This window comes from Lepidochelys kempii, chromosome 5 (assembly GCF_965140285.1).
Source record: "Lepidochelys kempii isolate rLepKem1 chromosome 5, rLepKem1.hap1, whole genome shotgun sequence".
NCBI classification, from domain to species: domain Eukaryota; kingdom Metazoa; phylum Chordata; order Testudines; family Cheloniidae; genus Lepidochelys; species Lepidochelys kempii.
This window is the reverse complement of record NC_136384.1, coordinates 120,859,072-121,003,250: the sequence shown is the minus strand read 5'-3', so window position 1 is coordinate 121,003,250 and position 144,179 is coordinate 120,859,072. Positions and strand designations below refer to the sequence as shown.

The window sequence follows — 144,179 nt, the reverse complement described above, 5'->3', positions numbered from 1 at the left end:
CAATTGCAACTCTGGGCCCACTTAGTTAAAATTAGCTGTGATGCTCTGTACCTCAGTGGAACACCCAGCACCTCCATGTTCACCCGTGTAAGTGTGTCATGATAGGTGTCTTCGGAAGGCTCATGATGCACTGAGCATTGTTGTTGTTACAGTAATGTTATAATTTCATGTATGTAGTTATGAGGCTGAAAATGTATCCTCATGGCTTAAAATAAGCCCAGGCAAAAACTCTCCAAGAACAGAGAGGCAGTTCACACCTCATTAGGGCATGTACGGGACAAACCTAGCCCAGCCTCACAGGAACAAAGGATGCTGGCCTCAACAGCAACGAAAGAATCTGTTGGACTTTCCAGGGAGTCATCCCCCCTTCCTTTGGTCAGTTTGGAACTGCGATGAGGTAATGCTCACCAGACTCTGAATGCGGGGGGCAAAGCCAAGAGGGAAGAAAGAACATGATAAAAGGGAGAGACTTTTGCCCTGCTCTTCCTCTCTCTTCCACCTACATCTACAGACACCACACCAAGCAACTGAAGCGCTGATCAAAGGGGAGAGCCTGGCTGAAGAGCAACCAGCCAGCCTGTGGTGAGAAGCATCTACGTTTGTAAGGGCATTGAAAGTGTTAAGATCAGCTTTGAATGCATTTTGCTTTTATTTCATTTGAACAAATCTGACTTGTTATGCTTTGACTTATAATCACTTAAAATTTATCTTCGTAGTTAATAAATCTGTCCTACCTGAAGCAGTGCGTTTGGTTTTAAGTGTGTCTGAGTCTCCCCTTGGGATAACAAACCTGGTACATATAGATTTCTTAAACTGACAAACTCATATTAGCTTGCAGCATCCAGCGGGCATAACTGGACACTGCAAGACTGAGGTTCCTAGGGTTGTGTCTGGGACTGGAGATATTGGCTAGTGTTATTCAGTTGCACAATCCAAGGAGCAGCTTACATGCTAGAGGCTGTGCAAGAACAGCCCAGGAGTAGGGGTTCTCACAGCAGAGCAGGGTAAGGGTGGCTTCCAGAGTCAAGGATTGGAGTGACCTAGCAGATCACCGATCCAGATAACACCAGAGGGGAACATCACAGTAGCCCAATGAGTTTTGCCCAAGAAAAGACTGCAGGACCAGAACCACAAGGTTACTTATTTTTTGGAGGAAATATCGCTATTCCCTGGGCAGACTAGTTATCCATCCAGATGTATGTGGGCAGTACTGTAGTTGCACGTGGACCTTTTGCCATGTGCAGCGGCAGCCACATTATTCCTGTTTAGAACACTTCACATTAACTCCACATAAATCATATTCTTTATCCCCCGCCTCACACCATCCTTAACCAGCTGCTGTGCAAAATAAGGAAAGTGATGCAGTGCATCTCACCACTTCTTCTAACAGAGCTGAATTTATAGCCCTAGCAAAGTGTTCTGCTTATTCTATACAGCTCCTAATAGGCAGTTAAAGCAAACCATCTAGATAAATGTTCTTGCTTTGATTCTATTTTTCATCTTCAATCGTCATTGGCTATCCGTAGAGGTCAAGGATGATCTTTCACAGGTTTTATTTTTTATAGGTCCTTTGACTGAGGAGTCTGATCCTTGAGCCACAGGCTCATTGGCAGGTGGTGTTGGAATACAGGGTTGGGCTGTGATTACAGCGTGACAGTTGTCTTTCCTTTCTTTTCTGGTGTTTTTCTGTGACCAGGGCAAGGCAATTTTCCTCAAAAGTGGACATTCCCTCTCTGACAAGTCTTCTCCAGTTATCCCTATCCTGGGCTGCTGTCTCCCAGCGTGTGGCGTTGATGCCGCATCTCTTGATGTTTATCTTGAGGGTGTTTTTAAAGCGTTTCTTTTGGCCTCCCCATTTCCTTTCTCCTTTGGTGAGTTGGCAGGGGCGGCCTGTCCATATAGGCAAACTAGGCAGTCATCTAGGGTGCCAAGTTAAATGGGGCTCCAAATGCAAAGAAAAAAAACAAATAAAAAAAATAAAATGAAAGATTGAAAAAAAAAAACCCAAATAAAATAAAGATGTCATTATGTCAATTCCCATGCACATACGGAGGTAATATGAACTATAATTAATTTCTCTACATTTCTGTGAATTAATATGTCAAATCTTTTATTTACTGCAAAAATAAATATTGTAGCAATTTTTTTTTCAATTTGCAACATAGGGTCAAGATGACCCACTCCGCAATTTTGATAAGCAATAACTCAGCAACAATGAAACACCTCCGCCAGCAGCAAGAGCTGCAATGCTAGTGACACCTAACTCAAATATACATCAAGGTCACATAGCCGGAAATTCATGTAGAGCGGAGATATCGTGAGTTGATACATGTCAAATGGTCATTTTAACACACGTCACAGGTAGATGGTTAAGAATGGAGTGAATACTGTGGAAAATTGTGTTTCTTCGTGCCAAAGAATAACTTCTTTCAGCATTATAAATCCAAAATATGAGTATCTTTAAGTGTTATTAAACCTTAGTATTATTATCAGGCTGTATAACTATGAACTTTTCTTTGTTATAACTGGCTCACATGTAATAAATAAGGTCCATAAAAGAAAAGTAACAGTGTTAACCCTTAATAGACTATGAAAGTGATGACATCACACTCCAAGCGGGTAACCACGACGAAGGGGATTACTTTCCAAACAACCGGTGTCAGGTTATAACGTTGAAAAAGGTCATTTTGTTTCCGTGTAAAAACTGTAACTATTTTAATAGGTAAGTGAGTGTATGTTACTAATAATTGAACCTTTAAGCAGTGAAAAGACGTGTTGAGATGGCTGCAATGTGGTTTAAATTGCCATCCATGTGGTGTCTCAGCCATCGTTAACGCTATAATGCTTGCAGTCAGGAGCACAGTACATAATATTCAAATGCCCCATGGTAGAAAGAGGAAAAAGAAAACCCTCAGGAGCTGAGTATCATAAATGAAAGGCTGAGAAGGAAAAGGACCAAGCAAAACAGCAGGGATCCTTCCTGAAATATCTTCTCTTTAATCCAAATAAAGATGGAAGCAGTTCACAGCATCCAGATGAAGGAATTTTACTTGGAGAGAAGGTTAGCTCACATCCGCATGGAAGCAGTTTGGAACATCAAGATGAAGGTATATTACTTTGAGATGAGGGTAGCTCACAACCACAAAAAAAGCAGTTTGGAAACTCAAGATGATGGAAACTTCTAGATGAAGGCAGCTCACAGCATCAGACTGATATGGAAGTGGAGAAAATGTATTCACCTTCAGAGACATATGCAGAAATTGAAGTAAATGAAGTAGAAGGAAGAAAGGATGAGGAAGTTACAAACAAGTTACAGTATGGGGACCCAGCTTCATGACCCAGATGTGATGACAGTATGCGGCAAATTCTCATGGAACATGGACCTGAACAAGTTCATGAATTTCCCTTCCCTAAGGATGGAAATTAAAGAAAATTCTCTGCTCAGCATTAAAAGAGGAAACTCATTAATGGGGAAGAAATTCGTCAAAACTGGCTACAATATTTAGTGTCGAAGGACTCTGTGTTTTGCTTTTGCTGCAAGTTGTTTAGAAATCAAGCAATTTATACATCGCTTACTGAAAATGATTCGAAGGACTGGAAAAACATATCTTCAATTCTCTCTTCACAGGAAAGAAGTACAGAACATTTGGAATGTTTTCAAAATTTGAAAGAACTTGAATTGATTGAAAAAAGGAAAAACGATTGAAAATTTACATGTGATCAAGGAAAAAAGAATATTGGCAAGAAATATTAGAGCGTCTGATTGCTTTAGTGAGAGTTCTCAGTGGACAAAATTTAGCATTCCGCAGCCACAGTAGAAATGAAAAATTATACACTCCAGGTAATGGAAACTTTTTAAAATTTGTTGAATACCTAGCTTTGTTTGATCCAGTCATGAAGGAGCATCTACATAAAATTACTGATCATGAAACACAGGTTCATTACTTAGGAAAAAATATGCAGAAGGAACTGATTCAAATCCCAGCAAATGCCATGAAAAAGAAAGCCTGTAGAAGCTGCCCATTCTGAAAAATAGTTTTCAATAATACTGGACTGTACACCAGATGTGAGTCATTGAACAAATGACGATGAACATTCATTTTGTGGATATGGAAGTCCACAGATGAAGATAATGTTGAAGTGCTCATAAAAGGAACATTTTGGGGTTTTGTACCACTGAAGATGATGACTGGAGAATTTGACTGAAACTATTCTACAAGAGTTTGAAACAATGTCATTATCTGTTGAAAACAAGGCTATGATAATAGGAGTAGTATGAAAGGTAAAGACAATGGTGTGCAAAGGAGAATGATGGAAATCAATCCTAGAGCCTTTTTTGTTCCTTGAAGTGCGCATTCTCTGAATTTGGTTGTCAATGATGCTGTTGGAGGCAAGCAGTTTCTTTGACCTGGTGCAACTTGTTTATGTTGTTTTCTCAGGCTCAGCACGCCATTGGGAGATTGATTCACCATGTGAATTCTCTAACTGTGAAACCACTTAGTCAGACAAGATGGGAGAGTCGCACTGATGCTTTGAAGCCTCTTCACTATGAACTTGGAAACATTTATGATGCCCTAACTGAAATTTCTGATGATACGACCTTTACTGGATCATCTGGCAATATGGCACATTCAGATGCAGAAGCTCTTGCAAATGGCCTTTTCAAGTTCAAATTTTTGACTTCACTTATTTTGTGGTATAATATCCTTTTCGAGATTAACCTCACTAGAAAGCAGCTTCAGGAAAAGAACTTTAACATACATTCTGCTATTCAAAAACTGCAGCAAACTAAAAATATTCTGGAGGAATTCAGAAGTGATGAAGGGTTCGAAAGAACACTGGTAGATTCTCTCGAGCTTGCTGAAGAAATAGACTTTCCGACAGAATTTGAATCGGAACCAGTTCACATTTGGCAAAAGAAAGAGAGCAGTTTTCGTATGAAGGACGAGACACACCCATTCAGAACCCAAAACAAAGGTTCAAAGTGAATTTCTACTTCGCAGTCCTTGATACTGCTATTCACTTGGTTGACAAAAGATTTCAACAGATGCAGCAGCTAGAGTCAGTATTTGGCTTTCTATATTATATTCACAGCTTGCAAAAGAAAACAGCAAAACAGATAAGAGCATTTTGTATAAAACTGGAGTTGGCATTGACTCATGAAAATTCAAAAAAACATTGATGCTACAGATTTGTGTAGTGAGCTTCAGACTTTCTCAAGACGACTTAAGAAACATTCCACTCCTGAAGAAGTACTGAAGTTTGTTTGTGAAAATAAACTCAGACAGTTTTCCAAACATTTTTATAGCTCTATGCATTCTTTTAACTTTGCCAGTTTCTGTAGCGAGTGGGGAACGTAGCCTCTCAAAGTTAAAATTGATAAAAACATATCTGCATTCAACAATGGTCCAAGAGAGACTTGTTCGACTTGCCACAATGTCAATAGAGCATGAAATAGCTGGAAAACTGGATCTAGAAGAACTAGTGACTGAATTTTCAAAACTTAAAGCAAGAAAAGTCATATTTTAAGAGTACAGTGTTTTTTTATTTGGAGTGTTTTGTAAATACAGGTTAAAGTTCACTGAAGAGTTTTCTTCTTTCTTTCTATATTGGATGTGGTGGTAATGACACTTAAAGCAGGATAGCATAATGGATGATTTTGGATTTGTAATAATAAAAATTAACATTTTTAATGCATTTTTATTTTAAATCGGACTGAAATATCATCTAGCTGTCGTGTACAAATCTATTCTGAAAATGTTGTCTCTATTTTATCTGATCTCAGAAACATTGGTTGGACAGACTGAATTGTATGGACAATTGTATGGACAAACTGAATATTAAGCCTGTTTAAAAACAAAACAAAACCCCACTTAAAAAACATTAAAAGGAAAAAAGGGGCAAAATGTTTCCCAAAAACCTCAGCCTAGATTTGCCCTTGGGGCTTGGGGGCGCCGATTGCATGGTTCGGCTAGGGCACCAGTTGCCGGCAGCTAGTCTAGGGCTGCCCCTGTGAGTTGAGCATTCAGCAGCTGTTTTGGTAAACTTACATCAGGCATGCGCACACGATTCCCGCTCCACCTCAGCTGTTGCTGGATAATCAGGGCCTCAGCACCAAAAATGTTGGCCTCTGTGAGGACACTAACATCAGTGCGATGATCCTCCCCCTTTATGTTGAGGATCTTCTGAAGAAAGTGCTGGTGCTGGCATTTTAGGTGTTTTCTATAGGTCACCCAAGTCTCACAGCCATAGAGGAGAGTTGGGATTACCCCTGCTTTATAAACTAAAAGTCTAGTGTGTGTTCTGATGTTGTGATTGTTGAACACACACCTGGCAAGACAGTCTGCCAAAGGCAAGGCTGGAGCAGCAGATTCTGTGCTGAATCTCAACGTCCATGTCTGCCCTCTGTGAGAGATGGCTGCCAGGATAGGCAAAGTATTCTACACCTTCCAGTTCTTTGTTGTCTATTGTAGATCTTCCTTGCTGGGTCTGATGATTGACTGGGGACTGGCTGGTGGAGAGATTTTGTTTTGATGACGTTTAGAGTTAGCCCTAGGCTTTTGTAAGCTTCAGAGAAGCAGTTAAGGGCTGTTCATAGATTCTCCTTTGAGTGTGCCACTCCAGCACAATCATCCGCAATCTGGAGTTCAGTTATTGTTGTCGATACTACTTTAGTTATGGCACGGAGACGGGAAAGGTTGAAGATGTTGCTGTCAATTTGATATTAGATGCCAATGTCCTGTGGTAGATGGTCTTGGGTTAATATTTTCATAGCTGCTGAGATGGAGGAAAGGGTGGGTGCCAGTACACAGCCTTGTTTTACACCAGTTCGGATGACAAAGGGCTCACAGGTAGAGCCACTGCATAGGATGGAGGCAGTCCTCTGGTCGTGGAGGAGTCTTACATTGATGATAAATTTGCTTGAGCAGCCAAACTTTGGCATGATTTTCCACAGAGCCTCATGGTTGACAAAGTCAAAGGCTTTGGTCAGATCGATAAAGGCCATATACAGCTCCTGGTGTTGTTCCTGACATTTTTCCTGGATCTGGCTGGCTGTGAAAATCATGTCGGTAGTGCCTCGTGATGGTCTGAAGCCGCACTGCGGCCGTGGAATTACTTCCTCTGCAAGAAGCAGCAAGCAATTCAGTAAGATTCTAGCAAGAATCTTCCCAGTGATGGAGAGGAGGGCAATGCCTCAATAGTTGTCAGTCAGCCCTGTCTCCCTTTTTGAAAATGGTGATGTTACGTAATGCTAAGTCAGCAGGGATTTCTTCGGTGCACCAAATTTTGAGGAGCTACAAGTGAAGCTTGTTAGTCAGTGTTTCTCCCCCCAATTTCAGTACTTCAGCTGGTATACCATCAGGACCTGATGCTTTATTGTTCTTCATTTGTTTAATTGTTTTGCAGACCTCCTCAGGTTTTGATGGGTTGGCAAGAGTTTCCCAGATTTGGTGCTGAGCGATGGAGACACTGGTGTCGTCAGTGACAGTCAATTCTCGATTTAGAAGCTTTTGGTAGTGTTCCTTTCAGCGCTCTTTGATGGATTCATTATCTTTAAGATGGGTACTACCACCTTCAGATCTCAGAGGTGTGAGGCCACACGAGCTTGGTCCATACAGTGTCTTTTTCTCTCCAAATAAACAATTTTTTTTCTTATAGAAGTATGAGAAGAGCAACCCATACTTAAAAGGGGCAACAGAGTATATATGTAGTGTAACAATGTTCCTCCTCTACCTTGGTGGGTCTTGCGCTTATTGGCGGATTTGCTCACCTTGGAGCTTCACAACAGCCTTCAGTTTGGCCATTTTCATGAACCCACAGTCCAGGTCAACTCCTCCTGTGTCTGACCAGGAGTCGGGAGGTTTCGGGGGAACCCGGGCCTGCCCTCTACTCCAGGTTCCAGCCCAGCGCCCTGTGGAATGCAGCTGTGTAGAGTGCCTCCTGGAACAGCTGTGTGACAGATACAGCTCCCTGGGCTACTTCCCCCTGCCCTCCTCCCAATTCCTTCTTTATCCTCACCATAGGACCTTCCTCCTGGTGTCTGATAATGCTTATACTCCTCAGTCCTCCAACAGTATGTGTTCTCACTCTCAGCTCCTAGCGCCTCTTGCTCCCAGCTCCTTACATGCGCACCACAAACTGAAGTGAGCTCCTTTTTAAACCCAGGTGCCCTGATTAGCCTGCCTTAATTGATTCTAGCAGCTTCTTGATTGGCTGCAGGTGTTCTAACCAGCCTGTCTTAATTGTCTCCAGAAGGTTCCTGATTGTTCTGGAACATTCCCTGTTACCTTACCCAGGGAAAAGGGACCTACTTAACCTGGGGCTAATATCTGCCTTCTATTACTCTTCTGTAGCCATCTGGCCCGACCCTGTCACAGTAGATTATGCCCACAATATTTGGGGTGAGGAGGGGGTAGAAGGACAGGTTGCATGCATACACACCTTTCATGAACAGGAGTGTTTTCAGGATTTTATTAAAAGCATGATTTTCAAAATTAAGCTGAATATTTGTAAGTCCCTCCTGAAAACCCACCTGATCTGCTGCCTTCAGTGAATCTACATGACCTCTTCAAGGCATTGCCAAGTATTATGCTGACCATTCTACTTATATGTTCTTCTTCTGCTTAACCTGTGTCTGTCAGTCCTTCAATTTTGAGCTCCTTGGGGGAGCGACCATGCTTTCTTGTCAGCCTAGAAGGCACTCAACTACTGTGAACAAATAAATGTATGCATTTAAATGCTCCTCTGCGGAGTCCAAGGACATAACACTGTAAATGGACCCCATGCATAAGTTCTTAGAGTCCCTTCGGACAGCTTAGAAGAGCAGCTTTTCCCATGCTCTGTTCCCCTCACATAAGCCACTCCAACTCACTGCTTTCTCTGGCGGCTGCCATCTTTCCCTTTCTCACCATGGCTCTCTTTTTCCACGCTTCTTCCACTTGAGGCTGTCCCCCTCACTCCCATGTCCTGGCACATTAAGCTAAATATGAGCCTCCCTGCTTATCCAGCTCATTGATAGCTCTGTAGAGCACAAGACAATCCCAAACAGTCCCCTAGCACAGCACACGTGAGGCAGGAGACAGTTAGCAGCTCTCTCCCCAAATGTAGGTCATAGAGGTGGCTGCATCAGGGGCCACCATGGGAGCTAGCTGGGGAGTGGATCAGAGAGCCATGCAGGGGAGCAGCAAGCCTTTAAGGAACTGCCAGCTGCTTCCCCACATCCCTAAAAGTAACAGGAATGAAATAGCATTAGAGCCTGGGATGGGCAGGACATCCTGTCCCCTCATCAACATCCCATCTTTCTATCAGTCTAGGACAGGGGTTGGCAACCTTTCAGAAGTGGTGTGCCGAGCCTTCCTTTATTCACTCTAATTTAAGATTTCGCGTGCCCGTAATACGTTAAAGTTTTTAGAAGGTCTCTTTCTATAAGTCTATAATATATAACTAAACTATTGTTGTATGTAAAGTAAATAAGGTTTTTAAAAACCTGAAAAAGGCTAATGTAGTGCCCATCTTTAAAAAAAGGAAGGAGGATCCTGGAAACTACAGGCCAGTTGGCCTCACCTCAGTCCCCGGAAAAATCATGGAGCAGGTCCTCAAGGAATCAATTCTGAAGCACTTAGAGGAGAGGAAAGTGATCAGGAGCAGTCAGCATGGATTCACTAAGGGCAAGTCATGCCTGACTAATCTAATTGCCTTCTATGACGAGATAACTGGTTCTGTGCATGAAGGGAAAGCAGTGGACATGTTGTTCCTTGACTTTAGCAAAGCTTTTGACACTGTCTCCCACAGTATTCTTGCCAGCAAGTTAAAGAAGTATGGGCTGGATGAATGCACTATAAGGTGGATAGAAAGCTGGCTAGATTATCGGGCTCAACGGGTAGTGATCAATGGCTCCAGGTCTAGTTGGCAGCCAGTATCAAGCGGAGTGCCCCAAGGGTCGGTCCTGGGGCCAGTTTTGTTCAATATCTTCATAAATGATCTGGAGGATGGTGTGGATTGCACGCTCAGCAAGTTTGCAGACGACACTAAACTGGGAGGAGTGGTAGATACGCTGGAGGGTAGGGATAGAATACAGAGGGACCTAGACAAATTGGAGGATTGGGCCAAAAGAAATCTGATGAGGTTCAACAAGGACAAGTGCAGAGTCCTGCACTTAGGACGGAAGAATCCAATGCACCGCTACAGACTAGGGACCGAATGGCTAGGCAGCAGTTCTGCAGAAAAGGACCTACGGGTTACAGTAGACGAGAAGCTAGATATGAGTCAACAGTGTGCCCTTGTTGTCAAGAAGGCTAACAGCATTTTGGGATGTATAAGTAGGGGCATTTCCAGCAGACCGAAGGACGTCATCGTTCCCCTCTATTCGACATTGGTGAGGTCTCATCTGGAGTACTGTGTCCAGTTTTGAGCCCCACACTACAAGAAGGATGTGGAAAAATTGGAGAGAGTCCAGAGGAGGGCAACAAAAATGATTAGGGGACTGGAACACATGAGTTATGAGGAGAGGCTGAGGGAACTGGGATTGTTTAGTCTACAGAAGAGAAGAATGAGGGGGATTTGATAGCTGCTTTCAACTACCTGAAAGGTGGTTCCAAAGAGCATGGATCTAGACTATTCTCAGTGGTAGTGGATGACAGGACAAGGAGTAATGGTCTCAAGTTGCAGTGGGGGAGATTTAGGTTGGATATCAGGAAAAACTTTTTTACTAGGAGGGTGGTGAAACACTGGAATGCGTTACCTAGGGAGGTGGTGGAATCTCCTTCCTTAGAAGTTTTTAAGGGCAGGCTTGATGGAGCCCTGGCTGGGATGATTTAATTGAGGATCGGTCCTGCTTTGAGCAGGGGGTTGGACTAGATGATCTCCTGAGGTCCCTTCCAACCCTGATATTCTATGATTCTAAAATGTTTAAGAAGCTTCATTTAAAATTAAATTAAAATGCAGATCTTATCAGTTTAGTGTGATCCTTGCTTTTCCTTGCTGAGTTTTCCAATGTCTGGCACGTATTTGGATACTTTAAGCTGCACACAGGCTTCCGAGTGATCAGTTGTTAACCGGCTCCAAGAGGGACAGAGAACAGATTTCATGTGTGAAAATACCTGTTCACACAGGTATGTGGATCCAAATGCTGAAAGCATTGCAAATCCAATTTTCTTCAAACAGTTAAATTTCACTGGCAGGGACGTCCAGCAAGTCAGAATAGAGGCCCCAGGATCTCTCTCAGTAGCTTCAAGTGCACTCCGCAGATCTCCAAACTTTGATGCCCACAATTCTGAGCTTTTAACTGAATGAGCTGCATTTCGAAATCTTCCACACCCACCCACTGAAATACAGACAAATCCAAGTTGCTTTCATTGAACCTTTCAGGTTTAATTAGAAAAGAAAGCATTGGGCAAATAGGTAGAAATCTTGAAATCTGTCAGAAAACTCTGATTCCAGTTCTTGCATGTACATTCTAATCTCAACGTCAAATGCAGTGCGCTGTTCCATGTGGTGTGAGTGATGTAAGCAGCAAATCAGGACTTAAAAATATCCCAGTACCATGGCGCTGGAACAACTTTTATGGTGGGGGTGCTGAGCAGCACCCCCTCTTGCCCCTGTCTGCACCCCTCACTGCCCCAGGCTGGGGCCAGTGGGCCACAGCTGGGGGCGGCTGCAGAGCCCTGGGCTGGCGGCTGGGACCCCAGGCCAGCAGCAGAGCCCCCCGGACTGGTGGCCTGGACCCGGGACCGGCAGCGGGCTGAGCAGGGCTGGCAGACAGAACCCCGGCTGGCAGGCAGCTGGTACCCCAGGCCAGCAGCGAAGCTCCTGGGACCAGTGGCTGGGACCAGCAGCGGGCTGAGCGGGGCTGGAGGACAATACCCCAGGCCAGCAGTGGAGCCCCCGGGACTGGTGGCCAGGACCCAGGCAGTGTGAGTGCCACTAAAAATCAGCTCGCATGCCGCCTTTGGCATGAGTGCCACAGGTTGCCTACCCCGGTCTAGGATTTCATAGGTTGCCTATCACTCGAATAGTAGCTGGGTACTTCCTGCTTCTGTCCCAACAGATCAGATAGGAGGAGTGGCAGTCTAGGATCTCATTTTGGCTCCTGTCCCCAAGTGCTGATGGTAGATCCTCAGTCTCTGGGTCCCTCAGAACTGGGGCGGGGGGTGTTATATGGGGGCAATTACGCCCATGGATCAGTGCAACGTAAAATGCAAAAAGTAAACAGCATAGATTCTAGGAAAGTACACTAGATTCTTTCAGTTTTTGATCCTTTCAGTGATCTAGCAACAAGGAATAAAAAAAATACATGGACTAGATCCTCAGGTGTATCTGTGCTCTGTCTGCTTTCTCTCTCAGTAGTAGTTCCAACTTCTCCATTGTGACTACCTTCTATACTTCAATAATCTATTCCAGGATTGGTAAAGCAAAAAGGTGCATCCCCTTTTCCAGCATCCATTTCTTTTCTAAACTTAATTACAAGTTAAGCTGGAGAGTTTTATCTTCATCTGATGAAAAACAGCAGTTTGCTGATTAAAAGTCACCACAGGAAGCTGTACCCACGAATTGGTGGATATAATACAGTTTGTTATTTATAAAGCATATTGGGTAGCTATTATTTTTGTTCCACTTGTCTTGCTTTTCTGCATGGCTTGGTTCAGCCTCTGCAAAGCTGTCTTAAAATTCTAGTCTGCTATATATTCAGTTTGTTCATTTAGGCTTGTTTATACATATGCATAATGAACAACAAAATATTTACATTGCTTTATGCTTCTATGGATATTTTGAACAACTTGCATTAGAAAAGTACAGATTGAGTGAACAGATAACTCCATTATGTGTTGTCTAAGGAGGTAAATCCTATTCTGCTACAAAATTAATTGAAACCTCCAACAAACAAAACAACCCCTGGACTCCACAAAAGGAGAGTCTTCTTTCAACTCTAAAAGCCAATATTTGAAACAAAATATTTTGTCTTCTCACAGTGATGTGTCTGCATACATGAATGTTTGTTTGTTTTTAACTGTCCTCAAGGGTGTTTTTGAGTCAATATTTTTTGAGATACAAAACAAATGTGACATTATAATACAGAGGGCCAAATCCTCACCTGGTGTCAACTGGTATAGCTCTACTGACTTCAATAGTTATGTTGATTTACACTGGCTGAAAATCCAGTCTACAGTCAAGCCTGTTCTAGAGGATAGTCTTTGAAGACACATGACTCACTGACTGCATGCTCCCATGTGGCTAGATCTGGAAGGCTCTCCAGCTTTCAGTCTCCATGCCAACACATACTCCAGGTCAGTGGTGTTCTGCTTCCTCCCACATCAGCTGTCTGCAGACAATTCCCACAGCTCCTTCCTGGGCTCACTGTGCACCTGTGTTTTTTCCTCAGAACCCACAACCTCTCTATTGTCCCTTGCTCCACAACCTCTCAAGGTTCAAGGGTTTTTTTTCCAGGGTAGGGACTTGCAGCTGGGCCCTAGCATCCCCCAACAAATGCCACATGAAAATAGAAACTTAAATCACTTCTGCCCTACTCCTTGAACTTTCACCTCTCTTAAGTTTCCCCTTTGCTCTCTTCCTCAGCTGAACACCCCCCAGGAGAGCTAAATTATGCCCATTTATCAAGGCTCACCAGCAGACCGTGCTCCACCTCAGTGGCTTCTCTGCTGTCCTCTTGCTGGTATCCTCTGTTCAGGGCAGGGCAAGAAACCACCACAGCCCACCTCACCGCCTCCTTTAGGCCCTGAAGCTCTTCCTTTATAGTAGCTGGGTCTCATCCTTAATTGGGCTTGCCATGCCCTGTAGTTGCCATCAGGTGTCCTAATTGAGTCTCTAGCTCCCCTTAACGCTTTCAGGGCCAGTGCAGGATACACACTCCTTTACAATCTTGTATCATTGAATTAAATGGGAGTTTTTTGCTTCATTAAAAACTGAGTAAAGTCTACAGCAATGGGCCCCATAGCATAGATATTAAGTAAAGATTAATATTTTTCTTTTCAGAATATTTAAGGCCATCAAAAAATAGCATCTCATCTTATACTTTACTACTCCTTGGGAAAAAAAATGTGAATTTAGTTATTGTGAAAGATACCAGAGTGAGAGCTCTGAATAATGGTATAATCTGTTTATCCACAGAACAGACACTGTTGCAGTGGTAGGGGGAGTACAAACCCTACCCTATCCATGTATTTCAAGCCTCACCTAAAAGGACAAGCTCTTAGAAACAGAACAGTACAGTTCCATGCTGTTAAAAATATTTAGCCTCTTTGCTGAAAATGCCAACAAAGATGCTATAGGTGGTGGATATGGGGAATGTTGGCAGTTGTCCAATGAGGAATGAAGTCTACCAATTTAATTTCACAGTTCCCAAACAACCATAAGCGAGGAAGGATTTTCAATTGAATTTCCTCTGAAAATGCCACAGTGACTCTGGATGTCTGAGTCTTAGGAGGCTACATTAGTTTTCTCTTACAACTGGGATTAGTTTTTCAAGTATTTCAGTAATGGGGGAAGATCTGCTAATGGGGGAAATACTTCTTATGAGGGAAGATCTGCTAATGTTGCCAAATGTCTTCCAATCTATACAAGATTGAAAACACCAATATTTGTTAATGTACATAAACAAGAGATACTTAAACATAGGCTGAATCTTCCCTCATGTTTTCTAGCAAATGATGGGTGAGATTTCAAGGGAAGACCTGTTTTCTTTGAGGCGATCAGCTGTCAGTATTTATTAAAGGGGCTGGAAGGTCAAGCCAGGAGCAGCACAAGTCCTTGGTGACTTCTGCTGAAATCGAAATGGACCATTTATTGAAATGCAACAATATGGAAGACAGTCAAAGTCTTTCACAGACCACGGGAACCACAACACGGACTGAATCGGGCAATTCACCTAGTGTCAGTGAATAGTTTTCTTTGTTTAATGAGTTAATACTTTTACTCAAATTAGGCTGGTATAATTTTATTTTATTCTCGGGACCAATTGGCTTTATTGCTCTATGCTAGTGACAAGAAGAGGCATTTGTCTTAGGGCTCATCCATCTATTGTTCCACTCTGGAAGACACAGATAATTTTATTTTATTCATTAGGTCTGCTACTATCGTGATTTCCTTTGTGCTGATCAAAATGGTAGCATCTGCACATCCTTTTGGGGCATGACATGATAAAGCCAAGTGCTAACAAATACTCAGAAATCTGTAGATTATACAGATAAAGGCCTTAAATAGGAAGATGCAGCTGGCTGATAAAAAATGCCAAAGACACACCTTGTATTTGGCACATATACTTCATTTAAAAAAAAAAATTCTTTCAGTAACAGTTGCACACGAATGAGAAGTGGATGTTTAGCTTCATGGTGAAGTAAAAACTGTATTACGGACTACGGCTAGTCTTACTGGCCTTGGCTCCTTCTCTCATGGGTGTTTCCACTGTAAAAATATTATACTTCTGTATAAATTGTACATACTGTGATAGAGTGGGATATGTCTGCACCAAATTGTGAACTCCATTTAGTTTTCTGATCACCATTTTGTTTCAAGACCTCCAGCAAAACATTTTATAGAATCACTTGGTTGCATTTAAGAGATGCTGGAAGTGCATAAGTCTGATGGAAGCTAGTATGTGTCTGGCTGAGGGAAAAAAGCACTGAAGAGTGCTTACCCACTGGCTGGAGAGTAGATACCTCAAGCTGGCAAGTCAAAGAAAAGGAGACTTCAAATAAATCAAAGTGTGAATGTAAGCAATTACTGACGTGTTTTATCTTTATTTCTAGTTTAATAACTTCTGTTGAATGTGGCTCATGCCAAGTGGCAGAGTATTTGATCAGGCCCGTCCTGTGAAATGAGTTTGACACCCCTGGATTAGAGGTTTCTCTGCCTAGACACATGGCAACAAGGATCAGAGACTGTTTTTAAGGAAGGGTGCACTCTGTGGAAGGGGGGGTGAGTCTAGTACTATATGCCAGAAGAAAAGGCTGGAGGGAAAGACTCTGCCTAGCCTGAACCAGACCTTGGATTCACCAAAGGAGCGAGATCAGACTAAGTGATGGCAAAGGGGGTGCATCTTAGGCCTTTTGCTGTTTTCAAAAATTTGTAACTCTCTTGTGCTTTGAAGAGTAAAGTGTCTGATGGTTAAGAAATTCCTTTGCTAATCCTGTCTTGGATTGCTTTCATGGCATGTTGTCTTCAAAGGAGATAAACTAGGAAAGAGAGTACCCACATCCAGGTGGAACATTAGGAGAGTGTATATATGTAACTAGGGGCTCAGGAGGTCTGAGACACTGGTTTCAGAACCTAAGCAGCCAGGCGGCAGAACCACACAACCCAAGGAAGAACTTGGACAAGAGATCTGTGCCTGGGAATGTGCCCTTGAGAGTGGACTCAGTCAGACCCAGAGGATTTAGAAGCACATAGCACCCCAGATTGGGCACACTTACAACAGACTGCTGACTATCCAAAAGAGAGGACTTGGCCAGCTTGTAACACAGACATTTATTATTTGCAGGGTATTTTGACTTTTATGTTTATTGAATGTAAAAATTAAAAACTAATCATTGTAACACAGGCAAGTAAGTGCCATGGTTTGGAGAAATATTCTATGAAAATTATTTAAATAAAATATAGTGGCCCCTTTCATGCCATCAATTTTTTAAGTAGAATTTCCTATTCAGGCCAATAAAGAGTTCAACTTAAAAATCAGTGGCACAGTAGGGACCAGTATGCTGATCATGGATTTATTACAAAACAAAACAAAACCCACACACAAAAATTCCCGTGTGAATTTCTGAATGAAGACATGTTTGAGTCTATTAGTATTTTCAAAAGCAAGAAACATTTAATTTTGCTCTTCAAGGATTTGAGTTTTTCTTTTTATTTCTCTTTTTCTTAAACTGACTAAAAACCCTCCAGGGCTTTTACTTAGATAATTGAATAAAATTTACATAAAATTGCTGTAATTATATTGTTATAGGGAAAAGATCCACTATCACCAGCCTTTGGTCCTGGGTCAGGCTGTAACAGCATTTGAAAACTAGCTCCACTTCTAATAGTTTCTTTATCTGAACTAACAACAGCGTCCAAAGAACACACAATATCATGACCCTGCTCTGAACTGTAATATGATGGCCCTGGAGTTTCATAAATAAAAGGTGCCTCATTAATACTTGATGTGGAGGCACTGGCATATGCTTATTCTGAATCCGCTTCATTTGGAGTTACTGTAATACCTGAGTACAGATGGCTTCTGTTTTCACTTGAAGGAAAGGCATAATCATAAGCAGCAAATCGATCATGTGATTGCACATTACAGGGAGATTGGATGACAGTGATGAATTCAGATAAAAAAACTGTCAGTGTAATGGAGCAAGGAAGATTGTGACTCTTCAGCAAAGATGTGATGCTCCACATTATCTTCAGTCACAACACTGAAGTGTCTGTTTAGCTAAGAGCCAATGATTAGCCAATCAGCACCAGATGAGACTGTCAATTTATGCTTTCACGGTGTTTCACAATTCAGGGAAGAAGTGCAGTGCTTCTGCTGAAAAATTCAGCTAAAATATCTCCATAGCTGCCAACATTTTGAACATTTCTTGCATGTGCTGCAGGGTGATTCAGAGTTCTTAGGGAGGTCATGTTGATTTTGCTCCTCAGACATTTTCTGAGCGTTAGGCTTTCTCCTTATCATAAGCTCTCTCGCATCGTCTCACAAATTCTTCACAGTCTCAGCTGTGCTGGCTGACCTGAAAATCTGCTGTCATACAATATCTTATTGTCTGTTGGTGAAATGGCCTTTCCAAAGGATGTATGACTCACCCAAACTCCCGGTTCTTTAAGAGTGGCAAAAAAAAAAAAAAAAAAAAAAAGCCATTCTGTGAAAGTGTAAAGAAATACTCCTTTAAAACCACAATCAGCACTTATAGTGGGAAGGGAAGAGTGAAAAGGCTGCTTGCAGAGTGCGCACTTATTTTTGTTTTCTGATCACTTCTGTACATAGGCAACATAGAATTTATGCAAACAGGGAGTTAAGACAGACATACATACATTTACCATACATCTACCAACATACAAACATACATTTACCAACCTCTTCTCCTGTGAATTTCTAGTGCTAGCTCTCAGTGAAGAACGTCTACCCATTGAAGACTTTTCAGCCACTGATGCCATAACCTACAAATACAAAAGAGAGAGAGATTAGTGCTCCACAGGAATATGTGGACTTGTTTTAATAAGCTTTTCCTGATCAAAGAAATGGTGTTAATTAGTTTGGTGACAAAAAGAGGGGAAAAAAGGATAGATTTGGTTTAGAAACCTAATATAAATCTCAAAATTGAAAACAGCCAGTTGATCAAGAGTGGTTAGAAAAGGAAACATTTTGCAAATATCAGCGTGCCAATCCTTCTGGCCAGAAGGTAGAGAAATAATTAACTCTTTCAATAAAAGACTTTCTTCTGTAACATCAACACTTCTGTACTCAAATTTTATTTCCAGGTACACGCATTTGTAAAATGTATTGAGAAATTATCATCCTTACGTTGTAAAACCCTGATCCTGCAAAGATTAGTTATAGCGGTACAAAACCTGTGTAGAGGGAAGATGTAAGACTTATGGATTTAGAGTAGAAAAGAAACTTAAAAAAATCTAAACTGTTAGTGGAATGAAAAGATTAAAATGCTGCTGCTCCCTCGGTGAAGTGTTTTCAAAAATAAAAGCAACAAACCAAAAAATACAAATAAAAATGGAACGAGCAAAATGTGTCAAAACCATAAACATTTAAACATTTTAGTCATCCTTCCCTATATCATAGAATCATAGAATATCATGGTTGGAAGGGACCTCAGGAGGTCATCTAGTCCAGCCTCCTGCTCAAAGCAGGACCAATCCCCATATACATTACATACACTTTTTACATTAGACCATCCCAGCCAGGGCTTTCTCAAGCCTGACCTTAAAAACCTCTAAGGAAGGAGATTCCACCACCTCCCTAGGTAACCCATTCCAGTGCTTCAACACCCTCCTAGTGAAAAAGTTTTTCCTAATATCCAACTTAAACCTCCCACACTGCAACTTGAGACCATTACTCCTTGTTCTGTCATCTGGTACCACTGAGAACAGTCTAGATCAGTGGTTCTCAAAGCCAGTCCTCTGCTTGTTTAGGGAAAGCCCCTACCGGGCCAGAGCAGTTTGTTTACCTGCCGCGTCCACAGGTTCGGCCAATCGCGGCTTCCACTGGCCGCGGTTCACTGCTCCAGGCCAATGGGGGCTGCAGGAAGCGGCGCGGGCCAAGGAACGTGCTGGCCGCCCTTCCCGCAGCCCCCATTGGCCTGGAGCGGCGAACCACGACCAGTGGGAGCCATTATAGGCCAAACCTGTGGACGCGGCAGGTAAACAAACCGGTCCAGCCTGGCAGGGTCTTTCCCTGAACAAAAGGCAGACCAGCTTTGAAAACCACTGGTCTAGATCCATCCTCTTTGGAAGCCCCTTTCAGGTAGTTGAAAGCAGTTATCAAATCCTCCCTCATTCTTCTCTTCTGCAGACTAAATAAACCCAGATCCCTCAGCCTCTCCTAAAAAGTCACGTGCTCCAGCCCCCCTAATAATTTTGGTGCCCTCCTCTGGACTCTTTCCAATTTTTCCACACCCTTCTTGTAGTGTGGGGAAGTGGACACAGTACTCCAGATGAGGCCTCAGCTATGCCGAATAGAGAGGGATGATCATGTCCTTCAGTCTGCTGGCAATGCTCCTACTTATACATCCCAAAATGCTGTTAGCCTTCTTGACAACAAGGGCACACTGTTGACTTATATCCAGCTTCTCGTCCACTGTAACCCCTAGGTCCTTTTCTGCAGAACTGCTGCCTAGCCATTCGGTCCCTAGTCTGTAGCGGTGCATGAGATTCTTCCGTCCTAAGTGCAGGACTCTGCACTTGTCCTTGTTGAACCTCATCAGATTTCTTTTGGCCCAATCCTCCAATTTGTCTAGGTCCCTCTGTATCCTATCCCTACTCTCCAGCGTATCTACCACTCCTCCCAGTTTAGTGTCATCTGCAAATGTGCTGCGGGTGCAATCCACACTATCCTCCAGATCATTTATGAAGATACTGAAGAAAACCGGCCCCAGGACTGACTCTTGGGGCACTCCACTTGATACCGGCTGCCAACTAGACATTAAGCTGTTGATCACTACCCATTGAGCCTGATGATCTAGCCAGCTTTCTATCCACCTGATAGTCCATTAATCCAGACCATACTTCTTTAACTTCTTGGCAAGAATACTGTGGGAGACCGTATCAAAAGCTTTGCTAAAGTCAAGATATATCACCTCCCCATATCCACAGAGCCAGTCATCTCATCATAGAAGGCAAACAGGTTGGTCAGGCATGACTTGCCCTTGGTGAATCCATGTTGACTGTTCCTGATCATAGAATCATAGAATATCAGGGTTGGAAGGGACCTCAGGAGGTCATCTAGTCCAACCCTCTGCTCAAAGCAGGACCAATCCCCAATTAAATCATCCCAGCCAGGGCTTTGTCAAGCCTGACCTTAAAAACTTCTAAGAAAGGAGATTCTACCACCCTTCCACTTTGTTGCTGCCTAGGCCAGTGTCCTTTGTTCCTGTGAGGCTGGGCTGGGTTTGTCCCACACATGCCCTGATGAGGTGTGAACTGTCCCTCTGCTTCTGGGAGAGTTTTTGCCTGGGCTTGCTTTAAGCCAGGAGGACATATTTTCAGCCTTATAACTATATACAAGAAATTACAACCTATAACTATATCTTTTATTTAATATCCCCTCCCTCTCCCTGTAAAATCTGTTCTTGCAAGAGACTCACTTGTAGCTTTTATCCACTGGTTCCAATTGGAGCTGCACCACCCCAGAGTTTTGTGAGGAAGTGTGTCTCTTGGAGCTCCAGGGTACAGGGGAAACATACTTGCTGCTGCATCATCTCCTAGGCTGTTGCAGAGGGTGAATGCTTCCCTCTGCAGCTCTCCAAATCTGAAGGCCAATGAGGAAGTGGGGTTTGGTCATGCCCTTTGACTCCTTTCCCTCTTGTGGAGATTTAGGATTCACTACCTTTCTCTCCTTAGGAATCCACTCTTTACCATAAGACAGTTACGCATACACACAGTTAATAATTTCAAATTCCTTTTTATGACTAACACCCCAAAACAAAGTGTTACAGCACAGCAGTTACAATGCACCCTAATTAGACTAGCATCACTAATTAGAAATTTGTTGTTATCCTTTAAAATGAAGAACACAGAGTTTACCCCCCACACACCCAACATATAATCAGAGATCATCTACTATCCCGTACGCTCACCCTAGGTTTTACATTGATATTTAAATAAAAACATTTAAGTGTACTACTGCCACCTTGTCTGAGAACAAGTAGAAACAGCAGCTGCAGTTACAGCAATAAGGTTTTTTCAGCTGAACACCATGAAATAAGAAAAAAGAAATGGGGGTGAAATAGCACCAACAATAAAACCAAGAGGATATTTGCAGTCTTAGATATAGATGAGTTGTGGATAAAAAGTCTTTTTATTCATGACAGGTAGCAAATTCTTCACTTTCTTCTAGATAGTTTTAAAATACAAGAAGATAGGACAAAATGTCAGATGGATGTGTCTTGTGATGTGGGGGGGAGGGATAGCTCAGTGGTTTAAGCTTTGGCCTGCTAAACCCAGGGTTGTGAGCTCAATCCTTGAGGGGGCCATTCACGGATATGGGGCAAAAATCGGGGAATGGTCCTGCTTTGAGCAGGAGGTTGGACTAGATGATCTCCTGAGGTCCCTTCCAACCCTGATGTTCTATGATTCATTTAATTAAATGAAAATGTCTACATACAGACACATATTATCATTATTTGTGAATGTATTTTATCATATAAAATACTTCCAGCAAACTTCCAATAAAAGAGTAAATTAACAGTATTGCCTGCCATATTTTGCTCATCTTTCCCTCTTCTTTCCTTGTCTCTTGTCTCTTTTAAACTCCAAAGGTCAGATTCTGGTTGGATGTGTACTGGTGTAAATTAGACATAAATCCATTGATTTCATTCGAGTTATTCCAGATTTAAAGTAGATCTTAATCTGGCCCCAACTCTCTTGAATGTATTTTCTTTAGACTCATTTTCCTGTCATGTTTAATACTTCATAAAATGTTCCATTTATTTTTAACTTGTCTCACGTTGTGCGATCTTTGCTGCCCACTATCTTTAAGGGATTTCTTTTTTTAATTTGTCTCTTTTCTCTTCAGTTTTGAATTCTCATCCCTCTTCGCCTTCTACTCTTCCATTTATTATTGTCTTTTTCCTAATATTTAGTATTATTTTATACAATTTTTTCCATTTATTCTAGTTTTTTCTCTGCTGCCTTTGGTTAAACCTCCTTCTCCTGATCTGTTTCTCTTACCCCCTCTCAGCCTCTTTGTCCCTGCATACATATCTAACCCTCATTCACCTATTTCTCACTCTCTTTTAGTTCAATTTCTCCATCCTTCATTCTCCTGCTTCTTTTTCTCCCTTTTCAATCCCTGCATAGACAAGGGAGCTCACAGTGAAATAAAGATACTCTTCTTCCTTCAACCTAAGGTCACAGTGGCCTGAGAAGTCTTTCTGTTTGCCTGCATGTAATATCTAGATTTGTTATGCCTTTTCTTTGTTGTTCTTCATAGACTCATAGACATTAAGGTCAGAAGGGACCATTATGATCATCTAGTCCGACATCCTGCACATGACACTGTCTGATTGAGAACAACCTCTGGGCGTACAGGAGAAACTGGTGCTTTCCATCTATACCTTTGAATTCCTGGGGGAGGTTGGAGAATTAATCCCCTTTCCCCCTTGCTCATGAGATTCAGATTTTAGTACCTGAATTACAAAAGAAGCCTCAAGTAGCCCAGAACAAATAACAAATACCTTCTACTGGAAATCCAGCAAGGCAAACCCTACCAATCAAGTAGAGATCCAAAGTTGCTGTCAAGATTCATGATTGCTCTCCTATTCAAGTTCCATTGATGGAGGGTACCGGGATAATTCTGGCTTCTTCCTGCCTTATGCCTGGTGTGGGTGTGTGGATGAGTTTTGTGTGGTGATGAGCTCTGTGTGCATGTGATGGTGCATGTCTGTGGGAGGTATTTATTTGTTTGGTGATGAGTTGTTTGTGCGTGCGCATGTGGCTGTTGATGTGTGCATGTGTGATGATGTTTTTCGTGTGTGCACATATGTGATGATGAGCTGCATGTGCAATGAATTTTGTGCGCGTGGGTATGAGCAATTATGAGTTTTGTGCATGCAAGCTCACACGTGGGGGGGGGGGCTGCAGCGACACTGACACAGGGAAGAAGAGGGGGCTGCTGACAGGGAGTTTTGTGTAAGTGTATGGGTGATTATGCGGTCACTGTGAGTTGTGTGGTGATGAGCTGGGTAAATGTGCATGCACGCAAGTGTGTGTCGATAAGTTTCATGCTTCTTCCAGAAAAATCTGGGAAATGGGGCTGCTCTTGTCCAGTGGTGCAGTTTGCTCTTAAGGCCCAGGCCCCAGCAGCTGCTTGCATGGCTTGTGTGGAAAGCTAGCCACCAGGAACCGGACGGCTCCCCATTTTCTGTGTTACTCATCCAGCCGCCTCACCACCATTGTGTATTTGTTAAGAGCCGCCAGTTTCCCTGGGGCAACCTGGGAAGTAGGCGTACAGATGTACAAGCAGAGGCCTGGGAGCGTATGTCCCCGCCATTCACCCCCCCCAGTGCTGTGCTGGTGGAGGGGGAGCGCCTGCCCTGAGTACCCCCCGCCCGGAGAGGGCACACTGGGCACAGAGTGCTGGGGGGGAGGGTGTCCCCGGCTGGTCCTTCTTAGCAGCTACACTGCGTCAGGCTAACATGGCGGTGGGGGGGGGGGGTGGGCACCCAGCAGGTGGCCTGGTCTGAGCCGACAGGGGGCGCTGTGGCAAGGGATCAAACACCCCGCGATGGGGAGGGGTTTGTGGCAGCTCCGTAGGGGCGGGGGCCCCTCCCCATTCTAGCCCGTTGGGCGGGTCTCGCGCTCATCACTTCGCCCCGTCCCGCCACTCCCCTGATCAGTTCCCCTCAACGTCACGGGCTTCGCCTGCCTCCGCGTGATCGCGAGCAGGGGGTCCCACGTGACTCCGGGCAACGGCGGGCGCTGCTGCCGCGAGGCTCCAAGGGGCCAATCAGGGCCCAGCTCAGCTTCCCGCTCCGGGATCCAGGGGAGCGCGTGAGAGCAGCAGTGGCGGGAGGAAGAGGCTGAAGGGGGCGGTGCGTGGAGAGGCAGTGACGGGGCACGGGCGCTGCAGTAGTGAACTGACACAGGGAAGGGGGGGGCTGCAGTGAAGCTGAGAAGGGGAAGGTGAGTGGGAGCTGCAGTGTCACTGACAGGGACGGGGGCTGCCATGACACACAGGGAAGGAGAGGGGTGCTGCAGTGATGCTGACATGGAGGGGGGGCTAAAGGGACATTGACACAGGGAGGGGGCTGCAGTGAAGCTGAGAAGGGGAAGGTGAGTGGGAGCTGCAGTGTCACTGACAGGGAGGGGGGCTGCCATGACACACAGGGAAGGAGAGGGGTGCTGCAGTGATGCTGACATGGAGGGGGGGCTAAAGGGACATTGACACAGGGAGGGGGCTGCAGTGAAGCTGAGAAGGGGAAGGTGAGTGGGAGCTGCAGTGTCACTGACAGGGAGGGGGGCTGCCATGACACACAGGGAAGGAGAGGGGTGCTGCAGTGATGCTGACATGGAGGGGGGGCTAAAGGGACATTGACACAGGGAGGGGGCTGCAGTGAAGCTGAGAAGGGGAAGGTGAGTGGGAGCTGCAGTGACACCATCACGGGGAGAGGAGAGCTACAGTGGCACAAATAGGAGAGGAGAAAAAATGAACTGCATGACCCCTGCTGCAACATCTGTTCTGGCAGGAAGGGAAGTTGCAATGTGGGAGAGGTGGTGGTTTTGGGGTTCCTGTTTGTATGAAAGGACACAGTAAAATTAAGACCCACACAAAAACTCTTATGCTTGGCAGACTTCAGGTAGCATTTTTCTCAATGTACAGTTGTTTAAATTTACAATCAGATTTATTTAAAAGTGCAAATCTTTTAAGGTCAGGTTTTGATACACGCGTTCCTCTTATTCATAATTACAGCATTATTTGTTTGGGGTTGAGAAAGGATGATTTGGAAATGGCATTTTAGATAACTATATAAGATATTTAACCAAAAAGGTACACAAGTTTACAAAATGTGTATACTATTCTGCAAACACTTATTGCTTTGTGTAGTACCTAGTAGTGTCCAAAGTCACGGTGGCGTGCCCTCGTTTGGTATATTCCAAAAGGTACATTAATGCAGTATTATAGTTGTGCAGTCAGTCAAAATAAAAACTGGTGTTTAGCTTACATTTTCTTTACACCAATGGAACTTCATGAAGTCAGTCCTGGTTTCCTTACACTAATGCAAATGAGATCAGAATCAGGCTCACTGATTCCATACAGCATTTACCTGGCTGTGTTGCTAATGTATAGTATTTAATACTTATTTTTCTTGTTAAGCATGTAGTTTATTTCTGTTAAGTGTATGCCATAAAATATGCAGGATAAGGATTGTTGCCAAGTTAATCTTGATATAGACAAAACCTAAAAATCTACTTTTTTGCTTTTCCTGAAAAATTAGTTATGGCTGAAAACTAGGGCTGTCAATTAATCGCAGTTAATTCACGCCATTAACTAAAAAAAAATTGATCGCAATTAAAAAAATATATTGCGATTAATCACACTTAACAATAGAATACCAATTGAAATTTATTAAATATTTTTGGATGTTTTTCTACATTTTCAATATTGATTTCAATTACAACACAGAATACAAAGTGCGCAGTGCTCACTTTATATTATTATTTTTGATTACAAATATATGCACTGTAAAAATGATAAAAGAAATACTATTTTTCAATTCACCTCATACAAGTACTGAAGTGAAATCTCTTTATCGTGAAAGTGTAACTTACAAATGCAGATTTATTTATTTTTTTGGTTACATAACTGCATTCAAACACAAAACAATGTAAAACTTTAGAGCCTACAAGTCAACTCAGTGCCACTTCTTATTCTGCCAATCACTAAGACAAACAAAGTTTGTTTACATTGACAGGAGATTTTGCTGCTTGCTTCTTATTTACAATGTCATCTGAAAGTGAGAATAGGCGTTCGCATGGCACTTTTGTAGCCAGCATTGCAAGGTATTTCATACCAGATATGCTAAACATTCCTATACCCCTTCATGCTTCAGCCACCATTCCAGAAGACATGCTTCCATGCTGATGATGCTAGTTAAAAAAATAATACGTCAATTACATTTGTGACTGTACTCCTGGGGGGGGAGAATTGTATGTCTCCTACTCTGTTTTACCCACATTCTGCCATATATTTCATGTTATAGCAGTCTCGGATGATGACCCAGCATATGTTCGTTTTAAGAACACTTTCACAGCAGATTTGACAAAACACAAAGAAGGTACCAATGTGAGATTTCTAAAAATAGCTACAACACTGGACCCAAGCTTTAAGAATCTGAAGTGCCATTCAAAATCTGAGAGGGACGAGGTGTGGAGCATACTTTCAGAAGTCTTAAAAGAGCAACACTCTGATGCAGAAACTACAGAATCCAAGCCACCAAAAAAGAAAATCAACCTTCTACTGGTGGCATCTGACTCAGATGATGAAAATTAACATGTCAGCCCGCATTGCTTTGAGTCGTTATCAGACAGAACCCAGCAGCAGCAGCGAAGCATGTCCTCTGGAATGATGGTTGAAGCATCAAGGAAAATATGAATCTTTAGCACATCTGGCACATAAATATCTTGCAACGCCAGCTACAACTGTGCCACACAAATGCCTGTTCTCACTTTCAGGTGACGTAAACAAGAAGCAGGCAGCATTATCTCCTGCACATTGTAACCAACCTTGTTTGTCTGAGTGATTGACTGACCAAGAAGTAGGATTGAGTGGACTTGTAGACTCTTAAAGTTTTACATTTTTTTTATTTTTGAATGCAGGTTTTTTGGACATAATACTACATTTCTAAGTTCAACTTTCATGATAAAGAGATTGCACTATAGTACCTGTATGAGGTGAACTGAAAAATACAATTTTTTTATTTTTACACTGCAAATATTTGTAATAAAAAATATAAAGTGAGCACTGTATACTTTTGTATTCTGTGTTGTAACTGAAATTAATATATTTGAAAATGTGGTAAACCTCCAAAAATATTTAAAATAAATGGTATTCTATTGTTGTTTAACAGTTATTAATTGTGATTAATTTTTTAATTGTGCGATTAATCACAACTAATTTTTTTAATCACTTGACAGCCCTACTGCAAACATATTCTTGTGTTGTTGGACACAGTTGGTACTGTATGTATTGATGTTTCATTCACTTGAAAGGACATTCTAAAGCAGAGTTTCCCAAACTTTTGAAACCTGATTCCCCTGCAGGTAAAACTAAACCAATCATACTCCCCTGCAATCCCATCATGTATTGTTAAAGGCCTACACATCTTAATTTCTGCACCTTCTGCTTCCTCCTCCACTCCTCTTCCCTCCACCTTGAGAAATACTATAATTGCACTTGTATTCCCCCTCTGGGATCCACTCCAGCAGTGCCCAGTCAGGTCTTAGGTCTCCAGCTGTCATCTGTTTCTGGGCACTTCATTCTGATTGGGGAGTTTTAAGGCTGCATAGCCTCTTACCTTACACTGTGATAAGCCCAGCTTTCTCTCTGAGAGCTGTGAATAGTATATTGCCAGCAGTTACAAGTATCCACACAGCTCTTTCTAACAAAGCACATTTACTCTTAAGGTAAAAGCATTCTAGAGAAAACATAATAAAACAATAAATGGATTTAAACACACACTGAATATCCCAGGAGTCACCCATCTATCTTATGGGCCCTGTAGGCCAACGTTTTTCCAACTCTTCTGCAGTTTGTGGCTGCCTTTGGAGAGGAGTTATGTTAATTTGCTGGATCAGAAAGAAGGCCCTTTTTATATCAAAAGCCCATTCTTTGTCTGCTAGTCTTGGGAAAACCCAGCCTCAACCAGTATATGCAAGTGTCACCAAGGGGTGGTACTTAAATGATTCACCATAACTACCCCCTACTGTTTTTGGCTTCTGGAAGAGCTGGGGTAATCCTCCCTGTTTGGAGTTTCAAACAATCCCTGGCCCACAGTGATTCATAAACTCTTCATGTGGTCCTCAAAGATATTGCATGGGGTTGCAGTATCTATCACAGAGCTTCACAATATGATAACTAGTGTCCTTCCTTGTATGCTTTGATGATCAATGAAATATTTAACAATGTAGACATTTAAAGTATCATCACTGATAACAGAGTTAGCATCTTTTGAAATTAATGAGGCAGTTTAAACCTCAGACTTATTGTTCAGGCTCTCTATAAAGACAGGAAGACACCTCTACATTGATTACACTTGCTTCATGTTTGAAAGGTAATCTTTGAAACCATAACAGCTAGAGCTTTACTTAAAAACAAACAAACAAAAAAATGAGACTAAAAGAATTGAATGTCCATGCCCCACCAGACTCCTTGGAACCCCCCACGGTGACTTACCCCACACTTTGGGAAACACTAGTCTAATAAAAACTTCTCTACAGCATATACATGTTTATGTTGCAGTGGGGGAGGTTTAGATTGGATATTAGGAAAAACTTTTTCACTAAGAGGGTGGTGAAACACTGGAATGCGTTACTTAGGGAGGTGGTAGAATCTCCTTCCTTAGAGGTTTTTAAGGTCAGGCTTGACAAAGCCCTGGCTGGGATGATTTAACTGGGAATTGGTCCTGCTTCGAGCAGGGGGTTGGACTAGATGACCTTCTGGGGTCCCTTCCAACCCTGATATTCTATGATTCTATGCAGAAGTTAAGAGGCTAATCTACTGAATCAGAGTAACAGCATTTCTGTTTTAAGATTTTGTGTTCTGCAAAAGGTTTTTGAGTAATTTATATTTTATGTATCTTTCAGACAAGTGAAGTTTTGAATACATTGCCAAACGAGGAAGATAATGTTTGCAGCTCTTAAATATCATGCAGTAGACTATTTATACGAGGTACAGTTTACTGTTGCACTTCCCGTGCTCTATAGGAAATGTGATGGGAATAATTACACACAGCCTTTGATGCATTTTTGAAACCATATAAAGCAACTAATTACTTAAGGATTCAGTTTAAATGAGCTCTTTTTACTGCACTGCTGCTGCACACAAGACCTTAATTCTCTCTCTGGCATATTATGGTGAAGTGATTGCTGGTATTTTACAATAGAGTCCAAATATAATCCTGCCAAAACTGAAGAGCGTCCACCTTTTGATTGTCTGCTGCACATATGATATTGTTTTAGAGCTTGTTTCCTGCTCATAGATAATTTTGGAGAGCATCCTGAGTCTTTTAAAGCATAAAACTCTTAATTACTTTTTTCCTAGAAGGAATCCAGTTTTCTTTCAACTTTAATATGCAGTAGAGTAGCATTTCCACAATATATTATTCTCCCTTGATGCTTTAATAACAGGAAAGGTGTTTATTTCTGTATAATGTTTTCAGTAAAATTCAGGCTCATGGAATGTACACATTTGTTGACATAACTTTATCTACGAGGAGCATTTTAGTTTTGTAGTTGTTTATCAGTTACAACATAGAAACATTATGAAGTCTTGAAAAAAGAAAAGGAGGACGGCTGCTACTCTGAAACCTGTCATTATGAAGTCTTGTTTTCCTTCATCTCTTCAGTTGTGCATTGTTATTGAATGTGTCAGTTGCTCATTGCTGAAGCATGTTGTCCCACTGTAATTTAGTTTTCTCTCTTTTTTGACTTTTTAAAAACTGTGGGTCAAATCACAAACCTGTCCACCCATTGAGTGCTGTATCTAAAGAGGGAGCAGTTCTAGTGTGTGAGTGGTAGGGAGAGGCCCTCAGACATAATGTCTCTAAGGGTATGTCTTCACTACCCACTGGATTGGCGAGCAGCGATCGATCCAGTGGGCATCGATGTATCGTGTCTAGCCTAGATGCGATAAATCGACCCCCGAGCACTCTCCCGTCAACTCCTGTACTCCAGCGCCACGAGAGCCACAGGCAGAATCGACAGGAGAGCTGCAACAGTTGACTCACCATGGTGAAGACATCACGGTACGTCCATCTAAGTACGTCAACTTCAGCTACATTATTCACGTAGCTGAAGTTGCGTAGCTTAGATCGATTCCCCCACCCCTCGCCCGTGTAGTCTAGGGCTAAGAGTTCAGGGGGTGTACAGTATGCAGCAGCTCTTGCGACTCCTTTAAGAAGATGTAGCTTGCATTGTATCCAGTATAGTCCTGCTAGTGCTTGAAAGTACACAAAGGGCCACATTCCATGAATACTCCACCCATATTCCTTTCCCCATAGGCAGGAGTATTCCTTAGCATACCCATGCAGCAGGATACCTTCCTAGTAGTCTCTTGAGTACTAGCAGCTAACTTCTATTGCCACTCCAGAGCTCCAGCTGGCCTAGAATGTGGTTAGGTTGCTGGCCATGCAAAACACATGCTGAAATGAAACTTATCCTGTTTCTTCTTGGAGCAGCAGTCAGGTGTGTCCGCCATGTATTTCTCTCCCACCTGCCCTAAGCTGTCCTGTTGTGTGCTGTCATCACTGCAGTTTCCTCCCTATGTCAGGCAAGAAAGAACAGGATTTAGTTCTATATTTTCTTTTCCAAAATAGTCTCTTTTCTCTTTATGTTTTTCTCACAGATAGCACAATCTTTCACAGGCTCCAGAGTAGTAGCAACAGAAGGTCAAACTGTCTGGGACTATTGTAGGAATGTTTGCATGTTAATGCTGAATATCAGCTTGCGCCTCCCAGCACCAGTTCTGGTCTGACAATACGGTGATGTTCTGCTTCAAAACTGAAGTTCCATTCTTTGTTCCATTGCTGCTCCTCATTTCCATCATCCTGAAAAAGTCTGATGCACATAGACTTAAACTGATCTTTCAGGATCTCTTGATCTAATGCACTATTGAATCAAACACTGTTGCCAAAAGCATAAAGATCTCAAGAGAGGCCAAAGACAAGTTCTTGCTAAGCTTTCTCTGATTCCTATACCCTCCAGTTGTTCAATTTCAGTGAGGGTTATAGTCTTAATTTACTTGTTCCTTTCACTCCCTGCTATTATTTCTCAACCTATCTAGTTTGGCTGAATTATTGGAGAAGGCTGGGAGTTCAGAACACTAGAGCTTTATATATTAGCCAGATTCCCCACATGAGCGTTAGTGCAGGAGTGGGCAAACTTTTTAGCCCGAGGGCCACATCTGGATATAGAAATTGTAAGGCAGGCCATGAATGCTTCCAAAATTGGGGTTGGGGTGTGGGAGGTGCGGGTTCTGGGATGGGGCCAGAAATGAGGAGTTCACGGTGCAGGAGGGGGCTCAGGGCTGGTCAGGGCAGGGTGGGGGGGCTCCAGCTGGAGGTGCAGGCTCTGGGGTGGGGCTGGGGATGAGGGATTTGGGGGTGTAGGAGGGTGCTCCAGGCTGGGACCGAGGGGTTTGAAGGGTAGGAGGGGGAATCAGGGCTGGGGCAGTGGGGTGGGGCACGCAGGATGGCTCAGGGGTGTAGGCTCCGGGTGGCGTTTACCTCAGCGACTCCCGGAAGCAGCAGCATGTCCTCCCTTTGGCTCCTACGTGGAGGCACAGCCAGGCTTAAATATGAATTATTTAGGCTTAGTATAGGCTAGTGGTTAATAGTCTGTCTGCACTAGCATGCCGTAGACCCAGGTTCAATTTCCAGTTCTTGTCTTCTGCTCTCAGGGCAGACAGAAAATAGGAGAACTTTGACTGATCCATTCAAGAGGTTGTATAGCTTATCAGTATCATATTCACCAAATAAATTTGTTTGTATATATTGGAATATTTTTTTGCTTCCTGACAGGCTGCAGGGGAGAACTGATCCCTTTCTGAAGGACTGTTAGGGGGACAGCTACCACCTTTGTTTCTCTGCATCATCCCCTGTTAGCAGACTACCTCAGATTTGTCGGCAGAGGGTTCTGGCTATACGAACCACAGCTGGACCATCAGACTGGGTGTTATGGCAAAGAGGCTGAGGGCCTACCCTGAAGTTGAGGGACATTTCTAGAAGCTTTGCTGGACATTTCTAGTGGGGTAGGGGACGCAGATGTAGAAACATATGGATCTCTAGACTCCTCATTGTCGTTCTCTCATGTTTCTGTGCAGAGCTTCTTTCTCTTTTCCATACCACTCTCATACCCTTAGAACTCTGGATGTCTCCAGTGTCCCCCTGCCTCCCAAATTATCAGTGATTCACCTGCTCATCACTCCAAGCTCCTATTACAGAATCCCTTTCTTCCCATTCTCCCTATCCCCACATCTTCCTTTCCTGCCCCCCTTAAGTTTGTGCTCTCCTTTTTGGGCTTCTGTGGCATAGTGTTTGTGAGGATACTTTATTGAATTTGGTGCTAAATAAAGAGTTACTGAGGATGCCAGGATGACCATTAAGTATTAGAATATTTTCAGAGGATTTTAAGTAAAATTAGTAGCATGTCTACAAAAGATCTTAAATTGTGTCTATATAAATAAAATTTATATAAATGCTTACTCTGTTTTACTTCGTTATTTTGGATGAAAATAATAGGATTTGTTGGGAAATTTTTGTAACCTTGTGCAGGCATATGTGAACTGGCATTTGTGAATAACTGAGCATTTTCAACAGACACAATAGGGATTCATTTTCAATGGCCTCTACCCAGCTTCCAGATGTTCGTGTGTTAGATTGTTCAGTGGGTATCTAAAACCGTTTGTATACTCATGGGTAATTGCACATGCAAAAGTGCAGGTGCAACTAGGTATAAGTGCATTTTGCATGTGTGCAAGTGGAGATCAAGGACTAAAAATCTGGCTCAGTAAAATTAAGATCCTCTGTTAGGGCCAGATTGCTCCACCATTACTCATAGTAAGTATCACCTTAATCCTTGAATAGCTCATTAAAATCAGTAGGACTGTTTGAGAAAGAAGGTACTATTCAGCCAGGCTAAAGGTAGAACAATCTAGCTGATAATTATATATAACTATTTTTCTTGTGCAGAATGTGGCAAGACAGAAGTTTTCTATTGATCGGTTATCATTTCGTGTTCCTCCCTGTTTACATCAAGATGAGAATTACCATCATACTGGAGTCTTTGCTGATGATAAGTACAGGAGGCCATGGACAAGAGGTGTTCTATTTATTTTTAATTTTCAATTCAGATTCATTTTGAACCTAGTGAAAAACTGGTAGCTGGGATACAAGAACTGATGATCTTGGTTGCAACAATTACTTCCAGTGTACTAACTCACACCAGCTGTGAAGATAATATGCATACACTGCTGAAGTAACAAGTAAATGGATATGTCTTATTAAATGTGTGTGTATGTGAATATATATATATATGTGTATATATATATAGCACCAAAGGTGAGCACATTGTTTTACAAACTTCTAAGAAGCTCTGAGGAACTTAAAATTTAATTAGGCAGATACAGCATAACAGAAAAGGATCAGGTACAAGTGGGACACAGACATTTCTGTAAAGGAGAGTAGTGACAGAAGATAAAGTGAAGAAAAAGTTTTGTGGAGAGATTTGAAGGGTGGTACAGAGGTTTGGTGCACAGAAAGAAGGAGAATGTTCCAAGCACAGAGTAGCGTTACAATTAACGCTGTAAGTTGATCTAAGGGTATGTCTACACTACGAAATTAGGTTGATCTTATAGAAGTCGATTTTTAGAAATCGATTTTATACAGTCAATTGCATATGTCCACACTAAGCGCATTAAGTCGGCAGAGTGCATCCACAGTACCGTGGCTAGCGGCGACTTTTGGAGTGTTGCTCTGTGGGTAGCTATCCCACAGTTCTTCTTCACTGCCCATTGGAATTCTGGGTTGAGCTCCCAGTGCCTGATGGGGCAAAAATATTGTCGCGGGTGATTTTGGGTACATGTCGTCAGTCGCCCCTCCCTCTGTGAAAGCAACGGCAGACAATCGTTTTGCAGCTTTTTTCTGTGCAGATGTCATACTGCTGTCAGCAGACGGTGCAGTAGAACTGCTAACCATCGTCGTCATCCACCGCTTCCGCTGCAACTTTGCTCTGCTGCTCTTGTCTCAGTAGCAAATTTCTCCATGTTGTCTGTCATGTGTTCCCGATTACTTGTGTTCTTCCTCAGGATATGTGTACATTGTTAACAGTCGTCCTCCACCGCTTCCGCTGCAACTCTGCTCTCCTGGTGCCATGAATCCACCTCGCAGGTCCTCTCGTCATTCTGTATAAATATCTATTCTCTTGGTATCATCCACCGCTTCCGCTACAACTCTGCTTTCCTGCAGATGCCATACCACGGCGAGCATGGAGCCCGCTCAGCTCACCGCTGCTGTTGTGAGCATTGCAAACACCTCGCGCATTATCCTGCAGTATGTGCAGAACCTACAAAAGCAGGCAAGGAGGTGACGACAGGGCAATCACGATAGTGATGAGGACATGGACACAGACTTCTCTCAAAGCACGGGCCCTGGCAATTTGGACATCAGAGTGGTAATGGCGCAGGTTCATGCCATGGAACGCCAATTCTGGGCTTAGGAAACAAGCACAGACTGGTGGGACTGCACAGTGTTGCAGGTCTGGGACGATTCCCAGTGTCTGTGAAACTTTCTTATGTGTAATGGCACTTTCATAGAACTTTGTGACTTGCTTTCCCCTGCCCTGAAACGCAAGAATACTAAGATGAGAGCAGCCCTCTCTGTTGAGAAGCAAGTGGCGATAGCCCTCTGGAAGCTTGCAACGCCAAACAGCTACTGGTCAGTCGGGAAACAGTTTGGAGTGGGTAAATGTACTGTGGGGGATGCTGTGATCCAAGTAGCCAACGCAATCACTGAGCTGCTGCTATCAAGGGTAATGACTCTGGGAAATGTGCAGGTCATAGTGGATGGCTTTGCTGCAATGGGGTTCCCTAACTGTGGTGGGGTGATAGACAGAACGCATATCCCTATCTTGGGACCAGACCACTTTGGCAGCCAGTACGTAAACCGCAAGGGGTACTTTTCAATGGTGCTGCAAGCACTGGTGGATCACAAGGGACGTTTCACTGACATCAGTGTGGGATGGCCGGGAAAGGTGCATAATGCTCGCATCTTCAGGAACTCTGGTCTGTTTAAACAGCTGCAGGAAGGAACTTACTTCCCAGACCAGAAAATTACCATTGGGGATGTTGAAATGCCTATAGTTATCCCTGGGAACCCAGCCTACCCCTTAATGTCATGGCTCATGAAGCCATACACAGGCACCCTGGACAGTAGTCAGGAGCAGTTCAACTACAGGTTGAGCAAGTGCAGAATAGAATGTGTGTTTGGATGTTTAAAAGCTCGCGTTCTTGGGCGTCTGGGTGAGGAGGATATGGAACTTGGGGAGGAGGGCAGGCAGTTATACAGGGGCTGCAGCAGCAGTCTGTGCTCTTGCTGCCTTTCCTGCAGCTCCACCAGATGCCTGAGCATGTCAGTTTGCTCCCCCATTAGAATCGGCATTGCATCCTGCCTCCTCTCATCATGCTCCTGCCTCCTTTCATTGCGCTCCTCCCTCCTCGCATTCATTTAATGCTTTCCTGGTCTCTGCCATTGTTTGCCTCCACACATTCTGCTGAGCTCTTTCAGTGCGGGAGGACTAGATAAGCTCTGAGAACATTTCATCGCGAGTGTGTTTTTTTCGCCTTCTAATGCCTTCTTCTGCGTTAGCCTCTGGGACGGAGATGATAGAGGGAGTGTAGAAACATTTGCAGCTGCGGGACGAAAAAAGGGAGAGTTGTATTTAAAAAGATATATTTTAGAGAACAAAGGGAAGACTATTTCACACTGAATCAAGCGTTTCACAATACATAGCACTTGTGCTTTTGGTACAAGGTCACATTTTGCCTCTTATATTGAGTGCCTGCTGGTTTGGTGTGAGACATCACATACGCTTGGCTAGGCAACAGAAATTCGGCTTGCAGGCAGCCATGGTAAGGCAAAGGGTTTCGGCTTTTTCAACCTTCATAACATGTGGGAATGGTTTCAAACAGCAGTGCCCTCCTTTCCCGTACCAAGCAAAGCCCATTGAGTTGGCCATTTAAAAGGAGGGGCTGCTGTTTTAGGGTAAACATGCAGCACAACCCAAACCCCTCCCCCCATCCAATTCTCTGGGATGAGCGCTTCACCCCTCCCCTCCACCATGTGGCTAGTATCAGAGAAGATCCTGGTCAGCCAAATGTGAACAGCTCAGCATAAACGGGCCTCCCCCCACCGCGTGGCTAACAGCAGGGATGATTTAGTTTCAGCCAAAGGCAAACAGCCCAGCAGGAACAGAAACCTCTGAATGTCCCCTTAAACAAATTTCCCATATTTGAACCAGGTGACCATGAACGATATCACTCCTGAGGCTAACACAAAAAGATAAAGAACAGATGTTGCTTGAATGCCACCAAAGCCCAGGCCCATTCGCTGCAATGCTTTGTTCTGCAATGATTCCAGACTACTTGCTACTGGCTTGGTGTGGTAAAAGTGTCCTACCTTGGAGGACGGAATAAGGCTGACCTCCCCAGAAACCGTCTGCAAAGGCTTTTAGAGTACCTCCAGGAGAGCTTCATGGAGATGTCCCTGGAGAATTTCCGCTCCGTCCCCAGGCACGTTAACAGACTTTTCCAGTAGCTATACTGGCTGCGAATACATCCCAAGTCTTCAGGGCAAATTAATCAAACACACTTGCTTTTAAACCCTGTATTATATTTACAAAGATACACTCACCAGAGGTGCCTTCTCCGGCTTCATGGTCTGGGAGCCCGCCTTGGGATGGTTGGGAGAGTATTGGCTCCAGGGTGATGAACAGTTCATGGCTGCCGGGGAGAAGGGATTCTCCGCTTGCCTGCTATGCGCTATCCTCAACTTCCTCCTCCTCCTCATCATCATCCTCATCCAGAAAATCCTCATCACTGTTGCATGAAACTCCCCCCTTGCAGGTGTCCACGGACAGTGGTGAGGTAGTGGTAGGGACGCTCCCTAGAATTGCATGCAGCTCATCATAGAAGCGGCATGTATGGGGCTCTGATCCGGAGCGACCGTTTGCATCCTTTGTTTTTTGGTAGGCTTGCCTCAGCTCCTTAACTTTCACATGGCACTGCTGTGTGTCCCTGTTGTAGCTTCTGTCCATCATGCCCTTGGAGATTTTGGCAAATATATTGGCATTTTGTCTTTTGAAACAGAGTTCTGCCTGCACAGATTCTTCTCCCCATACAGCAATCAGATCCAGTACCTCCCGTTCGGTCCATGCTGGAGCTCTTTGCGATTCTGGGACTCCGTGGTCACCTGTGCTGATGAGCTTTACATGGTCACCTGTGCTGATCAGCTCGCCACGCTGGCCAAACTGGAAATTAAATTCAAAAGTTCCCTGGTCTTTTCCTGTCTACCTGGCCAGTGCAACTGAGTTGAGAGTGCTGTCCAGAGCGGTCACAATGGAGCACTCTGGGATAGCTCATGGAGGCCAATACTGTCAAATTGCATCCACACTACCCCAGATTTGACCCAGCAAGGTCGATTTTAGCGCTATTCCCCTTGCCAGGGAGTACAGAAATCGATTTTAAGAGCCCTTTAAGTCAACAAAACAGGCTTGGTCGTGTGGACGGGTGCAGGGTTAAATCGACCTAATGCTGCTAAATTCGACCTAAACTCGTAATGTAGACCAGGGCTAAGTTACGCTAGTTAGGTTACATAAGTAACATAACTTAAGTTGAGGTATCTTAGATCGACTTACAGGGGTGTCCATGCTATGCTATGTTGATGGGAGACGCTCTCCTGGCGACATAGCTTCTTCCTCTCATTGAGGTGGATTACAGATATTGACAGGAGAGTGCTCTCCCATTGACTTAGCGTGTCTTCACCAGGCCCAATAAATCGATGCCGTGCATCGATCACAGCAGTGCCAATTTAGCTGTGTAGTGTAGACATGGCCTGAGAGCATTGTTTCTTCATTGCCTACTAGCTACAATATTGCTGGGCTCTGAAGGGGCTTGGCTTACTTGTAAAAATTAAACTAATTTTAGCATGACTTTTCTCTGAACTTTTTGTATTTGTTTCTCTGTTCTAGTTTCAGTTGTTTCCACACAAAAAATGATGGATATTTCAGTCCTGGATCAATGGAAGCAAAGTTTATATGTAGAGGATTTCCTGGAGAAGTCTGTACCCTTTATTTACAATCAAAATTAATTTCTTGATGTTCATCTGAATAATGCCTGAATCATAAATTAATAGTTATAATAATCAAATAGAAAGGTTTTGTTGTTAATAGTACAGAGTATGTGTGGCTTAATTAACAAACATCTTGCAGTTTACTTTTATTTACCTGAGACTTTTGGTCAACGTTGCACTGCATTTACATGGAGCATTTTCTGCTTCCTACTTAACTTGAAAAAATAGTGGAATAACGAGCTCTAAAGTATACCTTCTGCCATTCAGCTAAGCCCTTGAAATCTGTTTATGACCATAAAAGGGAAGAGTCAAGGTTTGGGGTTGTTTTTTTTAAAGTCAGTTACAGCTCAGAAAACTGGAATGAGCCTATTCAGAAAAAGGCTTTTTGTAAATCTTTAAAAATATGTCAGGGGGTAGTGATGGAGTTCAACTTGCATTTTAGAGATATGTACAAAAATTATTCTACTAGTCAAGAAGTAGCAATAAAAATGTCTGGCATAGCAAATGAGATACGAAAAACATGTTCTTTGAAAAAAGGAGTTCCTTTTTTTAGTAACATGGCCTTTTTAGTTTGCATAGGATTTGAAAGGGAAAGTATGTTTTGTAATAAACAGATAAATGGTGTCTGGTTCTTCTCTCACAGCATTGTAAATTTGAAATAACTCCATTGAAGCCAGTGGAGTTACACCAATGTAAAATGGTTTAAGGAAGACCAGAATCAACCTGAATAGTTGAAGTGTGGCAAAGATATAAGCAACTGATAATAGGGGCATGTAATGGGAAGTGTCAAGCAACCTTAACTTTAGGTGCCACTACCCATATCACCTGTAATAAAGGGTTCTGGTAAACTTAAAATCGCAGTTCTTAGAATCATAGAATATTAGGGTTGGAAGAGACCTCAGGAGGTCATCTAGTCCAATCCCCTGCTCAAATCAGGACCAACACCAACTAAATCATTCCAGCCAAGGCTTTGTCAAGCTGGGCCTTAAAAACCTCTGAGGATGGAGATTCCACCACCTCCCTAGATAACCTATTTCAGTGCTTCACCACCCTCCTAGTCAAATAGTGTTTCCTAATATCCAGCCTAGACCTCCCCCACTGCAACTTGAGACCATTGCTCCTTGTTCTGTCATCTGCCATCACTGAGAAGAGCCAAGCTCCATCCTCTTTGGAACCCCCCATTCAGGTAGTTGAAGGTTGCTATCAAATCCCCCCTCACTCTTCTCTTCTGCAGACTAAATAACCCCATTTCCCTCAGCTGCTCCCCATAACTCATGTGCCCCAGCCCCCTAATAACTTCTGTTGACCTCTGCTGGACTCTCTCCAATTTGTCCACATCCCTTCTGCAGGTGGGGAACCAAAACTGGACACAATACTCCAGGTGTGGCCTCACTAGTGCTGAATAGAGGGGAATAATCACTTCCCTCGATCTGCTGGAAATACTCCTACTAATACAGCCTAATATGCCATTGGCTTTCTTGGAAATCAGGGCACACTGCTGACTCATATCCAGCTTCTTGTCCACTGTAATCCTCAGGTCATTTTCTGCAGAACAGCTGCTTAGCCAGTCGGTCCCCAGCCTGTAGTGGTGCATGGGATTTCTCCTTCCTAAGTGAAAGACACTGCACTTGTCTCCTCTGTATAGCTAGTTAATCAATTTACAGTACTTTGTGCATTGTGTGGGGTCTTTTGCACAGTAACAGGAGACAGAAAAACAATTTAAAAACATAGGAAAATGTGCTTGTAAAATTGGTAGAGGAACACAGGAGCAGATGTAATACTTGAATTTACTTTAAATTAAGTCACTGGGAATTTTCCTATATAATTAGTTAGCCAGACTGTTGTTTTCAATTGATACTTCGCATATATATGAAGGAACAAATATGGACACCGTGTAGAATCAAGCACGTGGGTTTATTACGTACAGCGCTGATGGTGTGTCACCTCACTTATTAGGCTCAGAGACACTGCCAAACAATTGATTACAATGGATTATATAGATTTTCCATGGGGCAGAGGGAAATGACGGAGTAGGCAGTCCCAAACCCTTGGATAGGTCTAGCAGCAAGACAGGATAAGCACAGTAGCCAGTGGTCAAAAGGTTACATAATGTCTCCGCCCATGGCTTCAGGTTAACACATGATACTTAATTAGTACTTTAATAAATGTATTAGTATAAATATATGTTGAATTCAATTTCGGGTCCATAGGAATGAAGTAGCTCCTTTGATTGTCCAACAGATACATATCTAGGGGTAAAATCAAAGAAACAGTGAAAGTATGTGGCAATAAAGATTGTCTTTCAAGTTGCTTATTTGTGTTTTAAGGCAGGCGTTGGGCCCTGGGAAAGAGGGGTGGGAGGAGGCCATATCTTATACTGACATGTTCCAACCTTTTCATAAACTCAAGGTTGGATGTGTGGGAAGAACATCTCCCTACAGAAGAAACTAACACAACAGAAACGGGGCTTCTTTGTTCTATTTGCAACTTTGAATAAGACACAATTATTGCCCCCAACATTTGGCGTTTTGCTGACCAGGCATATCTTTGGTTATTCTGCTTTCTCTTAGCTATCGCTAGGCCTCTGACCTCTTGACCAAACTCTGGACTTTGGGCCTGTACACAAATCCATATACCAGGTTACTACATCAGCAATGGATTTTAACCCTTCATATATATTTTAGTTAATGTGTTTATTATTTAATAAGGACTTGATATTGCTTTTTGCAACATTTAGTGCATTTGTAGCAGTGTCTGACAGTACTTTAAAAAGGCTTATTGAATCACCTACTGTATGAATGGAGGTGGAATAAGAGAATGTACGCTGCTCTGTAGGGTACATTCAATTAAAATGCCCTGGGGACAACAGGCATATTTAGAAGATCTGGTTGCATATGTTAATTCAGTTTCTAAATCATAATACAGGTACCTTGAACAACTGTAGGTTACTGTATTATGACAAACTGGAGAAACGGTCTGAAGAAAATAGGATGAAATTCAGTAAGAACAAATGCAAAGTACTCCACTTAAAAAGGAACAGTTGACACATACAAAATGGGAAATGACTGTATAGGAAGGAGTACTGCAGAAATGGATCCCCAGATCATAGTGGGTCATAAGTTAAATATGAGTGAACAGTGTAACATTGTTGTAAAAAAACCCAAACATCCTTCTGGGATATATTAGCAGGAGTGTTGTAAACAAGACACAAGAAGTAATTTTTCTGCTCTACTCCGCACTGATTAGGCCTCAACTGAAGTATTGTGTCCAGTTCCTGGCACAACATTTCAGGAAAGGTGGAAAAATTGGAGAAAGTCCAGAGAAGAGCAACAGAAATGATTAACTGTCTAGAAAACACGACCTATGAGGGAGGATTGAAAAAATTGGGTTTGTTTAGTTTGGAGAAGAAAAGATTGAGGGGGGATGTGATAACAGTTTCAAGTGCATAAAAGGTTGTTACAAAGAGGAGGGAGAAAAATTGGTCTCTTTAACCTCTGACGATAGGACAAGAAGCAATGGACTTAAATTGCAGCCACAGCAATTTAGGTTGGGCATTAGAAATATAATTCCTAACTGTCAGGGGTGGTTAAGCACTGGAATAACTTGCCGAGGGAGGTTGTGGAATCTGTCAGCGGAGATTAAGAGCAGGTAAGAAAAAACACTTGTCAGGGATGGTCTAGACCAGAGGTGGGCAAACTACGGTCCACATCTAGCCCATGGGACGGTCCTGCCCAGCCCTTGAGCTCCCGGCCGGGGACGCTAGCCCCCGGCCCCTACCCTGCTGTCCTCCCTCCTCTGCAGCCTCAGCTCTCCGCACTGCCAGCGCTCTGGCCTGCCGCTCCTGCTGGGCAGCGCAGTGGCGTGGCTGTCTCCAGCCAGGCAGCAGGGCTGCGAGCTCCTGCTGCTCTGAGCTGCATGGTAAGGGGGCAGGAAGAAGGGGGGGGTTGGATAAGGGGCAGTGGTTTCCTGGGGGGCATCTGGGACAGGGAGCAAGGGGCGGTTGGATGGGGCAGTGGTTTGGGGGTGGAGGGCAGTCAGGGGACGGGGAACAGGGGGGGTTGGATAGGGTTGGGGTCTAGGGGGGCAGTTAGGGGTGGGGGTCCCGGGAGGGGGCGGTCAGGGGACAAGGAGCAAGGAGGGTTGGATGGGTCAGGGGTTCACAGGGGGGCAGTCAGGGGGTGGGAAGTAGGAGGGGGCAGATAGGGGGCAGGGGCCAGGTTGTTCGGGGAGGCACGGTCTTTCCTACCCCAGCCCTCCATACAGTTTCGCAACCCCGATGTGGCCCTTGGGCCAAAAAGTTTGCCCACCCCTGGTCTAGATAATACTTAGTCCTGCCAAATGTGCAGGGGACTAGACTAGATGACCTCTCAAGGTCCCTTCCAGTCCTACTATTCTGTGTTTCTGTGATTCAGATACACCCCTTGAGAAGCCTTCTTAATCATAACCAAACAGTTAAAAATTGTTTGTAAGATCCTAGAACAATCTGTATATATTATCAGTTGTTTATTGCTATGGCATTCTCCATAGAATTGGGTGACAAGTTGATTGAGGATAACTTTATTCCTGCCTAAACTTCTGCAATTTGATAGGTGGTTCATGTCTGCTCAAAAGTGAGCTAGGTGCAAACATAAATTAGGGAATGAATTTATTTATTGATATCCCATTTATCAGAAAGAAAATATGCCTAATCGGTATTGTTAAGATAGCTTATTGTCACCTGGTTAAGAATTTTTATATAATTTTAACATCTGCATGAAGCAATGATAAAAGCTTCTCTGAGTCAACAGGTTTAAACTCTATCTTTTGACAGATATATATATAATGTTAGGCATCAGGATAGATACAATTGCTTTGTAGAGGTTGACCTTATTTCCTTTGCCTCCTAATTAATTTAAGAGAGTGTGCTGGCTTGCTGCTGACACCACTACTGATAAGCCAACAATTTATTTAGAGATGCAAGTAAATTTAAGTTGAGACATACAATATCAAAAATGGGAAAGGGCCAGCTGAGGGCAACAAAAATAAGAGGTAGGGTGTGGGAGGAAGCTCCCTTTTGAGGGGATACTAAAAAGACTAACACCCAGATTTTTAAAGATATTTGGGCATTGCTGTGCTCATCTTTACAATGCCTAACTGGTTTAGGAGCCTATGTTTCATTTTCAAGAGATTTAGGCACTCAGGAGTCTAAATCCCATTGACTGTCAATGGGATTTTGGCTTCTAAGTGCCTAAATCCCATTTCCAAATGATATTTAGGCTCCTAAATCAGCTACGCATTGCAACACTGAGCACAGCAATGCCCAATACCTTTAAAAATCTGGGCCTAGGTGACTAAGTTGGCTACATCCCTATTCCAAAAGTATCTGAAGCACTTAGGATTCTAAAGTTTTATTGAAAGACATTCCATTATACCAATGGAAAGACATACTAAGTGTCTAAGTCATCTTTGAAAGTGGGACTTAGCCATCTAAGTCACTTAGGTCTTGCGATGCTCAGCAGAGCAACATCTAAATATCTTCAGAAATCCAGATCTAAGGGCCTGGATCTCCCCTCACACTAGGGTAAATCAGCTGTAACTAGCCTGAAGTCAGTGGAGTTAGTCTAGTGCAGGGGTAGGCAACCTATGGCACGCGTGCCAAAGGCGGCACGCGAGCTAATTTTCAGTGGCACTCACACTGCCTGGGTCTGCATTTTAATTTAATTTTAAATGAAGCTTCTTAAACATTTTAAAAACCTTATTTACTGTACATACAACAATAGCTTAGTTATAAATTATGGACTTATAGAAAGAGACCTTCTAAAAACGTTAAAATGTATGACTGGCACGCAAAATCTTAAATTAGAGTGAATAAATGAAGACTCGGCACACCACTTCTGAAAGGTTGCCAACCCCTGGTCTAGTGTATAACAGCTGTAAATGACATGAAAATCAGGCCCTAGAACTGTTTTGTTTGAAAAAAAGGTAAAGCAAGAGGAGAGATGATAAATGTAAGTGCTATAGAGAAGCCCAGCTGTGCACTCCTATTTACCTTTCACTGTAATATTAGAACAAGTAATAAAGTCCAGCGTCCGGTCAGCAGCTGCTGGATCAGGCATTTGGTACACAAAGTGAAAAAGGTACGAGGAGATATAGCTGCTGTGCTCCCACTGCGTAAGAGTTTTGTAAGTATTGTGCCTTTCTGTAGGACCATGTGACTTTTAAGTCACAAACAACTCAGCCTGCAACTTCTGGTAGCAACTGACTGACGTATCAAGTTACCCCAGTCTTGATAGAGTTGTCGAAAATGGACCAGTCTCAGCAGAAGCTTGAGAACCATGTGATAGAGCAAACCTTTTTGGTGATTAAGCAAACCTCTAGTCTCATGAAAGCTGAAGAGATGAAAGCCATCTTTCATGGCTTCTGGTCTGCCATATACCTTCCACCTCCTTCCCCCAGAGAGGAAGCAAGTGAATAACACCTGCAAAGTATCCAGCTTCTACAGCTCAGACAATTCAGAGATCATGAGCACCACAGAGAGCAGACTATTAAAAAAATAAGGATGGTATAGCTTGGGGAAATTGGGGAGACCCAAACTCTTCCTGGGGTGATGTGACTGTACTGCTCTCTAATCAGGGCTGCAGCTGTGCAGTTACAAGGAAAGTATGGTGTTGAAGTGTCAGTGCTACTAAGGTGCTGAGAACTTGCAGTTCCCACTGAAGTCAATGGGAACTGCTACTGTCCAGCAGCTCTGAAAATTTGGTAGTTTAGTTAGGTTCCAAAATACAGATTTAGGTGCCTAATTTTAGACACTCCGATTTGAAAAGTTTAACCTGAAGTATTCAGTTATCCTTTTCAGTTTGGATTGTTATATGTATTTCTAAAGAAAGTTGTATAGCATTTGAGAATGTACAGAGAAGAAAGGTAATTCTAGAATGAATAGTGATTGAAAGGTTCTGCTTTAGAAGGAATACTTTCAGTTATAAGGCTAGTTTAACACAAAAAAGCAATGCAAACTGTATCCTGCCTCTTACCAAGACAAGAGAATCAGCTATAACCCATTGCTCATCTCTACTTGCTCAGTGAGTGATAATTCTTATGAGGTTTTAGTGACCCCCATGCCCCTCACTTGGTAACATGTGCTGTTACCAGCCAAACCATTGTACAGACCAATAAACACAAATTGAAAAAGAAATAATCAGAAAAGAAACCCTCAAAGCACTTTTTATACAGAGGCAGGGCAGTTGAGGTAACAGCAGTGAGTGATTTAAGAATCAATTAGATGCAGTCTCAGGGGAAATTAAATACTAAGTAGGGAGGTGCCTTATTAGACAAAATGGCCTTTACTTTTCACCAAAAATATTATGCATGCTTGCTGTTTATACTTTTGCATTAATTAATTATTTGTGCAGCCCTGATAAAGTTGAGGAAATCAGTCCCTGTATTGGTCTTCAATTTTGAAGTGTTTCTGACAGTTTCACTTCTTCAGATTTTTAATAAATCTTGAATTGGCCTGTATACCAATGGAAAGATTAATGGGCATCACAATGGTGAGTTATAATTAAGAACAGAGGATCAACTTGTGATATACGTGCTTTGCAATGTTTGTAATGTAAATAACAAACAACGGTAACCTAAATCATTTTGGTATTTTAAGAGAGCACCCTGTACAGAGCAAAAGATTTCATGCAGCAGTAACACCGAACATACCCCACAGGAGGCTATTTAGGAAATTAAGTAGTCATGGTATGAGAGTTAAAGTGCTGTCGTGGATTAGAAACTGGCTAAGAGACAGAAAACAACGACCAGGAATACATGGTGAATTTTCAACATGGCAAAGGTTAACGCTGAGTACCTAAAGGCTGTCCTAGAATTGGTGGTATTTAGTATGTTTGCTAATGATGTGGAGAAGTGAGTGAATAATGAGGTGAGTAAACTGGCAGATAACATCAAATTATTTCAGATTGTCAAACCTAAAGAATACTGTGAGGAAATTCCAGGGACCTCAGGAAAACTAGATGAATGGGCAGCACAATGTCAGATGCAATTTAATGTTGACAAATGCAAAATAATGCACATTATAAGAAATAACTGAAAATACCCATTCACATTACTGGGGTTCTTACCTGTAGCTACTCAGGAGAGAGACTTGGGCATCAGTGTGAACAGCTCAGTGAAAATCTGTGCTCAGTGTGCTGCAGGAAGCAAATATTAGGATTAGTAAGGATTGGGATGAAAGCTAATACTCAGAAGTTCTGATGCCTTTATGTAAAATAAGTGGTAGACCTGCTCCTTCAATACAGTGTTTGATTCTGGGCTAAGCTAACATTAAAGAAGTGTAGCTCAGGGATTTAAGCAACAATATGCTTGTTTTACTGGACAGTTGTACTTGGTTTTTTTATCATAGTTCAGAACAGTAAATTGTCAAAAGTATACCACAGTAGATACTGATATGTTCCCACCCACTCTAACCTAGAGAACAGTGACTAGATATTCACCATCTTTACTTATAGTTGGATCACGATTATTAAGGTTGCCCATAAGGTTTCCATTATAAGATCCTGCTATCAGTTGCTTATAACTTTGCCAAACTTTGGCCACTGGAGTTGAAATTTTCCTTGCTGGAAATCTGCCTCGGGAATCTTTTTATAAAGTTTCAGTTAAAACGGTTCAGCCATTTCTGAGGACAAGGTTGCAAAACAACTTCTTTTTCCAATGTTGAAAACATTCAGGTGCCCTTTTCTTTGAGAAGCTATAGTGCTTTGGCATGTGGTGGGGATATGCCTTTTACTGTTCCCAGGAATGTCTGCTTAAATTTGGAAAAGTTATAAGCATTTGAAAAAATCTGTTTGCACATGTTCAATAGTCTGAGATGACTTTTAATTTAGTAGCTAAAATCTCTGAAGGGTCCATCCTCACTGAGCATGTTCCAGTCCCTCACAGCTCCTATTTGTGACTAAGACCATGTCTACACTAGCGAGCTTACAGCAGCACAGTTGCACTGGTGCAGCTGTGCTGTTGTAAGATTGCATGTGTAGCTGCTCTATGCCAATGGGAGAAAGCTCTCCTGTTGACATACTAACACCACCTCCACAAGCGGTGGTAGCTATGTTGGCAGGAGAAGCTCTCTCCCCAGCATAGCGCCGTGCACACTATCACTTATGTGGCAAAAGTTATGTCACTCAGGGGTTTGGGTTTTTTTTTCACAGCCCTAAGCAACATAAATTTTGCCGGCATAAGTGGTAGTGTAGACATGGCCTGAATCACATGCACCATTCTCACAGAATGACTGAGCATGCTACAGCCCAACACTGCAGGGGTGAAGATGGACACTCTCTATAACTGCTGCCCTCACCTGCTCTGGGCCAAGGAGGGGTTGGGCACAAGAACAGAGAGCAGGGAGTCTCTCTCTCTCGTGCAAACAGTGGGCAAGAGGAAGATACCTGATGCAAATGCAGAGGGGACAAGAAATGGACTGGGAGGGGAGGGAAATGTATAGATTGTGTCAAGGGGGGGGAAGACTGGGATTGGCTGGACAAGGATACTGGGACTGGGAAATAGTGGTGGGCAGAAGAGACAGATCTTACGAGGAACCAGAATGTGGAAGAAGAAGAGGGACTGGCTGGGCAAAGAAACTGGGACAAGGAGCCAGGGAGGGGATGGGAAAGCGACGGATATTGGATAAGGGGCCTAGAGAGAGAGACTAGATTGAGAACTGGTGAGGGGAGGGAAGTAACAGATCAGACAAGAAGACAAGAGGGAAGAAATGGGGCTGGCTGAGCAGGGAACGGAGACTGAGAATTTGTGGGGATAGACTGGGTGGAAGGTCTGGAGGAGGAAACTAGGACTGACTGGGCTAGGGGATTGGGATGTGAAGCCTGAGAAGTAGATACTGGGACTGGATCAGCAAGGAAAATGGGACTGGGAGGAGGAACCAAGGCTGGGGAAGAGACTACTTTGACAGGGACAGGTTTCAGTGGGGCAGGAGTCAAGCTTGGGGAAAACAGGCAGAAGGTCTGTGTCCACAAGAGAACAGTCCCCTCAAGAGCCTGGAATGGAACTCAGGATTTCTTTTCCTCACCATTCCTTTGTTGCCAGTAAATATCTGCGAAACCCACTGTCAAACTCTGTATCTCTTCATCCTCTAGTGCTGGTCTACAGAAGGATGGCAACACACTACTGCTATGAGTTACTTTATTAGTTCAAGTGGCAGTGGTCTGTGCAGTGAATCTAAAAGTTCCAACCCTGCTGATGAACTGCAAAGGTGTCACTAAGGTGCCACATGATGGAATTTTTGTTTTTTCAGTTTGATTTTTAAAAAACCCTTGGAAATTACACACAAAACCTATATTTAAACATTAAGTTTGCAAAGTCAAGCACTCAAAAGTTAGGAAATACCAGGTTTAAGGTTGCCTACACAATCTTAATTTGGCCTCCTTGTGCAGATGTATTGTCTTTAATTACATAATCCCATACTATTTTTCCTCAGAACCCCTACCCCACTGAGTGCACAGGATGGATCTATTCTGGGAAGGAATCAGGATTATGTAGTGCAGGAGGATGTTGTCTATATAACCCTTGCCTAATTTGTTGCTGAAGTTGGAAGGTGTGAGTGAATGAGGGATGGGATTTCAGGAAGAGAAAGGACAGTGTCATGGTTAAGGTAGTTGAATGATATCCTGAGGAAATGGATTCTATTTCTGCCACCGAGTTCCTGTTTGATGCTAGGCAAGTCATTAAACTACACTTTTCATAGGTAGTTAACACTTCTGTTCCTTGTTTTCTGGGTGCCCAATTTGAGACCCTTAATCTGATTTGAATTCTTTTTAATTTAAAATAAAAGATCTTAAATTACTACATCTAGAGGTGAGGTTGCACTGGTGTAAATGAAATTGAATTACTGTTTGCAATTTCAAATAGATAGTAAAATATTAAATTGTTAAGATACTTCTCTATCTTAGGAATTTCAAAGGCACCATATTTAATTGCTGCATGAACTAAAATGTATTATGGATTCTGCTGATACTATTTGGGAAATTTGTAATTAATGATTAGTGAAGACATGCTGGAATGGGTTTAGAGGTATCAATAAATGAGAACAAAACACTTGAGTAAATATTTTTCATTTGTGACTAACTAAAAATTCTTTTTTGGGTAAAATTTTCAAAAATATCTGAGTTACTGTGGTGCCTAAGTCCCATTGACTTCCAATGAGACTTAGGCTCCTAATATAATTTAAGATTTCCAATTTGTTTCATATAGGAATTAATCTTGGCAAAAGCCCCTAATCATATTTGCATGTAAATTTAAGGTGAAATTGAGCACTTGATGCAACTGTGCTGAGGTCCACGGTATTGCACCTGTTTATATTGGGTCTGAACTTGGCCCTAGCATCATTGCATTGCCATTACTTGGGACACCAAATTGCCTGGTAGTGTGTTAGTAATATGTGTTATTTTCTGTAGTATAGAAAATTCAAAGATATAAAAGTATATAGTAAAGAGGTCTTCTTTCTAGCTTCTTTCTTATATTTCTAGCTAAATCTGAGGTACCATGCACTGAAATTCAGTGATATTGAGGTCTCGTGAACATTTCCATTCTTGAACCAAATTCAGACCTGTTGTAAGTACAGATAGATGTAACTCAGTTCAATGCACCGATTTATGGAATCATAGAAAATGTAGGACTGGAAGGGACCTCAAGAGGTCATCCCCTTCACTGAGGCAGGGCCAAGTAAACCTAGACTATCCCTAATGGGTATTCCTTTAACCTGTTCTTAAAATCCTCCAGTGATGGGAATTTCACAACCTTCCTATTCCAGTATTTAACTACCCTTATAGTTAGAAAGCTTTTTCTACTATCTAACCTAAATCTCCCTTGCTGTTGACTAAGCTGATTATTCCTTGTTCTACCTTCAGTGGACATGGAGAACAATTGATCACCGTCCTCTTTATAACAGCCCTTAAAGTATTGGAAGACTGTTATCAGGTCCCCCCTCAGTCTGCTTTTTTCAAGACTACACATGCTCCATTATTTTAATCTCACAGGTCAGGTTTTCTAATCTTATCATTTTTGTTGATGTCCTCTGGAATCCCTCCAGTTTGTCCACACCTTTCTTAAAACATGGCACTCAGAACTGGACACAGTCACCAAATCTGAATTTAGCCTTCCTGTATATTTTTGGTCACAGACCAGGCATAATTAGATTGTGTCTAATCATAATATAAGTGCACTGTATCATTGCCAGTCTTTGTCAGACAATCATTTTCAATGTTAAAAGGGGTAGGGTTATAAAAAGATAAGTTATTGATAAATGGGTTTAATAGATTGAGGAATCATGACAATATGCAATAACTTTATATTACATAGTGTTTTTGCAAAAAGCATCAGAATGCATTGAAAAAAACTCACTTTCTGGATTTTAGGAAACCAATTTCATGCACGGAATTCCATATTAATAATGAACTCATAGAAGTTGTTCCAAGTTCAAATCCCTACTCACAGACTGACACAGAAGAAGCCTATTTACTTACGAAGAATGACTACAAAGAAGAATTCACCCAAGTTATTTGTGTTAAGCCTGACTATGTCCCAGTACTTAAAGCACAAGATCAAGGTAACTATCAAGTTTACTAATTTCCCTTACTTATAGTGATTCATTCATAGTTTTTCATCTGTAGGTCACTGGTTTGAAAACAGATCAAGGTCCCAATTCTGCAAACACATATGCATTTACTTAACCTTACACAAGTAGTTCCTTTCACTCAAATTTAACTCCAATATGCTTGCAGGATTTGAACCATCGTCTGCCATGACTGAAAGATAATACCACTGTTTATTGACCTGGATGGAAGGAGTTGGTAGTCACATTCTCAGCTCAATTCTTAATGAACTGGTATCCACTTAACAGAAACCACTGTAAAGTTCACATGAATTGACAGCCTCAGCAACCCAAGAACTGAATGGCCAATTGATAACAAACTATATTACAATCTTAAGTGGTGGTCCCCAAATCAGGCAGAGGCTCATGTTGGAATCAGGAAGCATGCACTGACATTGTCTATGTTGTACTTGCTTGTTGCGGGTTTGATGGTGTGCTCTGGGATAGCAGTACTCCAAAGTGTAACACCTCATGGCAAGATTCCAAGGGGCGATTTCCCTGGCAGCTACAGTTTAGGACCACTGGCGAGAGTCCAAAGGTTGCTTTGCCTATTGGCTATAATTTGGGGTAGTGTCACCCTCTGGTGGGAGTGATGGGGAGGTAGGAAACCCAGGCCCACACTACCCCACCAGGTTCTGATCCAGGGCCCTTCAAAGCAGTAGTCCTTGTACATGGACTATGGCCTGATATGCATAAGTGTGCTCCCTGGGTCACTTCCTACCCCTTGTTCCAGTCCCTCCAATGTCCCTACTGTGTTCACCTCTGATCCATGTCTTGAATCTCCTCTGGTGGCAATGGTGAGTCCTCACCTTCAGCTACCATAGTCAACAGGCTTCCAGTGGCTTGGCTATGATGCTCAATCCCGGTAGTAGCTTGGAGGCCAGGTGACTTCCTGGTGGGAGGCTGCTGCACCCAACTGCTGTCCTCCACAGTCAGCTCAAACTGAGTTGCACTGCTCTCTTTTGAATGCTCCAGCCATTGGGAGCATGCCAGCAGAGGCAATGGGGGTGGCTTCCTGTATCCAGAGAAGCTCCTTAACCCTTGCCTTGCTGAAGCGGGGTTGCCAGCCCTCCAAGATTGTCCTGGAGCCTCCAGGAATTAAAGATCAATCTTTAATTAAAAATTATGTCTCATGATGAAACCTCCAGGAATACCGCCAACCAAAATTGGCAACCCTACGTTGACACGCCATGTTGCAGTGCTCTTTGAATAAAAAGAAGACTGCTATTATGGCCCTAATCCAGCAAAGCATTTAAACAGATGAGTAGCCCTTTTGAGTTCAGGGACTACTCATTTGGTTAAAATTACTCATGTAATTCAATGCTTTGCTGATTTGGGACTTCAGGCTGTCACCTTATTATTTGCATTAAAGTTACTTTTTAAAAAATAAACAATTTAGTCCAACCAGTCATTTAAAACGTATTTATAGAGCACTCAAATGCAGTATTAAAATATAACCTGCATAGTAATATAATACTGTGTACACACACCTCAAACTAAGGAGTATGATGTATTTCAAGAATATGATAGCTCACGAAAGCTTATGCTCTAATAAATTGGTTAGTCTCTAAGGTGCCACAAGTACTCCTTTTCTTTTTGCGAATACAGACTAACACGGCTGTTACTCTGAAATCTGTTAATACAGGAACTCATTGTGCTAGGCTAGGGGTGGGCAAACTTTTTGGCCTGAAGCCCACATCAGGTTTCCAAAATTGTTTGGAGGGCTGGGTAGGGGAGGCTGTGCCTCCCCAAACAGCCAGGTGTGGCCCGGCCCCCACCCCCATCCAACCCCTCCCCCGCTTCTTGCCCCCTGATGGCCCCACTGGGACTCCTGCCCCATCCACACACCTGCCCCCTGTTCCCTGTCCCCTAACAGCCCCCTGGGAACCCCTGCCCCATCGACCTGTCCCTGTCCCCTGACTGCCACCGGGCCCCCTGCCCCTGATTGTCCCCCGCCGCTCCATCCAACTCCTCCTCTCACTCCAGACTTCCCCCCCAGGACCCCTGTCCCATTCAACCCCCCTGTTCCCTGCCCCCTGACCACCACCCCAAACTCCCCTGCCCTCTATCCAACCCCCCCGGCCCCACTCCCTGCCCCCTTACCGCGCTGCCTGGAGCACCGGGGGCTGGCGGTGCTACAGCCACGCCGCCCAGAGCACTGAGACAGCCATGCCACTGGGCAGCCCAGAGCACTGAGACAGCCATGCCACTGGGCAGCCCAGAGCACTGGGCAGCTGCGCTGCCTGGCAAGAGCTCGCATCCCCGATGCCCAGAGCATTGTGCCGGTGGCACAATGAGCTGAGGCTGTGGGGGAAGGGAGAACAGCACGGGGGTGGGAGGGTGTTGGGGGCTAGCCTCCTGGGCCAGGAGCTCAGGGACCGGCCAGGGGGGTCCCGTGCACCAGATGTGGCCCATGGATCGTAGTTTGCTCACTTCTGTGCTAGGCATTTTACAAACTGGGCAGCTCATTTTAGAGCAAGAGAAGCTTCTCACACAGCTGCTCAGCTGTTCTAGTCTGCCACAAGTAACTTCTGCTTTGGCAGAAGACATTCTTCTGTCCCTTCAAGGTGGTCATTGACTGGGTCAGTAGTGACTAGCTGTAGAAATGGTGACCTCTTCCAACCGCCTAACAGGACCCAAAGGATTATCATCAGCTTTCATCTGCAAACTCTTCCATCAATGGGCAAAACAAGTAGGAGTTTCTCCCAATTATCTCATGCCTCTGTTTTCCTCTCTTCTCAGTAGTAATCTCCTCTTTTTACCCTGGGCCACCATCAGCCCCAAATTATCTTAACGTATGAAGCAGGAGCTCCCAATTTCTTTGGAAAAAATATTAAGATATATTTAACTACTATTGTATTCCTTCAATAAAAACAAAAAACAGCAAAAAAAATTCTTTATTCCATGGCCAAATTGGACTCAGACAACATAACTTTGACTGATACTATGCAGGCCATTACTACTTGTAGCCAAAGAGACCACCAAGAACAAAAATCTGAAATATAAGATCCTGAACTGTCACAATATCTTGATGATGGTAGTATCATGCCCTTTTTAGTCGGATTAAGTTATCTGGACAGGGCTTGATTCTCCACTCCATTTCCCCAGTTTTACACAAGTGTAACTCCACCAAAACGAATCGTGTTTCAGCAATGTAAAACTGCTGTAACTGAATGGAGAATGAGGCCCTCAATTTTTAATCCCTCTAATGTTCTGTTCAGGCAGCTGCCTCCCAGTGTCTGCAGTTCAATTCTCATTGGAATTGTGCACACAGATATCCAGACAGAAATGTGGCACAATTTTCAGGCTTGACAAAGCCCTGGGTGGGATGATTTAACTGGGAATTGGTCCTGCTTCAAGCAGGGGGTTGGACTAGATGACCTTCTGGGGTCCCTTCCAACCCTGATATTCTATGATTCTATGATCCCTAAATACTTCAATTTTTTTCCTGAAATAATTGGGACTAATTTACTTAATTCTCTCATAGTGCCTGCTCCATAGCAATCAGCAATGCCATCGCAGTCCTGATTCACAAAATTCCCAGGAACGTCTTCACATTTCACAGTAAAAAGAAAAGGAGGACTTGTGGCATCTTAGAGACTAACCAATTTATTAGAGCATAAGCTTTCGTGAGCTACAGCTCACTTCCTCAGATGCATATCGTGGAAACTGCAGCAGGCTTTATATATACACAGAGAATATGAAACAATACCTATTCCCACCCCACTGTTCTGCTGGTAATAGCTTATCTAAAGTGATTTCCAGCACAAATCCAGGTTTTCTCACCCTCCACCCCCCCACACAAATTCACTCTCCTGCTGGTGAGTGAATCCACTTCTGCAGGTGGGTATTGTAGTTGTAAGAAAGCTTGACAGAGATCTTGTAGGTGTTTGTCTCTGTCTGAGGGGTTGGAGCAAATGCGGTTGTATCGCAGAGCTTGGCTGTAGACGATGGATCGTGTGGTGTGGTCACACTACAGTGCTAATAAACGATGGTCACATAAACACCACCCTATACCGGAAACCTACTGACCGCTATTCCTACCTGCATGCCTCCAGCTTTCACCCTGACCACACCACACGATCCATCGTCTACAGCCAAGCTCTGCGATACAACCGCATTTGCTCCAACCCCTCAGACAGAGACAAACACCTACAAGATCTCTGTCAAGCTTTCTTACAACTACAATACCCACCTGCAGAAGTAAAGAAACAGATTGATAGAGCCAGAAGAGTTCCCAGAAGTTACCTACTACAGGACAGGCCTAACAAAGAAAATAACAGAACGCCACTAGCCGTCACCTTCAGCCCCCAACTAAAACCCCTCCAACGCATTATTAAGGATCTACAACCTATCCTAAAGGATGACCCAACACTCTCACAAATCTTGGGAGACAGGCCAGTCCTTGCCTACAGACAGCCCCGCAACCTGAAGCAAATACTCACCAACAACCACATACCACACAACAGAACCACTAACCCAGGAACTTATCCTTGCAACAAAGCCCGTTGCCAACTGTGCCCACATATCTATTCAGGGGACACCATCACAGGGCCTAATAACATCAGCCACACTATCAGAGGCTCGTTCACCTGCACATCCACCAATGTGATATATGCCATCATGTGCCAGCAATGCCCCTCTGCCATGTACATTGGTCAAACTGGACAGTCTCTACGTAAAAGAATAAATGGACACAAATCAGATGTCAAGAATTATAACATTCATAAACCAGTCGGAGAACACTTCAATCTCTCTGGTCACGCGATCACAGACATGAAGGTCGCTATCTTAAAACAAAAAAACTTCAAATCCAGACTCCAGCGAGAAACTGCTGAATTGGAATTCATTTGCAAATTGGATACTATTAATTTAGGCTTAAATAGAGACTTGGAGTGGCTAAGTCATTATGCAAGGTAGCCTGTTTCCTCTTGTTTTTTCCTACCCCCCCCCCCAGATGTTCTGGTTTAACTTGGATTTTAACTTGAAGAGTGGTCAGTTTGGATGAGCTATTACCAGCAGGAGAGTGAGTTTGTGTGTGTATGGGGGTGGGGGGGATGTGAGAACCTGGATTTGTGCAGGAAATAGCCCAGCTTGATTGTCATGCACATTGTGTAAAGAGTTGTCACTTTGGATGGGCTATCACCAGCAGGAGAGTGAATTTGTGTGTGAGGGGGTGGAGGGTGAGAAAACCTGGATTTGTGCTGGAAATCACTTTAGATAAGCTATTACCAGCAGGACAGTGGGGTGGGAATAGGTATTGTTTCATATTCTCTGTGTATATATAAAGCCTGCTGCAGTTTCCACGATATGCATCTGAGGAAGTGAGCTGTAGCTCACGAAAGCTTATGCTCTAATAAATTGGTTAGTCTCTAAGGTGCCACAAGTCCTCCTTTTCTTTTTGCGAATACAGACTAACACGGCTGTTACTCTGAAACATTTCACAGTGTGAGCAACAGCTGGGAAATCGTGGCATATATAAAACTGCCAAAGAGGAACAAAGAGCACAAATATGAACAATAAAGCCACGAGAATCCCTTATTTCTGGAGAAGCAGAGCCTGTCTACCAGATGCATATCGAGATAAACCTGAAGGCTGACTGGCCCAGTTGTACATTGTGGAAAAAGGAATGGCAATTGATAGGTCTTGTTAGGGCCCCTTCAAAGAGCTTAGGTTCTTTTGGAGTACAGGACGAAGGAGATGCCTACTGTACATTCTTCCTCCTCCTCCACCCCCCTTCCACATTTTCTCCCTAAAGGAAGAGAAGAACTAAGCTGTTTATTTTTCTGCTTCCCTACTGGAGAGAAAGGTGGTTCACACAGGGCAATTCCTTCCCTGATAATACTGTGTCTTCTCGTAAGCTTTCAGATTAGTGAGGCCTCAACATGTACAGTACAATGTGCCTAGAACACCCTAAATATTATGTATAAGGGCTTCATTAATTAATCTGAAATTATGATTCACATTATAATCATTGCTCCAGATTGCATCACACGTTTTTGCTTATGCACTCGATCCAAAGCAGTTGCTAGAAGTTTACCACTTTGGGAAAGTGAAACAATGCAATCACTTAAACAGAGTTATGTCCCAGAGCCACGTAGAGGACCCGGGTGGCTCTTGGTACAGCATTGTACAAGATATCCAGATAATGTTTACTAGTAAAGATACCATTCTTATCAATAATGCAGGCATACTGTGGTTAATAGTTGAAAGTACACTAATCTAAATTCACCTGATAACGTTAAAAGCACTTTTAAAAAAGTCCACATTAAAACAAAAAATCAGATGCCTAAAGTTATATTACATACATCAGAAAACTTTGCAAAGGATATTTATTCCTGTTCAAGGTCTAATTTACTCTTGAATATTTGTATATATTATACACATTATAGGAGTTCAAAGAGAGGCTAACTGCTTGCTCCGTAGTTTGGTCAATCTTACAAGTTTTATATTATCTACTTGTTACTTTGACACTTTAAACAACTTTAGTAGAGCTAGATTTCCATAGATAACTGTCTCTGAAAGAGAAAAAGAAGAGTATGAAATTTGGACAATAAAAATGTTTAATGATATTTAACTGCAAATTAAAAATAATAATTTACAATTATACTTATACAAAAATGAATTGACAAGCCAAAGAGATTAAATTGTATTTTGATATGAGAGAGAATTGTAAATTATTCTGTATGTTGTTGAATCTTATACTGAATTAACAGTTCAACATTGATTAATGTATACAAAGTAATTAAGACATGGTTATGTCCAATAGCAAAACATATTGCTCAATTATTGCTGTTTGAGAAAGAAACTTAAAAAGAAAACAATTTAATTATTAAGGAAAAAAAATTTTCGGACTCATTTTAATAAACTACCTTCCTGTACCCTTTTGAAGTATTTGAAAGGCATACAAACTAATTCATCAGTGGCTTACTAGAGAGACTGCTAATGTTGGGAAGTAGTGCGCAGTGTTCAGTGCAATACCAGCTTGCATTCTCTGAGGCTTTAGATCTGTACAGAGAGAGCCAAAAAAAAAAAAATAGAAAATTACGGATAAGTAGAAGTAATTAGGAATTAATATTATGCTTCTAATGACATAGTTATCCTAATCTTGGTTTTAAAAGATGCATAGTGTCAAATTAATGAAAACCTGAGATGGAATTCTGAATGGCCTCTTTGAATTTGTAATTCAAACAGAGTAAGGCCAAGATTTATTCCTCAAGAACTTGTTTTATTAATGCAGTATTCCTTCCAGGCCTGTTTGTGAATGTTAAATATTTATTATGGTTATCCTTCTGATTCTAATACTACACTTAATTTCACAGACCCACATAGGTTTTTATTAATCATTTTTTATTTTGACAAGTATAAAAAATGTAGCAATGTGCATCTTTTGAAGATACTTGTTTAAAACAAACTTGTTCAGCGTGAAGAATATAAAGCTTAGCATAGCAAATTACTCAAATAATTAAAAAATGTATGCAGATTGACTTCCGAATTATTATTCTGTAACCATGAATAAATATAAACAAAGTAAAACTTGGGAAATCCTGTGACAATCATTAAAAGATGTACAATTCTGTTGGCATAACTGGAGGGTGAGTAAACATGCTGAAAACCAAATTTGGGTCCGGTATTCCATTCAAATTCCAATTTACAGAATTGGCCCAATTCACCTTTCAGGACTTGTCTACACTTGCTGCGCCACTGCAGCACTTAATGAATACTACCTCTGTCGATGGGCGAGCTTATCCTATTGGTGTAGGTAATGCACCGCCCCGAGAGGGGAGAAGTCCTCCCATCAACATAGCACTGTCTACACTGGGAGTTAGGTCAGTATAACTGCGATCTTCCACACCCCTGAACGATGTAGTTATACCGACATAAGTTTGTAGTGTAAACTAGGGCTCACATATCATCTTTATGTGTAGAAAGCCAATGATTTCAGTAAAAAGAAAAGGAGGACTTGTGGCACCTTAGAGACTAACAGATTTATTTGAGCATAAGCTTTCGTGAGCTACAGTGAGCTTATGCTTATGCTCACGAAAGCTTATGCTCAAATAAATCTGTTAGTCTCTAAGGTGCCACAAGTCCTCCTTTTCTTTTTGCGGATACAGACTAACATGGCTGCTACTCTGAAACCAATGATTTCAGTGGAATTTTTCCAAATTTATCTCTGTGTGAGATTAGAATCAGGTCCTGTTCGTTTAAAATGTTAATAGCCATTCTGTTGTGTTTATAATGTCTGTTCTCAGCAAGAGGTCACGTTGGGATGACTATAAATTGTTTTGCACCCAACTCCAGCTGTGTCCAGTTCAGTGCGAATTGTACTAGCATAAAGGCTCCAGTTCAACAAAGCATTTAAATTAGGGCTGCCAAGCGATTAAAAAAATTAATTGCGCTTAATCATGCCATTAAAAAAAGTAATCACATGATTAATCGCACTGTTAAACAATAATAGAATACCATTTATTAAATATTTTTGGACATTTTCTACATTTGCAAATATATTGATTTCAATTACAACACAATACAAAGTGTACAGTGCTTACTTTATTTTTTATTACAAATATTTGCACTGTAAAAAACAAAAGAAATAGTATTTTCAATTCACCTAAGTACTGTAGTGCTTTCTCTTTATCATGAAAATTGAACTTACAGATGTAGAATTATGTACAAAAATAACCTGCATTCAAAAATAAAACAGTGTAAACCTTTAGAGCCTACAAGTCCAATCAGTCCTACTTCTTGTTCAGCCAATTGCTCAGACAAACAAGTTGGTTTACACTTGCAGAAGATAATGCTGCCTGCTTCTTGTTTACAACGTCACCTGAAAATGAGAACAAGCATTCGCATGGCACTGTGGTAGCTAGTGTCACAAGATATTTACATGCCAGATGCACTAAAGATTCATATGTTCCTTCATGCTTCAACCACTATTCCAGGGGACATGCTGATGACAGATTCTGCTTGATAACCGTCCAAAGCAGTGTAGACCGACACATGTTCATTTTAATCATGAGTCAGATGCCAACAGCAGAAGGTTGATTTTATTTTTTGGTCGTTTGGGTTCTGTAGTTTCCACATCAGAGTGTTGCTCTTTTAAGACTTCTGAAAGCATGCTCCACACCTCATCATGCTCAGATTTTGGAAGGCACTTCAGATTCTTAAATCTTGGATCGAGTGCTGTAGCGATCTTTTTAGAAATTTTACATTGGTATCTTCTTTGCATTTTGTCAAATTTGCAGTGAAAGTGTTCTTAAAACAAACAGCATGTGCTGGATCATCATCCGACACTGCTATAACATGAAATATGTGGCAGAATGTGGGTAAAACAGAGCAGGAGACATACAATTCTCCCCCAAGGAGTTCAGTCACAAATTTAATTAACACATTATTTTTTTAACAAGTGTCATCAGCATAGAAGCATGTCCTCTGGAACAATGGCCGAAGCATGAAGAGACATATGAATCTTCAGGGCATCTGGCACATAAATATCTTGCGACGCCAGCTACAGCAGTGCCATGCGAATGCTTGTTCTCACTTTCAGGTGACATTGTAATTAAGAAGTGGGCAGCATTATCTCCCGTAAATGTAAACAAACTTATTTCTCTTAGCAATTGGCTGAACTAGAAGTAGGACTAAGTGGACTTGCAGCTCTAAAGTTTTACATTGTTTTGTTTTTGAGTGCAGTTATGTAACAAAAAAACCTACATTTGTAAGTTGCACTTTCATGAGAAAGAGATTGCACTACAATACTCGTATGAGGTGAATTGAAAAATACTGTTTCTTTTGTTTATAATTTTTACAGTGCAAATATTTGTCATAAAAAATAATACTTTGTATTCTGTGTTGGAATTGAAATAGATATATTGAAAATGTAGACAAACATCCAAAATATTTAATAAATTTCAGTTGGCATTCTATTGTTTAACAGTGCAATTAATCATGATTAATTTTTTTAATCGTCATAATTTTTTTGGGTTAGTCATGTGAGTTAACTGCAATGAATTGACAGCCCTAATTTAAATATGTGCTTAAATCTATAACTAATCAGCGAAGCATTTGAGCCCATGCTTATGTCCCAATGAAGTTAGTGGATTTACCCACACATTTTAGTATTTTGATCAATAGGAATGGAATGCTGAATCGAGACCAAAGTGTGTATGATAACACAGCAGATATATTACAGAATTACAATTCAACTACAATTAAGATTGCACAGTTACACTTTACGATTATTCATGCCATTTTTTGAAAGTTCCATGGGTAACCTTAACCATGTTCTCTTGTGCATATGCATTATGATACAGTTTTTAGTTATACTGTGTCTCAAAGAATGCAATATAATTTGATTGCAATAATATTTTTTTAAATGGCAAATGTATGTTTTTCCCTCCACTCTCCTAGTACTCAAAGATGGATGAAACAAATGAACTCACTAAACCATTCTCAAAATATTCATCCTTGGTAAAGAGTAAAGCCTGAAAATTTCAACTCCCAAGATAAAAATTGAGTAGTTGTAAGCTAAAATAGCAGTTTTTAACAGACATTTATGTGTCCTTAACTACAGGTTGCTCCAGCTATAAGGCCCCATCTCAATAAAGCAATTTAGAATGTGCTTATATCCACCCCTGTTCAGTAAAGTAGCTGAGCATATGCTTAATTGTTAAATGATAACAAGGTTATTGAAGCTAGCAAGCAAATATGCTAATTAAAATGATTAAAATGCATTAAAGTAATTAAATATTAAGACTAATTGGAAACTAAGCCATTTCTCATACCTTTAAAGCCCTTTAGAACCATTTGATGAAAACAGACCATTGAAGAATTACTACATCAGGATTATAAATGCAGCATTGTTATGCAAATTGAGGGCTCAATTATGCCTTATTTTAGCCTTGTTTTAGGGTATGTGGTATTGAATTCATATCCTACTTGTATATTAAGCAAGGAAAAGAGTAATAGAAAATATTGCATTGGTGCAGTATAGTCAAATTAATGTTGTTGGGGAACAAACAACTTTCTGAATGACTTTTGAGTGCTTAATTTCTCAGCCTTAATTTGCATTAATGTTTGGGGGATTTTTTGCATTTAAATGCTTTGTTTGATAAATAAATAAATATAGAGCCATTTGGTTGGGGATCTTACAAGCTTTACAGCAGAGATTGTAAGCTCCATGATTGGGAGATATTGTAAACTTTGTAGGCAGCCCTAGCAGCTTTCATAGCCATTTTTAAATGAGCCATCTTTCAATGAGGTGTCTCTTAGTAAGGCATTACTTGTTGAATGGGTGGTTTCTTTATATGAAATTATTTGTTTTGTATAGCTTTCAAACTCTGCACAGTTTTGGCAACTCTCTATGGTACCCCAAAATGGAGTGTCCTTGAAAGGCCTTAGGAAAAGTAGAATGTCTAGGAAAGTTCTAATGTGAAAGTGCAAAATTGATATTTTTAAATGTTCAAAACTTTAAAGTTACTGAAAGTGGCTTCCTTTTTATGTTCCATAGAGATCTAAATTTGGAGTTAAATGTTCCCCTGAAAAAGAAAAGGAGTACTTGTGGCACCTTAGAGACTAACCAATTTATTTGAGCATTTGTAAGGAGAGTGGTCACTTTAGATAAGCTATTACCAGCAGGAGAGTGGGTTTGGGGGGGGGGTGAGAAAACCTGGATTTGTGCTGGAAATGGTCCAACTTGATGATCATACACATTGTAAGGAGAGTGATCACTTTAGATAAGCTATTGCCAGCAGGAGAGTGGGGTGGTGGGAGGTATTTTTTCATGCTTTGTGTGTATAAAAGATCTTCTACACTTTCCACAGTATGCATCCGATGAAGTGAGCTGTAGCTCACGAAAGCTTATGCTCAAATAAATTGGTTAGTCTCTAAGGTGCCACAAGTACTCCTTTTCTTTTTGAGAATACAGACTAACACGGCTGTTACTCTGAAATGTTCCCCTTGTGAGTCATACTCCAGCTGCTTTGTGCCTCTCTGCAAGTGGAAAGCAGCCCTAGACTTGTCAGATCTTTCTTTAGAAGTAATGTTTTTATGTTGGAGGTTGTTGGCTGCCTCCCAGCGAGCTTGTCTTTGATCTGTGGGCAATCACAAATCTAATTCAAACTGTTGGACATGCTGGTCCCCTTCCTTCCATTCAGGCTATGAGGAAACAAATTAAGTGCCCCTTTGTTTAGTAATAGATGAAACAATGGAAGCCACTGCCCAAAGACTAGACGGAATGCAAAGACAGGGACTGCGGACTGATTTGATTGCAGCTGTGTGTGTGTGGGGGGGGGGGTATGTCTACACTACAATAAAACACCCACGGCTGGCCCAAGTCAGCTGGCTGAGGCTCGTGGGGCTTGAGCTGTGGAGATATAAAATTGCAGTGTAGATACTCGGGTTGGGGCCCAAGCTCTGTGACCCTCCTCCATAGTGGGATCTCAGAGGCTGGAGCCCAAACGTCTACAGTGAAGTTTTATAGCCCCACAGCCTGGCTGCGGTTATTTTATTGCAGTGTAGACAAACCCTGTGTGAGTTGAAGCAGTCAGAAAGAGGCAGACAGCCAAGACTGGACACAACACTAAGAGAAAGCTGAGAGAGAGAGAGCTTTCTGGACAGCATGCTGGCTGGAAAGAGACTTAGAATTCTAAGCAAGGAAATTGTGTTCAATTCTTTGATTCATACTGTGGTCAGGGATACAGGTAGGGTGACCAGATGTCCCTATTTTATAGGGACAGTCCTGATATTGGGGCATTTTCTTCTATAGGCGCCTATTACTCCCCACCGCCGTCCCGATTTTTCACACTTGCTGTCTGGTCACCCTAGATACTTTGTGTACATTATTTGTAAATAAACAGGATTGCATCAAAGAAATACCTGACTTCATCACCATTTTCTCCTCCTAACAGAAACAACTCATAGTGCTGAATATTGGCTAACTGCTCAGGATAAAAAGTGTAAAAGTATGAATGAAAAGGGACCTTATCCAATAGCTAAGGCCCATAATTTGAAGTATCTTAAAATGGCTATATTCTGATGTTTTGTACTTCAGCATTTTAAATGTTTTCTTGACTTTTAAATAAATCCACTGCTGTTGCCAAATTTTAAGAGTGGGAAGTTGTATCTATATATAAAGTTATGTTGTATCTATATATACACATTATACTGTAGAGATGAAGGACATAAGAGTACTTCATTCCCAGCAAAGGGAATACAGTACCCAGACACTGGTCTCATTTATATGTGTAAATTACCCAACAAAACCCTATTTGTAAAGTTTTATCTGACAGATGCTAGTACACAAACAAGGAAGTGAATAGAAAGAAATCTTGTTAGTACATGCTTTTTTTAAAATAAGCCAGGGGGCTGGGAAATCAGTGCTTGCCAAATGAAATATAAAAAGGGTCGCTTTAAGATTCTAAACGCTTTACAAACAATGAACATTTAAAATAAATTTAAAAATTGCAAATACTTAGCTGTCTTTTTACACAATTTTAACTGTTTAGATTTTTCGTATCCCTTTTAAATTTCTTGCTATTGTATTATTATTTTTCTTATCTCGTTCAAGATTTATATATTGCAGATGAACTTGTTTTTGTTGATAATTTGGAAGAATATCGTAAACAACTACCTACTCTGCATACCCTCTTGGCTAGACTAAAAAATTTCTTAGTGAAGGATCCCCTCTTAAATTCTAAAGGACAGATTTTGACTGAAGAAAACCTTTTCAGGTACTTGCAAAGTTGTTATATAATTTTGAACATAAAACCTCTTCCTCTTGTATGTATGTGGATCATAAGCGTGCTTAATATTGCCACTTTAGCATCTTAACTCATGTTATTTCATTATGGATTTTGTTCAGCTGTGATTTCTTTATAATTACAATGAAATAAGATATGTAATTGGTTTAAAAAACTTAATCTCTTTGTAATGGAAAGAAGAATGTGTAGGATGGAGGTTAAATACATTGTTAAAGAAAATAGAATAAGAGAGGTGGTATGATTTTAGAGCCCTACATGTCTGATTGTTTCTGTGGGTTTTTTTTAAATACAGCTTGCAGTGCTGAAACAATGTTCAGCTTTAAAAGAACCCAATCCTCCTTAGTCAGTCAAAACTCCCACTGAGTTAAATGGGCAGGATTTGGATTTATGCCTGCATAAAGTTCATTGCAGAATCGAGATCTTAACTTGCTGTTTAAATTAAACAAAAGAAAAAAGAAAAGTAGGGCAGCATGCAAAACTTATCCAGTTGACTATTAAATACTCTTCATTTGCCCACCAAGTTACCTGAAATTGTTCATTAGCTAGTTTAATGTTTTGACCTTTTTTATAATAATTTTATTTATTAAATACTCAACTTTCCTCAGTGAAAGCACAGAACAAATAATTAAAATACTCCATGATTAAGAAAATATTATAGGCCTATTATTAAGGTTTTCCAATACTCCTCATTATAAGACCTTGTTTTCAGTTGCGTGTATCTTTGTCAAACTTTAACCATTTGGGTTGAAACATTCCATACCAAGTTTCTGCCTCAGGCTGTTTATTTTTGCAAATGTTTCAGCCAGAATGGTTCACCTGTCTCTGAGAACAAGGCTAGTGAAAAATATGTTTGTTTTTTTCTTTTGTTCACATTGAAAAATTCAGGGATATGAAATTTGGTAGGGGGGTTGCCTTTCTGCCAGGCATGTGTCTTTTGTCATCTCCATGAATATCTACACAAATTTGGCCAAGTTATAAGCCTTTGAAAAATCTCAGTTCACACATGCTAAGTAGAGCTTTGCGGCTAAATCATGCTGATATGGAAGACATCTGAGGGGTGGATCTAAAGGCTCCAACTGTGCTGATGAAACATGTGGGTGTCAATATGATATCACATGATGGAATTTCCATTTTTTTCAGTTAGATTTTTTTTTTTAAGCAATCAAATTACACACTCAAACAACTACAATAAAATCATTAAGATTACAAAAGCAAGCACTCAAAGGTTAGGAAATGCCAGAATTACGGTAGCCTGTGCAACTGTAATTCAACCCCCCTTTGCAGATGCATTGTCATACAATCTTTTTCTGTAGGACCCCTGCCTCATTCAGTACACATGCTCTGGCAATAAATCAGGGTTATGTAATGAAGGAGAATGTTGTCTGCAGGAACCCGGCCTTTTGTTGCAGAAGTTGTAAGGTATGTAGTGAATGAGGCAGGAGACTGCAGGAGGAAAAAGGATGGTCTTGTGGTTAAGTCAGTTGAATGCTGCCCTAGAGACCTTGATTCTATCCCGGTCTCTGCCAAAGAGTTCCTATGTAATGCTAAGCAAGTCTTTTAAGCCAAACTTTTCAGAAATAGTCACTAGCTGTATGTTCCTCATTTTCTTTGTGCTCAACTTGAGACCCAGGGGTCTGATTTACAGAAGTGCTGAGCATTTACAGCTGGAACTGAAGTCAATGGGAACTGTGCTTTGAGCATATAAAGTGCTATATAATGCTAAGTAATCTGAAAAGTCACGTCCTAGGTATTTCAGATTGGGCATCCAATGTAGTAGATTCTTTTGACCTTAATCCTCTTTGGGACAGATTTTTAAGTGTATTTGTGTGCCTAAAGATGCAGACAGGTACCTATTGGGATTTCAAAAGCACCTAGGCACCGCATTCCCATTGGCCCTCGATGCCTCAGTTCTCCATTTGTAAAATGGGGATAATAATAATATCCCCTTATCTGACAGGGTGTTATGAAAATTAAGTCATTATTCTGATGAACAGTACAGGAAGATAAGAATGGCTATAGTGGGTCAGACCAAAAGTCCATCTAGCCCAGTATCCTGTCTTCCGACAGTAGCCAATGCCAGATGCCCCAATGGGAATGAACAGAACAGGAAATGATCAAGTGATCCATCCCCTGTTGCCCATTCCCAGCTTCTGGCAAACAGAGGCTAGGTACCCATGAGATGAATAATTCTGCCTTCAGAGCAAGGTTTGAATATGGTGCAGTAAATAAGGCCGGGGGCCACCCATTAAACAATAAGAAAACAAAATATTTACTAGCTATTAAGTGAGGACTATCCATTCCGTGCACTGAATAAGGTCGGGGGTACTGTGGAAAAAATGAGTAAAAATAGTCATTAAAGACTGTGAATGGATATGCACAAAGGGACTTAATTAAGTTTGCACATTTCTAACTTTTGAATGCTTGACTTTGCAAACTAAATAATGCAGTGTAGTTGTAGCCATGATGGTCCCAGGATATTACAGAGACAAGGTGGGTAAGGTAATATCTTTTATTGGACCAACTTCTGTTGGTGGGAGAGACAGTGTTTTGAGTCACACACAGCTCTTCTTCAGGTCTGGGAAAGGTACTCTGACTGTCACACCTAAATGCAAGATGGAACAGATTGTTTAGCATAAGTAGTTAGTACATACAAGGATTTAGCTGTGACGCTTGGAGTACCTTTCCCAGACCTGAAGGACCGCTCTGTGTGGCTCAAAGCTTGTCTCCCTCACCAACAGAAGTTGGTCCATCCTAAATAATGTTCTTTTAATAGGTTGTGTGTGTGTATAGAAGAATATAAAGTACTAAAAAGCAAAACCAACAGAATAGAGGAATTAAAAATGTAGGGGAGGTGAGTTACACAAGTTCAGACAATGTTCAAGAGAAAAAATATCTGTGGAAAAAATACTTGAGCCAATTTTTTTTTAAGAAGTGAGGAGGAAGATGAAGGAACTATTTCCAGACTCTAGCAATTGCTGACACAAAAGCTAGAATGCTCTCTGACTTTAGGTGCAATGGGGAAACCCCTAAAAGGCAGGTAGTGTTATGACATAGATATCCACCAAGCTAATGCTTAAGAAAAAGGCGTCTCAAGCAGGTGGTGTCAAGAAACATCACTCTCTCCTTTCAGTGGTATGGTGGTAGTTCTGGAATTTATACCAGTGGCGCTTAAGAATACAGTTTCAAGAAAGCAACTGCATGGATATTGGGAAAAAATAATGGCATCAGTATTTCCTGTTGCCATAGTAGGCATTATGATTATGCATAACAGTTAAGAAAAAATCTTTGTTACCATGAATAAATGAAACCAGCTAGAGATGAATCAAATGGCTGTCACCAACCAGGATTCAAATCTGCCCTCCGATATGGGTACTTTGTGATACATCATTACATACCTTGTTTTTTCTTTTAATTCAGTGAAACTTTCTCAAAGGTGTCTAAGTCTGGCTTACATTTGTGCACACACAGATTTGTGCATGCACTTTTTAAATGTTAACTGTATGTGCAGGTATATAGACTTGCATGCACAAACTGTTTGTTGAAATTGGATTTGCATAGGCAAATCCAATCACCTGTGTGCGCAAGTGATAGAATTTATTATTTGCATGCACAGCTGATAGTACTTGAAAAATGCACTTAAATGTGTTAGCACTTGAAAATGGTGCAAGCAGAAGTTTGTGCATACAGAATTGCTTGTACACAAATGGAGATAAAGTTTTAAAATTTGTCCCTAATTTTTTTAAATTAGGTATTCATGACTAAGGCTAAGATTTTGTCACAGATATTTTCAGTGTAAGCCATCTGCCCATCAGAGTTGGCAGCAACAAGGACCGGGTTCAGTATCTAGGGGTTCCATTTCACTAATACAATGCAAAACCAGCTTGAGTCCCCACCCAGTGACCTGGGACAATTACATACCACCCCCTGGGCACCTCTAAGAGGCAATACTTCCCTTCTCACAAGTACAGAGTCTGAGTGTAGCAAAAGCCTTTTAATAAAGGAAGGAAACAATGCGGCATTACATTGCGGAAACACCACAAACAGGATTCATAACGCAAACCATGAGCAAAAGACCCACCCCCAAGTAAGTTTGGCAGTGTCCTTTTCCCCTCAGGGTCTTAAGTCCAATAACCCAACAGTCATCCCATCCACAGTTTCTGACCTTGGTCAGTGCAGCCCCCAGAGTTCAGACGTTCATCTGCAGAGTTTACCTCCCAGCCTGGGTGGAAGTGAGGGGAGGTATGGGGGGGCCTCTTATGTGCTCCACTGCTCAGGTTGATGGCCGATTGCCACACCTCTCCATGGGGTTCTGCTGCAGGGGTCACCGCCAGCTACGCCTCTCCACCAGCCATCCTGCTGGCCACTGCTCTCCGCCAGCCACCCTGCCATCTTCTCCATGCGCCTCTCCGCTAGCTGTCCTGCTAGCCGCTCACCAACTTGTCTTCAGCCCCCCCAACTCTCAGTGAGCTCAGCTCTTAGTAACTTCAGCTCTCAGTGATTTTAGCTGGTAGTAGGGGAACCTCAATGCTGGTGCACCACTAACTCAAAGTAGGTCTAATACTTAGACCTAGGTATCAGTGATTTCAGCTCTGCAGCATGTAACAAGACTCCTAATAGAGTCAAAATTAGCTCCATTATTACACAGTGTACAGTAGAGGGGTCAAAGCACTGTTCAAGGCCCTCAGAAAGCACCCACACTACCAAGTACAGATACCTATCCCCAACCTCTCTCTCAATTCACTGGGTTTTGGAACCCATGTCCCTTGCCTAGCGAGTGATACTTAGTTGAGGGCAAGTCCCTCCATCATAAAATGCCAAGTACAGTTCTACTGTCCTTGAGTCACATAACCAGGATAACAACCCTTTATTACTCCTGCCCCAATAACAAAGAGACTGGGGATCCCACAGCAGCCAAAGTGACCATTTGGGCAAGCAGTCCATCATGCTAGGCAGGGTGGGTGTGCCCATGCAAACGAGATCAGCCCCTGAAGTCCTTTTCCACAGCTCACCACCAGAGGTCAGGGTAGAGCTCATTCTGACTCTGCTTACATCAGTAAAAGTCAGACAGGTCACAGGCAATAATGAAAAATTCACAGAAGCCTGTGACCTGTCCCTGACTTTTACTAAAAATATCCATGATAAAATGAGAAGCCTCGGCAGCTCCAAGTAGGCTGGGAGCTCCAGGGGCTCCGAGCTCCAGGGTCCCCCTCCGCTGGCAGCTCCCAGCTGTGAGAGTCTCCTTTGCCTCACGCAGCTGCCGGAATCCATGACCTCCATGACTAAATCACCGCCTTATTCATGACACACACACATCTCTGTTGGGCAAGAGGAATTCAATCCTTTTTTTTTAGTTCCAGATAATATAATAATATGCATATCTCAGTCATATTGGGCCCTCAGTCTTTATAAAATCTTTCCAATAGTGTACTGAATTGCTGGATTTTAAGCATCTTATAGTAATAGTATACCACCAATATATACATATAAGTATATGTATACCATACTAATACATATATTGTACAATTAGCTACAGTATTTTATTTTATAGAGTTAAGGACTCCTGTATTTATATCTGAGAGTACAATCTCTAAAAGTATGTTCAGTTTAGTTACAATTCATCATTCATTTGTATGGAATGTAATCCAATAGCCACCATAATTCATGTCTGATTCATAACATTTACTAATCTTATTATATAAGCAGATCCATTTATACTGGTTCACACTGACTATATGAAACATACATTTGGACATTTCTGCTGTTTATTTTTTAAATGATGCTCTAGAAGTAAGGATTAATAAAAACCCCTCCATAAATAAAGTAGAGGTTCTTCCTCTGGGGAGGAATTCATCCCCAACAGCCGGAGAGAGTGATCCTGGCCTCAGTTACTAGATGCCCTCGCCCTTAAAGTGTTTGTGTTTATATGTGTTCCTTTTTCCTTCTCCCTCCAATGCTGACTGGGAGGAGTTTTCAGCATTATCCTGTCTCTTGTCCTTGGCTGAGCTCCTAAATGTGACACTCAGATTGTGTGAGAGGTCAGTTTCTTTTTCTACTGTCTCCACTGGAAATATGCTGCCAAAAATGTAGAAAGCAAAGGAGGAGGGTGGTAACCGGAGGCCAAGAACTGGTATGAAGGCATGCAGACTTCATGTGAATGGTACTGGCCTCCTACTGATCCATACCGTTTGCTGGCAGTCCGAGCAGCTTGCTCCAGCTGGGGAACAATGCTTCCTCCATGGAACAGTTGGGGAGAATTATCCACAAAGGAGAGCCATCCTTTACTCAGGCATACTTCCACTGAAATTAAAACGAAATAAAAATCTCAGGATATGGGCTTTAGTAATTTATACTCTTAAATCAAAATTATTATTTCTGAGAGGTAGTGGTGCCCCAGAGTTGGCGAGGAAGTGTACTCCCTGAACAATAGTGCATTTTACAATCATAAAGCCTTTAAAGACATGGGGGACAAGGCACTGGGAAGTGACTCTATGCACTCTCTCCTTCTTCCTGCACTCCTTCACAGAGCAAGTGTTAATCTAGTTCTTCCTTTTTATTTCTTTTGTATTTAAAAGCCTATCAGTTCGCCTTTGAAGAACATTTTTAGATTTTAATTTTATTTAATATTAAACAGACTTTGTCTTATTTCATTGCATTAATACATACACAGTGATTCACAGAAAGAAAAGTAAAAGTTTATAAAAACTGAAGGATTCAAGAAATTTTGATTTGTACAAAATCATAAAAGCTCTTCATATATCAGAAAAACGTATTTTGGTAAGAAAATGAGATTCTACAATCCTGCAATGTAAAGCAATTTCAAATGACTGGGGAGTTTGAATGTTGTGACAATGATTAATTCTAAAACTGGTCTATCCTAAAAGTAGCAATTCTTGGAAAGTACGATGAACAGGTATCATGTCAGTTTAATGTTCAAATTATTACAGCATGCCTTAGAATTGTTTTCCTAGAAAATTGTAGGTTTTTAATAATTTTTCTGACATGTATTGTCATCAAGGTTACTATTAAAACTTTGCATCATGAATATAAAACAACAAATTAAAGAGAAGTCACTTGTGCTATTTTGCTGATCTTTTATAGGGAATGTTTGACTTTCCAAAGCAATGCAGAGACACACGAAAATGAAAAAGAACTACATGTAGCTAAGGAAATTTTTTGTCGAATGTCTTTAAACGATGAGGAGGTATTATAAATAAGTTTCATCCCAGTGATTTTAGTGACTGCTTGCCTAATACACTTATCAATATACGTAATTGTCTTCTGACTTAAAAGTGACTTGTAAGTCACTTAAACAGAATTCCCTTAATTTTTGCAAAATGTGCCAAATGCCTCCATTAGCCAAGATTTTTAAAAAAGAGTATTAGTTTAAATCAGGTTTTTTGGTTTTGTTTTCTTGGAGGCCTGTGATGGGAAGCTCCACTTTTGGTGTCTATTTCTGATATGGTCAGATGCACCAGCACATGCTAGATTGGTGACATGAGATCAAAAGTGGAAACCAAGTGGAGAAGGATCTAGCCTTTGTGTGTATGTCTTGGATGGGTGGGTGGAGGGGGAAGAGAAGGTTCAGGTAAGTGTCTTTTTTACTATTATGCTCAGTTTTGCAACACTTTAAAAATAATATTTCTTACACTTCGAGGCACATTATGTCTCTGCAGAGGCAGAATGGCACTGGGGAGGGCAGAGTAGATGCATCACTGAAGGAGTGAAGAAGTAGTCAGGGAGCATGCTGAGTAGCAGGACTAATTAAACCTAATTCAAGTATTTATATCTAGTGCTTTTTCAGCACAGCCAAACCATGGTGCAAAGGGAGAGTGAGGGTATAGTCCCTCTCTGACACCATACGAACAAGAGCAGGCATCATGTCAGCACTGCCTGTAGCACTAATCAGTTCCTCCAGTTATTTTTACACCAGTACCACGCTTGACTTTTTTTCTGTGAATATAAGTCATTTATTTTAGTTTGATTTCTTTTTCCCATGAATTGAGCCCTCTTTCTACTCTTAAGACAGTCTTAGTCTAAATTTCTGCAAACTATTTAAAACTAAAAAAATCAAAATTAAATAGTAAAAGCAAAAAATCACAAATTTAAACCTTACCTATCTCAGTATACTGTATTTATTATTTTTTCAGTCATTAATGCTGCCTGTTGAATTAGAATCCAAGAAGACAACAAACTTCAGACAGAAAGTTGAGATTCCATCGTGCTTGGAACTGAAAGAGTTGTTAAAATTAGCACCAGAAATTATAGCAGATGAAAGCAGGAGTGAAAAACAAATCAAAGGTGAGAATTATTTTCTTGATACGTTGGGCCCAATTCTCCTCTCATTTGCACAGATTTCACACCATTATCTTTTTAACTCCATTATCTTCACTTCAATTACTACTGATTCAGACTAGTATAAATCAGATGAGAATGAGGCCCATTATTTGTATGAAATTATGGAACAAGTTTGGCATGTCAAATTTCAAAGTATTAAAGTTTCCTGTAAGCAGCCAGAAGGAAGTGATCTCTTACATACTGTATACCTCAATTCAGGCCCGTGTTATTTCAGAAGGAGATATTGTTATTGAGGTGGAAGAGTGAATCTAATGACAATAACTGAATAGGTTAACCAAGCTAAGATGAATTTTTTAGACATCCCAGAGTAGTTTCCGATAATTCATGCAGTACAGTCACTCCATATAAGTTGTCCACAACATCACAGGGGGAGCTGGTAACAGCCTCTGTATTTACTTTGGCTACCATCTCTGTTTCAGAATATTCTTATGACCTTTTCTTTGAGAAATTCTCCCACCTCCATTGTTAGCAGCAGACCTTTGATATTCAGTAGCCTGAGAGTTATTCCCCTGCTGAAGTGCCTTTTCTTTATCCCATGAAACGCCATTTGCATTTTTCTATTAAACTTTTAAAAATCCTTATTTTGTTCTCTTTTGTTCCTCAGGAAATTTTTGGCACCCTGCCAAATACTCACTAAAAATACAAATATTCTGTAGGCTGCCAAAGTAGCAGTGGCAGATGATACTGTACTGTGAGTACCAAAGCAACTGTAGCGATGGAGTGGAAGTAAGAGATGGGCTGGGCTCCATATCCCTCTAGACCTGGTCCATGACCCCAGAGCTGTATGTGTCGCATGGGGCAGAAACCCACCACCTCTTGATTGACAGGAAAGAGAGCTAGGCCAGCTTCTCCCGGAGCAACCCCCAGCACTTGACCAGTGATCCATTTTCTCCCCATCTTCCAAGAATACCATATGGGTTCAGGCGTCCTAATCTCATACCATGGAGAGAAAGAGCCAGCTGGGTTCCCCCTACCACTACCCACAAAACCCAGTGGTCCATCACTTTCTTGGTTAACAGCTTTCTCCTGCTGCCAATTAACCTAGTTAGGCCTTAGTCCTTTAGCTCCAGTGGTAGTAGCTTGTGTTACAGTGCTGAAGGTCCAGGAGTCAAACCCTGCTCGTGACATGGGGATGCCTCAGTTGTACATAATAGAATTATTTTTTCATCTTTTTCCTTTAAAAAATAACTCTAAGAAATAACCCACAAAAATGAAAAAGAACTGCGTGAAGTTAAAAACTAATATAAATACGACATTTAAAGAAAGTTATTAAGGTTGCAAAGTCAAGAACTTGAAAGTTAGGAAATACCAAAATTAAGGTTACCTGTGCAATTTAATTTTGTGTATGTATTATAGTACAAGTACTGTCTAATTACATAATCTCATGCTGTTTTATTCCCACAGAATCACTGCCTTATTCAGTGCACAGGGTTGATTCACAAAGGGATAGAATTACAGTTGTACAAGTAACCATAAATCTGGAATTTCCTAACTTTTCAGTCCTTGACTTGCAATCTAAACAACATTCTTTTAATGCAATTTTTTGTATGTAATAGTGCATTGTAGAATCTACCAAACACAAATAAACTATGTTATTGCTATAAACATTGGATTTTCTATGTTTGTAAACTAATTGTAATTTTCACAATTGTACATACAAACGAGTAAAAGAAAAATCAATATCTAAAGCATTAGACCAGGGAAACAAAATAATAAATAGTGATGGCAGCACTTTCACAGTACAAATGTATATAGCAAACTGTTGTCAATACATGTTAAAATGTAATCTCAATTCTTATACACTTCATGAGTGCTAAGTATTGTTATTATGACTTAGTATGCATATTAGAGTTCTCCTTCAAAACATTATGGAAAGCCTGAGATGAGCATCAGAACACATCTAAGCAAAAAACAAAAATTAGTAAAATACCCTTCCACAATGTTTGTGTTTCTGAGGCTTCTAGTGGCTCAGAAAAAACACTACAACCCTGCCAACGTCCAATATTCTTCCCACATGTCTATCAAATGTTTCCATGAACTGAATAACATGATTAACAATTTAAACACAGACCAGGGTAAACTCTTTCATGAACCTGCTATTTCCCAGGATTCCCACTGCACATCTTATATCCTTCCTCTTGTATCCAAAGCAGAGCAGCTTTTCATATATCCCTGGATGGGATGATATGTATCTGCTGTGATTTGGTAGGTCAGTACAGCTATTTTCAGCCCTGGGAAGCTAGGGCAGGACAGGGAGGGAACTCTCACTCTCTCTCTCTCTCTCAAAGAAGCCCTTTACCAGGAATCAACAACATCTGTCTAGAATTTTAAAGCATTAGCTTTTTTCTCTAAATAAAAGAACAAATGGACATTCAGTGAAATTGAAAAGTGACATACAAAGCTGATAAAATAAATCATTTTTCACACAAAATACAGTTAACCTGTGATACTTATTGTCATGGGGTATAATTTAGGCCAAGATCTTAGCAAGTTTCCAAAAAGGATTAGATATTTATATGGATAACAAGAATATTCAAAGTCAAATAGTAAATATTAAAAAAGAAGAGTTTTGGAAACATCAGAAACGCTCTGGCTTTGCAGGATTAGTGTTACATTTTCAGTGACACTGCTCAGTTTTTAAATCTGTGCTTGTAATCAGTAACTTACCTGTGCAGCCGTGGAGACTGTGGCCGAGGTCTCAATTTGGCCAGAAAAAAATGACTATTTATTCATTTTGGCAAATGAGAGAATTAAAAAGGGGGTTTTTTAAGCTCAGGCAGTAGAGGCTCATGTATTTAGGTCCAGAAGTCGTCTGTTTGATCCCAGCTGCTGACAAGCCACCCATGGGAGCGGTGTTCCATAAGTTAGGAGGAAACTTTCCCTAAGGACAGATTATTTCACATCTAGCTAATACAGGGTTTCTTGCATCTTCTTCTGAAGCAGCTGGTACTAATCACTGTGAGAGACAGGATATTGGACTAGATGGACCACTGGCCTGATCACATATGGCAATTGTTATGGTCTTATGAACACCTTCTGCTGTTTGCATGGTAACTGATGGTAACTGCAGTACTTTGTATTGATAAATTCAAAATGATAACGGGGGATGAATAAATACAGAAACAAAACATTGTGTAAGAAACAGCTTTGAGGGAAAAAAGGAAATAAAATGGTTATCATTTGTGGCACCTTTTTATCTCTTTTCAGATCTTACTGCAAATATTACAAATGAAATAGAAATTTCAAAATACTGTCCCACAATGGAAGAGGTTTGTTTCAATCAAAACAGAAATCCACTGGAATGCAGTGAGGCAGGTAGGAAGTGCTATATAAGCAAATCCAGTGGCAGTTTTTAAGAACTGTTATTCTTTGATTATCCATATGTGTTCCATTATTTGATGCACACATATCCTGTGCATCTGAGATCAGAATCTATGGCCAGAGATGTCAGGTGGGATGCACTTGTGCCCAGAGTGAGCTCGCACCCTAGCCTCTCACCCCTCCTGAGAACATAAAGGGCAGAGTGAGGCCAGTTGTTCTTCAGGTTTTTACCACCTGTGACTGCAAGACAGACCTGCATGGAACATCCTTACCGCTTGCACTTGGCTAGCTTTGTTTGTAACTAGCTTTTAGCTTAGTAAAAAAAATTACAGTTAAAAAAATAAAGAAAAAAAAAACAACCAAAGAAACAAGTTCCTTGTAAGCTAGAAAAATCAGTAAGCATGTCTGTAATTCATTTTACTGTAAAAAATAGGGCAGTAAATGTGACCTACAAGAGATTGCTTTGACTCCGCAATCTTGTTTGCATAGCTGGTTAAAAATATACGGTCTAATCTTGCAAGTGCTCTGCATATGGAACATCAATTGAAATGGAATTGATTTCAGTGGTCGTCTTCTGTGACAAGCATTTACAAGACTAGGACTGTAAGTAACACTGAATTTTATTTGCATATGAAACAATAATTGACTCCCTCAGAGTTTGAGGTATCTGAGTTGCAGACTTGCTGGTTTCGTATTGATATTAGAACCATCACAAATATAATTTGAAAGAGCCATTCCATCTATGTAAGAGCTACATAACTGGGCCACAGCTGATCAACATTTAATTTTAAAAAATGCCCCAAAATAATAGCTGGTGATTTTAAATTCTGAATGGTTGGCTAGATGTGCAGAGATTCCCAGAGTCACATAGAAAAGCAGTAAAAAAGTGTGACTTATGCATTACTATTACCCCTGTTGTCTAGATATTAAAGTACCACAATTTGGTCTTTATTGCTCAAGTGATAAAACATAAAATCGTCATAATAAATTTGAAACACAAAATGCAACTGGTGTCAGTTATACATAAATATTTACATTTCTTTCACTTTTTTGTGAAATGTGGTGTCATTTTTCTGCAATTCCCAGTTAGTTACGCTTTATGTCCTCAATATGAAGTAGAAATACCGCTAACTCCGCCATGCAGACCACAAAAATCACATGTGAATTCACTTCATGCAGGACTTCAGGCAGAACCTATTTCTCCTGTTGGTAACAGGTAAGTAAAAGTTTAATGAGACTACAACTGGTACAACCTCCTCCAAATTAGTGCAAAACTAGCTTCATTGGATTCTGTTAATTTATGGCCTCATTCTGTGAGATGTTCATTGCCGATGGTTTTGTCCATTGTGTGCTTTGCCTTGGAGAGAAACATTACTCCAGGGAATACACCCTGTGCATGGTCTCAGTGCATGGAGCTTGAAAAGACCAAGAGAGTTGCTTTAAGGCTGTCCTCCTGTAAGGAGGCTTAATATCCTGAAGATCCAGCTTCCTCCTTGGGGAAGGTGAGGACTCATACCTCCATGGCAGTGAATCCTCCAAAGTCCTCAGCAGAGAAGCACACAGTGAGTACATTGGCCGAGTGCTGGGGATATCCATGTGGCGACAGAAGTATCAGCAGGGCTGTTCCATGGCTGCTTCTCTATTATATTTGCTAGAGTGAGTACCCTTCACAATCTTAATATCCTCCCTCCACAGACATGGAAGGACTAAAGCATCCTCTTGACAGGGGACCTCTAGTCTCCCTCCCTACCACTAGCTTCCCCTTGCTTGCCTCCAGGCCATTCAAAGGGTATATATACCCCTAATCTTTTCCCCTCTTTGAGGAGTGGAACCACATTGGTCCTGCAGCCAGAAAGCCCACTGCACCCACAGATGAGGAGGAAAGATTTTCCCAAATGAGTCAATAAGAGAAAGTAGAAGATTGGAGAGAAAGTAAATACTTTTGCAAAATTACTTTCTCTAAATGTGTTGGTTTGAAAATCTAAAGCTATGATTTAAGCTTCTTACCACGTGTCTCATTTTCTGTTTCTTTGTTTTAGTATTCTGCTTACAGAGTCAACTAAGAAGAACTTAGAGTGCCTGGTGTGGCAGTCAGAAAAATACCAAAATGCTGTGAACTCTCTTTTGCTTGAAGGTAAGGAAGTATGAATTCCGATATATTGAACTGATATAGAAGAGCTGTATGTGAAATATTACAGCAACATAGAAATTAATCTGGGAAGTGCTTGAAGAAATACAATGCAGATATTTGATGATACATTTTCAATGTTGATAAAATGAATGTAGAATGCAAGGAACGTGCGAATATTGCTCCTGTTTGCACACTAAAAATATATCCCAATTCATCTAAGGTGGGATGTTTGATTTTTTCCTCTATATAAATCTTCTTGTAAGGCAGATAACTAGTTTGTCTTTCCACAGTGGTAGTTTGTATATAATGACAGCCTTCCCCCAGTTTGAAAATCTTCAGTTCACCTCCTGATAATTATTTTAATGGGTATAGTAATTTCTAAAACTCAGTAACAAAACCTAACTTTAAACAAGCTCTGTTGAAATATTAATTTTCATTATAGAGTATGTTCTTATCTTCAAATAATTTTTAAAAATCCATACTAATAAATTCCTTAGTGGAATCATATTCATGGAGAACTAAGTGATAAGTTTCCAATGCCAAACGCACACATTAGGAAGTGGAATATGGAACCAAAAACAACTAAGTCATAAATTATTTCTGACCCCAACAGTTAGTGTTAAGAAACAACACCAAAAGACTTCTGTGAGATAAGTGAGTTACATCCTCATTTGTAAAATAGTCTATTTACTATTTACAGTTTTCAGATAATCATTATAATAGATGCTTGCAAGCATGGAAGGTAAACTCATAGATAATGAATAAATCTCGAATCATTTGTAATCCAGGTAATGCAGGTTTATATCAACAGACTAGAGATATAATTACAGCTGGGGAATTGAACACAAAAAACAAGGTGAAAAAATTTACATCTTACTAAGCTATGTAAATGTTTCTTTCTTTGCTGTTCAGGCAAGTGCTGATACTGAATTAGTTATGGAAAGATATACCAAGGGATATACATAAGTCATGAATATTTTTTTGTGATTTTACTGTCAAAAATGTTCTTCTCTCATGTTTCTAGTCCATTAATAGTAGTTTTTGTCTTGTTTTTTATAGAGAATCAGACTGTTGAACCTACATTTCAACATCATACAGTTACAGAACTGAAAAAGATTATGTCTGTCCATGTGGAAGCTCCAGTGTTTAGCCCATTAAAATCAGACTGGTGGATTCATTCAGGACTAAATCTGGTATTACCAGATTCTTTGGAGCAACTAAGCACTGATTTGGGTAGTGCAAATAGCCTGTTTTCTACTGAAGAGGAAGTATTCTCACAAATTACACAATTTCAGTTAGAAAGTAAGTATATTTGTTTTTGATAGAAAAGTTCAATGACAAGAATGGCAAGGAGATCTTTTTTAACAGACAGGTTTCAGAGTAACAGCCGTGTTAGTCTGTATTCGCAAAAAGAAAAGGAGTACTTGTGGCACCTTAGAGACTAACCAATTTATTAGAGCATAAGCTTTCGTGAGCTACAGCTCACTTCCTCAGATGCATATTGTGGAAACTGCAGCAGGCTTTATATATACACAGAGAATATGAAACAATACCTACTCCCACCCCACTGTCCTGCTGGTAATAGCTTATCTAAAGTGATCATCAGGTGGGCCATTTCCAGCACAAATTCAGGTTTTCTCACCATCCACCCCCTCACACACAAATTCACTCTCCTGCTGGTGATAGCCCATCCAAAGTGACAACTCTTTACACAATGTGCATGACAATCAAGTTGGGCTATTTCCTGCACAAATCCAGGTTTTCTCACATCCCCCCCACCTCACCCCCATACACACACAAACTCACTCTCCTGCTGGTAATAGCTCATCCAAACTGACCACTCTTCAAGTTTAAATCCAAGTAAAACCATAACATCTGGGGGGGGGGGTAGGAAAAAACAAGAGGAAACAGGCTACCTTGCATAATGACTTAGCCACTCCCAGTCTCTATTTAAGCCTAAATTAATAGTATCCAATTTGCAAATGAATTCCAATTCAGCAGTTTCTCGCTGGAGTCTGGATTTGAAGTTTTTTTGTTTTAAGATAGCGACCTTCATGTCTGTGATCGCGTGACCAGAGAGATTGAAGTGTTCTCCGACTGGTTTATGAATGTTATAATTCTTGACATCTGATTTGTGTCCATTTATTCTTTTACGTAGAGACTGTCCAGTTTGACCAATGTATATGGCAGAGGGGCATTGCTGGCACATGATGGCATATATCAAATTGGTGGATGTGCAGCCACTATCAGAGGCTCGTTCACCTGCACATCCACCAATGTGATATATGCCATCATGTGCCAGCAATGCCCCTCTGCCATGTACATTGGTCAAACTGGACAGTCTCTACGTAAAAGAATAAATGGACACAAATCAGATGTCAAGAATTATAACATTCATAAACCAGTCGGAGAACACTTCAATCTCTCTGGTCACGCAATCACAGACATGAAGGTCGCTATCTTAAAACAAAAAAACTTCAAATCCAGACTCCAGCGAGAAACTGCTGAATTGGAATTCATTTGCAAATTGGATACTATTAATTTAGGCTTAAATAGAGACTTGGAGTGGCTAAGTCATTATGCAAGGTAGCCTGTTTCCTCTTGTTTTTTCCTACCCCCCCCCCCCAGATGTTCTGGTTTAACTTGGATTTTAACTTGAAGAGTGGTCAGTTTGGATGAGCTATTACCAGCAGGAGAGTGAGTTTGTGTGTGTATGGGGGTGAGGTGGGGGGGATGTGAGAAAACCTGGATTTGTGCAGGAAATAGCCCAACTTGATTGTCATGCACATTGTGTAAAGAGTTGTCACTTTGGATGGGCTATCACCAGCAGGAGAGTGAATTTGTGTGTGAGGGGGTGGATGGTGAGAAAACCTGAATTTGTGCTGGAAATGGCCCACCTGATGATCACTTTAGATAAGCTATTACCAGCAGGACAGTGGGGTGGGAGTAGGTATTGTTTCATATTCTCTGTGTATATATAAAGCCTGCTGCAGTTTCCACGATATGCATCTGAGGAAGTGAGCTGTAGCTCACGAAAGCTTATGCTCTAATAAATTGGTTAGTCTCTAAGGTGCCACAAGTACTCCTTTTCTTTTTTTAACAGAAGATCCGTCATGCAGTTCAGTGATGGATACTAGCATAGCACCAACTAAGAAAGGAATCAGAAAAATTCTCATTCTCAAAAAGAAAAGAACTCGGAAAAGCATAAATTAGTCAGCACTATTACTCTAAACTCTGATTTACAAAAAGCTAAGATTGTCAGTTGCATGGATAAAAGTATGTGTGCACTTGCATATTTAATTTGTGGTTACCATGATTGCATATGCGAATTATGGTAGTTGCAAGCACAAATTAGCCACTTCAGGCCCTTAATGTTTCTAATGAAATACCTGGAAGGAGAACTTTTGAAAGGGATATAATAATTTCAAAGTATTATTAATTACTATTATTAATTAATATCACCATAATAGAGAATATGTTGATGTAGCAGACTCTTATATGGTTCCAGCTTCTTCTAGGATAGGCCAGTGGCACGGGACCTGTTTTAGTTAACTCAGCTTCTATTATAGTGAAGATTCATCAGTATACAATATTATGCATGGATTCATTCACTATGCAGATTTGTAAGGCTATTTGCGTGCAACTCAAATGGAAGAACACTACCACCTAGCTGTGGCAGCTCTGTAGAGACAGAACATATTGCAGTGCATTTAGCTACAGTATTGTTAACATGAATATACAGAAGTAATACAAAGGGTTAGGATTTTGGGAAATTGCAGCTCTAAAATGCATCAAATCACATCCTTTTTATTTTCTTATATTACAAACGCTTGCATTAAGCACAGTTACCCACATTCATAGTCAAATTTCTTGCTATTTCACACACAGTTTATCATTATGGGGATTTTTATCATGAAGCTGTCATATGCTTGTACTGAATAGTTAGTACAGTATATTATATTTCTCATGCATTCATAACCTTATAATGTCCCTTCAACTAGAACATGTAACAGGTACAATAGAATCCATTCTAGATCATTCTTGTGTTCTCCTACACAGCACTCACTGTTCTATGCAAAAGTCATAGCTTATGGGTATTGTTGCCCAATACAGTTGATAGGAAATGGGGGGTCAGGTATCTCACAGGAATTTTTTTTCCCTTAGGTTGATAGTTCCCTAGTTTATGTGTGTGCTGAACTGACCATGTTATCCCCAGTATTTCTGTACCTCTGCTGGAACAGCAGCAGTTCCTTTTCTGCTCTCTCTATAAGCCTGGGTTCTTTAGTCTCTGTTTGGCTTCTTGAAATGGCCAACATCTTGCAGCAAAGATTCTCTTATATGAAGCGTGGAGCTTGCTGAGGATTCCTTTAGCAGCAGTTTTACCGAATGCTCCTGTTACAACAGCAGCTTTGGGTAGACTAAAGAACTACTTCCACTGGCTTCCCCTGTCTAGCATCATGTGAAGAAGCAGCTTAGTAGCACCCACCTTGCTGTCTCCTCCCACCAGCTGGAGCTCTTTTTGGAGAATAGATTCAAGTTTGAACTGCCCCATCTCCTTCCTACTAAATCATTCACTCATGAAGGAAGAACTATTGGGAAGGGATTCCTCTTGCTCCGCACTCTTCCCAGCACCTCCTTGCCAACATTGGTGAGAGCATCTTACAGTCGGACTTGGAAGAGCCCACTCCTTCCACCCATTGACAGCAGCAGTGATCTGGGTCCTTATTAATCCAGAGCTGCAGAACTTTTTAGCAAGGCATAGCCAGACTACTGCACCTTGCGGAGCCTTCTAGCATGGAAATACAGTCTGTAGCAGAGGCTAAGAAGGCGTCATGAGTTACAGTAACTGGTTTCTATGGTCCTGTAGCCCCAAGGGACCCTCATCATTGGTGCTGATCCCATTTCACAATTTTCCTCATCCTCTTTACAAGAGCAGGAAATGGTTTTCTGGATCCTCTCCACTACTCACAGTTTCTAGCTTCTTTGGTCCCCAGGAGAGAGGTTTAACATCCTTTGCAAGCCCAACTCTACTACCAGTCTGCTCAGGAGACTGCAGGATTGGGGACCCAGGTTGAGCACCATTTCCCTCACCAATCCATCAGTTGTTCCCTCTCACTCAAACCTGATAAGTTAAGCCTGGTTCTCTCCACCAGGGTCCTTCTGTGTGCACAGAAGTTCAACCTAGCCCAGTGTGCCACCTTTTGAGGAACACTGCTGGTAGGCCCATAAATAGTGCAACAAAGTGGTCTATCAGTTCATACCATCAGCCTACAAGTGTCTCTGGTCCATCCTTTTTGCAGTAATCAAAGGATTAGTAAAGGATCAGTAACAGAAGAAAATAGGAAAATATTAGGAGAAGAGAACGTAAGTGAGAGGGAAAGTCCTCTAATAGAGCATAGTTCTAATGCTAATACCAAATCAGTGGAAGTTAGGAACCTAAACACCTTTGTGGAGCAGGATCCTAGAAAAATCACAAGAACACTACAATCCCTAAAGCCTGAGTTAGGTGCCTACGGTCCCTATACAATTAATTAGGAGAGAGAGGCACCATAGATTGCAGTCCACTAAGCCAGCACACAAGGCAAGGAGCCACCTAAGCTAGCCAGTGGGAGATACTGAGCAGAGAGGTATGCGCTAAGCCCTGCCCCTCTCTCAGAGATAGGCTCTTAAATCTAGGCTTCATGGAGGCACCTAACTGTGCTAGCAAGCCATGAACTGGAGGAAAATAGGCATTCAGCCACCCAAGATGCATGCAGGACCTGAAACAAAATGGAAGAGGAGGAGCAGGACCTCCCTTACAATCTTTAGCCAAGTGGATAGGATGTGGGACAACCCCAGTTTAAGTCCCCCTTCCTTCTGCCACCTCTCAGGTGATTGTCCTAACCACTAGGCTATAGAGTCAGTAACTGTTTCTCTAGCCAAATAGTATTTAAGTATTGAATTGTTTAATTAAAGCACCTAGTGAGTTTGGGCACATACAGAGTTAGGTTCTGGCCAAGTGGGAGTTTTCTTGATCGCAGTGGTGCCTAAAAATGAGACTTGGATTTCTAAGTATCTTTGTGAATCCCACCCTCACTCCTTATTCTTTATCCACAGGTACCTCTGATCTTTCGTTTTAGTGACCCGTTTTTCATTTGTTTGCTATTTTATTACCTTCCTTACTTGGTGAAGAGGATTATGGTCCCTGCTTGCTTTCCATGAGTTATGGTTTTTGTCCAGAGCAGTGGATCCAGCATAGGTAAAAAGTAAGAGTTTTCTTACCTTTAACTTTGATTTCCTCTAATATGGAGCCACTGCTCTGGGCAGACTCACCTTGTGCTTATTTAGTGTTTTATTAATTTCTGAGCTTGTCACAGGCTCGTCTTTTACATTCTTTCATGTAAGGTTGAAAGGGAAAGTCAAACAAGTTCTCAAAATGTCAGTGACACTACGGCAGACTGCATTGGTGATAGAACCATCATGCTAGGTTGCATTAAATCTATCACCATCTATAAGTTAATTGTGTATAGCTTCACTTCGGAGTTGATATAATGGCTTTGGAGCTTTCTGTTTTCTCAACTTTGGAATTTCTTATGTGGGAATAACATATCAGTTCAAACATGCCAGCAGTGGATTCTAACAACCTAAGTAAGGAAGAAGAAAAAAATCAGAAAAGAACTCTGCAGAGTTCTATTCAATTGGATTGGACAAGAACATTCTTGGGTTATATATTCTATCCAGAACAGTAGATTCTATTAGGAGTAATCAAAATTGCAATGGAGAAAACTAATTTTATCTTTTAGGGTGGCTTGAAGAGAAGAGTTCCCTTACTAATCAAGGACTGCTTTCTGTCAGTGCATATCACTGGGACAAAACAACAAATTCTCATTTCTCACCTGAAAAGAAGAGCCCATTCCCTCCATTACATTTGGGAGCTGCACCTCATGTCAACATATGTGATGCAAATACATCTGTTGAATGGCTAACAAGACAGGAAAATCAGCACAGTGAGACAGAAGGACCAATGCATTTCTTATATCAAGAAAAGAAAAGAAAAGATTTGTCTGACTCACTTAACTGTAAAGAAGGATCTTTTGAACCAAACAGCTCAACAAAAAGCCAGAAGACTCTACCATTCAAACAGTCTAGACAATGTGACGATGATTCTGACCTTCTGAACAGTTTTATCATGCTAAGATCTAAACACGTGTTCATCCAAAATGAGGAAAAAATTAATTTGGATAGGCAGAAAGAGGGTAGGTGAACCATTCTGTCCTGTAATTTTAGGTCTAATTCTGCTCTCTTACACTGCTGTAAATCAAGTATAACTCCATTCAAGTCAATAGAATTAATTACATGGGATGAAATCCTGGTCCCATTGACTTCAGTGGATCCAGTATTTCATCCATGGTACTTATTTTGTATTTTTCTTTTTAGTTGTTTTTTTAGACAGTGTGCATTAAAGTTTGGTTCCACTCTGAAAAGAAAATGGTATCCTCTTACTCAGACTGTCTGCTCCCCCTGACATGTTCTGAGTCAAGTCTGGTGATTTTTGTGACAAAAGTAAGTTTCTATTGCTTACTACTCTTGTTAGTCCTGCAGTTAAGAGGGAGCTATATTCTGTTTCTTCTTATCCCAGCAGAACTATTCCAATTAGTTACACCTGTGCAAACCCAGTGATGCAATGAGGCTGAACAGTTGTCTGTGAAGACAGAATATGGTTTGAAGATCTGTTATCACTGCTGATGATCTGCGAAAAGAAAACTTAGCTCATAGACTGAGTATGCAGGACTGGCACTTAGAAAAAACTTTTACTTATAAATTGACCACCTTTGCTACAGAAGTCATTGAGAGACAATGAAATGTTAGGTCAGTCGCTTTTCAGAGTAGAATCACACTAAAAAATAAAATACTGCAGGACCCAGACCCTGGTTAGCAGAGCTTCAACACAGATTATGCTTGAGTTATATATCCCTTGGAAAATAAGTTTGTAACATAAACACTGTTGCAGCACTAATTATAATAGCATGAAGTGGTGCTGTGTAACAGATTAATATGGATTTTAATTGTATCCTTACATAATTAAAAAAACAATATGCAAGACATTTTAATAAAATTTTAAAAATAAAACCATTTATTATTGTTTTATGTTGATACATATGCAGATCTTGAGAAATTGATAACCCCAGTTCTAAAAGTACAAACTCAGGACACATGAACTAAGGTCTTATGTTACCATCTAGTGAACTCTAACTAGAACTGCATCTCTGAGTAGTACTATGGATAGAGGCTTAGTTCAGTATAGTGTAAACAAGTAAATGTAGACAGTGATCCTCAAGTGTTGTATGTTAGTGATGATTGATAAATGTTTAGCCTATCCAAACATATGTAGATTTTATGTCAATTCCTTTGAAAGTATGGTTCCAATTTTAGCGGAAGGCCTACTGTCTCCCAATAAATTACAAGTGCTGTTGTGGGTTATTTTTATAGACACCAGTTATATGTACTATTTAACCCAATTAGTATTTAGGAGAGAACTAGTAGAAGTAATTGGTTAGCATAATTTTGAACCCTAATAAACTTTTCTCATTCAGTAGGCTCCTTGACAGTAGAATATGAACTTTGGCTTTTAACTTTGCGGGATGGAAAGTTTTTTACTTTTCCCTCTTTATTTTGCCCAAGTGTCTCATATTCACAGCTGCAGCCATATGAGATAGGGATCGATCCAGTTTGCCAAGAAGTGGGGGCTGCTAGCTCCAAATCTGCCACTTGCTTCCTCTTTTGCCAGGAAGAGGGGAACAGAGATATTGGGGGACCCTTAGGATAGCTTGTGACTTCTTATTTGTATTGGAGAAAGAGAAAAAAAAACACAGAAGGGATCGATGCTGAGGTGCAGCTACAAGTAAAGATGAAGGGAGTGAGAACGACCTCTTTTAAGTAAACTGTTTCCAGCCCTTCTCCTACTTACCCTATTTCCAGTGTTCCTGATCTTTCCTGTCCAGTTGAATTCCTGCTCTCAGATGCTCTTCCACTCGGCAGTTTCCCTGCCTTAGTGCTCCTGTAGGAATCTTCCTTTATACAAACAATAGGCTATAGAAGCAGCTTCGAGCAGTTTCTCAACTTTGCCAGGATATGGATAGGGTATGGATAGGGGAGGTGTCTGATTCCATTCAGACCTGAGAGCACCCACTTTTTGGCAAACATAATCTGACCAATGTATCATGTGGCTGCAGCGAGGAAGTGTGGGAACTTGGAGGAAATAAAGAAAATTATTTTCACTTTCTTTTTCCAAAGTAAAATATACAATTATTGGTCTGTGGCACAGGAGCCTCCTGAATTTGAAATGTTTAATTAGCAAGTGGAGGAATGTGTTAGAGAATTTACTTATTCTGTGGATTTGTTTTGTGATAATTTTACATAATCTACGTCCAATGTTTTAGCACTGGAAATTAAAGAATGTCCAGAAGTTCTTAAGCAAGACAGTTCTGCTGTTTGTAAGGCTACATTGACAGAGAAAACAGAACAGGAGAATCAAGGCAGCATCTCAGTCAAAATTCAAGCATCAGGTATAGAATTTTGTTTTGAATGGTCTGTTTATTTTTTTGTAATATTGCAATTTTACATTAAATAATATCCATATATACAAAACCAATATCCATTTTATTCACTGCTCTCTACGGCTCTTATCCTGCAAAAATTCAATATGGGAACCTTTATGCTCATGCAGACTGTTGTATAACAATTCCTATATTTCACGATGGTAGCATCATACGTGAAAGAATTAAAAGAGTTTCTCGGTCAGATATAAGCTATATCCAATATTGAGAACTTAAAGACAAACACAAACATTTTAACAACAATGAAATATTAACAATACATTATGATACCTTACTGGAAATATTAAGCCCTTTAAAAAGAAAATGATTCATGAATGAATGAATGAATGAAATTACACCAAGTAGCAAAAACAGTATAGCATCTGATCTATCCTGACAAAGCATGAAGAACTGGAGATGATGAGAATGAGCACTTACATAGTGGTCCACATCTTCAAAGTACTTTACAAATATTAACTAATTAGTTAATAATTATGAGGGCATAAATGACCAAATGTAGTGAGACCTGCAACTGAAATGCAGCCCAGCCTGGCAACCTTACCTGTCAGCTTGAGATATTTTAAAAATGAAATGATAAACCCTTGAACATGGGAGATAATAGAGTTTTAACCTTGATGATGCGATTAACTCAACTATAATGTTAAGCAGATAAAAGAAAAAATTGATACTCAAGAGATTTAGGTATCCCATTGAGAAACAGGTCGTGCCTTCCAGTTAATTCAATATCAGCAGTTTATTTGAGTTCTTCAGACTATTGTGTTGCTGTCACCTACTTGGATGTCATGAAAACTCAGTTATATCTGAAGGTACGTCTACGTTATGGAGATTGTGCTGGCACAGCTATGCCACCGCAGCCATGTAATGTAGATACAGCCTACACCAACAAAAGGGGCAAAGAGTCCTGTGGCACTAACTATAGACTAACAGACGTATTGGAGCATAAGCTTTTGTGGGTGAGTACCCAACAAAAGGGTTTTTTCTATTCAGATAGGAATACTGCCGCCCCCAGATGATGGTATCTACATTGACCGACGTATTCTTTCATCAATATAGCTGCATCTATCCTGGCAGTGGAGTTGATATAGCTACATTGGTCAAGGGGTGGATTTTTTACACTGACATAGCTATGTTGACTTAACTTTTACATGTAGAAAGAGCCTTCAGTCTGGTCTACTCCAGACTTAAATCAGTATAACTATAGGTTTCAGAGTAACAGCCGTGTTAGTCTGTATTCGCAAAAAGAAAAGGAGTACTTGTGGCACCTTAGAGACTAACCAATTTATTTGAGCATAAGCTTTCGTGAGCTACAGCTCACTTCACCGGATGCATACTGTGGAAACTGCAGAAGACATTATATACACAGAGACCATGAAGCAATACCTCCTCCCAGCCCACTCTCCTGCTGGTAATAGCTTATCTAAAGTGATCACTCTCCTTACAATGTGTATGATAATCAAGTTGGGCCATTTCCAGCACAAATCCAGGTTTTCTCACCCTCCGCCCCCCTACACACAAACTCACTCTCCTGCTGGTAATAGCCCATCCAAAGTGACCACTCTCTTTACAATGTGTATGATAATCAAGGTGGGCCATTTCCAGCACAAATCCAGGTTTTCTCACCCCCCCCCCACTTTTTTTTTTTTCTCAAAAAAACACACACACAAACTCACTCTCCTGCTGGTAATAGCTTATCCAAAGTGACCACTCTCCTTACAATGTGTATGAAAATCAAGGTGGGCCATTTCCAGCACTAATCCAGGTTTTCTCACCCCCCCCCCAAACACACACACACAAACTCACTCTCCTGCTGGTAATAGCTTATCCCACCTTGATTATCATACCCATTGTAAAGAGAGTGGTCACTTTCACAACAGTTATACCAACCTAACCCCCGGTGTAGACAGTGCTATGTCAGCGGGAGAGCTTCTCCCGTCAGACATCGCTACCGCCTCTCAGGGAGGTGGATTAATTGCACAGATGGGAGAGTGGTCTCCTGTCGGCTTAGAGCATCTTCATTTAAGTGCTATAGTGGCACAGATGCATCACTGGAGAGTTTTAAGTGTAGGCCTTCCCTTATAAGGGGTTACTAAACAGCCATCCAGAAGTCATTTAGAATTACTAATGTGAAGAGAATGAAGTTCATGTTGCAGATCTCTTGAAGAAAATAATGCTTTTTTGTTTTACAAGACACTTGAGTACTTTTATCCAACAGTGGCATATTTAACCAAATTGTGTTATCTTGTGTATGTTTGTTTGTATTAACCAGAAAGCCAGTGCCAGGCATACCATCTGTTAGAAGCAACAGCCACTCCTGTTCTAAAAGAGTTGATGCATCTTGGCATACTTGCCGCAGTGAATTGGAGGTTTGCCACAGTTAAATTTGATCACACTAGATTTTTCTTAAAACAGCAGGAGAAAGTGATCTGTGATATTTTTAAACAAGGTAAAATACATTGTATTTTTCATCTATAAAATTGATTTGATTTCATATGTAACGTGGTTCAATAAGTCTGGCAAATTATTCACAAACTTTCAAGCATTTCCCATCTGATGGTAACAGACCTGCTTTTTTGTTTCCAAAAGGTCTCCATTAATACAGTCCTAGTTAGGCATGTTATTTTTAATAACTTGAATATCAGAATACTAAACAGTATTCCAATCCAAATCTAAATTTCACATGCTTCAGAAATGTTGGTCATGATTAATCATACATTGTAGGCAATGTTTAAATGACATTCCCACATGTGTAATTTACAGAGAAAAACACTAGTATGTTTTTGTTGTCCTTTTCTTTGTGGTCAGTGGCTATTTTTGTCATATCCATGTCATGGAGTTCATGGTATACTCCAAGCCAGGAAGCGGTTATCAACTCTTAACCCAGTAACCCTGAGTGCCTGAGTGCCTCACAATACTTTGCTACAGTAGCTCCCAGTCTGGAACACTCACAGTCTGCAACAAACATGCAGGCACCCTATACAGCCAACCCTGGTTCAGAAACTGTGACCCCAGCAGTCTGTCTACAGCCTTACAGCCCCACTCTGGCTTCCACCAGCCTTGGTTACAACCAGCAAGGTGACCCCAACACACTTCCAGTCCCAAATTTTCCCAAGACCTTGTGTTCTGCAATGTCCAGCCCTCTCCTGGACATTTCAGAGAAATAACTAATTTAGTTGCATGTCTTAACACAACATAAGGAATTATGAATACTTGTTTGGGTCATAGACTGTACAGTATAATATTAATAAGTATTCATAATTCCTTATAAGGTGTTAATACATACAATTCACAATGATATTAATAAAAGATCTCATGCAATAGCCTGCTATAATACAGTAATATTGTATACAATCTGGTCTACATTACAGACCTATATTGATATAACTATTATCACTCAGGGGTGTGAAAAATCCACAACCCTGAACAACGTAGTTATACTAACCTAACCCGCTGTGTGCACAGCACTATGTCTGCGGGAGAGTTTCTCCCACCGACATAGCTACCACCCCTCGGGGAGGTGGATTAATTACGCCTACGCGACAGCTGTCTCCTGTCTGCTTAGAGCATCTTCATTAAAGCGCTACCTCAGCATAGCAGTATGGATGCAGTTGCACCCATGCAGCATTTTAAGTGTATACTTGCCCTCAGTTGATTCAATTGCTTATCACTTGAAGTTTAGCCCCCTCCCCTCATCTTGATAGACCAATAGGTCTACACTACACACTTACTTCGGTGGTGAAAAATCCACACCCCTGAGCGATATAGTTATACCAACCTTAACCCCCTGTGTAGACAGCGCTATGTCAGTGGGAGAGCTTCTCCCATCAAACATCGCTACCGCTTCTGGCAGAGGTAGTGGGAGAACTTTCTCCCATCAGCTTAAAGCATCTTCATCACAGGGCTGCAGCGGCCAGCTTCATCTGTAGGTTGTCGTGGTTTTGTCGTGTAGATTGTCCCTAAATCTTTGCAGTGTATTCTTTGAAAAGTAAAACCCAGACCCAAGCTTCTCTCTCCCGCTGGGTGTAGTCACCATACTGTCTCCTCCCCACTTGTTAGCTTTGTTTGCCTAATACATAAAAATGGATCGTCATTGTCTTTGCCAGATGACTGGGCTGGCCAGGGAAGCAAACACATTCATTTGTCTCAGGCAGACCTGTTTATCAGCACCGCCTGACATGCCTCATTTAAACGCACTTCAGCCATAATTTCAGCATAGATGCATAACTCTTAATACACACTGTGTACATACATGGCACAAAAATATTAATGAGCAGTGAGTTATTAGTTTTCAAATGATACCTCACAAAGCATATTCCGTACAAAGATTATTACAGTGTGAATACAGGGGTGCTTAGGGTCACAGTCCCTGTGGCCAAAGGGACCTAAATGACGAATGACTAAGCAATTTTTTCTAATTCTAATCTACTTATTCTCCTGTCTGGCATTTGTAAATGTACACATCACTGTAGCAGTAAAGAGATCCCTTAAATTTTCTTTTTTTTAAACTGGCAAAATAAGCTATGAACATTCACGTTACTAAAACTATGTAGGCTAAGGCAGGACCACATGGTTTGGCTGATCTGGGATTCGAAAAAATACCCACTGTGCTTCAATAAGGATTCTTAGGCTGTAAACTCTGGAGATTCATGTATAAATGAAATGACCCCCAGAAGAATACAAGCATCCTCTCAGGAAACCATAAACTGCTTTAGGGCTCTGTATTTTAGATGGATTTTCGAGGCTTAATCCACCGCGATTACGAATTAGCTCTGATGGATAACTACATATATCTTTAGTTTCTGTATTATCTCACAGTACAGTTTATGTGATAAACTTCAGTTTTCTAAAGTTTACTTCTTTTTGTGCTTAATATGTTTTTCTAAATTTAAAACCAAAATATAGTGACAAAATGTTAGTAAGGAACATTTATGGGGAGGCCGCAGACTGGTACAAGAAAAGCAAGCTATAATACTAATCTCTCAGTTTGTGGGATGCAGAAAGCTCAGGGAGAACCCAAGGATAATATATTGCCATCAAGGGAATCACAAAGAGGACAACAATCTCAAGATGAGTAGGTATAGCATTACAGGATCATCCTAACAGAAGGAGTGAGGGATCCTTAAGAGTCTTCAATTTAATTCAAGATTAATTCAAAAGTGTTTATATATTATGAAAGACAGATGATTTCAGAAATTTAACAGGTCCCAGGAAATCAGATACTATGGTCCAGCCTAGCCATGGTGCTCCCACTTATGGTCTTTGCTCTCTCACTGGTCTGCAATGATATGCTACAATCCACATGACAGCTAGAAACATGGCCTTATCTGTGTCAGTAAAGAGTTTCCTGTGGCTAAAATAGTGGGCAGTGGAACAATCCTTCAGGGCCAGGCTGCCGGTCCTTCCCTTTAAAGACAGGCTATTCTTGCGGGAAGAGTTGGAGAAGATTCAGCAGTCCCTGTCTGCTCCAAAGAACTAGAGTCTGCCCCAAGACTGGCCCCTGAAATAGCTCGTCTTGCCCACACTGAAGAGGCAACAAGTGGTAGAGTGCCCTTTCAAGTTTTAAGAAGGGAGCCTGATGCTGTGAGAGCCCAGGCCCAGAACCTGTCATGAGGGGAAGGCTGAGAAATAACAGTCGTGACTGGGGCCAGACAGGGCCCAAGGAATGGGCACTTACAAAAGTATGTTTGGCTAGAATGGTGGGAAAGCTGCACGTGCTTTCTTGAAAAGAGCTGTATTTGATTTTTCACAAGAGCTCTGTCTAAATTCAAGCCTAAGATTCCTCAGGCATTTTTTCTGCATAGCAGATTCTACCTTATTCACAATCTTCCCCAATCCAAAGTACCTGAATGAAGGAAGACTTCATTACCAGGACATTCAAAGGTCTCTGCAAATTTACATAGAGCGGCTCGCAGAGGTCAATGGATCACAGAGACTATTTATTTTGAACCAAGGGCCAAATTAGAAAACAACCAGACTCCAAATCTACTGCCTGAAAGTGGACTAAGGTACTGAGCAGGAAAACTTACTTTATTATAGGGAAGATGCTATCAGAAATATTTAAGGCATACTTAGTACGATTGTTATGGACAGAAAGTGAGGAATCTGTTTTTAATAGAGATTTGTAAGGCACACAGACACCTGGGCACCAGCTTACACCTTTGCCAAGCATTATAGGATAGATGTACAGGCTTCCATAGAGGCAGTCTTTGACAGGAGAGTGTGGTAAGTGACTGTCAAATCCTCATCCCTCCTGTAGCTTTATGTGAGCTGCTTGGGGAGGTTTCAAGTATCCGGCATAGTACAGAAGACTAAAGAGGACATTTTTCCTCTCTGTTAATTTTCTTCCTTTAAAGTATTATATACTAGCCCAGATAATCTCCAGTGAAAAACAATGTCTTTTTATGGTTCAAGGCAAGGGTAGTCAATAGGTGGACCGCAGGCCAAATCCAGACCACCAGATGCTTTTGAACAAACCCTGAAATCTTTTTGTTTATTTATTATCTTTTTTTTTTTTCTGGAGTCTGGAGCTTGACTATACCTTGACCAAGAAATTTGGACCTTGACAAAAAAATAATTGAGTACCCCTGGTTCAAAGTTTAATGCAAAGTTTCTTTGGAAAATTCAAGTTCATGTTATCACTGTATTAAAGTTATTTACTGATTATCAGAGGATGGAGTCAATTTGATTTCTTGGGAACTGCTCTGAAATAGTCAGTTGCAGAAAGATTGTTAGACCTTTCTATATAGAAGCAAGATGTCATCAAAAGATTTAGTAATCTGTCTCCATCTGCTGTATGAGAGGATACATAACCCAAGTAACTTAGACTAGTATAGAAGAGCTCAAAGAAAGAAAAGGTAGGCAAAATTTCTGCTTTCCTTCATGTACAGTCAGTGTTTGCCTTGCTGAGATCCACAGCAATGACATGTTTATATTTATATATATATTTCATTGTGGGAGACTAATGTTCTGAGATGCCAGGACCCTTTATATGAATTAATGTATCCAGTATAGCTTCTGATGTTTCTATGCAAACCATATATACATATTTCAGAGTAACAGCCGTGTTAGTCTGTATTCGCAAAAAGAAAAGGAGGACTTGTGGCACCTTAGAGACTAACCAATTTATTAGAGCATAAGCTTTCGTGAGCTACAGCTCACTTCTTCAGATGCATATCGTGGAAACTGCAGCAGGCTTTATATATATACATATATAAAACTTTTTTTCCTTTGTATAGGTAAAAATAGTGAGAAAGAGATAATGTTGTTCAAACATGCTGCTCTGGTGCATCTGTTGGTAACAGTTCGAGACCTCCTATTAATGTGTAGCTTGGACACAGCATTAGGTTAGTTTTAACAATAAAAATGTTTTCTCTCTTTATTGTCATTGCAACATGGAATGCAATATCCAAAAGGCCACTGAATGACAATTAATATACCATGAAATTCTACAATCCCTCTCTCATATTTTGTCATTTTTGATTGTGTGGTGTAACTAAACACTTATCACGCCTTAACTTACAGCTTCTTGAGAGTTGCTCCCTGTCTGCCTGCCTATTTCTACATACTCATTTAGGGTTGCCAACCCTCCTGGATTGGACGGGAGTCTACCGAAATCGGCCTCAATCTCCTGGTGACTATTAAAAGCAATCGGGGAGATTTTAATAGGTCAAAAGTCCAGTCGGCGATGCAGCAGGGCTAGGGCAGGCTCCCTACTTCCCTGGCTCTGCGTGGCTTCTGGAAGCGGCTGGCATGTCCGGCTCCTAGGCACAGGGGCGGCCAGGGGTTTCCGCGCACTGCCTCTGTGCCCAGCTCCGAGCGCCAACTCCACAGCACCCATTGGCTGGGTACCGCAGCCAATGGGAGCTGCAGGGGCAGTGCCTGCAGGCAGGGGCAGCACGCAGAGCCACGTAGCTGCCCCTGAGCCTAGGAGCCAGACATGCCAGCCACTTCCAGGAGCTTCCCGAGGTAAGTGCCACCTGGCCGGAGCCAGCACCCCTCACTGCCTCCCACACCCCAGCCCTGAGCCCCCTCCTGCACCCAAATTCTCTCCCTGAGCTCGCACCCCTCACCCCCTCCCACACTGCAACCCCCTGTCCCAGCCTGGTGAAAGTGAGTGAGGGTGGGGGAGAGCGAGCAACAGAGGGAGGGGGCATGGAGTAAGTGGGGGCGGGGCCTCGGACAAGGGTGTTCAGGTTTGTGCAATTGGAAAGTTTGGCCAATAATCTTTCATGGGAGTTGCACCCACTTACATCATGTCTGGATTTTGCTCAGTCTCCCTGAACACTGAATTTTGCATGTGAATCTTCAAGTTAGCTGGCAAACATATAAAAAGGATATATAGGCAGACAACTCCCTGCTGACATTCTGAGACTTTGTGCATTGTTTATTATGCTGTGCATTTGTAATAATTTATACCTAAGAAATTAGTTTCCCATCGACTCCTTTGAGTCTAAGATACGAAGAGTGGGGCAGGTCCAAGCACAAATGTGGAATATTATTTAACACATTTGGACCTGTGTAAAGCTATACCAAAGACTAAAGGCCGAACTATAGCCCTTAACCTCAGAGATTATTCCATTTTTTAGTAATATGCAGATAAGGATCAGGACATAACAGTTCATCTGCTCCTAATTTCACCCCTGAAGTCATAATCCCATTTGTCACACATTCATTTCCACATCTACCTATTGTAATTTCACACACAGGTTTATCAGAATTTAGAGCATCTATGATCTCTATTATGAAAAATTTACACTCTACAAAGTTATGACTTCATGTAGAGCTTAACAACAGGATCAGATTAACTCTTAAAAAAGCGATTATGTCTTCAATGAAATGCCTCTAGTAATAAATGATGGGGAAGAGGAATGCAGAAAATAGAATATGTAAACAGAACTATCTCTACCCATAATGTTTTTCTAAGAGTTCTCTGAGGCGTCAGCATGTTTGAAGGTGAACTGCAAAAGAAATTTGAAAATCGAGCCAAGCACGGAAATACTATATGTCCCCACCAGTCAGGCTGTGGTAGCATTCAGCACATAAATAAGTGGAAACTAGTCATATATACATACATATTTTATTTATAACTCTCCATTTCTTGGCCTGCTTTAGGTTCACTGTTGATCCACAGTATGCATCACACAGGGATGTTACAGATAGCAGAAATATTTGAAATAATATGTGCCAACTAGTAGGGACTCAGATATGTCACATTTATCTTGTAAGTGCACTTTTAAAAAAATAATTAAAAGATTAAACTTTGGAAAATGTGTCATATAAGAAAAAGCCTGATTTAGCTGGTAGCTTCTCGGCTGGTTGAGTGTAACAGCTCAATTTTCTGGTATCTCAGGTTCCAGTATGCTACTTACGATTTTAGATTTATTTACATGACAACTGGTTCCAAAGTCTGGTTAGTGGGGGCATTCTGCACATATTTCTGTCTTTGGCTAAATTTTCAGCTTTCCTTTGTGAGTTGCCTTCACATGTAGCTAAAATGTGTGTGCAGATCAAATAGAAATCTTTACCATTTTCTTTCTCTTTTTGCCAGTGCAGTTTTTGGAATGTCAAATTTAAGTAATTGTTCCTTGCTTTGGTTTTTAAACAGGGTATTTGTCCAAGGCAAAGGATATCTATACAAGCGTCTTAGGTTCCTGTTTGGATAATATTTGGAGGCAGCTGGAGATTGTACAGTATAGCAGGCAGAAAAAGAATGAAATCAGTCCCAAAATAACAGAGCTTCAGTATCAGATGTTAAAGTGGGTGCAGAGTAATACAGATGAACAGAATCATAAGGTTAACAATTTAAGCAAGTTCTTTAAACAATCAAAACTACTTTAGAGCAATAATTATAAAACTACCTTACTTAAACAAGAGTTGGCTTATGACAGGAAATTTTGTATTTGACTCTCCATTTGAGAACACTTATGAGTAAAGGATGGTGTGAAGCTGCACCATCTCAGGAATAGCCCTGGGATTCTCTGCTGGCTCCCCACTTGCTCCAAGGGTGAAGTAATCTACGCAAGCTTGTTACTAGGCACAGATTTCTCCTATGTCAACCCAGCTGGGCTGGCAGGTACCTTTGAGGTGTGGGGGGCAGAGCCAAGGTGCTACTCACTCTGCACATCTACCTGTGTACAGATACATCAATTAAATATGGACATACAGTTGTATTGAAACAGCAGTCATCCAATTGTATTGAAACAGCAGTTGCACAAATAGGAAACAAGGACCCCATATGAACCCAAATGGTTTTGCTCTTGAATTAAGCACACATTGTTCCTTTGCTATGTTGCATCATTTTTGAAAATTACAATATGACTTTATTTCAGAGTAGCAGCTGTGTTAGTCTGTATCCACAAAAAGAAAAGGCATACTTGTGGCACCTCAGAGACTAACAAATTTATTTGAGCATAAGCTTTCATGAGCTACAGCTCACTTCATCGGCTGCTGAGCTGTAGCTCACGAAAGCTTATCCACAAATAAATTTGTTAGTCTCTAAGGTGCCACAAGTACGCCTTTTCTTTTTAATATGACTTTAGCCACTAAAGTCCCAATCCCAATCTCTGGCTAAAGAACACACAAGGGTGTGGGTTGAAGTACAACTTTGGTTTTAATCCGCCATTGCATTTCTCTGCTCCTTGGTCACCTGTGCAGAAGTTCAATTACCCGACATAAGTGAGAACATCCTTCAGGCTACTCTAATTTATACCAGTTACAAATGGCCATAAAACAGCTGGGGATCACTGTGGGATAGGTTTGTGGGGAGTAAACAGAGGAATTGGACATAAATATCCAAAATGTATTCTTCCTGGCAGTATGGATATTTTTGGTGATATCATTCCTGTATTTAAATCCCCCACAAAAAACAGAAGCAAAAATCAGGTTTATCACCCGATCATTTTATTTACATAATGCATAAGCAGCATAATACATAATAAAAGTAGGAAGGCAAAAAAGATAGTGAAAAAATATTTTAGAATATTTTGAGTGGAATTTAAACTTGTAAAGACTCTAGTTCACTTACATTCAGAGGCAGTTTTTAGAGTGACCCAGAACAGACAGAAGAAGTATTCCTGAATTAATAAGATGTATAAGTTCTATTGCATAAGCCATTTGCTGTTGTATCATATTAGCAGTCACTAATATGATGTGAAGTATGATAATCTGGTTATACTTTTATATCATATTAGTGAATTGCTATTGATGCAAGATATAATGGAAAATTTCCTTTATAAGCAAAAAGTTACAAATAGAATATGATGGACCTCATAGAAAAAAACCTTATGAACTCTACCATTCTTATTCCATCATCATTTGCATCCATGATTACACAGGAACAGCAGTATATTAGTACAACATGTAGGTCAGCAATTGATGTAGTAATGAGTGAGACAACATTGGAAAACTAGGAAGAAAACAGATGAAAATTTTTAAAAATGTGTGCCCAGAGTTAGGCCCCTTGACTTTAATTGGAACTATTGGGTGCTCAGCTTTTCAGAATTAGGCCATTTATTTAGTCCTCTAAATACAAATTTAAGTAACCTGCAACAACAGTATTGAACATCTAGATGCTCCCATTACAGTCAGTGGAAGATGTGCGGGGTTTGGAAACCAGGCCACTATTTTAAGCACCTGACTTTAAACATCCATTTTTAAAAATTTTATCCAAAGGGACAAATATTCAGAAACTATTTCTGCTATGACAGCATTTAGCACAATGATAACATTTACACATGCAACTACCTCATTGGACCCATAAATCATGAAGTTGGACTTGTAAATATTACCACTTGCTCCCACATTTAATTTTGGTTGCAGAATTGGGCCCACAAAAATGGAGGCAGTTGACGACCTCTTAAACATCAGGTCCATAAAGTGTACCCAGACAGTGCCGGTAAAATGGCATTAATCTACTAGGATAATCCTGTGTAGAGCTGACTGTATAGTGTTTCCACTGGTTGTGTACTTGTCAAGTTTTTTTAGCTTATTCCTGAAAATTATACTGAGCATATTGATCGTATAGCACATGGTTCACTTTGTTTCATTTGGGTTGGGAGACAAGGTTGAATATCTCCTCCCATGGGAGAATCTTTTAAAAATACCTGCCCTTTGCTGCAATCTGATCCATTTGAAAGTAAAAGACTTTGGTCATCAACAGTGTTTAATGAGCCTCACACATAAGTTATTTAGTGAGCTCCGTTATGGAAATCTTTCCAAACAGCTCTTCAGTTTGGAGGTGCCATAATTTTAACAAGGAGCTCTCAGGAGTCCCTAAAAGCCCATTCAGCACATTGTTGTAGCACAAGCAAAACTCCAAATACCTTCAGTGTGAGTTTTACCTGTGAATGGAGTATGGGATTGGCTTGAAAAATCTCCTCCCCATGATGGTCTATCTGGTGCTGCAGTAGGAATTCAGTTCCATGACAGCAATTTAAATACTGCCTTTAAATAGTTTATTTTCTTTTTGTGTGTTAATACTCAGGTGTGAGATTTTTTATCTAGAATATCTTTATTCCTGACACTGCATCTCCTTTCATAGTAATACTCTTCTAATATCTTTCAGTAGTAAGCACACAATTATCCTTTAGGAAACAGATTCAGCAGACAGCAAAAAATTAATACTATCTTTCATGTATTGTTCCAGGAAAAGTTGTGTAGACAGAAAAAAATTAAAATGTTAATTTCTTTTACTTGTCTTACATCAGGTACTAATCATAACAAGAATGGACTCTGATCATGAAAAAGCTGCCATCACTAAAACCCTTAGTACAGTAGAAGGTAAATGCTGCTCTTTTGTGCAAATCTTTAGAAGATGAGAAAGGTAACATCAAGGCTGTGCTCCACTCCGCTTGCTTATATCTTTGTGTGTATCTGTCACAGATCCCACTCAAGTTCTCCCTCATGGTCACTGACTAGATTGCTTGAAAGGACCTAGCTGTTAGGTCCCTGGATCTTTTAAGCCTCCCAGAGCCTGAATGGAGTCCAGCCACTACCCCAATCTTTGAGGTCCCTAGGCTTATTTCAGAGCACAGACCCTTTATCTACCATCTTCTCCTGAGACGTGGAACCCAGCTGCCTAATCCCCAAGCTCACTGCTGAGTTCAGCTGAAACGCACCCTCTTCCAGAATCCCACCCGAAGGTGTAGCCTTCTGGTTTACCTTTGAACTCTCTCAGGAGGCCTGGGGTAAGTATGAAGCATATTACACACAGAGACACTTTGCCCAGAGTCTCACATAATATTGTTTACTAGCTCACCCATCCCTTGGGCAACCAGGTGGGCTCAGAAATCAGACGCTCCTGCCTCATGCAGGCCCTTACATGTTGGGCTGCTTCTCCTCTTGAGCTGGAAAATAATGGCTAAAAACCCAGACAGCTCAGTATCTCCCTTTTTACAACTTTTAGCCCCTTTACCAGGTGACCTCTACCTTGCCAACTTCAACAGGTGATCACAAACTTGTTCCAGGTAAATGCATTGCTCAGGGAACCTCTCCCCTGCTAAACCAGTTCACCTGGTTGGAAGCCAATCTCTTAGAGCTATTCCATTTTGATGATATTCCTATTCCATGTAACATCAATTCTCCTTTGCTAATCTTTTGCCCCCAACCTTAGAATTTCAGCCCAACATGGAAGCAAACAGACAATGGAGAAAGCAAAAGGCTGCATCTTCAAACTGGAGTTTGCCACTTGGTAAAGATACCTACAGAAATGCAGTTTTCATAGTAACACTTCATACCATCAGCCAGAATTCCTAAGTTTGTACACACAGATTCCCAAATTATCACAGCATCTCATCTTATACTGCCACTTTTTCTGCACTTCTGTATAAAGTCCCCTTTTTGCTCCCATTGTCTCCTGCCATTCCTGTCTCCAGGCTTTCATTCCTGATACTTTTTATGATCGGAACAGCCTATCAAGCACACCCCTCTCTTCCTTCAAATCCCTCCTTAAATCCCTGATTTTCACTCGGTTGATTGCCTCACCAACAACATATCTGTGCCACCTTGTGTTGAATTATTCTTTTGTGTTTTGTATTAAGATTAGATTCCTTACTCTTTAGAACCAGGGACCCTGTGTCTAAAGTGTTTTATAAATGATGGGTGTATTTGCAACACTATAAATAATGAAAATAAACATTTGCTCTTTTATATCTATTTATTAAATGGCTTAGAAACATAGATCAATCTGATTGTCTCATCGACCTTCTGAGGACATTTATATTATACAAAATACATATTGTTCTTCATCCTCTGCAACCTGTTAGCTACATCTCTTTCTGACATATTTTCTGTCATATATAAAATTTTAAAATGCCAGGGAAAAAAAACCCACCGTTTTCCCATTTTAAGTTAATTAGAAACATTATTTAGCTAAGCAACATGACTGCTTTTGACTTATCAACAGGAGTCCAGAATTTACCCCATCCTGGGCCTAAATATACAAGGCTTTCAGTATGGGCAGGGTCACAACTTGTCTTCCTAGTTAAACGCGAGATTATTGATGACTACCTCAGGTACAGCACTGTCATTGAGGCTGCACCCCTGAGGTTATAATTTCCTGATTCAGCCCATGTTTGCTGTTTATCACTATATGTCAATTTACACCTGCAGAAGATCTGGTCCAGTCTCTTTAATTGATGTTTAATTCTTTTTAAACAGGTTTAAAAGCCATGGTTTTGAATCCTGAGAAAAGGGGAGTTTTGTTAGAGCACAATGTTGTAAGCAGGTGAGTATAATTCATAATTTTTGTGGCCCAAATCTTACAATCCTTAATCAAAATTAACTTCAGAGAAACTCCTGTTAATTTCAAAGTGAGTTTTGCCGAAGGCTTGGGTAAGTATTTCATGATTTGGGCCTATGTGTTTCATTCTGTAAGGTGATGAACATTCTGGCCCAATCCAAATCAGCAGTTAAGTATAGTAGTTAAATAGTAACTTTAAGTATGAGTAGTCCTACTGAAATCACTGATGTGAAGAATCCCCAGGGAAAAAAAGAGATATAGATGGGCACTGTAATAAAACTGATGATGCAACATGAAAAGCTAATTTACAAGACCCTCTACCCCTTTCCAGTTGAGGTTGTAGAAACTCTCCTAACTTGTTAGCTCATGCCTGAAATGAAAGGTGATAGCAGATAATATGAAGACCTAATGCAGATAACTGGAGTTAGTGAAGTATTTAATAAAAATAATTAAAATTTTCTAATACAGAAAGGATAAACTCAGTTTTTAAATTATCCTTTAAACAACTGACACTGTCTATTCAAGTTTACACATTTACGAGTTTTTATTTTGTACTGGGAGTAATCAGGCTGAAAGATAATTTTCTGGATATTTCTCTTTCAGTCTGAGCAGATGTTCCTGTGTTATTGTACATAATCAGCACATTGGAGCTGACTTTCCTTGGACACTTTTCTCATTAGTGGTGGAGTATGATTATACAGAGAACTCCTGCTGGAATGAGCTGTGCAAAAATTTGAATATTACTTACGTAACTTTTAAAACCACTCTTCCAGAAACACTTGTAGTGGGTAAGTAAATGCCTCCTAGAATTCAAATGAAAGGTTGGTCTTGCACCTGAAAAAGGGATTTGTATTCTCTAAAATGTTTACAAGTATGTGCCCGTAAAAGAGAGAGAGAATAATAATAATGGCTAAAGCTAAGCATATTGAGCTAGATCGTCTCTTGAATTATGTACATAACAGGAGTAAGGTGGGAAGAAGTTTTGGATTTGAGCCCAATCCTGGCAAAGATAAGGAGTGAAACGCATTGAGCTCCTGAGAGAACCTCTTTGAATATCTGGTAGTTCAGCGTTGATAGAGGCTGTATCCAGTGTTCTTCATGCAGTGGGAGCCTTGCTTCAATTCTGGGGGAATACAAGACAAAACTAGGAAGGGCCTTCTAGAATCTGAAACTATTCGCACAAGAAGAAAATTAAAAAGAAATATTTTAATGAAGATATATATAGTCTACATTTTCAAAAAGATATGTCCATTTGAATACCTAAAACTATCATCTCTTATATTCCCTGTTTTGTGAAGCTGTTACATTATTTATCTTTAAATCTGAAAATGTTTCAGGTGAAAATTTTGGCTGCTTCCTTCTGGAGTTGCAAATTCCGTATGTGTTTCTGACATCTGAAGGACTTCTTAACGCACCAGAAATCCTTCAGCTTCTAGAATCCAAGTAAGTGAAATTGACCTGATTACTGATGCATCCATCTGTCAATTTAATTAGGGGCCTCATTTGCTATGGGACAATGTGGGCAGTTGCCCTTCCACCAGACTGGTGTTTGCCTCCTGATTTTTCATAGGTCTATATGCTCCCCTTTGGCCCTCCCCACTGACTTTTCAGGGTATAATATAATCACATATAATGTTCTATATGCTGACACAACTTTTCTTCCCCTAGAATTTTTCTGAAATGAGGCCCCTGAATTTAATCAATTCTATTTATTTTAGGTATTTCCAATGCACTTATCATCTCATTGATTGATGAGGCTATCTCTCCACTGAGCAATTACAGTGTTAGCATTATAGTGAAGACGACAAGACAAATTTGACAATCACATTCATGGCTCATTGAAGTCAGTGGTGTTACATGGGTATGAATCAGAGCAGAATGTGGCCTACTGATATTGATATAAGAGATGTTAATAGTGAAATAGCACTTTTATTCCAAATTCTTACTTCAGTCCCACAAAGTTCTCCGAAAATCACCTCTGAGCTGAAATATGTTATGCTTGGGTGCTGCCTAGGACTAATTTTTTTTTAAAGTTTTCATAAAAGTATTTTGCTTGTCTTTTTTTGTTGTTGTTGTTGTTAATTACCAGGACTACCCTAAATATTAGAAGACAAAAATGTTCCATTTTTCTGATGCTACCAATTTTTCTAATGCTATTTTAAAAGTTAGCAAAGTCAAAAACTGTTTTGGATGTTCAAACTTTGTATTCTCGCCCTGTGGCATGCAAAGAGTTTAGTCTCCTGAGGACTGTTATAATTTGGTCTAATTCTGGTTGTTGTCTTGGTGGGTGATTAGTGGAGGGTTGTTTAGTGGCCTGTGATATACAGGAGGTCAGACTGTATCATCTGGTGGTCCCTTCTACTTTAAATTAAAAAAAGAACTAGATAAATTCATGGAGGATTGGTCCATCAGTTGCTGTTAGCCAGGATGAGCAGGGATGGCGTTCCTAGCCTCTGTTTGCCAGAAGCTGGAAATGAGCGACAGGGAATGGATCACTTGATGATTACCTGCTCTGTTCATTCCCACTGGGGCACCTGGCATTGGCCACTGTCAGAAGACAGGATACTGGGCTAGATGGACCTTTGGTCTGACCTAGTATAGCCATTCTTATGTTCCTAAACTCTGTGACTCAACTTGGTATTTACATAATCTTGAATGAGTACTAGCACCTTCAATTTCTTTAAATACCTTTATAACAATAACAAAATTCTGAAGGTTTGAAAATAGTGCACTGCACAGGTGTGTTGTTATTTTCCTTAACAGAAACAGTATCCATTTTAAAAAGAAAAGGAGTACTTGTGGCACCTTAGAGACTAACAAATTTATTAGAGCATAAGCTGTCGGAGATACACTGCATGCATCCAATGAAGTGAGCTGTAGCTCACGAAAGCTTATGCTCTAATAAATTTGTTAAGTCTCTAAGGTGCCACAAGTACTCCTTTTCTTTTTGTGGATACAGACTAACACGGCTGTTACTCTGAAACCTGTCAGTATCCATTTTCTTTTCCCCAACAATCTAAAAGTTCACAGAGTAAACAGCACTTTTAATTATGGAAAAAAATTGTGAAGTGTGTTTCTGTGAAGTGTTTAATTACAATTTGCCCTTTTAAGCCTAGTGCTAGTGGTGGCATCTTGCTGAAAAGCATTGCCAGGTTTGATACTAACTGTGAGGCACAATGAAGAAGAATGACAAAACAGTTTCTAGCTTGTTCTTAATAACAATGTAACAGTCCAAAACCAACATTTTTAATTTCAGTATTTAAAAATTTAATAATTTACTTAATGAGTTCTTCTTAGCACTGAGCTCTGCCCACCCATCTCCAGGATCCCAACAGACTGACTGTGGGCAGAGTAGCCAGAGACCCAGTCAGTGCTTTTTACCTAAATTTTCCTGGAATTGGGGAACCATTGAATGGATCAGCAAAGAATTCTGGTTTCAGAGTAACAGCCGTGTTAGTCTGTATTCGCAAAAAGAAAAGGAGTACTTGTGGAACCTTAGAGACTAACCAATTTGTTTGAGCATAAGCTTTCGTGAGCTACAGCTCACTTCATCAGATGCATACTGTGGAAAGTGTAGAAGATCTTTTATACACACAAAGCATGAAAAAATACCTCCCCCCACCCCACTCTCCTGCTGGTAATAGCTTATCTAAAGTGATCACTCTCCTTACAATGTGTATGATAATCAAGTTGGGCCATTTCCAGCACAAATCCAGGTTTTCTCACCCCCCTGCCCCCCCACACACACACAAACCCACTCTCCTGCTAGTAATAGCTTATCTAAAGTGATCACTCTCCTTACAATAAGAAAAGGAGTACTTGTGGCACCTTAGAGACTAACCAATTTATTTGAGCATAAGCTTTTGTGAACTACAGCTCACTTCATCGGATACGTACTGTGGAAAGTTTAGAAGATCTTTTTATATACACACAAAGCATGAAAAAATACTTCTTCCCACCCCACTCTCCTGCTGGTAATAGCTTATCTAAAGTGATCACTCTCCTTACAATGTGTATGATAATCAAGTTGGGCCATTTCCAGCACAAATCCAGGTTTTCTCCCGCCTCCCCCCCTCCCCCCACAAACCCACTCTCCTGCTGGTAATAGCTTATCTAAAGTGACCACTCTCCTTACAATGTGTATGATAATCAAAGTGGGCCATTTCCAGCACAAATCCAGGGTTTAACAAGAACGTCTGGGGGGGGTAGGAAAAAACAAGGGGAAATAGGTTACCTTGCATAATGACTTAGCCACTCCCAATGTCTATTCAAGCCTAAGTTAATTGTATCCAATTTGCAAATTAATTCCAATACAATAGTTTCTCGCTGGAGTCTGGATTTGAAGTTTTTTTGTTGTAATATCACAACTTTCATGTCTGTAATCACGTGACCAGAGAGATTGAAGTGTTCTCCGACTGGTTTATGAATGTTATAATTCTTGACATCTGATTTGTGTCCATTTATTCTTTTACGTAGAGACTGTCCAGTTTGACCAATGTACTGGCAGAGGGGCATTGCTGGCACATGATGGCATATATCACATTGGTGGATGTGCAGGTGAACGAGCCTCTGATAGTGTGGCTGATGTTATTAGGCCCTGTGATGGTGTCCCCTGAATAGATATGTGGGCACAGTTGGCAACGGGCTTTGTTGCAAGGATAGGTTCCTGGATTAGTGGTTCTGTTGTGTGGTATGTGGTTGCTGGTGAGTATTTGCTTCAGGTTGGGGGGCTGTCTGTAGGCAAGGACTGGCCTGTCTCCCAAGATTTGTGAGAGTGTTGGGTCATCCTTCAGGATAGGTTGTAGATCCTTAATAATGCTGTCAAGGTTCCTCCCCCACTCTGAACTCTAGGGTACAGATGTGGGGACCTGCATGAAAACCTCCTAAGCTTACTTTTACCAGCTTAGGTTAAAACTTCCCCAAGGTACAAATTAATTTTATCCTTTGTCCTTGGAATATCCACTGCCACCACCAAACTCTAACTGGGTTTACTGGGAAACGTAGTTTGGACACGTCTTTCCCCCCAAAATCCTCCCAACCCTTGCACCCCACTTCCTGGGAAAGGTTTGGTAAAAATCCTCACCAATTTGCATAGGTGACCACAGACCCAAACCCTTGGATCTGAGAACAATGAAAAAGCATTCAGTTTTCTTACAAGAAGACTTTTAATAGAAATAGAAGTAAATAGAGGTAAAGGAATCACCTCTGTAAAATCAGGGTGGTAGATACCTTACAGGGTAATTAGATTCAAAACATAGAGAATCCCTCTAGGCAAAACCTTAAGTTACAAAAAAGACACACAGACAGAAATAGTCATTCTAGTCAGCACAATTCTTTACTCAGCCATTTAAAGAAATCATAATCTAACGCATACCTAGCTAGATTACTTACTAAAAGTTCTAAGACTCTATTCCTGTTCTATCCCCGGCAAAAGCAGCATACAGACAGACACAGACCCTTTGTTTCTCTCCCTCCTCCCAGCTTTTGAAAGTATCTTGTCTCCTCATTGGTCATTTTGGTCAGGTGCCAGTGAGGTTACCTTTAGCTTCTTAACCCTTTACAGGTGAGAGGATTTTTCCTCTGGCCAGGAGGGATTTTAAAGGGGTTTACCCTTCCCTTTATATTTCTGACACGCCCCCCAAATCTCAGCTAGGGTGAAACACTGGCTGGGATTTCTTCCTGGAGCTCTAAGAAAAACAGAGTTAATAAGACACATGCATCTCTAAATATACTACCAAGTACATAAAGACTAACAATATTTTCCACATCTCAAGGACGATTTTAACCAGTTGATTCTGGGAAACTTTCAGGGGAGAGTGCATCAGCCACTTTGTTAGAAGCTCCTGAGATGTGTTGGATGTCGAAATCAAAATCTTGGAGAGCTAAACTCCACTGAAGAAGTTTTTTGTTATTTTCTTTGATGGTGTGAAGCCACTTCAGTGCAGCATGGTCGGTTTGCAGGTGGAAACGCCGTCCCCAGACATATGGGCGTAGCTTTTCCAGAGCGTAGACAATGGCGTAACATTCTTTTTCACTGACTGACCAGTTGCTTTCCCTCTCAGACAGTTTTTTGCTGAGAAATACTACAGGGTGGAATTCTTGATCAGGTCCTTTCCGCATTAAAACTGCTCCCACACCACGCTCGGACGCATCTGTGGTTACTAGGAACGGTTTGTCAAAGTCTGGGGCCCTTAGTACAGGGTCAGACATGAGTGTCGCTTTAAGCTTGTTAAAGGCCTTCTGATACTTTTCGGTCCACTGAATGGCATTTGGCTGTTTCTTTTTGGTTAGGTATGTCAGTGGGGCGGCGATTTGGCTGTATTGCGGTACAAATTGTCTGTAATAACCGGCCAAGCCTAAGAAGGATTGAACCTGTTTCTTTGACTTTGGGACAGGCCACTTTTGGATAGCATCCACTTTGGCCTGTAGGGGGCTGATAGTTCCTTGACCCACCTGGTGTCCAAGATAAGTCACTCTGTTTAGGCCTATTTGACACTTCTCAGCCTTAACAGTTAGTCCTGCCTCCCTTATGCGCTCAAGGACTTTTTGTAGATGTTCCAGGTGGTCTGCCCAGGAATCCGAAAATTTGGCCATATCGTCAAGGTAGGCGACTGCATATTCTCCTAATCCTGCTAGGAGACCATCTACAAGTCTTTGGAAGGTGGTGGGTGCATTTCGCAGCCCGAAAGGGAGTACATTAAATTCATACAGCCCGAGATGTGTGGTGAAGGCTGACCTTTCCTTGGCAGATTCATCTAGCGGTACCTGCCAGTACCCCTTGGTTAAGTCCAAGGTAGAGAGGCCCATCCCAGTTTCTCTAATAGGTCATCTGTGCACGGCATTGGATAGTTGTCTGGGCGAGTTACAGCATTTAGCTTACGGTAGTCCACGCAAAAACGTATCTCCCCATCTGGTTTGGGAACTAGAACCACTGGAGATGCCCATGCACAGATTACCCCCATCTGTATGAGATGAGATGAGATTACCCCCATCTGTAACATATCCTGGATCTCCCGTTCTATAGCAGTTTTAGCTTGAGGAGACACCCGGTAAGGTTGGACTCTAATTGGGTGAGCATTACCTGTGTCAATGGAGTGGTATGCCCATTCAGTCAGTCCTGGGGTGGCTGAAAACGCTGGTGCGTACCTAGTGCACAGCTCCTTGATCTGCTGTCGCTGCATATGCCCAAGGGTCATGGAGAGGTTCACCTCTTCCACACCACCAGCACTTTTCCCTTCGTAGTAGATACCTTCAGGCCACTCAGCGTCATCTCCTCCCTGGGCTGTAAACTGACAAACCTTTAATTCTCTGGAATAAAAGGGCTTTAGAGAATTAATATGGTACACCTAAGGCTTTCGGTTGGAGGTGGGGAATGCTATGAGATAAGTAACAGCTCCCAGGCGCTCCTGGACCGTGAATGGCCCTTCCCACGATGCTTCCATTTTATGGGCCTGGAGCGCCTTTAAGACCATGACCTGGTCCCCTACTTTGAAGGAACGCTCTCTGGCATGTTTATCATACCAGGTTTTTTGCTCTTTTTGAGCATCCTGTAAGTTTTCTTTAGCAAGGGCTAAAGAGGTTCGGAGGGTGTTTTGTAGGTTGGTTACAAAGTCCAGAATGTTAGTTCCTGGAGAAGGTGTAAATCCCTCCCATTGCTGCTTCACCAACTGTAATGGCCCCTTAACCTCACGGCCATATACAAGTTCAAACGGGGAGAATCCTAAACTGGGATGTGGTACAGCTCTGTAGGCAAAGAGCAACTGCTGCAACACTAGGTCCCCATCACTGGAGTGCTCATTTACGAATTTACGTATCATGGCCCCCAAAGTTCCATTAAACTTCTCCACCATGCCATTTGTTTGATGGTGGTAAGGAGTGGCAACCGAGTGATTTACCCCATGAACTTCCCAAAGGTTTTCCATAATTCCTGCCAGGAAATTAGTCCCTGTATCTGTGAGGATGTCAGAGGGCCAACCTACCCTGGCAAAAACGTCTGCTAGTGCCTGGCACACACTTTTAGCCCTGGTGTTGCTTAGAGCTACTGCTTCCGGCCATCGGGTGGCAAAATCCATGAAAGTCAGTATGTACTGCTTTCCTCTGGGTGTCTTTTTCGGAAAAGGACCCAGAATATCCACAGCTACTCGCTGAAATGGAACTTCAATGATGGGGAGTGGCTGGAGAGGGGCTTTGACCTGGTCTTGGGGTTTTCCCACTCTTTGGCATACTTCACAAGACCAGACATAGGTAGAAACATCCTTGCCCATTCCCTCCCAGTGGAATGACCCCCCCAAACGGTCTTTGGTCCTGTTCACCCCAGCATGGCCACTAGGATGATCATGGGCTAAGCTCAAGAGCTTGGCCCGGTATTTAGTTGGAACTACCAACTGTCTCTGAGGATGCCAGTCTTCCTGGTGTCCATCAGAAAGAGTTTCCTTGTATAAAAGTCCTCTTTCTACAACAAACCTGGATCGATTAAAAGAGCTGAGAGGCGGTGGGTTGCCCCGTGCCGCCGGCCAAGCTCTCTGGAGGCTTTCATCTGCTTCCTGTTCGGTCTGGAACTATTCCCTTGATGCTGGAGACATCAGTTCCACAGTGGATTGTGGACCTATGCTTGGTCCCTCTGGAAGCGATGTAGGGGATGGGGCTGTTTCCGTTGACTGTGAACCGCTTTCCGCTGGGACACTCTGTTGGGGTTCAAGTTCTGGCTGAGCCTCTTGTTTAGGGTTATGGGCTGCTGCCGGTTCAGGTTCGGTGGGGCCCTCTGGTGTTGAGGTTGCAAGTACTGGATTCAGTGCTGGCAAATGGTCTGGTGCTGGTTGTTCCGCTGGTTCTGGTTCTGGGACTGGTTCCATCTGGGTCTCTGGGACTGGATCCACTACTGCTGTTGCAGACATTGGCCTGGGGTCCAGGTCCATTACCTCTGACTGGGTCCTGCTAGAAGTTTCCGGAACAGAGCTAGGCCTCACGGCTTGTTTAGCCTGGCTACAGGTGACCATTCCCACCCTCTTGGCCCGCTTCACATGATTGGCCAAGTCTTCCCCCAACAGCATGGGGACGGGATAATCATCATAGACTGCAAAAGTCCACGTTCCTGACCAGCCCTGGTACTGGACAGGCAACTTGGCTGTAGGCAAATTGAAAGAGTTGGACTTGAAGGGTTGAATCGTCACTTGGATCTCTGGGTTGATTAAATTGGAGTCCACTAAGGAAGCATGGATAGCTGACACTTGTGCTCCGGTGTCCCTCCACACGGTGACCTTCTTCCCGCCCACACTCACAGTTTCCCTCTGCTCCAAGGGTATCTGGGAGGTATCTGGGCCTGCGGACCTCTGGTGTGATCCCGGTGCAATGAACTGTAATCTGTTGGGGTTCTTGGGGCAGTTGGCCTTTACATGCCCCAGCTCGTTACATTTAAAACATCGTCCAGCTGACGGGTCACTGGGGCGAGGTGGGTTGCTGGAGAATGGGGTGGTGGGACAATGAGGTGTCTGGAGCGTTCTTTGGGAGGTAGGTGGGGCCTTGGGCGGCCCCCGGTAATAGGGTGTGGTCTGGGGTTGTCCCTTCTGGTCTCCGCTCCAACTGCGACCAGTTTTCTTCTTCTCTGCCACTTCCACCCATCTGGCTCCAATCTCTCCTGCCTCGATTACAGTTTTGGGCTTACATCTAGGATGTATCTTTCTATTTCCTCAGGAACCCCCTCTAAGAATTGTTCCATTTGCATTAGGAAGGGCAAATTTACTGGAGATTCAACACTTGCTCCTGATATCCAGGCATCCCAATGTTTCACAATGTGGTAGGCATGTCGGGTAAATGACACGTCTGGTTTCAACCTTAGGGCTCTGAACCTCCGACAAGACTGCTCGGGTGTTATCCCCATTCTGACTCTCTCCTTGGATTTAAACAGTTCATACTTGTTCATGTGTTCTTTAGGCATTTCAGCTGCCACCTCAGCTAAGGGTCCACTGCGCTGCGGCCTCAGCTCTACTATGTATTGGTCAGTAGAGATGTTGTACCCAAGGCAGGCCCTTTCGAAGTTTTCTAGGAAGGCCTCAGTATCATTGCCTACCTTGTAGGTGGGGAACTTTCTGGGATGGGGAGTGGTACCTGGAGAAGGATTGCTAGGGTTTGTTGGTATATTCTGCTGAGCCTTTACCTTCTCCATCTCCAGTGCATGTTTCCTCTCTTTTTCCCTCTCCTCCTCCACATGCTTCCTCTCTTTTTCCTTCTCCAGCCGCATGAGTTCTATCTGTCTTTCATGTTCCCTTTGTTTTTCCTCAGCCTGAAATCTGGCTAATTCCAGCTTTTGTCGAGTTGTGGATTTTGTCATCCTAACGTCTCTGTTTTTAACTAACTTTACACCCGAGGTTTAGAAATAAACAAACAAAACTTGGCTGTAAAATTTTGCTGTGCTGGAATAGGATACCTATTTTCTGATAGTGATTGTCAGCCTACAGAAAAAGACAATTCCCTTTGTCTCTGCTCTGGCCCCAAATCAAAGCAAAAAACCTCCAACTACTTGGAAACCTGCTTACCAGCAGCCTAAAGGAAAGAAAATTCCTTTTCAAACCGGTGCTCCTTGTAAAAAAATCTGTAAAAAAAAACTGTATCGTGTTCGTGGGGGTGGAGGGGCAGAAGGAGAGGTGACCTAGAATCCTATTTTCGACGTCTCCGACTCAAGGAATATTTCCAACATACCTCTGAACAACATACTAATCCACAGAGACCTCCTTACCAACACTACAAAAAGAAGGATTCTAGGTGGACTCCTCCTGAAGGTCGAAACAGCAGACTGGACTTCTACATAGAGTGCTTCCACCGACGTGCACGGGCTGAAATTGTGGAAAAGCAACATCACTTGTCCCATAACCTCAGCCGTGCGGAACACAATGCCATCCACAGCCTCAGAAACAACTCTGACATCATAATCAAAAAGGCTGACAAAGGAGGTGCTGTTGTCATCATGAATAGGTCGGAATATGAACAAGAGGCTGCTCGGCAGCTCTCCAACACCACTTTCTACAAGCCATTACCCTCTGATCCCACTGAGAGTTACCAAAAGAAACTACAGCATTTGCTCAAGAAACTCCCTGAAAAAGCACAAGATCAAATCCGCACAGACACACCCCTGGAACGCCGACCTGGGATATTCTATCTACTACCCAAGATCCATAAACCTGGAAATCCTGGGCGTCCCATCATCTCAGGCATTGGCACCCTGACAGCAGGATTGTCTGGCTATATAGACTCCCTCCTCAGGCCCTACGCAACCAGCACTCCCAGCTACCTTCGAGACACCACTGACTTCCTGAGGAAACTACAATCCATCGGTGATCTTCCTGATAACACCTTCCTGGCCACTATGGATGTAGAAGCCCTCTATACCAACATTCCACACAAAGATGGACTACAAGCCGTCAAGAACACTATCCCCGATAATGTCACGGCTAACCTGGTGGCTGAACTTTGTGACTTTGTCCTTACCTATAACTATTTTACATTTGGGGACAATGTATACCTTCAGATCAGCGGCACTGCTATGGGTACCCGCATGGCCCCTCAGTATGCCAACATTTTTATGGCTGACTTAGAACAACGTTTCCTCAGCTCTCATCCCCTAACGCCCCTACTCTACTTGCGCTACATTGATGACATCTTCATCATCTGGACCCATAGAACAGAAGCCCTTGAGGAATTCCACCATGATTTCAACAATTTCCATCCCACCATCAACCTCAGCCTGGTCCAGTCCACACAAGAGATCCACTTCCTGGACACTACAGTGCTAATAAACGATGGTCACATAAACACCACCCTATACCGGAAACCTACTGAGCGCTGTTCCTACCTACATGCCTCCAGCTTTCACCCTGACCACACCACACGTTCCATCGTCTACAGCCAAGCTCTGCGAAACAACCGCATTTGCTCCAACCCCTCAGACAGAGACAAACACCTACAAGTTCTCTATCAAGCATTCTTACAACTACAATACCCACCTGCGGAAGTGAAGAAACAGATTGATAGAGCCAGAAGAGTTCCCAGAAGTCACCTACTACAGGACAGGCCTAACAAAGAAAAATAACAGAACGCCACTAGCCGTCACCTTCAGCCCCCAACTAAAACCTCTCCAACGCATCATCAAGGATCTACAACCTATCCTGAAGGATGACCCAACACTCTCACAAATCTTGGGAGACAGGCCAGTCCTTGCTTCAGGTTGGGGGGCTGTCTGTAGGCAAATACTCACCAGCAACCACATACCACACAACAGAACCACTAATCCAGGAACCTATCCTTGCAACAAAGCCCGTTGCCAACTGTGCCCACATATCTATTCAGGGGACACCATCACAGGGCCTAATAACATCAGCCACGCTATCAGAGGCTCGTTCACCTGCACATCCACCAATGTGATATATGCCATCATGTGCCAGCAATGCCCCTCTGCCAGTACATTGGTCAAACTGGACAGTCTCTACGTAAAAGAATAAATGGACACAAATCAGATGTCAAGAATTATAACATTCATAAACCAGTCGGAGAACACTTCAATCTCTCTGGTCACGCGATTACAGACATGAAAGTTGAGATATTACAACAAAAAAACTTCAAATCCAGACTCCAGCGAGAAACTGTTGAATTGGAATTAATTTGCAAATTGGATACAATTAACTTAGGCTTGAATAGTCACTGGGTGTGGCTAAGTCATTATGCAAGGTAACCTATTTCCTCTTGTTTTTTCCTACCTCCCCCCCCCCAGACGTTCTTGTTAAACCCTGGATTTGTGCTGGAAATGGCCCACCTTGATTATCATACACATTGTAAGGAGAGTGGTCACTTTAGATAAGCTATTACCAGCAGGAGAGTGGGTTTTGGGGGTGGGGGGAGTGAGAAAACCTGGATTTGTGCTGGAAAATGGCCCAACTTGATTATCATACACATTGTAAGGAGAGTGATCACTTTAGATAAGCTATTACCAGCAGGAGAGTGGGGTGTGGGGAGGTATTTTTTCATGCTTTGTGTGTATAAAAAATCTTCTACACTTTCCACAGTATGCATCTGATGAAGTGAGCTGTAGCTCACGAAAGCTTATGCTCAGATAAATTGGTTAGACTCTAAGGTGCCACAAGTACTCCTTTTCTTTTTTCAAAGAATTCTGGAATTTCACAGCAGGTCATCAGTCACACTGCCTCTGAGTGTACAGATAATATCTGGACACATACGTTTTTTCCACTGGATATCAGAAAAGGTGCAAGTTTCTTGTGTGACTTAATGCTGGCAGGGTCAGTTTTAGCTCCCTTGTGTTTGCTGAGGATGGTGCCCCATAGAGTGGCTCCCCCTCTAATCAACTGACTCGCTCAGAGCCCTGAGCAGGTGGTGTTCATTCAGAGGGTCTTTCACTAACACAAGGAGTGTGGATGCTATTTTGATTCACTTCCCTCACTCTGGCAATTTGAGGGCCACTAGAGCGGAATTTCACTCCTTTCAGTCTCTCTGTGCTGCACAGTGGTAGAGAGGAGGGATATGGCCCTAAATGAGGAAGGAATGGCTAATAATCAGGGTAGCAGGTTGCTAAAATCTTTTTTAGCTGTCAGAGGCAATGTAATACAGCTATAGCTTCTCAACAAGAAGTTAAAAGGATTGACTTTGTTACACTGCAAATCTCAACATCAGAATGTTTTGCTGACTTATAAACATCAGTCTCCGCATTACATAATGTTGTTTCATGAAACTGCAACCTCCTGTGCAGACTGTGGCAGTACATCAAGGTAATATTAAATGAATGTGGAATTAAACCTAACAGAATAAATATTGAAATATTTAAGTCTCACTATATTGATTTTTGACCTTTGAATATATATGTCTTAATTGAAGTATAGTTGGGGGGTTCAGGAGATAGATCAAGAAATTAAAAATCCATATAATTGGAGTTGGAGAATTAAATAAAAGGACTTCACAACAACATTCCTCTCCTTTTTGGAAGATTTCATCATTTCACTTAAATGAAATTTACTGACAGTTTGTGAATTCTGTAGGTACAATATTACTTTTGTTGAGAGAAGTTGCAGTGAATCATTACAGCTCTTTGGAGGTACAGATCGATACATCGTGGTAACAATAGATGAACGCACTGCCATAATTATTGAGGTACAAAATTAGACCAACATGGTCAAATTCCGCACTCAGTTACCTCCCTTAATCTTTCCTTGTAAGCCAGTCTCTCCAGCCATCTAGCCATTTTTGTTGTTCCTCTTAACCCCTTCCTTGAGATGACAGTTTCAGATGCTAATAGCTTCTCATCCCAGAAGTTATTCCATAGTTGAATGAATCCAAAATTCGGTTTACGTCATTGAGGTATTTACTGATTGATCTTGTATTACATCTTCTTTCTACACTTATGCTTGATAACAGAATACCTGCAAAGTTGACCTGCATTATCCCTGTCATCAGTTCTGTTCTAAAATCCCTGAAGTGATTTTGAGAATATTTATTATTAAAGACCCCACACTTGAAAAAGGAGTTGTATAATTGAAAATATGTAGTGAACAATTCAAGTTATACATGACTATATCCTCTCATTGATATGCATGTTAATTCCTTTCATGTAAACAAGATATACATACTTATATAGAGAAGACTTTGCCCTGCACTACGGTCTGAACAACTGAACATGATCATATGCACTTTGTTATTAAAATTCCTTATGTCTGTTCATGTAGTCAGTGTACGACTGAAACTCTACAGCTAAAAAAACTGATATTGCAAGATAAATTGAGTATAAAATCATATATTAATATTGAAAACAGAACACATCTACACCCTCCTACAGCGTAGTATTTAGCCACATTGTACTTTATAAATCCAATACATCCATAGTGTAATACATATAGGTTGATTAAGGTAAAGATTAATAATAATAATTTGCACTTTTATAGTTCTCTGTAAGCCTAAGAACAAACCTGTGCGGTACATAAATATCCCCATTTTACACACGGGGAAACTGAAGCATGGTGAGGTCAATTGACTTGCCAAAATTCACACAGAATAAAAGTCCGAACAGAATCTACGTTTCCAGGCTTCCAGTCCAGTGAGCTTTATCCACTTAATAAGGCTCCTTCTCAACTGTAAAGTTTACATTATAGTGATGCACATTTTAAATCTTACAGCAGCCTTGTAAATATATTCAGTTTTTTTACCTTTTTTGTGCTAATTTTGCTGTAGACTTTGGAAGAACTGAATTATGAGAAATCCTCTGATAATATCATATTAAGACTGGTGGCACTATCACTCCAATACAGTTGCTGTTGGATCATTTTGTATTCCAGAGAGAGACTGAATTCAGAGTAAGTTAAACATTCATTCTACTAGCATGGTATTATAAAGCAGAGTTGTCACTATGCAAAATGATTTACTATGTTACGAATTACACCTGGTAGGACACGCACACAAGTGCTACGAATTACACCTGATAGGACACGCACACAAATGCTACGAATTACACCTTGTAGGACACGCACACCAATGCTGCGAATTACACCTGATAGGTCACGCACAGTTCAAATCTAGGCTGAGGCACAGAAATAAAGTCCACAACTGCAGAGTTCCCAAAAGACACTAAGTTTATTACGCTCGAGCGTGGTGCCCCCCTGCTAGCCAGGAGGGGACCCTGAATACAGATTATACAAAGGTTATATACTTTTTAGCAAAGCATGTTGCCCTCATGCATCGGAAACCTTAGCCAATAAACAAACCCTTGTCCTATCTACCACCTATCCCTGCTTGGTGCATTCCTCGTGCTATACCAGTATGTTAATTACACAGCATGGTCCTAAAGCCATGCATCAGTAACTTTTATTATCAGGATGGGAGGCCTCACATCAAGGCCAAGAGACAGGGAGTTAGAGACTGACAAAAACCAGATACTGGGAGTCAAGGCAGGCTGGAGACAAGGAGGAGGATTTTCACAGGGATTCAGTATCTAAGGATTACTCCTCCTGGTGTATGATGTGCTGGCATTTAAACAATGGTGGGTCCCAAACCAAAATGGAGTCACATGTGCTAACTTTTCCTTAACAACTAGAACTAGAACTAAGTAACTTAACAAAATGTTAAAAGAGATATGTTAAAAGATGTTAAACAAAATGTTAAAAGAGATAAACCATTCAGTTTTAAAAAGAAATTTACTTTTCTAAGCAGTTAATACTTAGATCAGACATCCTTTGATATTAAAAAAGGGAAAATCAACATATCTGGAGACAGTACTGGCTTGACAACAGTAACCATTGGAACCGCGCATTGTAATGCACTACAGTAAACTAATGTCCTACAAGTACATGTCCGTTAATCATGGCATCAGCATTATATCCTGCCTGGCAGCTATGCATGTATTCTCCAAATCTGTCAATCATTTCCAGTGACCCTTCTGCTTTTGCTCCAGAAGCTCTGCCTCGTTCATAAGTAGTTCCTGAATCTCTGATTCTGCTGTCTCATGTAACCACCGTTTTCTTCCCATAAGCCTTCTCTTGTAAGCTAGTGGTAAGCAGTACATTCTCCCTGCACTGGCTACCCTCTCTTTGGGCTCTTTCCCTTATTAACTGGGTTCCCTTCCAGTGCTGTTGCCTCATAGCACTGATTGTGCACTGAAGACTGACATCATTTTTCTCCCTCACAATGCAGCCTCTCCTATTGAGTGATTCAGCTGCATTCCGGTTGCTCCTTGCAGAGCTATTTATTAATTAATGTTCACAGAGCTGTAGTTAATATTCAGAATTCTGGCTGGCAAACTACATAGTCCCAGAAGAATTTGTCTGTCATTTTGAAAATATTATATGCAGCTATCAAATATCTGTAATGTATAGTGCAGGGGCGGATGCAACCTCCTGCATCCAATGAAGTGAGCTATAGCTCACGAAAGCTTATGCTCAAATAAATTGGTTAGTCTCTAAGGTGCCACAAGTACTCCTTTTCTTTTTGCGAATATCTCTAGTGTAATTGCAGTATGAAACAAAACAAAAAATAAATACAAAAGAGAGTACGATCTATTATTTATGTATTATTTCAACAATACTGGTAAGAACAAAATTAGGAAGCATAATATTGGATAATAATCCAATAAATACCCACAGCCTGGTGCAGAGTTGAGAACCCCGGAGGTAGGGGTGATGGCCTGGCGAGCAAGCCTGCCCCTCACTCACCCCACAGCAACAACCCAGTCCTGTAGGTCTGGGCCTGGGCTTGGTGCCCCACTCCAGGTGTTATGACATGGCACACAGGGTCACAGTACCACTCAGGTTCAGCACCCTTAGTTTCATGATTTCTGTAGGTGCAATTGAACCTAAGCTAAAGCTGCCCCTTGTATAGTTTATTTATAGTGAGTATAATGCAACTCTGTTTCAGGTACAGCCTCACAGGAAAGACTCTGCATCATCTATCCTTAATTTATGCTGCTTTGGTTCCATTTTCACAGAAATCAGAAGACTTTGAAGTGAAGGTAATTTCTTTAGTAAAGATGTCTATAAGTCTACTTCAATATCATAAAACCACCTCTATGCCATTACCAAAACATTTGATAAAGCATGTACTCAAAATGAAACTTATGAAATATTTTAAATTTAAATACCTGATTAAAATGAGATGTAGGAGCGTGATCACTGCTATTGAATGAGGCTCGGATTGACTTCAATGGACATTGAATAGGGCTCATACTAAGAATCAGAAATAGCTGTGTTTTACCACTAGAGGTCATAATACTCAGAAAGAAAAGGAGTACTTGTGGCACCTTAGAGACTAACCAATTTATTAGAGCATAAGCTTTCGTGAGCTACAGCTCACTTCCTTGTAGCTCACGAAAGCTTATGCTCTAATAAATTGGTTAGTCTCTAAGGTGCCACAAGTACTCCTTTTCTTTTTGCGAATACAGACTAACACGGCTGTTACTCTGAAACCTGTCATAATACTCAGAAAACATAATTTTATCAATCCATTATTGTGTATATGAACCCAGCTATATTATCTTAGTTTTTGTAGTGTGGTGTGGCTTACATTTTGTCTCACAAGTCAAAGTTAATGTCACTGTTTGTAAAAAGATACTAAAGAAGGTGATTTACAAGATTCTTCAGAGACAAATCTGTTGTTTTAAAAGTGAGAAAAAAAGCTTTCTCTACGGGTGTCATTATACCAGCAAACTTTATAATTGGGGCAGAGTGATGTACTAAGTGTACTAAGAAGAAATTTTATCCATTGTGTACTAAGAAGAAAGTTTATAAAAATGTTTTTTTCTATAACAATTTTACCAATATTTGGAGTAGTAGAAATTAAAAAAAGAGGGGAAAGTTTTTGTGATTCATCAAGTTAGTATGTGTGACTAGCTGATATAAATGCATAAAATAAATTGCAAAGACAAGGTGATTTATTGTCACATATACATTCAAATCTGCTGCAAAGTTATCCTAGTCAAATTAGCTATAGGGAAATGACATATCTGAAAGTCTGTCCTTGTACAATTCAATGTGTATGTTCAGTAATTCACTAGAAAATTACTTAGGCATTCAAAATGCTAAATATCCTGAATTCCTGGAACTTATTACAACTTTACTATAACATATCAAATTTAGGCTCACAAGAATTACCTTTTTTGAAAGGGAGTATTGTTATAGCTACATATTTGATCATATCTAAAAGGTGTTGTAGTGAAATTAATTTTACCTAAATAGAGTTTGAGTAATCCAGAGCCAGTGTGTAGGAAGAAGATGGAGGCTACAGCCCTTCATATCACTTGCATGGAGCAATTTTAATGACTATGGGCCTTTGGTTTCAGGACCATCTTTAAGTTTTCTAGTTTCTTGTCTGCTGCAGACCAATGTATAAGTATAACCTTTGAGCTAAAGTATTTTAAATTATTTTAGGTAGCTCTTGTGCCAGGGGTTGAAGAGACAGCATTGTTAATTCGTCAGATTTCTGACAACATTTTGATGTCTTCTAAAACAAATCCTCATGAATGGTTGGACAAATCCTGGCTTTCTATCTTGCCATCTGAGGTTTGTTTGTCTTTGTGCTAAGTGTAGCAGTTCTTTTACTGTTTGTAAGCAATTTAAAATGCTAGGTTGTTTTCATTATTCCAGTTTTCTATTGTTTTGTTGTCAAATATAAACACAATGGGCCTGAATCATCCATACAGACACAAGTAGATGCAATTTTCATTCCCCAGTGCTTTCAGGGGCAGCTGTGCTGGAAGAGGGATTCACCCTCAGTGTTAAGAGGCAGTAGAATATCCCAGGGAGCAAATCAATCTGAATATCTCGGCTGGAAAAGACTCATCCTGTTTATTGTGACACTGTAATCCTGTGCACCAAATTCTAAAAGCTAACTAAACTGGGCCAGATTACAGAACAATGGCTGAATCCTGCAGGGTTCTGCACACTTAGATTCCAAGCCAACATAGCAGTTAAGCACATGCTTAACTATAAGTATGTATTTTATCCCATTAAAGTCAATGGGACTAGTCCCGTGCTTGCAGTATGGAGCCCAAGATAGTAAAAGTTTGTTTATTTACTCATCAGATAATTGATGAATAGATATTTACATGCTGGATCAGCCTATCTGCATGGGGAAGTGAGATGACAAGATGGGAAAGGAGCTGAGCCCCTGCAGCCGAGGGAGGGGCTCCCCTATCAGGTGGCTCCCTGCCAGGTAGCCCAGTGTGTAGTGGGGGAGCATAATTGGCAGGGGAGCTGGGTGATAGTCCCCATTTGCTTTCCCTGCCGGGCAGAGCCACCTCCTGACTCCAGGCCTTCAGCGCGGCCCATCTACTTCTGCTTAGTTGGGGAGCAAGATGGGCAGGCAGCTGGATCCTGGCAGCCCAGACCTCCCAACTGCTGCCGCCCATGAGTACTGGGCACCCCTCGCTTACCCCTAAATTCCCAGAACTTTTTAAGCCAAATAAAACCTGAAAACGAAGGGCCTTATATAGAGTACAACACACTGTTTGGGCAGTTTCCCTTGAACTTGGGGCGAAAAAAATCTATTCTAACCTGAGAGTAAACATGTGACTTTTTGGGTCCAAAGTAAGTACATTTGGAGTGTGTGTTGAAAATCCAGATTAAATGGATCATTGTTGTCAACCTTAGGTATAGAGCTGTTACTTTCATCTTCCTATACACCTTTCTTACCATACAGTTGTGCATAATTTGTTCCCCCACTAGAAAGATATTCTATTTATAGATGTTTAGGTGGTGTATACAAGGCCTGCCTGCTCAGAATTGTGGTTCTGTGACAGATTCTGTGTCCAGAGATTATATAAAGATGATATTCTCTTTGCCTTCTAATGACAGAGCAAGCTGAATGTCCCAAATGGATCATTTTGGAAGCTGACAGTGACTTTTTTCCCCCCAGGCAGAGAAGTGCTTGCTTACTTTTCCATGTATAAACCCTCTAGTAGCTCAGCTCCTGCTAAAGAAGGGGTCTTCACTGAAGTGGCTGTTGTTGGCAACTTTTGACCAACTTCAGGAACTCCTGCCTGAGGTTCCAGAAAAAGTTTTAAAGGTTGGACATAATGAATTTATATATTTTACTAGCAGTCCAGCTGTCTGTGTAATAAATAAGGGTTTCTGAGGTTATATGTTTATATTTTCTAATATTTTAAAATCAGATCTATTTTCTAATATTTTAAAATCTAATCAGATAACTAAGTTATTATATTTTTGTCATTGCTTGCCAGCTGCATTAGTCCTTATTGCTTTAGAGTATTTTTTATTCATATCTGAATTGGCATATATACTAATATTTAACCATTGAGTTGGGTCCCCTTTACATCAGTGTTGGAGGCTTCTAAAAGTGTTACTCAAGAGGGGCAGTGTATACCCCAGCCATCAACGTTTTCTCTGGAGTGTTCAGAACAAGGTGTCTTTTATTACCTAGAGCAGGGGTGGGCAAACTATGGCCCAGGGGCTGCATCTGGCCCTCCAGAAGTTTTAATTCGGCCCTCTAGCTCCCGCTGCGGAGCGGAGTCCAGGGCTTGCCCTGCTCCGGCGCTACCTCCGGGGAGAGGGGTCAGGGCCTTGCCCCACTCCATGCAGCTCCTGGAAGCAACAGCATGTCTCCTCTCTGGCTCCTATGCGTAGGGGCAGCCAGGGGGCTCCGCTCGCTGCCCCCGTCCCAAGCACCGCCCCCACAGCTCCCATTGTGGGCCAATGGGAGCTGCAGGGGTGGCACCTGAGGACAGGGAGCGCACAGAGCCGCCTGGCTGCGCCTCCGTGTAGGCCTGCACCCCTGACACCCTCCCACGCCCCAACCCCCTGACCCAGCCCTGATCCCTCTCCCACCCTCCAAACCCCTTGGTCCCAGCCCAGAGTATCCTCCCGCACCCCAACCCCCAATTTTGTGAGCATTCATGGCCTGCCATATAATTTCCATACCCAGATGTGGCCTTCGGGCCAAAAAATTTGCCCACTCCTGACCTAGAGCCTATGTTTCCTTTAATGTTAATCTTAATTTTGGGGCTTTTTACAACGAAATGTTTCCTCACCTTTTTCCTTTTACACTTCTTCTTTTCATCTGGTTCTCCCCTATCCATTAAATCTTCTCACAGCATGAAATACTCCATGCCCCTGTTAGCGCAGAAAGGCCACCAGAGAAATGGTAACTTTTTCTTTTGGGCAGACAGATAAATATATCTATATCTTAAGATCTTGAAAACTAATTTAACTTTTTTTCATATTTGGATTGTATAGTGTTGAATTGTACCATAAACATTCCTTAAGTCTGTTCCTTTCATTTCAGCATTTTTGTGACATCACTTCTTTGTACAACCTAAATTCTTCCATTCCTCCAAAATCACCCAAGAAAACCATATCACCCCAAGAACAATGGAGCTGCTTCAACATGACCTTTCCTCAAGCTTCATTTTCCAAGTCTTTGCTCTCCAATATTCAAGGAGATTATCAGTATTCAGAATTGCTTGACAACATACAGAACAGCCCAAGTCAGTCCTTAAATTATTACAAAAATGAGTCTTGTTCTCCTTTGAGATCAAGTGAGAGGCAAAGCATGTTAACATCTTTGCTGTCTTACTGTGGACAGGTCAGTTGCTTTGAGACAGACCATAATATAAGTGGTCAGCAGTACCTTCCTTTTCTGAAAAATGTGGGAACAGAGAGAGAAGCTAGTTCCTCACTCTTAAAACAGCGTGATTCAGATGTATTTTCTTTGGAATCAAGCCATGTGAATCATGAAGCCAGAATCTCACCACCAGAGACCACTAAGGAGGATTACGATTCAGGTAAGCTTTCTTTTCACTTTATGGAGCAAATTAGAATTTATGAATTTATTCCCTTCTTCTTTGAACTGAAATTTCACTGCAGCTAAAATAAGTACACTTGAAAGCATGCACATGGTTTAGTTGAAAGCAAACCAAAATGTACAACCTGGACGAGGATGTCAATTTTATGCTTAATTAGTTTTACATGATTTCCCCACACCTGTAAAAGTACAGTACAGGTATGCTAAAGAAAAAATGCCTGGATGAAAAACAACTTAAATTCAGTGCACCTGAGTGACAATGAGATGCACGACAGTCTATTTTTAGACTATAACTGAGAGGAGAACTAGATACTGTAGCTCAGCTGAAAAGTATGGTAAACTCATACAAATTGTAAGGATTTACACAAAGAAGTTAACAAGAGATCTCCTGTATGTAGTTCTATAGAAATCTACTAATACGGAGGATTATGTAACTCAGGGGATTTGTAATGGTATAAAGACCTTTGCAGTTCTACGTTGCTAGTTGAGATTCACTCCCAGTGGGTTGTGATAAAAAAAAATGATGATCTGAAAGCTGTTTGGTGGCTTATGTGAAACGGTGAGATGGTGGCCCATTTTCTTCTCCTGCAGCGCTACTTAAAGTTAAAACTTGTAGGGAGAATGTGGACTCTCTGCTGTGGGCAAAAAGGAAGGGCCTCTGAGAAGCTGCAGAACTAAAGAGTGAGCTTATTGGGTCAGAACATGGGACTGGAAAACGAAGTGTTCACAGGTTTGTAGGATGAGGTGGATATCTGGCAGCTCCAGAATATTGATGCTTAGCCTTTTCTGTTCTTCACAATCAAAATGGGCTTCCCACGTCTCTGAAATTCACATCAGTGGTGATTTGGATTGGATTGGAAGGATTGGAAGGAGGGAGGGAAAGAGAAAAGGCCTGGAAGGATGGGATAATGGGATGACCCAGAGTTCAAACAGGAAGTTCACATGGACAGAGGAAGGAAGAAGAGTTTTTCCTGGGAAGTCAGGGAATGGCATCTGATTGGAACAAAGGTGAGGGTGTAAGTTGTAAATTGGCCCATACAACAGAGTCCTCACAGGCTGCACTTTGATGTAGGAGACAAAGAATTGGCCTGGCTGTGGGTTAAGAGGAGAGTTAGTCATGGCAGCTGACATGGGCAAGAATGGGGCCAGACTGGGGCTTCTATAAGGAAGCTCTCACTTGTAAGGCCTTTGCCTCCTGGCTTTACTAGTAAACGGAGCCAAAAACTGTCTGTCCTTGCTGTGTCTCTAAGGTAGAATAGGAGAAGAGAAGACTATGACAAAAGGAATGATCAGTAAGTAATTTTCCTTTATCGTCCCAACTCAATTTAAAAAATGATTGAAAGCTTTAAAATATGGTCTGCATTAAAAATGTTTTTTCATTGGATTACTACATTTCTCTTCAAATTGTTTTATTATCTAGTGTCCAGCAAGGATACAGAGGAGAATTTAACAATTCCCATCAGTAAAGATGTTTATGAAATCCTTATGAGAAGAGAGAGCTGTCTACATGACCTCATTGAAAAGAAGTTTGGTTGCATGTCTCTCTTTAAGACTATAAGATGTCCCCTTGAAGTATACAGGAAAAGCCTGAAGGAAGGAATTGAGATATCTGTTTGGATGGATGATATGACAAGACATAATGCTGATGCTTTGGTGAATGTAGCCCATGAACATCTGCACCATATTGGAGGCCTTGCTCTTGCCCTGGTGAAAGCTGGTGGGCCAGAAATTAAGCAAGGGAGTAAACGTTACATTGAGCGCCAGGGAACTCTCACCATTGGCCAGATAGCAGTGACAGGCGGAGGCAGGCTTTCTTGTAAGAAAATTATCCATACAGTAGGTCCAAGATGGTCTGCAAATGAAAGTGAGAGATGTTGTCACTTGCTTGAGACAGCCATTATAAATGTCCTGAAATATGTTAATACTCCAGAGAATAATATAAAGTCTGTTGCAATCCCTGCAGTGAGCTCAGGAATTTGTGGCTTCCCACTAGATTTATGTGCTCATGTGATGGTACGGACTATAAAGAATTTTGTTGAGCTGGCTCCATTATTTGGCTGGTTCAAAGAAATCCACTTGGTGAACGTTGCTGAATCCACAGCTACAGCAATGAGAAAGGCCTGTGAAGAGTTGCTGGGCAGGAGTGACATCAACGCACTGCAGGAGACTCCACCAGCTTCAGCGAACCAGCTTCCAGATTCCATCACAATCAATGGTCTCTGCCTACACATCATAAGAGGACACATTGAAGATCAGCAAGTAAGTCTTTCCAATGGCACATGAAGCCCTGATCTTGTGAAGTGCTGAGTATGGCGTTGCATCCCTGCACCTTGCAGGATTGGACACAAGGAGATTAGAAGGCATGTTGTATTGATCCAGTAAACGCGCATCTTGTCCTTTTGCCTTTAGCCACCCAACATTAGAATCAGTGGACCAATACATTATATACCCCGATCTCTTCTTATAATAATACTACTGAGTTATGAAAAGTGTGAGTGAGCCCTGTTATGAGAGAACAGGAGAAAACAACAGATAGTCAGGACAGTCAATACAATAAAGTTATGTTAACATTTACTTTTTTAATATAGTATTTTAATAGTTAACTTTTTTTTCATGTATCCCCTAGAAGTTTACTCTCCTAGCTTCTATCACATCATGCAGGAGTGTTGTAAGCAAGACACGAGACGTAATTCTTCCGCTCTACTCTGCACTGATTAGGCCTCAACTGGAATATTGTGTCCTGTTCTGGACGCCACATTTCAGGAAAGATGTGGACAAATTGGAGAAAGTCCAGAGAAGAGCAAGGTTCAACTTATTATTTCTGTGGTCAAAATACCATAAGCAAAAGTTTTGCATTTCTCAAATTCAGTTCCAAATTATAGCAGCCCTAGGGAGTACGTGATGGGCAGAAGGAGAAAGCTCAGGGATTTCCATCCTCCCACAGCGCTCCTGCACAGAAGGCAGCCATAATTTTGCAATTCCTCCTGAGTACACAAGATGGCGAGGACTATTAGTGTGGCTGGCAGAGCTTACTACTCTAAGGCTACATCTATATTATGCACCATTGTCAGTGGCATGTAGGCTACGTGTAGCTGTGCGCCACACCAAAAAGCCTGTTGTTTCCACCGCCTGCTGCGGCGTGTAGCTACTCCTGTCAATGAAAGGCTCTGGCAGGGGGAGACAGAGGGGGAAAGTTTCAGCAGATAAAAATACCAGTGTAGACAGGGAGGCACAGCTTGGGTGAGTAGAAAGCATGTAAGGGATATACTTGTGTACATATCCACAGGCTTCAACTATGTTTTTTACTCTACATGCCTCACCAGCAACACTGCTAGTTATACCCAGGTGGGGCGGGGGGTATGCTGGTATGTGTTCTACACACTGCCAAAAGAAGCATGCAGTGAAGATGTACCTTAAAAGGGGGAGTGTCTGGATGGGATGGTGTTTTTAATAAGGAAAAACTTCACCAGCTGCACAGGTACATTTGAAGTAGGGATCTAACTGCAGTGCAGGTAAAATATGCATTTAGCTGAAGTGAAATATACTGAGATCTTGTGTTCTTTTCTTCCAGACTGCAGTTATTGTTAATTCTGTGGTCATGAATGATGATCTCTCAAGAGGAAACATTTCAAGAGCAATTCTGGAAAAAGCAGGCCTATCTCTTCAGAAGGAATTTCTGTTTGAGTTACAAAAACTTCCTCCATACTGTGAGAAATTCATATTGACAAAAGGATACAATCTTGCCTGCAAGTCTGTGCTCCACATAGTATGGTCCTCACAAAGCAGCAGTGATTCACGCAAGGTGACATTCAGTTAGAGTGGATTTTCACTTCTCTTTTTCAGGTCAAAAAGTAAAGTGAGGTCTAAAAACTCTCCTTTTTTTTTTCTGCAGGGACTAAAAACTGCAATGTCAAGATGTTTGCTTAAGATTCAGGAGTATCAGCTTCCCTCAATTTCCTTCCCTGCAATTGGGACTGGAGTGTTAAATTTGCCAAATGATGAAGTGGCAGATATTATGATTGACAAAGTTTTAAGCTTTGCAAAGGAACATCCTTGGAAGAAGACAGATGTGTATTTTGTGATCCATCCAAATGACAGTTATGTCTATAAGGTAAAACATTTAGCATTAACTATAAGTTAGTAGAAGAACCCACAATAGCCATGAAGAAAGTTTCTGTGTATTGCTACAAGCTAAAGTACTTCATATACCAAACTAGACATAACATTTGTAAAAATGGATAGCAAGCCTCTGGTGTATGTCCTGGGGCTGGTAGGGAGCATACAGTGAAGGTGCTGCTCCCCACTTAGTGGGGACTTTCTACTGAAGTTAAACCACAGGAAATGCATTTAGCAAATTCTGTCACATCATCTTCCATGGCAATGTCTTGTCACAAAGAACTTGGCCTTCCATAGTAGAAAAGGCTGTAGACAGGAAGCCAAATTCTCTGTTGGTGATTTCAATGGAACAGTACTAGTTTATGCCAGCAGAGAATTTGGCCCAGGTGATTTATATATGGCTGTGTTAGGTATCCATTTATTATAAAAACATAAGGTTTGATCGTTTTCTCTCTGAACCCAAAACTCCCACTGACTAAAGCAGGTGAGGAGTGAGCCTGTATACTGCAGCAAAAGTAACATACAGAGCAATAAAGTGTGGACTGGCAAAAAGGTAACATTATGCTCTTGCTTCTGCTCTGAAAGGCGATCAAATTCAGATGTGAAATGTAATGTGGTATCAGTAACTGGGTGTAAGGGAGTGTGAGTGTAACTTACATGCTGAAGGACAGAAAAAAGGTGTAGCCACTCCTTCCTCCTTCGAGTTAGTTGCTTTTCCTGATACACCAGCTCTTCCATGCCATTGATGTGTAGGTTACATCCATTTTGACTCCTAGGTTCAGATGAACCAACTTACACCCTCTCGTTGACATGTAACTGACAGCACCTTGCATGTAAACTCTGACGTTGCCCCTCCGTTTTAGAAGTATTTACAATAAGAATTTCCAATTTTAATTAATTGACTTTTGTTCATCTATGCTGTAGACCTGCTGTGCAGTTTCTTCACCTTTTTGTCAGTATAGTTCAGTGTAAAATCTTATTTTCTAGTGTAGTATTAATTTACAATGTACTTTTTTCGGTATTTGTCTGAAGATTATTTTTATCATTTTTCCATATGCCAGAACTCTGACAAATTATATTCGGTTGTAATTTGTCTCTGTTTCCTTGGACCACATGCTCACACTGCCAGTTGTTTCACTAACGTGCCAAAGCCTGTCCTCTCCCCGCCATAGGCCTTCAAGGCTAAAAAACAACATGAATGTTGTATTTTCACTGCTCAGGGGACGCCAATCTGCAGGAAGCCCAAACCCACTGCACAGCACAGAGCAGTGCACCTCAGTGGCTTTCCACATAGAATCATAGAATATCAGGGTTGGAAGGGACCTCAGGAGGTCATCTAGTCCAACCCCCTGCTCAAAAGCAGGACCAATCCCCAATTAAATCATCCCAGCCAGGGCTTTGTCAAGCCTGACCTTAAAAACTTCTAAGGAAGGAGATTCCACCACCTCCCTAGGCAACGCATTCCAGTGTTTCACCACCCTCCTAGTGAAAAAGTTTTTCCTAATATCCAACCTAAACCTCCCCCACTGCAACTTGAGACCATTACTCCTTGTCCTGTCCTCTTCTACCACTGAGAATAGTCTAGAACCATCCTCTCTGGAACCACCTCTCAGGTAGTTGAAAGTAGCTATCAAATCCCCCCTCATTCTTCTCTTCTGCAGACTAAACAATCCCAGTTCCCTCAGGCCTCTCCTCATAAGTCATGTGTTCCAGACCCCTAATCATTTTTGTTGCCCTTCGCTAGACTCTTTCCAATTTATCCACATCCTTTTTGTAGTGTGGGGCCCAAAACTGGACACAGTACTCCAGATGAGGCCTCACCAATGTCGAACAGAGGGGGACGATCACGTCCCTCGATCTGCTCGCTATGCCCCTACTTATACATCCCAAAGTGCCATTGGCCTTCTTGGCAACAAGGGCACACTGCTGACTCATATCCAGCTTCTCGTCCACTGTCACCCCTAGGTCCTTTTCCGCAGAACTGCTGCCTAGCCATTCGGTCCCTAGTCTGTAGCTGTGCATTGGGTTCTTCCGTCCTAAGTGTAGGACCCTGCACTTATCCTTATTGAACCTCATCAGATTTCTTTTGGCCCAATCCTCCAATTTGTCCAGGTCCCTCTGTATCCTATCCCTGCCCTCCAGCGTATCTACCGCTCCTCCCAGTTTAGTATCATCCGCAAATTTGCTGAGAGTGCAATCCACACCATCCTCCAGATCATTTATGAAGATATTGAACAAAACCGGCCCCAGGACCGACCCCTGGGGCACTCCATTTAACACCGGCTGCCAACTAGACATGGAGCCATTGATCACTACCCGTTGAGCCTGACAATCTAGCCAACTTTCTACCCACCTTATAGTGCATTCATCCAGCCTGTACTTCTTTAACTTGCTGACAAGAATACTGTGGGAGACAGTGTCAAAAGCTTTGCTAAAGTCAAGAAACAATACATCCACTGCTTTCCCTTCATCCACAGAACCAGTAATCTCATCATAGAAGGCAATTAGATTAGTCAGGCATGACCTTCCCTTGGTGAATCCATGCTGACTGTTCCTGATCACTTTCCTCTCATGTAAGTGCTTCAGGATTGATTCGTTGAGGACCTGCTCCATGATTTTTCCAGGGACTGAAGTGAGCCTGACTGGCCTGTAGTTCCCAGGATCCTCCTTCTTCCCTTTTTTAAAGATTGGCACTACATTAGCCTTTTTCCAGGCATCCGGGACTTCCCCCATTCGCCACGAGTTTTCAAAGATAATGGCCAATGGCTCTGCAATCACAGCCGCCAGTTCCTTTAGCACTCTCGGATGCAACTCGTCCGGCCCCATGGACTTGTGCACGTCCAGCTTTTCTAAGTAGTCCCTAACCACCTCTTTCTCCACAGAGGGCTGGCCATCTATTCCCCGTTGTGATGCCCAGCGCAGCAGTCTGGGAGCTGACCTTGTTAGTGAAGACAGAAGCAAAAAAAGCATTGAGTACATTAGCTTTTTCCACATCCTCTGTCACTAGGTTGCCTCCCTCATTCATTAAGGGGCCCACACTTTCCTTGGCTTTCTTCTTGTTGCCAACATACCTGAAGAAACCTTTCTTGTTACTCTTAACATCTCTCGCTAGCTGCAGCTCCAGGTGCGATTTGGCCCTCCTGATTTCATTCCTACGTGCCCGAGCAATATTTTTATACTCTTCCCTGGTCATATGTCCAACCTTCCACTTCTTGTAAGCTTCTTTTTTATGTTTAAGATCCGCTAGGATTTCACCATTAAGCCAAGCTGGTCGCCTGCCATATTTACTATTCTTTCGACACATCGGGATGGTTTGTCCCTGTAACCTCAACAGGGATTCCTTGAAATACAGCCAGCTCTCCTGGACTCCTTTCCCCTTCGTGTTAGTCCCCCAGGGGATCCTACCCATCCGTTCCCTGAGGGAGTCGAAGTCTGCTTTCCTGAAGTCCAGGGTCCGTATCCTGCCGCTTACCTTTCTTCCCTGTGTCAGGATCCTGAACTCAACCAACTCATGGTCACTGCCTCCCAGATTCCCATCCACTTTTGCTTCCCCTACTAATTCTTCCTAGTTTGTGAGCAGCAGGTCAAGAAAAGCTCCCCCCTAGTTGACTCCTCTAGCACTTGCACCAGGAAATTGTCCCCTACGCTTTCCAAAAACTTCCTGGATTGTCTATGCACCGCTGTATTGCTCTCCCAGCAGATATCAGGAAAATTAAAGTCACCCATGAGAACCAGGGCGTGCGATCTAGTAGCTTCCGCGAGCTGCCGGAAGAAAGCCTCATCCACCTCATCCCCCTGGTCCAGTGGTCTATAGCAGACTCCCACCACTACATCACTCTTGTTGCTCACACTTCTAAACTTAATCCAGAGACACTCAGGTTTTTCTGCAGTTTCGTACCGGAGCTCTGAGCAGTCATACTGCTCCCTTACATACAGTGCTACTCCCCCACCTTTTCTGCCTTGCCTGACCTTCCTGAACATTTTGTAACCATCCATGACAGTACTCCAGTCATGTGAGTTATCCCACCAAGTCTCTGTTATTCCAGTCACATCATAATGAGGCCATGGAGAGGAGCTTTGTGACTGTGAGTTAGGTAGGGGGGATAGTCAGTGCATCAATGCACAGCATGGATCCATCAGCATAAATCTGCAAGCAAAAGAGAGCAGTTTATGGGCAGCTTCTACTCCTGCCCATAAGCTGTAATAGCTGCCATAGCCTGGCTGCCTGAGTTCCCCACATACTACCTGCAGATGGAATTGGAGAGGATGCCATCCATGTCCCTGTACAAAACCCTGGAACCAGGCTTGGCACAGGAAACCACCATTAGGCCCTGTATGAAAACAGACTGACTAAAATTGCTTACCTAACAGAAATCTGGAGAGACAGACTCTGTTCACTTGTTAGTGGTTTGATACATAGCTGGCTGTGAACTGATTCTAAATCTTTCTTTTTCAAGGCTTTCCAAACCAAGTTACATTCAGCAAAAAACAAACTGATAAAAGACACGGAATGCAACAAAAGGGATTATTTGGGTAAGTAAGAAGCACAAAGGATGAATAAGGTTCTGAAAATTATATTCTCCTAATAAACATCTATTATCTGGGGGTGAAACCATCACACAGGAGCTCTGCATTTAATTTTTTTATTCTGTTTCATTGCCTGTCAAACTGGGTGATAAGAGGGAGAAAAAGACAAGACTGGTTTGGGTATAATGGGGAAAATGTGTTACCTCTTCTAAAGTTGTGTTTTGCAAAACTTGTTTTAGTGTTATGATACTATTTAATTAGATTGCTTTTGACTTTTATCAGATTCTCATTCATGTAAACAAAAATGTAACTGTTGAGCTAACTATTCAACTCTTCAGACACTTTGCAGTCTTTTGCCCCTTGAAAGACCCACGGCATTCACATTGATGTTATCAGGAGTTATGTGTGAATGCTGAGAATAGAACTGATCTTAGGGTTTGGTAGCTCAAAAGGAGGATTTCTTAACTGTGAACACAGACTGGAGGAAGCTAAACTATGACAGTTATCAATTATTTTCTCTAATCAATCATCTGCATCCCAGTTTCTTCTATTTAAGGAGCTAATGGGTATGATAAAGAAGGTTCTAACTGTTATGCTTTGGCACCTTTTTTCCAGCTTATGCAAACAGGATTTGTCATACCAGGCTCAGGTCCTTGCTTCCCCTAGCAATCTTTGGGTAGTTGATGCTTCAGAGGAAGATGACCCTTCTGAGCTCCAATAATTGTGCAGTGCCTTTTCTGGGGCAAGAGGAGTTCCTTTCTGACCCTGAAGCACAAGTTTTAATTACCCTTGTGTATACTGTGGCTACAAGTCTAGTTAGTGGCCATGAAATTATCTAACCAGGTCCCTCCTCAGCCTAGTTAATTGTCACTGATCCAGTGAACAAAAACAAACTTTAACCAGTTCAAATCAAGAGAAAGACCAACAGAACCCTTTTTTAGGGTTTTTATGGTGAGGCTTGATTCACCCACTGCGACACCCCACCTCTGAGGGAGGGAGAGAGGGAAGGTGTCCCTTGCTGCACATATCTCTGGGTTATGCTATTGGAAGCAGACGTAATCCAGGTCTGAATCGTCCCCTGTGTTGTAGTTTCTAATTAATCTGAAAGAGGTCCTTGTGAAAATCATCATAATTAGTTGATTTAAGAGAAAACCCGGCTAGGTTATAATAGACAGCTTTATCAGATGCCAGCTGCTGAGAGGACATGAACACAGCTGTCCCTATTCAACCTGGTGGTGATAAAAGTTGTTGGGGGGGTTTTCTCAGAGTTTTCCTAGAACCAGGCCCAGAAGTTTAGTGCACCTGACTCTAACTTTAAAAAAAAATAAATTAAACCTGGGGGGGACCCTGGCTGAGTGCATTGTAGCTACTACAGAGTTCCAGAGCTTATTGTATAAGGTTAATTAACACAGTAAAAACCTCACCCGCAATAGGCAGTGCCCTGTCTTTAGTTACCACTTTAAATTTGCAGCACAGTTTTATTCAACTTTTGGTTAGGGCCATCACTACCAACTGTAATCAGTGGGAGTTGACGGCACAAAGTACTTCATGTGACTGGGCCCCTGGCGCCAAAGGGTAAAATTTCAGTTCAAGGAAGGTGAGGATGGTGTGATGGGTAACATTCCTTCCCTCCTTGCAGACATGGGAGTTGTGTTTGCATTGTGTCTCCAGTGTTCAAATTATTGCGGGCAGCACTCCAGCCCCTTACCATTTCCATCAGTGGACTCTTTATATCAAGCTGAGTTTGTTGTCATTTAAAACATATTCTAGCTAGCCAATGCAAAGCCAGTGTGAGTGAAACACATTGATTTTACATCCTACTTTAAAAAAAAAACACAGGGAGAACACAGATGTACTTAAAATGCAAAAGGTACTCCTTTATCCAGAGCCAAACACCAGCAGGGATTTTAAAAAAGGGCTTCTTTGTAAATAGGACAATGTCCTCTCCTTCATTTTCCCCCGAGAACTACAATGTATTCTCTTAACACAAAAACAGTCCTAACTAGAGACTTAAAAGCAACATTAACATTTTCAGTCTGTGTAAATATTTAATTTCATTATCTCCAGTATCTCCTGAAATAGCAACTTCTGCTTAAACCACCCATTAGAAGAATGTGGGAAAACATGAAAATTAAGAACAAGTTTCTAAATGGTTCACAGAAGAACTACTACCATTTAATTTGACTTCAAAATATAATGATGTTTATACATCTGGATTGGAACTGTATTTATTATTACTAGGAGCAAATCCTGGTCCCACTTAAATCAATGAGAATTAGGCCCTTTTGGGGAGATTTTCAAAGGCAAAACTGAAAGTTAATGGGAGTTAGATGCCCAACTGCCATTTGTATCTTTAAAAATCTACCCCTTAGTGTCTGTCATAATATCCCCTTTCTGAACGTACCAGAAGGACAGTAAGGTTCCTTGTGTGCAGAGTCTGAAGGTTGCATATAGAGATTTGTGACAGCACTTGTGAACTTTTCAGTCTACCGACTATACTTGTATAAACTGTACTTCTTACAGGGTCACGCTCCGACAGACAAGCTGAAATAGAGAATCAAAAAACTGGACCAGCCATTGAACTTATTGGGAACTGCTATGAAAAACTGGAAGCAGCAAAAATATGGATTGAAGACATAATGCAAGTCCAGGAAAGTCACTTTATTGTTATAGAAAACAATCACATTTTTAACCTTAGCAAAAGAGAGCATGCAGAACTTTCTCATCTGCAGCGTTTCGGTATATCCATATTGGAAGAAGTGGTTGATGGAAAAGCAAGATTAGAGATTAAAGGTCCCCCTGGTGCCATAATTGATGCAGTGTTTGTGATCGAAAACTTACTGTGCTATGTGCAAGAAAATAATACAGTCAAAGAAGAGGAACTGCTGCAGTCAGAGGGTCAGTGAAGTTAAGAGAATAAAAACAAATATGAAGCAGGGAATATAATGCCAATCTATAAAAAGAGAAATAAGGACAACCCAGGGAATTACAGACCAGTCATCTTAACTTCTGTACCTGGAAAGATAATGGAGCAAATAATTAAGCAATCAATTTGCAAACATCTAGAAGATAATGTGATAAGTAACAGTCAGCATGGATTTGTCAAGAACAAATTGTGTCATATCAACCTGTTAGCTTTCTTTGACAGGGTAACAAGCCCTGTAGATGGGGGGAAGCAGTAGACGTGGTATAGCTTTATTTTAGTAAAACTTTTGATGCTGTCTTGCATGACCTTCTCATTATCAAACTAGGGAAATGCAACCTAGATGGAGCTACTATAAGGTGGGTGCATAACTGGCTGGAAAGTCATTCCCAGAGAGTAGTTATCAGTGGTTCACAGTCATGCTGGAAGGGCATAACGAGTGGAGTCCCTCAGGGATTGGTTCTGGATCCGGTTCTGTTCAGTCTCTTCATCAATGATTTAGATAATGGCATAGAGAGTACACTTATAAAGTTTGCAGACAATACCAACCTGGGAGGGGTTGCAAATGCTTTGGAGGATAGAATTAAAATTCAAAATGATTTGGACAAACTGGAGAAATGGTATGAAGTTAGCAGGATTAAATTCAATAAGGACAAATGCAAAGTACTCCACTGAGGAAGGAACAATCAGTTGTACATACAAAATGGGAAATGATTGCCTAGGAAGGCGTACTGCGGAAAGGGATTTGGGGATCACATTGGACCATAAGCTAAATATGAATCAACAGTGTAACACTGTTGCAAAAAAAAGCAAACATCATTCTGGGATATATTAGCAGGAGTGTTGTAAGCAAGACATGAGAAGTAATTTTTCACTCTAGTCCATGCTGATTAGACCTCAACTGGAGTATTGTGTCCAGTTCTGGGCCCCACATTTCAGAAAAGTTGTGGACAAATTGGAAAAAGTCCAGAGAAGAGCAACAAAAATGATTAAAGGTCTACAAAACATGACCTATGAGGGAAGATTGACTAAACTTCAATCTTTGTTTAGTCTGTTTGTTTAGTCTGGAAAAGAGAAGTCAGAGGGGACAAGATAACCATTTTCAAATACATAAAAGATTGTTACAAGGAGGAGAGAGACAAATTGTTCTCCTTAACCTCTGAGGATAGGAGAAGAAGCAATGGGCTTAAATTGCAGCAAGGGAGGTTTAGGGTGGACATTAGGAAAAACTTCCTAACTGTCAGTGTGATTAAGAACTGGAATAAATTGCCTAGGGAGGTTGTGGAACCTCCATCATTGGAGATTTTTAAGAGCAGGTTAGACAAACATCTGTCAGGGATGGTCTAGATAATACTTAATCTTGCCATGCGTGGAGGGGACTGGACTAAATGACCTCCTGAGGTCCCTTCCAGTCCTATGATTCTATGTATGAGTGTTATCCATATTTAGATGAGCTCGTATTTCAGTGTATATGTATGAAGAATAGACAGTAGGATCAGATTAATCCATGTGCTTAGATACTATGGTAATGGGCGCTATGCAAAGCCTTGAAAGACTGTGTGTCAGTTTGTTGACTTCAGTTGATTTACTGTGCAAGATTCCAGGGGGTTGCAGTTTACCCTACTGGGCTAGCCATGCTGGTGGAGGCAGATGTGATTGTGCTGCCAGCCCTCACTCTGGGGGTTCCACTAGGAAAGGCAGCCTGAAGGCTCAGACACCTGTGGCTCCCTAGAAAATGTGTGGAATCAGTGCATACCCTTTCTGAGCCGGTCCTGTATACTTTATAAGTAGCTTGTTGCAACTCCCCTCCTGGCATACCTACTGCTATCAGGGTTCCACAGACAGACTTGCTCTGGTGGGAGTGAATCAAGCCCTGTGACGTCAATATAAAAATTACTGAAGTCAATTAAGTCAATTAATTGATTTCGGTGGAGTTACAATAATTAATTTGAAACCAGTACCAAAGACCACCTCAGTGGGCAACTTCCTGTCTTTGAAAGATCCCTGCTTTCCAGGTCAGTTTTATTTGGCTTGTAGTTAAAAGCCACCCTTATTAGGCAACCATTTTTCCTGGTCATTTGGATGGTCATTTAAAATGGGCTCCATGGTATAAAAGATAGATACACAGTGAAGATGATATATCCTGTGTCTCTTCTGTTTCTGACTTTTTTCCTTAGTTCCTTTGGTAGAACTTGATTTAACAGACATAATATATTCAGCAAATGTAAATGTAAGCTGTAAAGTCCTTAGTGAATTTGAATCAGTTAAAGAATTTCTAGATCTGGACAGATAGTTACTTTATTTAAATGTACAAGAGTGCAGAAAGGTGCTGTAGTGCAGTGGTTCTCAACCATGGGTCTAGGGTCCCCTGGGGGGCCACGAGCTGGTTTCAGGGGGTCCACCAAGCAGGGCCAGCATTAGACTCACTGGGGACCAGGGCAGAAAGCTGAAGCCCCACCACATGGGGGTTGAAGCCCAGGGCCCTGAGCCCTGCCACCCGGAGCTGAAGCCTGAGCAATGTAGCTTTGCAGGTGCACCTGTGGCAGGGGCCCCAGGCAATTGCCCTGCTTGCTAACCCCTATCGCCGGCCCTGGCTTTTATATGCAGAAAAACCAGTTATAATTGTGGCACAGGTAGGCTGTAGAGTTTTTATAGCCTGTTGCGGGCGGGTTGGGCCTCAGAGGGAAAAAGGTTGAGAACCCTTGCATGGATTGTCCATATCCAAAGTTCATTGAACTCAATGGAAGCCTTTCCAATGACTTCTGCGAGCTCTGTATCAGGCCCCAAATGTCCTTGATGGTTTTTTAAAACAGAAATCTTAAAAGTAAATCTGATTTAACAGTAAACTCGCTACTTACTGGCAATAAGCAGTTGATCCTTACAGCACAAAAGAAAAAAAGAGTATCCCAACCTTCCTCAGTAGAATTCCTAAGTCATCACTGCCCTCATCAAAAGACCCTGTAAAGGAGGAGCCTGGACTGAGATGACCCAAACAACTTGCTTTGGAGAACATGTAACACTCCTCTCTCTTAACTAAGCAACTAAAATAAAATATTAACTTCCTCCTCCAGTGACTTTGCTGCACTTGGGGTGAGTTTAACAATCTGAAAATCTTATATTATTATTATATATCCTGTTACTTGTGTCTAGGCCGACTGGAAACTAATTATCCTCCAGAAAAACTCCGAGACAAAACAAGGGATACCAAAATGCATTACCAGATCTCAGAAGCAGACTTATACTGTCAGGAATTCAAGGACCGAGAAAAACAGTTTGAAAAAGCTGGGCTTTGTGTTCTCAAGGTAAAGAGAGTGTCCTTGGTAAAAAGAATCTGAAGAAATCTTAAGGTATTAGACATTTACAAGAACCTGGATGGAATTAAGAAGGATACATTTTCAAAAAAGAAAAAGATCAAAATCAATCAGTTCCTTATAATATTTGAATGATCTTAAGTGAAACTGCAAATGAAACCTAGCTTTATTGCTCAATTAAGATGACTGTTTAGAAAATGTTACAGCTGATCATTCAGAAAGATGCAGTTAAATCCTTATTTACCATTTTAGAAGGCACCATATGTTTGTTTTATATTTTGAAGCCTCAAGTGCTCAGTTATAGTGAATTCTCAGGGATCAAGGGGCTGATTCTGCTCCTGATGTAGTCAATAGTAGGTTCTAGGCTCTACTTTAATGCATGAAGGGAACACAAAGATGTACAGCATATACATAGAGAAATATAATCCTCTCTAGAAGATACATTCTCTGTGGGAAGGCGGGAGTATTGTCTAATGAAGCATTTCTCAAACTGGGGGTCCTGACCCAAAAGGGTGTCGCAAGCCTATTGTAGGGGGGCGGGTCATAGTATTGCCACCCTTACTTCTGTGCTGCCTTCAGAGCTGAGCAACTGGAGAGTGGCAGCTCCTGACAAGGTGCCCAGCTCTGAAGGCAGAGCTACCACCAGCAGCGGTACAGAAGTAAGTGTGGCATGATATTGGGGCAGAGGGTGTCAGGTCAACACTTTATTAGAGGGGGTCGTCACAGCCTGAAATACTTTCAAAGGGGGTCCCAGCAAAAAATGTTTGAGAACCCCTGCATCAAGAAGAATTTACTTGATGTACAAAGACCACCTCTCATGCTGCATTAGAACTCTGATTAGGCTTCCAAACATGCACAGTATCTTATCTCTAAAAAAGATTTATTTAATGACTTTCCATTCCAGCAAAGCTCTAAGAATTTTCAAGGAGAATTTAGAGGCTTGCCATATCGCTGTCCAGAAGCTCAGGTTGAGGAGACGCTTTGGAGTGAATATCCATCCAGCCATGCATTGGATTCATTTGCACCTGACCTCCGGCTCTGTGATTCAGTTGCAAACCCAGATGAATACCGTAGTCTGAATTTTCACCAAATAGCTGGAGAGTTTTCAGGAAAGAGAAGGCCCAGTGCATCATTATCAAACTTAACAGAAAAGGATGTTTTAACAGGTATGGTAAAATCACACACAAGTGCTGAGATTAATCTCTAATTAAACTAAAAATCAGACTACCTGGAAGACTAGGTCACAGATTTTTCTTTAAAATAGTTTTCAAATCAACAGATCAGTTGCTCTTTCATTTTAATTAGCTAATTTGTAGAAAATTCTAAATATTATTTGTATTTTTAATGCAAGCAGGAGTTCCTAGCATTTTAAATATGTGCATTTTTTACTCTAATGGGGAATAGTTTTTTTTTTAAATTATCATGACTTTTTTTTTTCTTTTGACAAAATATTGAAAAAACACTAGTGCTCAGATTTCACAAAACTTTTACTTATTCCCATGACCTGTGTTTGAAATTCATTTAATAAACTTACTCGAATTATTTTTAGAAATGTTGACAAATTTTTTTAATAAACATAGACCTAGGACAAAGACAACCACAGGGCTGAAATTTTTTTCACCCGTAGTGTTAAATTTAGCAGCCACAGAAAGCAAAATCCTGAGCACATTAAAGTGAATGGGAGTTTTGCCACTGACTTCAGTGGGGTCAGGATTTCACCCAGACACTTTGTGTTCTCTGACATATATTTGTTATGACATCTATTTTGTGCAGCATCCTGTGCTTGAAGCCCCCTTCTTAGTTTTGCCTCCTGCACCTACCCCTTCTCTGTTCTTGAGTGCTTTTGAAAACCCACTTCTTCAATGAAATTTAATGTATGTATTAATATTAAAATACCCTGTTAACCCTGAAGACATACATTACTCACAGAAGAGACTTCATATCCTTATTGTCTTCACTCTGTTCTTCTTCCCATCCCCTCCTTGGGTGTGCCATCTTCTCCTGTTTATTTTCTCATTTTAGATGGTAAGTTCTTTAAGGCATGGTCTCTCTCTTTTGTAAAGTGTAATGCATATCCATGGCATTTTAAAAGTAATAATTAATAGTAATTACTGATCTCTATCAGTAACTCTCATTGTACCATGCGCCACAGAACCTTTTAAAAATTATGCCTCTCCTCTTCAGTTATTCTCTCTGCCACCCTTACTCAGAGAGTGAAATCAATAAGATGACTTGCAAAATAAGTCCCAAGTAGGAAGGGTGGCAAAATCTGGCCCATTAATGATAATTACAATCTAATTTTGATATTATGGGCCAAATTTAAAAAAAACACCAAAGCTGAGATTCTTGGACAAACCTGGTTAAGTCCTCATGCAAACTAATGACTAGCTAAATCAGTTTTGTTATATGTGAATTGGCAGCTTTGTGTGCACAAGTGAGACCATTGTATGTTTAAATATGGATGCACGCATGCATGTGACTTTCTTTATTAACCCCTAATTTTTGAAAATTTAGTCCCAGGGGCAAGGAGAGGTCCTGCAGTATTCATAAATGTAATAACTGATTACAGTTATTTTACATTTTGATCTCTTCATTGTCCAGTGAAGCTGAGGAGATACCTAAGTAATTACACCAAAATCATCGATGAAAACCTGAGTAACTAATTGATATCTTGTTCATGGGGTGGTTATGGCAAGCTGGCAGTGAACAGGAGAAAAGTTATTTGAAATGTGGTACACTGCTTTTATTTCTCAATCTTTGGGAATTAAGGTGATTATAAGGAAGTTGTAAACAAATCTGCTGCTACTCCTCTCTCCCTGGGTAAGTCTGAGGTACAGTGTGGTGGTTAGCAGTACTTCAGTAACTGTAAAGGAAATTGTCTAGTCAGAAGAGAAAGTTTTAACTCCAGTAAACCAGTTCTGTAGAAACCAATGACCTGCCTCCAGGTCCCACTGTCCTGAAAAGCACTGATCTCTAGTTGAACAGATTTGTGTAATACCAAGAACTGTCATATCAAATCCATACATAAAATAATGAAACGTGATTAAAGCAAGAGGAGGAGATGAGCCGTGGTTTTGTCTTGGCTCTTGGCAGAAAAAGTTATTTTTAATTCACTGTTCATGAGCAAAAATAAAACAAAGACTAGCTCACAAAGCATTGCCCCATTAAAGAAAAATGTCATGCAACTTCCATATTTCAGAAGCTCCTACAAAGTCAAAATAGGCCTAAAAAAATCAGTGTGGGAAGATAAAGTTTTATTAAATCTAAAAACACTTAGGGTCAATGCACCAAGTTTTTTCTTCTGTAACAGATGAAGTTCCTAGTTAAGTTTTTTTTGGTTTTGTTTTTCCATATTATGTATTGCTAGGGACAAACAGAATCCTGTACAAAAGACTTACGCAAGATTAAGGAACAAATTTTCAAATATTTTGCTTTTAAAATTATTTGTAATTTTTAAGTGTAGACATTTTTAACTTGAGAACATTAATAGTGTGTCCCTGATGAAAAATTTCTAATTACACATTTATTGAAGAGTCTCAAATGTACTACTCATCTAATATAAAGAAACATTAAAAGCATGCCAAAGTGTTGCAGTCCTTAAGTATATCACAGATTGCTTTTGTAAATTAATTCCCAGTTTAAAGTCACAAGATGTTTGTGCACATACTTCTATTAATGGAATTTATTCTAAAAATAGTAATCTGTACAGATCTCAGGCTGGTTACAATCTTGTCATTCTTTGTACAGTAGCACGCTATGAAAAGCTACAGCCTGCTATTACTACTGAGAAAAGCATCGCCAAGTCTACACAACTAGGACATTGTTTTGTAGTTATTCACTCCTTTCTTATTTCCCCCCTTTCTTTCATAGGTTTAGGCTTTGCACAAGTACCACAGCTCAAAAAAAGGCGACTAACATTTGAAAAAGCCCCTGGAAGAAGTGATGGGCAAACTCGTCTTAAATTCTTTTGAATTAAATGGAGAGTCTTACTACAGATATTTTTTTAAATTAGTGAAAAGTTTCAAGGGAGCCATTTTAAATTTTGTAAGTATTTCTGACCCAATTCCCTGGTCATTTTCATATATTGAGAAGTTATTAGGTTAAAGTTTTTGCATGTTTATTAAAAGGGGTTTTTTAAAATATTTTACCAAACAAGTTAGTTACTTAATCTGGAGAATTACAAGGAAAAA

The 144,179-nt window shown here is 41.3% G+C and overlaps 1 protein-coding gene across 1 annotated transcript; it reads left to right on the top strand.

Annotated features, from left to right (window-relative positions):
- The first annotated feature begins 29,032 nt into the window (after positions 1 to 29,032).
- SHOC1 (shortage in chiasmata 1) lies at positions 29,033 to 143,972 on the top strand. The gene is made up of 35 exons (XM_073346129.2): positions 29,033 to 29,113; positions 33,132 to 33,261; positions 38,185 to 38,272; positions 50,687 to 50,877; positions 64,487 to 64,649; positions 71,778 to 71,880; positions 72,827 to 72,977; positions 76,242 to 76,349; positions 77,442 to 77,571; positions 78,395 to 78,489; positions 79,546 to 79,788; positions 85,269 to 85,721; positions 87,906 to 88,031; positions 90,349 to 90,525; positions 95,315 to 95,422; positions 97,684 to 97,871; positions 100,784 to 100,856; positions 102,735 to 102,801; positions 103,420 to 103,604; positions 104,115 to 104,259; positions 116,853 to 116,964; positions 118,039 to 118,160; positions 120,214 to 120,307; positions 121,722 to 121,853; positions 123,208 to 123,357; positions 124,594 to 125,092; positions 126,533 to 127,371; positions 128,684 to 128,914; positions 129,005 to 129,223; positions 133,686 to 133,761; positions 136,279 to 136,653; positions 139,829 to 139,980; positions 140,894 to 141,155; positions 142,012 to 142,014; positions 143,860 to 143,972. The coding sequence occupies exons 1-35, from the start codon at positions 29,069 to 29,071 to the stop codon at positions 143,958 to 143,960; spliced, it is 6,336 nt and encodes a 2,111-aa protein (XP_073202230.2). The 5' UTR covers positions 29,033 to 29,068; the 3' UTR covers positions 143,961 to 143,972.
- The last annotated feature ends 207 nt before the right edge of the window (positions 143,973 to 144,179 follow it).

Coding starts and splice junctions, on each gene's coding strand:
- SHOC1 (XM_073346129.2), top strand. CDS start 29,069: ATGTTTGCAGCTCTTAAATATCATGCAGTAGACTATTTATACGAG. Junction 38,273..50,686: donor GTAGAGGATTTCCTGGAGAA/GTCTGTACCCTT, acceptor TCTGGATTTTAG/GAAACCAATTTCATGCACGG. Junction 118,161..120,213: donor AGAGAGAGACTGAATTCAGA/GTAAGTTAAACA, acceptor ACTCTGTTTCAG/GTACAGCCTCACAGGAAAGA.